The sequence below is a fragment of the Macrosteles quadrilineatus genome, unplaced genomic scaffold, assembly GCF_028750875.1.
Source record: "Macrosteles quadrilineatus isolate MER2022 unplaced genomic scaffold, UCM_ALF_1.0 Scaffold_14__1_contigs__length_3811126, whole genome shotgun sequence".
Lineage (NCBI taxonomy): Eukaryota > Metazoa > Arthropoda > Insecta > Hemiptera > Cicadellidae > Macrosteles > Macrosteles quadrilineatus.
This window is the reverse complement of record NW_026542607.1, coordinates 2,359,004-2,503,182: the sequence shown is the minus strand read 5'-3', so window position 1 is coordinate 2,503,182 and position 144,179 is coordinate 2,359,004. Positions and strand designations below refer to the sequence as shown.

The following is a 144,179-nucleotide window of genomic DNA, read 5'->3' as shown; positions in this document are numbered from 1 at the left end:
GAAGAGTAAAGAGTTCCGGTACAATTTTGAGGAAAGTTTGTGTTAGGCTGATATTCCGGTAAAAATACAAATTACTAACGTCTTATCACTGTGGATCATTGAAAGTAATACTGTAATCAATTTGTCTTGGAACAGACAAGGAACAGCCAAATTAAAACTACATTGGATTTACTGCCTAAATTACATATAGGTTTATGTCACCAATCTATATTATCCATACAAGCGGCATTTTTCACTTGAAAGTCTCTCCAATTATAATCACTGTAAAATGCAACCCCTGGCGTGATACACATAATATAATATAGAAAAAAATATTTCAAGAAAGTGAAAAAATACATAACTAATGAATTAATGAGTAAATTTTAAACTGTATTGTCTTCACAAAACCTTTCAAAGTATCCAATATAAAACTTGGGCGTAAAGCAATTTTCTCGCGATTCCGGAAGAGCGAGTTTTCGCGAGTTTGACGAATGTCTGTTGTAGCGCAGAGTCATCCGTCTTGTGACGTCACGGGAGATTGAAAACACATTGAATCGCAAACCGGAAATTAAAGGGACCGGAACTAGCCGCCATCTTGGATCAGTAGGTGTTCGCCTTAAACACCCGTCACTCTACGACATGTTGGAACTTGATGAATCTATCTTGAAGCAATTAGAGACACGCGAATAAACGTTTAGTGCGGCGTTAAAGTTAGAATTGCATTTTTATGTTATCGAAAATTGTAACAGGGTTAATGCAAGATCATTTTGAAAATAGCCATAATAATTTTATATGATATCCTTTTTGGGGGATAATTTGAAAAAAAAAACTGTCGAATATTAATTCTACTTACATTTTTTTCATTTCAGATCGTTAGGTGTCTAGTCAAAACCTCCAATTCCAGTTTTCTTTTTCTTTATTTATTAGCATAGATGAAATTTATTCTATGATATTAGATACATACAATGTAGTTTCAAACACTATTATAGAATAAACACAATATCTCAGGCCCCGTTTATGCACCAAGAGCGGGAGCGGGGCGATAGCGGGCCCGCACATAGCGGGGGGGGGGACACAGTCTTGCCAACTCAAACTCTGCCAAATAATTAACACAACTATTTGTCCTAAGTGCACGTGCGCGTGGGTCAAGTTGGCAACCCTGGCTTCAGCCGCTCCCGCTCCCGCCGTGCATAAACAGTCCCATTTGACTCAATGTAGTTGAAAACCGCTCTATCCCAAGCAACCGCTGCGATTTCTTAACTACACAGCGGGCGAATTAGAAACCGCAGCGGGAGGTCAACCGCTATCGCTATCGCTCTTGGTGCATAAACAACCCCATTTAACTCAATGGTGTTAGAAATCGCTCCCGCTGTCACTACCGCTCCCACTCTTGGTGCATAAACGGGGCCTCACAGATCTGATATTTTTATGAAAAAGTTGAAAAAAATAGAGGTGTTCAGTTCTGACTAACTGTAGAGAGCAATTCAAAGTTCGTCATTCGTTTTATATTATTCAAAACTACCTGAACTATGTTATACATATTTTTTCACAGTTTTGATTCTGCTCTAAAAACTTTACCATAACCTAAAATACGAAGGCACGTTAAACTTAACGCTACATAATTTACATAAAAGTATCTATTTTATAAACCGTTATTCATTCAGTACCACAACTACGGTTTGCAGCCCACCCTCTCAATGACTTTGTTTATTCAATGATATTCATCACAAAGGCCATATCAGAGCTCGTGACCCGTAAAGCTGTTTCAATTGTTGACGTCGATATCAGGGAATTATTAAACCTAACCGAGCCTTCGTTAACGGGGTAAAATTGGAAACATGTCAGAGTTAGGGGTGAAAGATCACCGATAGCGGCGAACACAAAACGATCTTTGTTTTCGAATTTTAATTAGCGATTGTCCAGAATGATGCAATGTTCTTTGTTGACCGTCAATAAAGGTCATGGAGATAAATTCTGCATTGTTGTGGAGTTTCATTGTGAATTATTGGACACTTGATTGTGTAATTTCTTACTTAGTAGTTTTAATGGAGGGATTTTATCCGTGGCTGCTTGGTAAAGTGAATGAATAACAGTTTTTCTTAACGTAGTGATGTAATGGGTTTCAATAGAAAAGCAAGTCAGTTTTCAACATTTTAGTTTTGAAGTACTTTAGGCTTTGCCCCGAATAGGAAATTTTAAGTTACTTTGAAAAAAAAAGTATAGTACAACTTAAGGTTGAACATATTCTAGTCCTTATCGTCAATAATTATACTGTAAATCATACATTACCTTAGATAAATGAAATTTGGTCTGAAAATTTATGTATTGTTATGTTTAGAATCCAATGCGAGAAAATGTAACTCGTATTAGGTATATGTAAAAAAAGAATTTTTTTTGTTTGGAATGGAGACTTATCAATTAGTTACTGTTCAAAGCTCTTCTTCAATTTTAGAAATTGGGTTAATGTCCTTTTTGGAATATGAAAATGGCAACATGGTTGTGCAACAGAAATTGTTGTTGATTTGTAATGTTTTTTTTCTTTTCGGTGTAGAAGCTGTATTAGATTCAAGTTCTGCAGAATTTTTTGCCGTGGCTTTTTCATTGGGTTAAGGACATAATATAAGAGAGGGTTTGAATCAACATTTCGAGACAATGCCAACAGAGAGTGTTTTGGTTTTGGTAAATTTACAGGATTTGAACTCGGGTCGATATAAGTCTGTAACCATTACCATGGATAAAAGGAATGTCTACTCCTTTTATCTATGCCATTACTACACCAGTTCATCTTATTTATGCAATGACCACTAAAAAAAACAATACTTAAATATCATATCAAGAAAAGATACGTCCCCTTAATTAGTGCACAGGTCTTAAAGTCAAACTCAAATAATCAAACCATTTAGATAAAACTTACAAAGGTAAAAATATAAATTTGTACGTTTTATTTTGTTTTGCAACTCCAAAAAGACCGGAAAGCGTTGTTTGTTTATAGGTCTCAAGAACCCCTGCCTAATTATCCTTATCACCCCTAGCGCCAATCAGTCTACAGTTAACCCGTGTTATCTACCCTTATCTATCAGCTGTTCATTATAATTACAACTGGATCTGACGTCTGATGGTTTTCTAATGTAGATTTGTTTTGGATGTTAACAGCTTGTCGTTTAAGCTCATTCATCACTCCTTACAATCTTTCTGACGGGACGCTGGAGATAACAGATTGTGTCTTTAATTATGAGAGAAGGGGGTTGAGCGCTCTTTACATAATCTTTCTGTTATAATTTAAGAAGATATATCATTGATGGTTATGGTACCAATAGTAAAACAAATATTTGTAAACAAAATTCACTTAGTGTAAAGCGAGTGTAAATGCGGTAGGTTTTTTATAGGGACTACCATGGGTTACGTAGGAATTTTTATGGAAATAATTATAGTGTAATCTGGCTATATTTTTCTTTTTCATGATGTTATAAAGTAAGTAGAGTTAAAATTAAACGTCCTTGTAAAAAATGCAAGTTTTGAATGGGATTTCTGGGCGGGGTATATTTAAGAATAATTATTAAGAGTAGTTTGAGGTCTTTTGTTAGTTTAATTTTTGTAAAGGGACTTTTCTCAATACGATATATTTTGTAATTTTGGAATAAAGAGCTTATGGCTTGTGAATTAAGAGGGAAATTTTGTTGAATTTTAGGACTACACAGGTAGTGATGTAGACTTTTTTCTCCGTTTTAAAGTAGGGGCCACTAAAAACGTTTGTAAATCCCAACTTTTTAATATTCCAAACTGAAAAGATAGCTTAGCGCAAATTATTTTTATATTTCATTGACCTTCATAGAATCACAAACTGTAAGAGAAAATATGCCGCTATAACAAATATAGGTTACAAACCTCTGTTTCCAGTTTACAGTGATGACAGAAGTTTTGGTAGATTCAACTTCAACCAACAGGACCAACAGGTCTGATTAAAGAGGTTTAATTATTTTTGGAAGGTTAGATTTCCAAAAGCGCTGTATTCCCATAGAAGAGGATACCACAAAGTTGCAGACCTTTGTTGCATTACCTATTTAATGCTACCAGAACCAACTATGGATGTATCATAACTAAAGCGTCACTATTAGTAAATTCTAAGCATAAGACAATGATTCCTTGGAGTAAAAATATACTTTTTTCCGGCACAGTTGTTCCATATAGACCAAACAATTCTATATACCCATCAATATATTAAAAATCAAACATTAAACATAGGGTGTTCGAATGATACCTACCTACATGTATACGGGGTTTATACTTATTGAATTACTAATTAACCTGCTTTGAGCCAACATCATTTAAAGGGTAGCTAGTTGGTTGAATCATGAGAAAATCCAGTGGCTCTCTGTCCGTTCAGTTCTGGACCAAAGGGTCCTTGATAGTTGGCCATTTTGAGAAACAGTCCTGAAAAAAACAATTGATCTTAGTCAGTATCAAAGCTACACAAATCATATCACTCATCCCTAACTTGTCTTACGTTCTTACTTGGAGTAATACACGCCTTTCCTACGTCCTCATCACAAAATAGTGACAAACGATACATACTAATATCATAACTGTACTCATTCCTCGTGACTTCAACATCTCCTCAACCCAAATTCAATGTTTGCATAGAACAAACAAAGGATCACAGCACTTATTCCTTAATACACAAACCCCCGAATCTCCCAGCCACCCTTTGTCAAAGCCCCCGGTTTGTATCGTGCGACTTTACACCATCGAGGGGTTGATTCGATTTTGATTCCCGCCACGCGCCCTTAATGCACCCTTATCACCAATATTAGCACATCCCCTGTAAAACCCCATACGTTTTTGGATCTGAGGTGGGCGGGTTTTTGAACAATTATTCATAGCAGAACATAACACCAGGATTACATGTGTTAGGGTGGTAGTGACCTAGTGGTAATGGGAACTGAGGGAGTGACCAGATGGATTAAGTGTTGAAGGGTTTCTCACGGTAAAAAATTATGCTGTTAATGTATTCCGTGGGTATTAGGTACCAAATATCTCTACTTGTGGAAAATAATTCGAAAAACGAAAGCAGAACGATGTGCAAGATATTATTTAAATCAGGGGAATGGCCTTACAGACCATGATCGCATTGTATAATTTACTATTACATTAGAAATAAGCATCAAATCACCACGAACGGACGATAGGCTTGCTGGATAACCTGTTAAAGGTCAATTATAACATCACATTTCTTAAGAGCGTAAGAAGTTTAATTGCAGTATACAGTCTATACGTAGTTGATAGGGTAAATACTTAGTTAGAAGTTGCGCTTTCACGTTAAACTACACACATACATTAGGGTTGAGATGCTATTCATAAGGACCAGCGTACGTAATAAATAAATACTGTATTGTATTCTAATATAGAATATGACACTAACAGATTAAGCTGCTAAAAAATAATTTTTCTCGCTCAGTGTTCAAAATTATGATGGATGATGATAGTCGGAAAATTATATAGTTTAACTTATTGTCTATTAGGTGTGGTTTTGGTTGAAAAAATGGAATATACTACAGACACCAGTTATTGAAAGCAGCACACTTCGTTGGGGTTGTTTAAACGTTAATTCCTATTCTAAAACAAGTCGAAGTTTTAACACAAATATACAGATTCGTCTGGGAACCGTATGCGGACTCAAATTACTTTCACTGAAAACTATTATTTTTAACCGTTGTGATATGCTTTTAACCTCACCTCCCCTATCACAATATTCATCGTCAATTCTGCCTGAGAATCTACATTATATTTGTATATCTACATAACATTTTAAACTATGTTTTATGCATTAGTTTTACTAAAAGATATCCATCAACACTAATGCACAATACTCTAGCTAAGAGATAAATAATACCGATTCGTCGGCTGGTAAACCCTATTCCACCAGAACGCCACCCATAAACCACCAAAGGAAGGAGAGCACGAGTTAATCCCCTTCCTGGTTTGTGAACTCACCCCTGTGAGGCGGTGAGTTATGGCTTGTGAGAGGGGAAGGTCATCAGAGCCGGGGGACACGTGTTTGAGAATTTATATGGATTTAAAGCGTTGGACCAAATTATGTCTGCATTTTTATACTATCTAATTTTCTTTCTAAATGAAGATAAACAAAATTTTGATACACGTTGATAAGCAGCATCTTCTTAAAAGAATAGTAAACAAAAAAAAAACTTTAAATGATGCACATATTTTTTCATTTTAGGTTAACAACATACTTTTTTAGGGAAAGTGGTTAAAACCCCTTGAATTTTGTAATATTAGGCAAAAATATCCTTTTTAGATCCATACTTCACCTCATGAAAATAATAAAGAATTCCGTTTTGTCTTCCCTTTATTTGAAGATTTTTCATCAAGCAGATAAAATTAGAACGATTTATTTATTAATTAGAATTCGTCTTGTATGGAGAATTATTAATTTGTTTAATTTCGTCATGTAGTGTTATATACCGGTTTAAACTTACTCTGCAATTATAAACTTGTAATTGAAATTCACATTGTAGGAACGTAAAAAGCTGAACTTGAGTACACTGACAAAGTAATAAGGGTGCAAGTCCAAAAAACAATCAAATGTATTATTTATTTTCAATATTGTACTCTTCCCAATTGGATTTACTAATTTTCAACTTTGCAACAAACAAACAAAAGAGAAGTTTTTTAGGCTACAAAATAAACACCGATTAATGTGTGTTTATCTCTCATTTTGGTGTCAAGAGAGCTTTAAATTTTGCCTCGATTAAAAACTCGCCTCCACACGAGGTTGGGCTGTCAGACTTGATTTAGTGTTTTGGGGACAATTTTTGAGGGGGAGGGGCCTGAAACATATGACCCCACTGGGACACTGCAGCGCCACGGTGATTATTAGACCTAATCGAAATATATAAATTTACTGATAAGTACTGTGATGTTTTGTAGTTTGCTTTAGTGGTGTGTGATTATCTGATTCGATCGTTGTGGTGAGTTTAGACTTTGTGGTTTGTTAATTGCGAACTGGTAACGTATTAAAATATCAGTTGACTGTTCCTCTTCAGCAGATGACAATAATGTCGTTTAGTAAATAATGGCTTACGTTTCATGCCTTGTAGAAATCTATCTTCGGGTGAATCTATAATTTAATTTGAATTTGTTCAGTTACAGTTTTGATGCAGTCGCTATAACTAGGATTAACTCGATTAGGAACCCGTTGAACATGATTTCTTCATAAAAGTACAATTCTTGGAATTATATTTATACTAATAATAGACAATCCTAACAACTGATAAGTGTATTATCCAAAATGCAGCCAAGTGTGAAAATTGGTCCTTAGGGCCGGATGTTTGTGTGGGATCATACGACAACACCATAACTGATAAGAGGCGAAGGTCATCATGCCGGCAAAGCCGCGTTATCACCGGATGTAAGGTCAGTTTATAAGACACCGTGTTAACACGATAACAGACAAATTAATTCTTTTTAATACGCCCGTCTGAAGCTAGTGAATATATAAGTGAATCTTTGTTACGTAAAGCTATGACTCCTTGTTGTGGTGGTTTGTTTTGGATTTTGCCGCAGCAGTTTTTGAACCCTACGAGCTTTTATCAATCCGTAAGAATATTGGTCGCAAATTAGCAGAGAATCCACAAGAGTGGTATGACTATGAGGATCCAGGCTCAGAAATATGTAAAGTATTTTTATAGTGCTGATTCATCTCATCCGCATTATGCATTGCTATATAAAAAAAAAACATTTTTGTGACTACTGTTTGGTACCTCTGCTCCCTATAAAACAACTAACTCCCTATAGAGTCTATAAAACAAACAAGTTGGGTTAAAAATTTCATATTTTAGAGTTTGAATTGCCTTTTAGTTTGTTTGAATTACAACGAATTCAAGTACATCTAACATATTTATTTTGGTAGTTGTTTATGTTTTATTCTTCTGATAATATAGCAGATAATTTAAGAGAGTCCATTAAAAGTAAATTATTAACGGGGCTGTAATGATTAAGGTGTAATTGGCATTACAAACTTGTTTCAACATACGTTGAATGTCGTTTCTTCTTCTTCCAGAAATGTAACCATAAAAGAAATATAATATAAACATGCATTGCATGAAACAATGCAAAAACATAGTGAAATCACATGTCCCAGTCGACGTAAATGCTTTTATTAATTCCTTGTGATCAGAACATATTTCAACGGTCTTAAATAGGTAGCCTACTTGAGGAAAAGAAAAAAACTATAATGATATAGTTCTTTCTGCAACTCCGTAGACGAAAGGTAACATTCCAGAAATTTGGATAGAAATTTGGGAACGATTGATATTTGTGAAAGATGTTGTAGGACTTTAATTTAATCCATTCCACAACCTGACCTTTCTAAACCTGATGAGGAAATCCAAAGTCGCAGTACTTCAACAAATATATATATATATATTTGTTATTTGATTATTTTATATACATATAGTTGCATTTGCATCAAACTCATTAGTTTTTTCTGATATACCTTTATCTTCTGAAAACTTAGAAATTGTTAAATGCTAAGAAGTGTTAAAAAGGGGGTTGTCTTTCACGTGTTAAAGAAACATATTTGTTACCTGCTTCATGCGTTCAACTATTGAGCTTGATTGCCCTAAACAATATTCGCGGTCTTCTGGTCAAATTAAACTTACAAATGATTCAGTTGTATATAAAGTGAAAGGTATTAAATGCACACAACCAAATATTAAGCGTTAGCATATTTTTTATCCCTAATTTCAACATTTAACTTTAACGCCGCACTAAACGTTTAATCGCGTGTCTCTAATTACTTCAAGATAGATTCATCAAGTTCCAACATGTCGTAGAGTGACGGGTGTTTAAGGTGAACACCTACTGATCCAAGATGGCGGCTACTTCCGGTCCCTTTAATTTCCGGTTTGCGATTCAATGTGTTTTCAATCTCCCGTGACGTCACAAGACGGATGACTCTGCGCTACAACAGACATTCGTCAAACTCGCGAAAACTCGCTCTTCCGGAATCGCGAGAAAATTGCTTTTTGTTAGAGTGATTAGGTGGAACATTCAACTATTCACTGCTTAAAGATCAATCAGGAGTAACAGGGGAGTTCAATGTGTGAATGATTTGTAATAATGTTGTATATTTTTCCATATACTTAGTGAACATATGCAATATATTTGAGTAAGAATGATATCGGATATGAATATAAAAGTAGTATTAAATGTGAATTATATGGTAGTGCTGGTAATATAATTACACATAATAACTCGGAATAAATAATCATAATGCAATGAAAGCTGTCTGAGGTTGAACACATACTCTATGCGGAATTTAAAAATACCTCGCCGCAGCAAACCTGCCATCTAAGCGAATTTACATTTGCCTGAAATGAGTTTCAATATATCTATTTAAATAACATTAGATTTAACGAGTACCTAGGATTGCTGCTATAAGGAAACTAATAAAGTGTGTTTTCAAGTAAAAACAATTATAGCTTAGTATAAAATCTATAAATTTGACAAGTTTGGAAAAAAATATCCATAAACAAGAAAATTTCAACATTTTACAACATTCCCCATAAGAATAACATAGGAATTTTAAATTTAACACATTTTTTGAGTTTTCTCCGTAACCAATAACCGTACAAAACATTTTGATATACTGCATTGTTTGTTTTTAAGCTCTTTTAGAAAGTGAAGAGAAATTGGAAAATTTTATGTTTTGAGGTAAAGCATAAACCCCATTTTTGACCCTAAAACATAACACTTTGCAATTTCTTTCCAAACTATTTTGTAGAGCTCAAAAAAACTAAAAATTTAGTATATTGAAGAGTTGTTATGTGCCTAATAGTTACGGAGAAAATTACAAAATATAGTAAACTAGCAGAGTACCCGTCCTTCGTACGAGGTTGGCATTGAAGTATAAAATGCTTATTGCAGTTATGGGAGAGGACACGGTTTAAGGAAATTTGGTATTTTAATTTATACGGTATCCTATAGTGTAGCACACATCTACCATAGCCCTAATGTTCTACCACTGTACCTAAAAATGCCCATGTTATTCTTACGAAAAATAAGTAAATTGATGTATTTTGCTTGTTTATGAACATATTTTGATCAAATTTGGAAAATGCATTTATTTCATACTAAACTATTCACATTTTACAAAAAAACATTTTTGACCTCCCTGTTGCAGCAAATCTAAGTACGGTACTTGTTAAACTAATGCTATTTAAATAGGGATATTTTTAAGGAGATATTATAGTGTAAATCCAAACAGGCAAATGGAAATTTGCTTAGTCTGCAGGTTTGCTGTGGCGGGGTTATTCTTTTCTTCAAATTAAAAAAAAATTACCGTAAAATGTTTATTTTATCTTATCTTTCAGCTGCTTACACATTTTTAATATCAAAACATATTTCATTATACAGCATCATATAATTTATGAATTAAACATTTTCACCACAATTACACGGTCTTATCACTTGTCACGCATAAAATCGACCCTTCGACCAACGACCCTACAGTAGCAGATGCCCTGGGGGTGTCGAGTTCAAATCTTATCAAAACAAATTAATTTGAATCCCCCTCCCCCCTCTGTGGTCACCGGGCGTCCCTAAAGACCGCGTCACAGTCATAATTATCATCTTTGATCTGTTGATACCATCTTCCCCACAGCTAGTCCCCCTCATGATGGCAAAATGAACTTCTATTTGTTTTATTGGGACCATCTGCGTCGACTGATACGATCTGTTTGATTTTTGAATTTAAATAATCCAAATTTGGTCGGGGTGCGCGTGCAGGGGAGTGGTTCGGGACCGGTGATGTTTTGCGGAGAATCGGGTTGACAAGCGAAATGGGGGATAGTTTGGTGTGAGTTTGGGGGTTATATTTGAGAGGTTTCTGTAGATAATAATGTGCACCCATTGACCAGATGGAAATTAAATAACATAGTCTTTTAGTTAAAGAATATGTGTTCCCTCCAAGTGATAAGCTCCAGATAATATTCATATTATTTTACATTAAAATAATTAATAACAGCCAATGGAAGAGCGTAATCAAGCGCTTTACTTCATGTTTTACAATTCCAATATGTGTATTTATTTATTCTGGCATGTTTTGGACCACTCTTACACCAGAGGGGTCTAAAAAGGCAGCCATGAAGAAGGCCGAAAAAGCACACGTTTTATGAACTCAAGAAATACATCGTAAATGAGAATTGCAGAAGAAGATAAAAAAATACCCCTGGGTAATTCCTTTATATATATTCTCATGCCACATGATTGTACTAACCTGACTGATGCAATGTAAACAATATAAGTGTTTACGTACTTTGTACTTACTTTTACATATGTCATTTTACCAAAATACATACGTGACATCTGTTAAGGCAAATGTTCAGTAAACATTTTTAAAAGATAATGTAGCAAACTTTACTAATAACTTGGTATACGAAACACATTTATGATTCAACAACATTAAAATGAGCTCCAACCACCCCAGCAGTTCGAGTTAATTATTTAATCCCTGAATCTACGAATGCAAATAAGTCTGGCACTAGCTGTAGAAGGTGGTGGTAAGAGAGGGAAGGGGAAATGTAAATTGCGACACAGCATTAAATTAGGGTCCGGTGATCCCAGTGTAATGAAACGGTCGGATATAAGGTCGACATTAGCGCGACGCGGTACGGGAAAGAACGCCATTCTCGACCTTCTTGCATTCTAATTATCCTAAACGGTCTAGCCACTGTAGACGGTTGCTTAACAAGATTAACAATTTCTTCCGCTTTCCGTTTTTCATTGTTTTACAAATTTCGGATAATTTTTTTAGTATGTACTTGTTTGAGTATCTGAGTACTGTAGTTGTAGAGGTTCCTTCCGGTTCGAACCTGAGAAAAGAAGAGTTTTTTTTTTAAGTTGTTAACTAGAGCCAGCTGCATGATAATTATACCCGCCACTGTTTACCGTGTTAACATGGTCCTTCAAAAAAGAACCTCGTGGCATCATTAAGTGTTTATCGAGTTGAAAAAAACTGTAGAATATTTGCAAAGATCCAAACTTTAATGAAAGATCCAGTAGTAATTATAATGAACAGCTGATAGATAAGGATAGATAACACGGGTTAACTGTAGACTGATTGGCGCTTGGGGTGATAAGGATAATTAGGCAGGGGTTCTTGAGACCTATAAACAAACAACGCTTCCCGGTCTTTTTGGAGTTGTAAAACAAAATAAAACGGACAGATTTATATTTTTACCCTTGTAAGTTTTATCTAAATGGTTTGATTATTTGAGTTTTGACTTTACCTATGCACTAATTAAGGTGACATCTCGTCTCTTGATACGTCGTAGGATATTTATGTAATTTTTTTAGTAGTCAATGCATAAATAAGATGAAGCTGGTGAAGTAATGGTTATAGACTTGAAAATATATCGACCCGAGTTCAAATCCTGCTAATTTGCCAAAACTCTCTATGTTAGCATTGTCAAAATGTTGATTCAAACCCTCTCATTATGTCCTTAACTTTACTCACGCCGGTTCGAGCTTGTAAGCGCTTGCCAACAAGCGCTTGTAACCAGCTTTCTTTGTGAACGCACCCTATGCACTTGATGAACTGAAACTTGGTAATTGATTCTTTAAGTAATTACAAAACCATTTTTGGAATCCGTAAATTAGACCATCTCAACAGATTGTACCACGTTTTCTGTCTTCAAATTTTTACATTACATGGGAACTAAGCATTGCCTATACACATAACAGACTTCCCAATGGGAAGTCTGTTATGTGTATAGGCAATGCTTATAGTAAAGTTGTAAACCAACATTTTAATTTTCGATCGGCTTTACTGTACCTTTTAATTTAATTTCTTTAGGTTAAAATTTATCTTTTAAAGTATAAACAAGAATAATCAATTATTTGGAAAGAAGAAGGTTTGGAAATACGTTACATGAGGGATCATAAAATTTGATAAGGTTGTATTTGAAAACAATACTAACCCCTCCTAAAGGTACTCTAATTTAATTTGGTATTAACCCTTTATAAAATCGAAAAAGGGACTTGAAACTTGCAAAAGGTAATACAACTTAGTGAGTAGAAACCAGAAAACTATATAAGAAATCCTCCGAAACGTAAGAACATTTTCGGTAAAGTGTATTGAAACCTATATAAAACCCCCAAAGGTTATAAAATTCGTTAAGGTGGACCACACCGATTCCTCCTCAATCACGATTTCCACAACCACACTATCAATAAACAGGTTGTTGGATTAACATGTGTACACAAAACAGCGCATGAATCATCACGAACAGTTCCTAATGCTGATAAACAGCTTTGGCATTCCTAAACTACAAATTACAATCCGTGTCAGTCTGCCTAATTAATTGTCAAGTCGTTGGTATTTATAGCCCCAGTTGCCGCCGGTAAAAAGTTGCCGTTTCGGGAGTTTCGGTTGTGTGTAGTTAGTTGGTACAATGTATATTGACAACATATTTATAGATACGAAATGTCATGTAATTCATTGAGATGTTAACATTAGTAGTGGATATAACTACATCGAAAATCCCTATAGTGATTAACACAACATTTGGAATTGGCTGTAACACATGATTTAACCACCGTAAAACTGTTAATGCTGTAAAAGGTTTAATTCTCCAACATCATTAAGACTTAATAATATTGAAATTGTTCACTATTTATCGTAGGTTCTCAATCAACTATGTAAGCTATTATTTTGTTCAATGGTTAAATATGTTTCACGCGTAATATTATTAACATTAAATAAAATAAACAAACACTCCCTAAGGTAAAAATACACCTTAGGTAAATTCCAGTTTTAGTTTCGGTTTATGATCATTAGTCATTGTAATTGTGGATACTTTTGGAAGATACGCGATTTGACTATCAACCACATTTCATTGAAATAATTTATCGTCAAAAAGTAGAAAGACATTTTGCCTCCAAGAAATATCATTTGGCTTTCTCAATGCTTATTGTAGTGTAATTAAGAATTTTATTCAACTACATTTCTGTTTGTTTAGTATATTAAACTTTATAGTAAAACTACCCTCTGTTTATTGGTAAACTCAAATTATTCAACTACCATCAATGCATCCTTTGTTACAATTATACTAAATAATAAATAAACATCTTTATATTAATAGGCAAGCATGTTTCTTTAAAACCTGTTTTCTCACCTCGTATGCATCGCAGAGAATATCTACGCATACTGTTAGAAAGATACTCTGTATATGTGCAAAATCCCCTTATAAATTAAAATAGGCTAAAAAATAAGCAAAAAAATGGATTTCAAATTAACATGGGCCTTATGGGTTGCCATGCTTGTGACAAAATTACAACTAAAAATATAAATATAAAATCAGACAAATGGACGAAATTCCAATAACATGTTTTATTTACAGTGTGGGGTGGAAATATATAATTCTGTATATTACATATTTTTTGTCGAGTTTTTGACCATTGGACGACCTCTAGTATAAACTGTAGGCCTACTATAGTAAAACAAATTAACACATAGCCTAGCCTCACACAATCAACATTAGAAAAAATCCCTTATTTCAAAAGATGTGAAAATAAATTAGTCATTTTTAATCTCTTTAAGAATAAATAAATAAAAACATTGCGGTGTCCCTCAGGGATCAGCAGTGGTCACTCTTTTGTTTCCATATTAACATAGATATTACAGCCAATCACGCGGTTTTGCATCCCTCTTATTCCATTGTTATGACAATTACACAATGTTCTTTATATTCTGGTGTCCCCCCTTTCCTGCCTCGTTTTTACCCTCTTTTCCCCTGGAAATGTGGCGGCAGAACGGTTTTGCATTTTTATTTAACTTTTCCCGCCATTCTACGCTTCCCCAGAAGGAATTATTTCACTTTCAAATTAGCTTACGACAACGGGCGAAATCATCCTGCTGAATATCCATGGTAATTTTCTAATCTTCCCTTATGAATATTTATTGAAACAGAACCTCCGCCGCCAAGTTGATACTGTTTCCTAAATGTATTTACTGCTGAAATGTATTTCTCCGATTTCTTTGTTTGCATATGAATTTCGTGTTGTGACAAGAAAAAAACCAGTGCTGGTTGAATAAATTGAAGTTGATTTTGAAAACAATGCTGATTATCTATCAATGCATACTGATTTAAAATTAAATTATACATTGTTAGCACTGGTTTGATTATGAACTACTGTTTTCCAAAACCTTATATTATTGTAGGTAAGTAGAGGCAATATGGCAAAGAGACATCACTTCCGGCATTTTTTGGCCCATTTTTAGAGGGTATGGAGACGTTTATAGGGGCACTGGAGACGTTTTAGAGGCTATATGTTGGCATTTTTGCATTTTTTTACGAGAAAAATTGAGGATCATTTTTTGGCCACTAAAACCAAAAATCCTGATCTTTGCCTAAATATCCCTATATAATTGTCAAACCTTATTTCTTACTTATTCCCCATAAATATATTCGATATTAAGCTAAAAAAGCTATTTCTTATATTTATTGACCCTTACAAGTGTAAATGTAGAGTAGTGGTGAACCCAGAATATGACCCCACTTTCGGCGTTTTAGAGGCACTTTTAGAGCACTTTTTATAGGGGAAAAATGAGAAAAAAATGGAAGAGTTTTTTTTGGCCACTTTTTTTAAAGACCCAGCTCTCGACCTATACACCCCTATATAAATTGTCTACTTTTTTAATACTGAAAAACATGTCTGGAAATGGTGAGCTTTTTTTAGCCACTAATTCCAAAAATCCTGCTCTCGACCAATACAAGCCTATATTAATGTTCAATACCATTGTACAACTACATTACTATTTCAAACCCACATCCATTCGCATGTATATTCACAAAATCATCAACTTAACAGTGCGAGGTTTGTACGCGAAATCGGCTCATGGCATGCTCCCGGTCATGCTCCCGACCTATGGTCAGGCTTCTCGCTCCCGACTCATGGTCAGTTTTCTCGTCTCTAGTGGTAGCTCTTGATTAAGCCTTGGGTGGGTGACCTCCTGTTGAAGTAATTTCTAGTTAAATTGTTTAAATTTTTTTAATTTCTAGCTAAAAATTTTGAAAATTTCACAATTTCTGGTTAAAATTTTTTTAAATTTTCGAAAAATCTATAAATAGAAGTGACATTCGGGTGATATTTCATTCTGGACCATGAGGCCCACCTGTCAACACTGCTCCGTGTCGCTCTCCACCAAAAGTAACCTCATTCGCCACTACAAGGTAATTCATCAAATGAAGGTGAAACTGTGTAAAGTTTGCAATTTAATCTGTGATAATAATGCGGCTTTAAAATCACATATATTACAAAATCACAAGACTTGTAATTTCTGTAAAACGAATGTTGTTGGACATTTTAAAAGACACGCCAATTCTTGTATCAAATGTCCATATACAATGATTAAATTTGTCGGTGAATCGATTAGAGCTGACCTTAAAAATACTCTTCAGTCTTGTCCTCTGCCGATAAAATGGACTTTAGTAAGGAGAATCAAATTTATAAAATATTCAATGGATCAAAATGGACAATTAGTCAATGAAAAAGAATGTATTGCAGATTTTAGAAGCCTTACTACCTTAACTATTGAGAAGAGAGATTTAAAGCCTCAAATTGAAAATGCACTTTTAAAGATTGACGCTTCCATGCACAAATATCAAGCGGAAGGTAGTGGATGGATATATGACCATACTAAATATTGGCAGTTACATGTTTACAAGTATAAGCCCCTAACTCCAAAGTCATATATACCTACACCAGAGAGTATTAAATCGAAACATGCAGTTTTAAATATAAAAAATGATGATAATAAATGCTTTCTTTGGTCGGTATTAGCAGCTTTATATCCAAGGAACTCTAATGAAAATGCTAATAGAGTCTCCAATTATGTACCACATGAAAGTCAGCTGAATATGTCAAACATAAAGTATCCTGTGAAATTAGCTGATATAGATAAATTTGAAAAACAAAATAATATAAGTGTTAATGTATTTGGGGTTGAAGATGATACATGTATATATCCATTAAAAACAACTAAACTGAATAGTAATACTCATGTAGATTTATTATTATTACAAGAAGGTCGTAAATCACATTATTGTTTAATTCGTGATTTTAATAGGTTAATGCTGCGGTCTACAAAACACGACCATAAGAAGCATTTTTGTAAGCTGTGTTTACAACATTTTTACACTAATGATAAATTGGAGTGTCATATAACATATTGTAAAAACTTTGATGCCCAACGAGTGGAAATGTCTAAACAAGATACATTACAATTTAAAAACTATAAATATCAACTTAAAGCCCCATTTGTGATTTATGCAGATTTTGAATGTTTTATAAACTCAAACAATCATACTCCATCTGGATTTGCATTTGTTGTAGTGAGAGATTCTAAGATTATTTCTGAAGAGTTATATAGTGGCGAAAATGTTATGGATGTGTTTTTCGAAAGGTTGTTTGAGACTTATGACTTCATTAAAAATCAAATGGCAATATATATCCCCCTTGTAATGACTCCTGAGCAAGAGGCATCTTTCCAAAACTCAACGCATTGTCACATTTGTGAAAAGCCCCTATATTTTGATAGGGTACGTGATCATTGTCATTCATCTGGCCGATACCGTGGAGCTGCCCATAATGATTGTAATTTAAACTATAAAATAACAAAGAAAATACCAGTATTCTTCCATAACTTGAAAAATTATGATGGACATTTAATAATGCAACACTTGGGAAAGTTTAATCGTAAATTAAATTGCATAGCCAAGGATATGGAAAAGTACATTTCATTTTCAGTTGATGATTTAGTATTTTTGGATTCCTATAACTTTCTGCCCCTTCCATTATACAAATTAGCTTCAAATTTAAATACATTTAGATTCATAGACAATCCAATACTACAACGTAAAGGCGTATTTCCCTATGAATACATGACGGGACCAGATAAGTTTGCAGAGTCTCTACCTCCAATTGAAAAATTTTACAGTACTTTAACTAAAGAACATATCTCTCCCATTGAATATGAACATGCTAAAAATGTCTGGACCCATTTTAATATAAATAATTTACAAGAATATCATGATTTATATCTTAAAACAGATGTATTGCTACTGGCTGATGTCTTTGAGACTTTTAGAGACCTATGCTTAAAAGATTATAAACTGGACCCCGTACATATGTATTCACTTCCAGGACTAACATGGGAAGCCTGTCTTAGAATGACTGGTATAAAATTACAATTATTTCAAGATATTGACATGCATTTGTTCATAGAAAGTGCGATTAGAGGAGGAGTCAGTATGATTTCCACACGTTACGCTAAAGCCAATAATAGATATATGGGCAAACATTATGATCCCAATCAAGAAAGTGTGTATTTAATATATTTAGATTGTAACTCGCTATACTCCACAGCTATGTGTGAGACACTACCCGTGGATGGATTTCGTTGGACGAATGAGATAGACTACAAAAACAATCAAAATGATGAGTTTGGATATATCTTAGAAGTTGATTTAAAATACGATAAAAGCTTACATGATTTACATAATGACTATCCATTAGCACCTGAGAAAATGAATGGCAAATTAATACCTAATTTAAATGACAAAACTAAATATATTTTACATTATAAAGCATTACAAAAATATGAGGAATTAGGTTTGGTTGCTACAAAATACTATAGAATTTTAAAATTTAGACAATCAAAATGGCTTGCACCCTATATTAATTTTAATATTGAAAAACGCAAATGTGCTAAAAATGATTTTGAAAAAGACTTTTACAAATTGTTAAATAATAGTCTCTTTGGTCGAACAATTATGAACCAACGCAAGTTTCGTGATATATATCTCAAGGATGAGTCACTATTAACAAAATATGTCACTAATCCAAGGTTTGACTGTAGCAAAAAGTTCGATAACAATTTACATGCTATACATTTAAATAAATTAGTTGTAAAGTTTAATAAGCCGATATATTTGGGAATGACCATTTTGGATATTAGTAAAGTAATAATGTATGATTTCCACTATAATTATATGTCAAAATTTAAGAACAAAAGATTTCTTATGACTGATACAGATTCTTTAATGTATTCTATAGTTACAGAGGACTTTTACAAGGAAATAGAAAGTGACTTGCACTATTTTGATACCTCTGGATATAGTAAAGACCATTTCTTATACTCTGATAAAAATAAAAAAGTCACTGGCAAGTTTAAAGACGAATTAGATGGTCATATTATGTATGAATATTGTGGTTTAAGACCAAAACTATATTCTTATATTCCTCTAAAATGGTTATATGAAAAAGACAAGCAAGCTTTAGAGGTGAAGAAAGCTAAAGGAGCTGATGGTGCTACAGTTAAACATCTCCTTAGACATCAACATTATTTGAACTGTCTTGCAACTGGGCAAGATTACTATGAGAATGTGACAAGAATTAAATCTACAAATCATCATCTTCAAACCTTAACCATGAACAAGAAAGTACTATCGTTTGACGATGACAAGAGGTTTATTCTGGAAGATGGCATCAATACTCTTGCGCTTGGTCACTATAAAATTGATCAAACATAGCCAGGACTGCCAAGACATAGAACCCAGGATTAATTGTATATATAAACCTGTAGAATATAGAATAATGAATAAATGTAAATGTTAAAACTTTAGTCTTTTATTTATTTACCCTTACCACCCTTTTAGTCGTTATAAAATTGATCAAAAATAAATCAATATCTATATTATATACAGCTATATTTCGTTTTATCCCTGCATTGGTGACAGCGATTGTTTTAAATTGGTCAAATGACAAGTCATTACCAACATGATTGTTATACGTGTTTTAAATTTAAATCGCTCTGTTTGGATATTATTCGGAAATTTATGTTATCATGATACAATCACAGTTCAGTCTCAATTGCACCCGTAACTTATCAATCAACCTGCAAATCAATTGGTTGCAGTCAGTTTTCCAACTCTTTATTTACTGATGTTACATTTAATTTTTTTAATTAAAAAGGAAAATTCTATCAAATGTTCGTCGTCCATTTTTGTTGATTATATACAAACACTCACGTTGTCATCAAGCAGGTGTTTAAGAAATCCAAAAATATCGTTGAAAAGAAACCAGCTGTTGTGTTTGACAACATAAAAGTCGATTCACACATAACACATCACAGTTCAATCACATCAGTCACGACACAGTGTATACAACAACTGACTGTGACTGTGATGTGAATTTCTGTGTACTTCTTCACACAGATTTTACACAAATTTCACACAATTTTCACACATTTCACACAAATATCATGATACTGTGACTGTGATGTGAATTTGTGTGTACTTCGTCACACAAATTTTACACAAATTTCACATATATTTTCACACATTTCACACAACTGATATTTGTGTGAAATGTGTGAAAATATATGTGAAATTTGTGTAAAATTTGTGTGACGAAGTACACACAAATTCACATCACAGTCACAGTCAGTTGGTGTATACACTGTGTCGTAACTGATGTGATTGAACTGTGACGTGTTATGTGTGAATTGATTTTTATGTCGTCAAATAAAACAGCTGGTTTCTTCTCAACGATATTGTTGGATTTTTAAACGCTTGCTTAATGACAACATATAAACTGGAAGCAATTTAAAAAATTTCACACTATTTTCACACATTACACACAACTAATCAAATTCACATCACAGTCACAGTCAGTTGCTGTATACACTGAGACGTGATTAAACTATTACATACCGTTTGTGAATCGACCTTTATGTTGTTAAATACAACAACCGATTTCTTCTCAACGATATTTTTTAATTGTTTGGACGCCTGACTGATGACAACGTATGTGTTTGTATATCAAGTACAGTTTATAACAATCAACAAAAACTGGCCAATGAAAATGTTATAGAATATTGTGTTTCAAATAAAAAATGTTATATAACATCGGTTAATGAAGAGTTAAAAAACAGACTGTAACCAAATGACTGACAGGTTGACTGAGAAACTATGGATGCAATTGAGACTGACCTATGACTGGATTATAACAGAACTTTTACTGGACTGATATGCATGAATAGACCTTTTATAGTACAAATAGTATACAATTTCTCTCAATGGGTCAACATAAAAATATTAACTGCTTTTACTTAGAAAGTACACAAACATTTATGCGATAACGTACATTTTCTAATATTATCCAAACAAGGCAATATAAATTTAAAACCTTATATTTAACAATCATATTAATAATGACTTTTAATCAATATAGAAGTCTTTACCACCAGTGTTTGATGGCTTTTTCATAATAGACAAGGAAAGGTCTATGAATAATGGCAAATACAGATTTATGTTTGATCAATTTTATAATGACCAAGATCATGAGTATTAATACAATCTTCATCATGTTGGTTGTAAGGCAGTTTCCTCCAAAACAGAGGATGGTAAGACTAAATAAGTAAAAGACTAAAGTTTCTAACATTTGCATTTTTCAGTGTTCTATATCCTATCATGCAGGTTTGTCTATTTACAATTGATCCTTGGTCCGAAGTCTGTGCCTCCAGGCTCGTATTCAGGGTTTGGCAGAGGTTAGATCAGTTCTAGCATACGTCCTTATAGCTTTGTGGTTTATGATATCCATGGCTCAACACACCCATGCAGGCACAACACATCATAATAGTGGTGTGAAATGTGTGAAAATAGTGTGAAATTTATGTGATGAAATACACACAAATTCACATCACAGTCACAGTCAGAACTTGTAAAAATACTATAGTGTAACATTTGTATGATGAAGTATGCATAAATTCACATCACATTCAATAGTCCAAACTTTATGTATAGTCATCTTATGGTCTTAAGAGCCCTTTTCGGGACACCAGGTCATAGTTAGCAAAACCGAGACATTTGACAATCCTTTAATTGATAAACTGGAAGCAAGTTTTAATACGTTTCACCCAGCATATTTATATCACACTTTGATGATTTATTCACTAATCTCTAAGTGTGTTAAATATTAAATGATCTCAAAGAGTTTTACCATAAAGTAAGCATACACAATGAAATCTACCATAAAATAAGATAAATACATTTAGAACCATTATTACACTCATGTTGCCGGGCATGAACTCACTAACTCATGTAAAAATGAGTTTCATATTTTAACAGTAGGATAGGAAGACTAACTACAATATTCAGTGATTGGTTCTGGTTATTTGTAACTATTGTTTCTATATTGGATGAATCATTGCAATATACTAGTTCAACCTGACTGACCCCTCTCTATGAATTCCCTAATGACCATGTTACCTCTGATGATCACTCTTGCTTTCTTGATATTTCTACCATAGAACTTTCACATTCTGATTCATCATTAGGTCTCTATGGAAATACCCACCTCTGTATTTACACCCTCAGGTATATAGCACAATATCAACTTCCTTTGTTATTGAATTCTGTAATTTAGCATGGTCTCATTGCTTTTACATATATGAAATACAGAAATTATGTTCATACAATAATATAGATCTATAGTTTCCAGTTAATAATATAAATGTTGTATCTCTATGTTTCAAATGTTATGCAATTAATAATTTAATCATCTGTTAGTTCAAAAATGTGATTCAAATCAATGTAAATAAACTAGTGACAAAATAAGGCTCATTTTTCAACTTACATTTATTTAACCATTTATTTCAATATATAAACTTACAATACATAACAGTAAAATAAACAACAAATGGCTTATTTTATAATTTATATGTTTTTGAAAATGAGTAAAGAACAACAGAGCTTGTAAGTTACAATACCAATGAGGGATGACAGTGCATTATGTTGTATTGGTTTTCCAGGTTATTGTTTAACAAGAAACTCCTTCTCATATCGATTGCTCAACAAATAAAATCTTTATCCACCACTATCATGGTCTTCGTTTTATCACTTTAACTAAATCGATATGTCTCGATGTAAATGGCATCCCCACTATGATTAATTCCTGTAAACACAATGCATATCTATAAACTTACCCAAAACAATCCCAATAATTATAGCAACTTTCATTGCTCACTAAAATGCAATTGTTTGTAGCTACCCTTCACAATTACGTTCTCTTCTTTGCATAAAGTAGTTTTCATCTTTATTTTGTATTTTCATCAAAGAGTACATTCACTACAAGAGTCTTATGTATACAAACAATTTATATACAATATTCCACGTAAAGGTTGTTCCAGCCTGGAAGTATACAACATGGTCAGGGCCTTTAGAGTTTGCATTTTCATCTATTTTTTTATTACAGTCTGAGGCTCTGGCTGGATATCTCATCATGATTGTAGAAAGTCAATGCTCCCTACTTCTACTTTGACCACCAAATAGACCCCCGACATGACATAATAATGCAATGACATAATAATTTGTTATTATCGTTGCTAAGTTAAACTACCAACTACGATTAGCAAGATGTGGGATTGTGTGTTGTGCCATGCTAATTTACCAAACACATATTAATCAGCACAAAGTACAATAACACATAATAGTTCAATGGATCTATGCTGATATTGGTGATAGAGGTTGAGCTCATCACAACCCAAACTTCCGATTAAAGAGGCATCGCATCCGACATTAACTTTAAGTCCTAAACTGAAGATTACAATTTACTTATGTTCAGAGGCAAAGTGGATACCATTAAGCATCTTAGAAATGAGCTGGTCACAACTAAAAAGAGAAACTAGTCTTTGCACCACACATAAACTGTACACAATTCACCACTTGGGACGAGAAGCAAGCCTGCAATAATACTGTGGAGTAGGACTGAGTTTAAATAATGATTCCAAGTTCTCACGTAAGGTAAAATATAATTTCGGCACGAAATATTTGCCTGATTCCTCGGTAATACATGTTTCAAGACACTAAAATAGTTGAGTAAAAAACATATTTTTTTCAATTTTCAAAAATATTTAGTCCATACTAGGAAAACTCCAATATTTTACCAGAGGTCCCAAGACTACATGTTTCTTGCCATTTAAGGCGATTCCAGCAACACGTTATATTTATAAATATTTCAAACCAACTGGTGCAAATCTCACATGATACAGACATTAATGGGGATTGGAAATATTTTTGGAGATGGACATTTGCATAGAAATGTATAGAGAGTAAGCACAATTTTTAAAAAGTGGCTTAAAATCTCCCCATGTTATTCTCATAGGTAAAACACCAAAAACACCTCTTTGTCCTATTCTATCTATTGGCTTGAGATACAGAAAAAACAGTAAATAAACATTTAGGCACACTACATTGGTTTCAACTTTTGATAAAAAACAATAAAAATCAAATACTATTTTAACATTATTTTAAATGAGTACAAATAAATCAAACAGTTATCATGAAAATGTTATAAGTCTATACTTAATTCCATTATTTTAAAAGTCCATTATAAATGTTCTAAATTTGTGATTTTATCACCAGACGTCCCTATAACTCAAAAGAATTATATTATTTTATATGAGTACAAATAAATCAAACCGTTTTCATTTGTATGCCAATGCATTGTAATATAATATCAGCATTAGTAAATAAAGGTCTGCTTTATTGTTTATTTATATCTCAAAAAGGCTTGATATACAACAAAACGGCTAAAATTCCAGCCTACATACTACATGACCTTCTACATAATAATACAGCATAAAAAGTTTAAACAATTAAAACCATTTACCAGTTTCTTTTGTATGTAAATGTGTTATAATATAATTTCAGCAATAGCAATGGTTTCAAACTCCAGGTGTTGCCAGCACGGCACTGTCGGAGGCATGACGATGTTCAAAGTGATGCGCCTCCTATCACTTACATGTTTGTCTAGCTTCTAATAAAAATATTTATAACATGAAATTTATATATTAAAATTCTACATGAACTACTGTTTAATACAATATAAATATAATTTAATTTGTGCTAGTGTATAATTATTAATTATGGAAAATATAAAAAGGTTACTTTGAGTAAACATGAAAAAGTGAGTAAGCGAGAATTTTTTTTATTTTTCGGTCAGAGAAAAACTGCCAGTGGGAAAAGTATAGATGACTAGATATTCCTCAATTTTTGTTTCAAACATTTTTTCATAAGACTTTTAGTTTGTCATCGCTGGGGATCAGAAGTATGCCTATAGGTCGGGAGTGCGCCCGAGTTCGCGTGCCGAGAGCCGGGTCTTTAAAAAAAGTGGTCAAAAAAAGCTCTTCATTTCCAGACATGTTTTTCAGTATTAATAACATTTTTTTACCAAAAAAGTGCCCCCATATAGCCTCTTAAACGCCAAAAATGGGGTAAAACCATCATATTATACCTATTTGGGGTGTTTTTTCGCCAAAAAATTTAAAAGTCCTGAGTCCGAAAACGCCGAAAGTGGGGTCATATTCTGGTTTTATATCTACTTAGGTATTATTATGTTGCAATATTCCATAGTAAGAGGGCCGTTTTGATTTTTTTTTTTTATCAAAATGTGAGAGTCATTGTCAATGATTTATACTAAACAAAATCGCAAAGAAAAAACATGAGAATACAATTTATGTGGTTCTTTCTGTAAAAGTTAATTGAGTAAATAATCTTTAAGAAATTAAATAAATTAACATGCGTACAGGAAAGTGTTGTAAAATACTTAACAACATTAGATACAAACATTTAATTTACAAAGTGCATAATTACTTTGTTCTTATTGTAAAGTAACACAATCCCCGTAATGTGCTGAAGAATTTTTAAGTATATTTTTTATAGTCTATTGCAAAAAATCAATTTCTAAAAAAACAGTTTTTTTTCGAAAGGCATATTAGGGAAATAATGTGTGTTACGGAAATATGTCATACCATAAAGTTTTGTGAATAAACCAAATAAAAAAACATTTTTGGACCTAATTTACTTGTCTAGTTAAAATTTTTCTTTTGAAGTCATTTGGCTATTTTCTGCCGTTTTATTTGGCGTGTAACGATTTTAGTCAAGAACCTTTAGCATAATTAGAATGCAAGAAGGTCGAGAATAGCGTACTACACCGTGCAGCTCCACACTAATATCGTCCTTACGTCTGGTTGTTTCATTACCAGGATTACTGTCCCCTAATTTAATGCTGTGGCGCAATTTACATCCCCCTTCTGTTACCCCTTCTCAACTTAAGTAGTCGACTATTTGCCAACTCTGGGAGTGAGAACTAAATTACATTCGTTAGTGCAAACTTTAATTGTTTGTGAAAATGAGTCTGCTAGTATTGCAATATAAATAAAGATTATTTTTGTCAACCAAAAGCTATATTTTCAGGTTCGGTTATTTTAATTGTAATTTTTCATTTCCAGGAAAATGTGTATAAATGTTTCCACTTATAGGTTGAAATTATTTTTGTACACCTTGGGAACCTAAGTTGTACTACATATCAAGGGTGCTTAAGTATACACATATAGTTTGCAGCAAAAAGGAAATCATAAGAGGTACCGTACCCGTTTTTAGGATATTTTTACGAATCAAGTTTGCATTCCCTTCTTTCCCTTGTCAACTTCATTTGGTCTTTGACAGCAAAATAGACTTGATATTTAAAAATTCACTTGTGCAGCAGGGCTGAATGCAAGAAAACCATAGTTGCATTGAGGTCATAAAATGCCAAAAAAGGACAAATTTTGGAATCTGTTTTATTTGTGTGATTTGGTTTGTGTTTTTGTTTGTGTTTCACGTGTTTAGTGAGTAAATTATTTGTAAATTTATAAATATAGAGATTTTTGGAATGTATAAGTTTGACAGGACCCATAAGTGACAAAATTAGTATTTAAATTGAAGCGTTTTATTATGATCTAACTGTTTGTAAGTTGGCTTATCTTAAACAAAATATCTATACGCATCTATTTTCTCAAATATGTATTAATTTTGTAGTGAGTTAGAATGTCCTATAAAATAGCTGTGAATATACATATTTAAAAGAACTATTAATCATCATACCAAAATGATTTCCCTAATAGTATATTTCGTACCTAGGGCCGAAAATTAGGTTTTGCCGGCTCGAGGTATTTTTAAGTTCGAGACGAAGTCGATAACTTAAAACGATTGAGAGCTGCAAAACCATTTTAGTCCGTGGTACGAACGCTATTTTTTACCACCACTATTCATCACAAAAAATAATGCACACTTATAATAGTCAACACAACTACAACCTTAATGTTAAATTTGAGGAATCAGCAAAAACAATAATAAATAGTAGCTAGGCTGTGGTGACAGTAAAACAATTCTATTGCAATGCTATGGATACTGATTGTGTATTTAATATGCATTCATGTTTTAAGAAAGTAAGTGGACAGCTGATTTTGCGGCCCTAGGAATGTAAAAACCTGCTGAGTCCCGAAATGACAAAAACTTACTTTGGAATGGCCAGCAAAACGTAACTTTCAGCCACCAATTAACGTATGTAAAACAGCTAATAACATCATAGTGTGGTGAAAAATATAATACAGTAATGTATTGCGTTTTTAAATAAACTTAAACAAGAAAAACAGTAGTTAACAAAAAATATTTTGATCCATTATGGTTGGTCTTCAAACCAAGTTGTATCAACCATTAAACCATAAGCAGGGAAGTTTAAGCCAATATATAACTTCAACTCAATAATAGTTTGTACCTATGATGTAACCTGTCTCCTGACTCTTCGTCTACCGAGATATTTTAATACCTCCATTTCCCCAATTTCGGGTTCCAGCCTCCACACCACTGGCTAGTCTCCAGGTAGATGGAAGGTCAGGAGACTGGTTCCACCACACAGAGTATAGAGGCGTACAACAATGTTATGTTTGACAAAACAATTGCCTATAGCTGTTTCATATGGACAATTATTCATATACTTTTAATCAAAGGTCATGCTATTTTCTACAATTCACTCACGTGTATGTTGCAATCAAATCAACCCCCTAGAGGGTGACGTTTGGCCAGGGTCTAAAATCACAATACAATAACCGTAACAGGACAAGAGGTGTAAAAACGTCACTGATTGGTTGTGATTTCCATGGAAATGTAACAGGAACAGTATCGGACCCTTGGTAGACCCCTGAGGGACACCACTATCATTTATTGGCCAAGGGAAATGGTGTTTCACAATTGCATTTTCCCTGTTTTCGTCACCCTGAGGAATTGTACAAACCATTGACAATGTTACTGTCGTTATTGATATAGCAAGTTTTGAACATCTCCACAGACAATGGGAACTCAGAGATTTTATATAGGTTAAAAGCTCTCAGATTCTACAATACTTTAACTGATTGTATCGCTGTTTTATGGTAACAGTATCCACAGGGTGATGTGTAAAACCAGAATATATTCACAGTTTAGCAATACGCTTTGTTTATTGGTTTGTAAAGTTTGATTATGTTACACCTCATCCGTGAAACAACTGGTCTGCTTCTTAGGAAAACATGCGCAGCTTGTTGACGTGCTGCATGTAAAAAGAGTACTGTTTGACCACTGAGCTAGATATAGATATACAACTAGAGGTAGCACTGCATGAGTGAATTGCGAGGTTTTTATTTACTGACTGACGTAGATGGAATGTCTTCTAAGTATCTGAAGACATAAGTCATTCAGCTGAATTTAGCAAATAAAATTAGCGTTAGACATGTCAAAATAAACGAAAATAAAGTAAAATATACAACTTCGTGCACAACATGTCAATGCAATGTTCTCAAACAGAACATCATGTGATTGTAGTTTGGTAATCGGATTAGAATACAGTATTTTAAAGACATTTGATATGTTAATATTCAGTAACCTACTATGAAATGTGTGTTGTAAAAATTACGAACTGACACACATACTCACATCAAAATAATCCACCACTCACCGATACATCTCTTTGCTAGATTTGATACTGAACCAGTTTACTGCTCTAACAATAGACAACATATTGATCCAATAATTCACGTAGGGTTTCGCCGATTTTACAAATCATCCGTGTAACCTAAAAACAGCGGCATTCCAAGAAACCGCATCTTCACACGAGAACGCGCTGTGATTGGACGATAATTGGCCGGAAGTGTCACGTGACGATCGGCCAATCAGCTGTCGATTGACACGGTGACGTCATAAACCGCTACTTCACATGTGTTCTCACATTCGGTACAAGCGATTGTTTCGCTATCGCAGTTTGATTCTAGTGTGATCTGAGTAACGGTTGTTTTCGATTAGATGAATTGGGCCATTGACTTTGGAAATTGCACGTAGGCTTTTTGTTACTGTAAAATCTAAAGCGTAATTTAAGGTGTGTTGTTCGGTTAGGCTGGAGTTTATTGATGTCAAATGATTAATTTTCTTTAATTTCTTGTATGTATTGGCAATTTGCCAATACATACAAGATTCTGACGTATACGAGGATATGTAGAAATTTGGACACCAAACCTCTGAATGTCAAAATTGTCTTAATTCAGGGTAAAATAATTTACGGTTTACTCTTTTAGTGTAATACTACAGAATAATCAATAGTAAGAAGATAGATAGTCTTTTCTCGTTAGTAAAAAGTATTAAATTTTGTAAGTATACATTACACCATTATCTATACAGGACCGAAATACACCTGACATATTCTTAAATTTGTTAAGATAAAACTTTGCAAGGATTATAAATCTATCGGGTAATATGGCTAATCTATTTTTTGTTCTCTGGAATCTAACTGAGTGTCATAATGAATACAGATTAGAGATCTATAATATATATTAGATTTAGACTAAGAGCAATTTACTATCAAATTACAGTACTGGGTAATTTACTAGTATTGAGTAAATTATTAAAATACTCATTGATAGTTGAGAACATCTAAATTATTTTATTTATGTTCTTGGTCCTTAGTTATTATACGTGATCATTACATTTATCCATTCATAAATTTACGGGGAAAACATAATTAGTATTTATAGGTCTAAGAACAAAGTAGATAAAAACAAAAACATCATCAATTGATACAACCGATACTTTCACTCGAATACTTCTCTCGATAGCTGTCATTCGGTTGCACCAAGAGCGTTACGAGCATGGCGCCAAACCCAATTTTTCTCGGATTAGCTCTCCATTATCTCAGAATTTGCATCGGTATGTCGCAGTCGACGTTTCGCGGGCTTTCTATCGACTTCATCAGCAGAACAATCGGCGAGTTACGCACACCTTTCGCCACTCAGCTTGTTAGACACGAAACTACAAATATCTCGGATTTCAATTCCTGCGCCGTTCACTCGATGGTGGGGAAATCGTGAAAGATCGGTGAACTACTTGTGTGATCGTTATTGCTAGGTTTCCTTCGACTTGATCGACCTACATATTACAATGATACTGGCATACTGGGCTATATAGACCGATTTATCTATTTCCTGGATGATGATAGGCTATTAATACACTATCTATTTTATTTAATTTAATTCATCGGATGTACTGAGTTGTACCGTAGACGGCTTATGCATTGTTTCGTCTAATGAACAACATTAAACATTTCAATGCTTGCATGTATACTACACATTTATGTGTAACTCAAATTGATACTTGTGTATAACTTTTTCAATGAACAATAATTGGTACAAAAATAATATCCTTGCTCCTTAAGATGTAATTTTGTCTTTATAACCCTACCTGCATTATGGGTTACGTTTTAGCATAAAATTAGCTGAATTAAAATAATTGAGGTAGTACACTGTACGGTTATTATGTGATGTAATGAAACTGTATGGATAGTAAAAATAAACAAATCACTTTACCGTATTTCAGTTGACTTTACCTAATCCCTTTCTGTAAACAATGACTTTCTGTTTTAATAAAAGTACAGAGCCAAGCTGATAACTGTGCGTAGTGTGATGTTCTTCATAATAACACAGAAAACGTACTACTATAACCCAGAATGCCAACCGCATGGTAAAAAGCATTAAGCGTTTTGAAAGAGCTTTGCCTGTCAATCCGTAGGCATCGCCACCAGCGCACCATGCATTAGCATAGCAACGCTGGTGGCGCTGCCTACGGATTGACAGGCAAAGCTCTCTCAAAACGCTTAATGCTTTTTACCATGCGGTTGGCATTCTGGGTTATAGTAGTACGTTTTATTTTATTTTATTTATTTTATTTTATTTCCAACGGCAGCAGCCAATTTACAAAGATAAACATGATGGTTGAATACAACAAAATAGGTAAGCAAAATTTGATGATAAATATAAGTTAACAAAGATATAACAGGTTATAAATATCCAAAGCGTAACAACAACAAAAAAATAAGATTAACAAACAACAATAAATACTCTAACATAGCAACAACAGAAAATAAAGATTAACAAACAACAATAAATTTATTACTAGTCTTTCCCAGAAAGAAGAAGAGAGGAGGCCTGCCGACGAACCTGCTGAAGTCCATCGAAAAACAGGTCACACCCAGACGCAACTCGATTTCCCAGGCGAGTAAACCTTGCGAAAGGACTGTTGAAGTCGAAGTTGGTTGAGTGGTATCTTCGACCCAGCAGATCTCGAGATCTTGTGTTTGTAGGCACTCTGAGGTCGATTTCAGCTAGGAGATCTGGACAGTTCATGTGACCATTGACTATCTTCCAGAGAAGAATAACATCAGCCACGTCACGTCGCAGGGCAAGAGGTGACAAGTTCAGATTGCTGGACAGTTCCTCCACAGGCACATCAAGATAGGCAAAACCCAGCCGGACACCAACCAAACGAAGAAAACGCCTTTGTAGAGCCTCCAGTCTCGTCATATTGCCAACAGTGTAAGGCGACCACACGGGACTTGCATATTCCACTAGCTGTCTCACAAGGGAACAATACAGAGAGCGAAGAGCAGAAGGGTTGTCGATGCCTCTGGAGAATCTTGCTATGAAACCAAGCATCTTGTTTGCTTTGTTACTGATGTGATCTATATGCCCAGAAAATCCCATGTCGCTGGAAAAAATAACGCCTAGGTCTTTTATACACTGGGACCGTGGAATGGATGTACCAGAAATGGAGTATACGTACATGACTGGGGATTTGATGCGGTGATAGGTTATACAAGAGCACTTACTGGGATTTACAGACATGTTATTCCTGACACACCAATCCTCAATTTCAGAAAGGCTATTTTGAATTTCTTGAGAGTCTTCTGGTGTAGACACAGTAGTGAAAATCTTCAGGTCGTCAGCAAATTGTAAGGCCTTTACAGTTAAATTGTCTAGTAGGTCATTGACAAAAACATTGAAGAGGCAAGGTCCCAGCAAAGAACCTTGTGGAACTCCTGAAGAAGGTGAGAACTGAGTGGAAGTGGTAGAACCAATCCTCACGACAAGAGAACGTTTTTGAAGATAACTAGAAATCCATGACAAAAGAGGTTCAGCCACTCCGTAGCCCAGCAACTTAGACACAAGAATTGTATGGTCGACCTTGTCGAAGGCTTTTGCCATATCAATGTAGGCTGAATCAACTTGGTAGTTCTTGCGAAAGGCAGACAAGACATATTCTTGAAAGAGCAGGAGATTGGAGACAGTAGACTTGCCTTTCATAAAGCCATGTTGGGAAGGATGGATTATTTTGGATAGAAAAGGATTCAGTCTATCTACCACGATACTTTCAAAGACTTTGCCAATTGCCGGCAGAATAGTGATTGGACGGTAGTTCCGTATGTCGCTGGGATCATTTGCTTTATGTAAAGGAATGATAAAGCCCGACTTTAAAGAGCTAGGGAAGATTCCTTTGTTAAGTGATTCGTTGAACAACACTGTGAGGGGTTCAGCTAAGAGAGATCGGCAGTGATGAAGCATAGATGGCGGTATATTGTCAATTCCAGCTCCCTTTGTAGTGTCCAGATTCTTAAGCTTGCTGAGAACTTCTTCAGTTGAGGTTGTTATGACACAGAGAGAATCGAAGACGGGATAGCTAAAGCTAGGTGAAACTCGTGACGATGGAGAGTAGACCGAGTTGAAATAACTGGAAAACAGCTGACATATGCTTGTTGTGTCACTGGCTACTTCGTCATCCAAATGCAGACTAGACGGCATGTCAGGAGTATTTCTTTGAGCCTTAACTAGTCCCCAGAAAGCTCGTGGATTAGAAGATATGTTTGATTGAACATTGGATAAATATCGAATGTGGCATTCACGAGACAGCGACCTACAATTATCTCTCAGCCTTGAGAATTCATAATAATGGACAAGATTGAAACTTCTCTTGAAACGTGCATGCGCAGCTTTCTTTTCAATAATGCATTTTTTTAGGTCATCATTAAACCACCTAGGGAAGCGTGAGATACCAAATTTCTTCATCGGACTTGCATTTTTGACGATTTTCTCTAAGGAACTTTCCAAAAGATCAAACTTTTCATCAGCTGAGATCGGCTGGTGAATAAATCCCATATCTGCTTCCTGAAGGGCTATAAAAGCAGCGGGGAGGTCACATTTCCCCAAGGTTTTTTTCCACATGGTTTTCTGTGATAATAACCATTTGAAGTTATAATTAATTTATTGTTTTCTATATTAGTATATTAAAATAACAATTCTGTAGAATGAGCAAGTACTAAGTAAGTATGTAAGTAAGTATGTAGTATTGAGTAAGTGTAGCTTTATTGTTAAGTTTTTTTTTTATTTTCTTCAGAGTTTACCGTACCTTTTGTACATTGTTCGCTTCTGTAAATTTGCTGTTTTTGCCGCCATACTATGTATTTATTTTGTAGTGTTTCATAATTTTGGGTTTCCTTATATTTAGTCTCTACTTTGTTAATATTTATAGTATTATTGTTCCTGCATGTTAACTAGTCTCTATTGCCACTTGCTGTGATATTTATCATATATTTATTTTCTCAACTTTGTTTTGTTAATTGAGTGTAGGTATAGCAGATAGTTGTAATGGTCGCATGTATTATTACGTCATATTTTTTTGGCCATCTGTATAGTATATAATTGCAATGTGAAATGTAAAATGGTGTTTGCCGTATACAAAATAAATAAATAAGTACTTGAGAAGTTTGCTCCTTGAGTATCTTTAATTGAAAGTAACGGCCACTAACTATTCTGCTAATGAATTAATGATACTAAGTTCCCAACTATAGATTTACTGTATCTTAAACTCGTAATCTGGAATAAAAGCACAAGTTGGACAACAAAACAACTCTTGCAAAAGTAATTTTCTAACCTTCCATAACGACAGCCTATCCCCTTTCGAAACCAAGACAGGTCAGATGCGAATGTTGTCACATTTCTTTTGACCAATAAAATACATTCGGTGTCCCTCAGGGATCTGTCCTGGGACCGTTTTTGTTTCCTTTACATTTCCATAGAAATCAAAACCGATCAAGGAAGTTTTCACACCTTTCCTTCTTTTTCCGTTATTGGCTTTGAAAATTGAACGTTCAATGGGTTTCGTTAGCGTATTGTTATAGTATTTTCATTTTACAACTACTTTCCTAAATGTTATGAACATGATAACCTTTTAGTTTATCGTACAGCAAAATTGGAATAGAACTTTTAAGTTTCAAAGAAAATCTTTTTCATAAGCGTAAAATCTTTAATTTCATTATAGAGTTTATTTGCCCTATCATGTCTTTTAAACTTAAAGTGTACTTTTAAAACTAAACTTAAAGTTGTACTATTTTAAAATTAAAACAAAGCACTTTTTAATCAGCTAAAACCTAGCTGTGTACATATTAATCAGATTTTTGGAGCGCGAGGCTGATTCTTTATTTATTTATTTATTTATTCATTCATTTAACGGTTACAACCAATACAGTTAAATACATTGTTGTGCTTGCTTAACAGTAACAAATCAACTGATCAAGAGTGAATACATGGACGGCTGTTCAATTATGTTAATACTCTAAATAAATAACAAGTGACAAAGATTGAATGCAATTGAGTAACAATAAATAAATTTTCTCAAAATAAATAACAACTAACAATGAAAAATTAACAACAGTGAGAAACAATTAATAAATAACAACAGTGAGTCACAAATGATAAATAACATTTCTTAAATTTAACTTTAACTTTAAAAGGGAGTACTAATAATTAGAGTTACTCTAATATACTTTAAATGAATCATAACATGGGTCAAAATTCTTCCTTTTTTATTTAACAAAAGCTAAGGAATTAACCTTTAAGAATTAAGCAAAGAAACAGCAAATAAAAAACATGAGCTCAATTCGTTAATTCAAGTGTAATTATCTGTAGACAATCTATTTGAAACACATATTTTTACTAAATCTAATGTGAAGTAATGTGTATTGGGTGTCTTCATCACTATACACTGTTTGTTAACTTAGGCGAGTAATTAAAACACTTTTAAAAGCTGTAACAGTTTATTAAACACAGTTTCAATTATTACCACAGTGTGACCATAGATTAAGCATACTGTAAGATTAAGCATACTGTAAGATTAAGCATACTGTTTATGGTGTGACTAATCTCACTTTTCAACATGCTACATTCTGATCCAAAACGGAGCTCTTTATTTTTTAGTTTTTGCAACAGCACAGTGTTGCCGGTTGCCATCTGGACCAAACGTAATTATTGACATTTGATGAAACTATATACAACATTTCCCTCTTTAGAAACATTTTTAAAGGTGACTTAATTTGATCTTTACTTGATGAAACATACTGAAATAATATATGTACAACAATGTGTACTCTTATGTGTACTGAAGTTTGAAGTATTGATAATGAAAACCAGAATTGATTAAATAGCTGTTTATAAAATTATTTCGATTTGGTGAAATGATCTGTAAAATGATTCAGAAAGGCAGATTTTCAAAGTAAATATAACAGTATTATTACTTAACCAGCAAAGTATATAATCATAATCAGATATTGTATGAAATGCCTATGTTATTAATCGATTGTCTAAAATGAGCCGGGAAAAGTAAGAAATAAAGCTCATTATGTACTTAGTCTACGATGCCTGTATGCACTTCTGTAAAGTATAAATTACGCTATTGTGAAAAATATTTATACTGTAGTTTCCTGGTTTTGCATTAACTAATCAAATCTAAATTAAACCAACCCAACCTTAAAATACAAAAGATATTTCAATATTATGAAGTAAAAAAATATAATTTCTAATATTCCACCAGACACAACTTTGGGCATTATTTAGAATGATTATTTATTTATTTATCATAACAATTTACAATGACTACATGTTTATAACCTAAAACAGCATATCTTTCTCCGCTTTGGAGGAAATAAAGGCAAAGTGTAAAATCGAAAGGCTGTTCAAAAAATCAAACGGACGCGTAGATCTCGATTTTCCCAAGTGATGTTTTGGAGACGTGTCGTGGAGGGTAAATGGTGTCCATCTTTGAAAATTTCCTTTTTTGATATTACTATTTGGACCCCTTATGTAATAAAACACCCCATATATATTTCAGCATTTTGGCCGCAAAGATATAAACGTTTCTCTCGCTTCTTTTGTTGTTCCAAATATTGCATTCTGTACTTTTGTATAAAGATATGCTATTTACTAAACGTAAAACAATCTTTTACGTTTTACTAAAACATTACCAGAAATATTTTTGATTATTAGTAAACAAATGTTTATGGGAGCATGGTATTGTGTCCATAAAAAAAATGGAACACCTGGAATTCGGTATAGTTATACAGGGTGGCTGAAAAGTAACCTGCACCCCTCTTAACGGTTCGACTATTTGAGATATTTGAAATCGGTTTGCGACAACCTTCTTTGTTATGAGGGGCTACAATAATGATGGCTAATTTTGAAAATTTTGGTCTTATGGGTGGTAGTGGAGAGGGGGGGGGGGGGTAGCTCAAGATTTTTAAGTATGAAGTTTGTTTGATTTTGGTTTCATTTTACAGCTCCTGGCAAAATAAATAATTAACATAAATAAAATAGAAATCGGACAACTAATAACAAAATTTCAGCTAAAAGACAATTGTTATTAAAAGTAATTTTTAACTGCTACTACCCGTAAGGGCAAAATTTTCAAAATTAACCATCATTTTTGTAGCCCCTCATTTCTAAATAGGATGCTGCTGCAAACCGATTTCAAATATCTCAAATAGTTAAAAGTTAATTTTCAGCCACCCTCGGGGTTATTTGGATTTGACAAGTTTTAGGGCATACATTGTTATTTGTGGTCCGATTTTGGTCTTCTATGTCAATTGATTAGTTTTGTCAAGACCTGTAAAATGATACCAAACTCGACTATAGTTTGAAAATTTTGAGCTTCTCCCTACCCCCACTATCCCTAAGGGCAAAATTTTCAAAATTAACCATATTAATTGTAGCCTCTCATTTCTAAGAAGGTTGCCACAAACCGATTTCAAATATCTCAAGAGGATCAAACGTTAAGGATGGTGAGGGAGGGGGGGTGCAAGTTACTTTTCAGCCAATCTGTATAGTAATAGGATATATCTTGGTTTTCCTGACAATTTTAAGTCTACATTATTATCTGAACGTGCATAACTAACATTATTTATACATACTGAATTTGTTAATATTTGACAATGTAATAATATAGTAAAATTGTTTATCATTTATAATGTCTTTTAAAATTCAACGATGTCGCCTCTTAATATTATGTCGTATATGTTGTAACATATACGACGTAATATAAAGAGGCGACATCGTTTAAGAGGCGACTGTGCAAATTTAATTATAATTTTTTATGGATTTGAGACGCTTTTTGATCTCTATATTGTAGCAAATGCTATTTTTTCTTCATCAGTCCCAAACTTACAAACAAACTTTCCTATGTTTTTAAAATTGAAACAAATCCAGGATCAAGGCAAAATGCACACAATGGTATATTTAAAGACCATTAAGTACGTATCTTTCAGTGTTATAGAAATATTTCACAGCTACAATCCTTCTTACATTAGAAATTCACAATTTAATATTCAATAAACTAGCAACAAAAACTACAAAAAAGTAAAAACACATTTTGCAGAATACGAGCGAAACAATCCCGCCACAATTCAAAGCAGACATCTGGTGTCAGCGGCGGGTCACAAATCTTTATCACATTTATTCAAAACACTTCCCGCCAAATATTGCGCCGCGAAACAAATAAAGCGGGAACGAATAAATCAGAGTTTCCTGAAATCTGCCATAAATCCCGCAGTTATCCCGGCTGTTGTTTTCACACAATTGTGTTGGACTCGGGAGGGAGCGATAAATAAAAGGAAGCGATTCAGAAGCGAAGAGTAAATTAGAACAAACTGCCGAGACTTGGATAGCCTCAGTCATGAGATGATGAAGTTGTTGAGGTTGGCACTTGGGGTTCTATTGGGAATGTTTGTCTAGAACACATGTTTCAACGGACGTGAATCGAAGTGTTTTGCGATGTGGAATTTCTAAGATGCATGTTTTTGCATAAAAACATTATGGAGGATTTATTTTTTTCAAGTTAAAGAAGTACAGTTGATGCTGCTTGATAACAAGTCCCTCATCGGAATGATAAAATAGGTTGTTATCAAGGTTGACTCGTTATAGAGGTATTCAATAACATTTAATTAATGGTAATTAAAAATCAAGGGTGATGGAATCTACACTTGTTAATAAGGGCAACTTTTGTTATTAGGAATCACTCTGTGTGTGAATTTATTCACATTATATCAATCACATTATCACATTATTATATCAATACGTTCCTGTTATATCTTGGTAAAGCATGAATAGTGTCTTTAAAGCATGCTTTTCTAATGTTTTCAAAGTTATCCTAATCTCAGAGATATATTTTTTATCCTAGAAAATTATGTGGATTCCGAACCACTGGTTCATGTTATCGTCATATAACAAAACAAAACCACTTGTGATCGGTTGGGTTTGAATTCTTGCCTTGATGATAAAGGTCCTAAGCTTTGAAAACTAGACCAGCGGTAATCGCAAAGCATTGCGACATTACCACAATGTATAGTTGTGAAAGGGACTATACTTTGCATAGAATTAGGGGTAAGGCGCTGCTCCGAAATAATGAGCACTATTGCATACAACTCCGAAACATGTATCCTAAGAAAGGCACTGTTACGAAATAATGTGCACGGTTAGGCACAAATTCGGAACGCATTGCTTAGGAAGGCAATGTCTCAAAATAATATGCATGGTCAGGCAGAGCTCCGAAACTTATATCTTGGGAAGGCACTGCTTCAAAGATCACATCCCGAAAAACACTGCTCCAAACATGTGTTTTGGAGGTATGCTTTTTGGAGCAATACTTGGATCACACCAATACCTTCGAAATCCTTAGTTGATACATACCTATTAGAATCTATATAGGTGCCATGACGCTGTTATAAGAAGGGGTGGGGGGAGGCACCCTTACGTACCATCCCAGCTGTTCCAATAAACCCATAAATCTCCTGTATTGGTTTTTGATACCAGGCTACCATCCGGAGCTAATGAAGATACAGCCCCCCCCCCAACACCACAAACTCCCACAACCACTTATCAGGGGAATTACTTGCCGCCACAAAAATTACGTTTTCATTTTACGCGGGGTTATTGAGACTGATAATAACCTTGTACAGTCACCCCGGTTTGTGTACAGTCAAGGGAGGAATTAAATCAACCGAGGTGAATTGGGGTGGGTTTTTATTGATTATATTTGTGTATTGAATAAATCTATCGTGTGTGTTTTATACAATTTTTACTGCAATTTAAACAATAATGATTTTAAACTTTTAGCATGCATTTTATTTTCAATGTGTGATTAAAAAATTAATCGGAAACACTACAAAAGGTTGATTTATGAACATATTTTTTGTAAGTAAGTAGATTGTAAAAAAGTTGTTATAGCTAATACATCGCCAACCAAAATTGATTGGAACTTTTGTGATTTATTGCTATAAAATATCATAGTTACTCCCACCTTACCCATGATAAAGTTTGTTGACAAGCTTATTGGAGAAAGCACGTGTCAGGTTGCTGATACTGTTTATTGTAGTAGTTTTAATGTATCACTAGATATATTGCTAACAAACCTCATAATTAGATTTAACGCCCAAATACATAATAAATCTAGAAATATAAAATCATACACAAAGAATGGTCACTTCTACTGACGAAAAAATTGTTCCACATTGTATAATGTAAAATATTAAAATAAAATTTAATTTTTATGATATTTATTGTATACTATGGACATGATTATTTTCTTAAGATGTTTTCAATTGCATTAACATTATATAATATTAAAGATAATCTATTAGAAAAACAATACCAGAATTTAGAATCATTAGCAAATTATTTTAGTAACCAAACAAGCCAATTTGAATTGGTAAAAATTTAACACTATAAAAATCTCTTAAAATTGTTTTATTTTCAAATTAATAAAAATCCAACTACATTTCTGGAGTACTCTTATAAACCAAAATTATTCATTCTATCTCTGTACTTGCTGGGTTCTCAGGCCAGCCACTGGTTCAATGCAACAGAGTCCCCTAAAGGACTGTCATAGGCTATAAAGAATTGTAACAAAGTTTAAGTATTGTTCCAAATAGCATTACTTTGAAACATACCTTTGTATCAGTATTTTACGGATTGTGATTTTTCAAAGCAGTGCCTTTTATGTGTAAAATATGTTCCCCCTACATTATGACATTTTCTCAAAGTTGTCGTGGTCTTAAAAAGTAAGATACATAAAATATCATACCATTAACAAAAACCATAGTCTAGCAAAAACCATTGTTTAATTAAAAATAACCCAACAACTCATTCTTATGTTAACATAAAACAGCAATTAATTCTCTACAACCAATTTCCAACAAAGTAGTGTAATTAAAAGTAATTTTAAAAGAATAAGCGAGCCTGATAGAAAGTAGTTGCCACTTGGGTGCACAGCTGATTGATGACGAAGACGTGTAAAGACTTCGGAGACGAACGACTTGCGAATTATTCAAAATGCGACACTTGAAAGTTTCATGTCTGCGCAACTATAATGGCGCGCAGTGAAATACACCGTCGTAGCATTGTTTCGTGTGAATTATGAATGTGGCTCAATCGTAAAATGCGGTTAGGAGATATTGGTAGTGAAAGACTGCAGTACAGAATGTAAAGTATCGATATGTCGGTGTGAAGTAGTGATGTGTGTATAAATTAGTAGAACCTCGATAACAAGACCCTCAAGGGCGTTATTAAATTTGACTTCTTATCGAGGTTTGCGATAGTCCAAGTGGATTACAAAATAACACTTGTTATCAAGGGCGACTTGTTACCCAGGATATATCGTGGTCCCGCTGTATTTGTAAGAGCCGGTATGCTTGTTTATTGAAAATGAAAACATATTTATTTAGTGGGTTGCTAGTTTATTTGATAGTACAGCCAACAGTGTAAAAGGAAGTGATGTTGTAGGTTCACGTCCAGATTTTGAAATTCAAAATTGTGAGTAAACCTTTCTTATACTGTACTAGGTCACTTTTTGCTTAGCTTAATACGTTCAAGGCATAGGCCTTCTAGTGTTATGTAGTTAGGCAGGATAAAAAAATTAGCTGTAAACACTACCTATAAAAACATAGCTTAAAAAACAAGACTCCTGTTACTCCATCCTCCAATAAAAATTCAAAACCCTACTTAATATACCAATTCTCATAGAGTATACTGTATTGTATTATTATTAATGTGTGGATAACTAACATAAAATCCACCCTACTAAACTCCTATATCACTCACTACCATTTACTCATTTCAGTTAATTATTTATATTGACAGTGGTGTGTATCGGCAATAACTTTCTAACGATTTGGGACCGGCATAATAAACGTTGAGAATACTTTCCGTTATGATTTCCCAGAAGCGAATTATGGCACCTCGAAAAACCTTTAAGCTAAGTATACACTTTCGTCAGAGTTCGGGGCTCTTTCCATGTATGGAACGCATTTTTAAAGCTATAAAAGTGCTCAACTGCTCGACAGGGTGAATACTGTGCAATTTGAAAGAAAAACAGTGTGAAAGAGATACGAATGAAGGCGGAAGAATAAAAAAGGCAATGGGTGATGGTGTCAACAGTACTTAGACGTAATGACGTAATTATTATTGGATTTTAAATCAGTTTTACTTAACTATTAACTAAGTTAATAGTTAGTTAATTATCAGTTGAAGATAAGTAAATTATAAGATATTATGTGAAACGGTAGATACTGGATATTCAATTTCTCAGTAATTTATGTCATGCTTTTTAGTCGGATTATCATATTAGTTGATTATATGCTAAATCAGCATTATGGTTGTAGCTGTATCCCCAGAATGTACTCAGTAACATTGCCATGTTATAATAGAAAATGTCTAGAAAATTCTAGTACGGTACAAGTAGAAAGAATTGTTATTATTAAAACGAAATGAAAATGGGGTTTAATAAGCAGCAACATTTCCACAAAAATTGCTTTCAAAACAACTATTTTTATTTAATTATTTCTCAACGGCAAACGCCAATTTACAATCGTACTCATGCAAATTGACAAATAAATGAATAATATAAAAGATAAAACGACTACATTAATAAATAATAATATAAAATACAAAATTTCAACGAAGACAGCTTAGTAATTTAATGAGGTAAACAACAGTGAAAAAGTATATGCTCATAAATTAAAAATAGTTGTGAAAAACACAATAATATAAGTTTGGTAAATACTAAATGAAAGCTATGTAAACCACAATATTAAACAAATAACAATGACCAGTTAATAACAATGGCCAATAAATAACAATGGAAAATAAATAACAATGACATTTTAACATACAAGTTTTTCCTTTTTAATGGTCCCGTATTATTTATTTCCAACGGCAACTTTAGCCTAAAGCAAGAAATTACATTGTGGTTGTTTGGATAGCTACAATTTACAAATAATACATTAATAATGATAATTAATAGTATAATTTAGTTGACATGATGGATTGTAACATAAATGCAATTATTATGATTTGGTTCTGGAACAATACATTAAGTAGTTCAGATTTACAAGTGCGACGACAAAGTGCATAAAGTGAGAAAAGAAACAAAGAGACATGGAGAAAGCGTGCAAGAATACTTTCAACGATCACAAAACTACAAAAGTTGTGGATACTAATATATAAAATCAAGTGTAATAACAAGTTAAATAATTATCGATCATATGTTATCCACATATAGTGTATATATTCTTTATATTTTAAAATTCTTGGTGCTGATTGTTGAAATAAATAAAATTAAAGTATAAGCAGAGTAAACAGTAACCACATCAGCCACGAAGGACAAGACGCTGCTCCCAAAGAAGTCGACTTGATCGCAGAGGCTGTCTCCAGTTTGTTTCGGCAAGGTTTTGAGCTCTGCTCATGGTATAATTTATTTATTTCAAAGGGCATTTCCAATTTACAATATATAATCAAATGGTACAAAACTTAGAGTGACTTATATTGTAAACATTTACAAGAACACAATAAAACACAGTTTTAAATTAATGCGAAATGTGTGCATATTGTGTACTGTAAATAGAAGATAAAATACTTAGCATATTAACAGTTTTTACCAATGCAATGAAGGAACAAACCATTTTAGTGTGAATTTAAATGTAATGCAAAGTAAAAGACTAATATAATATAATTTATTATAATGTAATATAATTTATCATAATGTATTATAATTCAGTCAAATTACATTTCATTACAATAAATTATATTACATTACAATAAATTACAGTGTCGTGCCCTTTACCAAAATGCTGATGACGTCTTAAACGACGAAGGAACATGGAAGTCAAACTTCTTCAATAGTTCAGGACAATCCAGCAAACCGTTGGTCATTTGTAGCATAACAGAGTCCATCATCGTTCTTTTTCTTGATAGTGGCAATAGATCATGAAGTAATTTGATCATGTTTTAAAGCTCACTCGGATGAGCTCACTTGGCGACATGGAGTTCAACAAGGGTATGAGCTTTCTTCACTTCTCTTTGTTATCCTTATGCATGATTTCGGTACCAAGCAAGGTTAAATAATTGTTAGGCAATCAATAAAACGATTAATATAAAAAGCTGTACAATGACAATTTAATAGGAAAAAACCAATCGAATAATGTAATTGCAATGTAAACAAACTAATACATATGAAACGTATAAAGCATATTCACTATAAATAGAAAAGAATCATATGCAATCGAAGAAAAATTTACTTTCAAAGTTAATAAATAGGTGAGAAACAAATTCAATAACAATTTACTTTGCTTCACACGACCACGCAATAGCGAAACACTAAATCCACTTAGCATAAACGAAATAAAATAAACACAGCGCGTGTTCCATTAGGAAAGTTGGGTTAAACTCTAGCGAAGTGATGGCGGACATTTAAAAGCGGGAGCAAATTAAATCAGATACCAATTAATTTAAAAACAGTCACAGAACAAATTAGCTGGTGTTTTAGAGCCTGGGGGAGTTGTAGAACGGAGAGTGGTGGGGGTAGAAGGGAGGGGCGTGGCAAAAGGGCGTTCCGCGGAGGGGAGGGGCCGCTTTGACCAATCAGGAGGTGTGAAACACACCATTATTGACGACGCGGGACGGGAGTGGGGGTAACAGATGGTGATCGCTTACCAAACCTTAGCCAGTTGTGCGTTGGTAACCGGCGTGTATACATGAATAGCGTGTTTTTTGTGTCAACTGTGTTTTTGTGCTGTGATTTTTTGTGTACATGGACTCTAGTGTGAAAATATCGTGGACTGTAAACTGTTATTTTTGACACATCAATTTCACGTTTAAGTTTAATTTGAAAAAAAAAAATACGTAGGGACGTGAGTGACTATTTGGATAAATAAGCATTTTATTGATACACTTTATAAATTAATTGTACAATAATTATAAATACTTTACTGTGGTCCTGGAAGCTTGTAAAATAATAGTACAGTTCATATAATTATAATTGATTGGATATTGGTATTTTGTTTCGCATACAAGTCTCTACAAATAAATAAAATTATAACCTCAAGAAGAAAAATAAAAATTAACAAAAACACAAAGAAGACAACAAGTACAGTCCAAAAACTCTCGAGTCATAGGTTCCACAGTTTTAAATTAGTTGTTCTAAAGGGTATGTATAGACTAATTTAAACACTAAGACAAGGTCATGCCAACTTAAAATCTTTAATTTAATCTTGAGAACTATAAGAACAATTATTCAAAAATCCGTCCCGAAGGACCAAAAACGTTTAATATGCCTCTCCGCCTGTGAACCATGGTACTCGACGGCGGAGTGTTACCGCCTCCTCTCCGTCTCTACGCTGCTGCCGCCGCCGCTGCCAATGGCTCCTGCTTCAACCCCCAGGCGAACTTCCCTCCGCACTCCCTGTTCCCGCACTTCGCGCGGTTCCCGCTCCAGAACTTCCCGGGGATCCCGCCGGGGTTTCTGCACCCGCAACACCAGGTGCAAGGCCTCCGGTTCGCCGCCAACCTCCTGGGCAGACATCCTCACCCGCAGGACATCCGGAGGCGACAACAGCTGGCCATCAGGAGTGCCAACTCTCCGGACAGTTGTCAGGGTGACCTCAGCAAGAAAGGTAAGCGTTTGTGCAATTTTAATTTTTAATCTACTTATGTAAAAAATCAGTGTGTAATTTATTTCAGAGCAACAGACGTGTATAGCCTAGAGTTCCAAAGCGGAACATAAGACTTTTTTATGGTTGATGAACTTTATTACACCCCGATAAGGGCAATCGAATTTTTTAGGGGAAATCATCACAATCGATCTGTATTTGACTTATTCAATCTTTTTTGACATGACATTGCACATTTATAGTACTTACTTTTTCAACTGTAACTCCATTTTACGATGGTCAACATAATATTACTGAAAGTAACAAATATGCAGAAGACTTGGCTTGAGAACAATAATGAACATTAAAAGTTGTTGATGAACTGAACAAATAATAATGATTAGGAGAATTTAACTGAAAGCGAATCTGCACTCAACGATTGTTTTATTTGATATCTTGTATAGGCCCTACCAGTATATCTTGTTTTTTGCACTTTTACATAAGTGTTCCAGTGAAATGTGAAGCAACAGGCGAGTACAGTTTATTCAAGCGTCCGAAAAAGGATATTTAAGGATTTTTTAAGGGTATAGCTTGAGTTATTTGGATACCCAAAAGGATTATGCTGTTTACCTTGAGGGCATGTTATTTGGTTTATCCATATTCATTATGAATTTAAACTACTATGAATGCTGGTACATTAATGATAACAATACCTAAAAGAACATTATAGTGTGTTGGCTGTTTTAGGGATATTGTGGAAAAGAACCTAGGAAACTGATGCGGTAAAGAGTAGGCTGGGCGTAGCCTCCATGAGATTTTGTTTCTTTAATAATTTAGATAACTAAGGGAATAGGCTCTTATATATATGCAATATAACGAGTAAACAATGAGTAATATACGAGTCATTCGGTACAGATAATTTTTTGTGATTGATTGTAAATTTCATTCAGTGCATAAAACTTTCAAAGTTATTTTCCATCTAATATGATTTAGTAAAATGGAACTAGCTATTTTCACACTAAGAACTAAAATTAGCCAAGGAAAATTTTTTATTACCTGGAGACATCAACAAATAATACTAAGCACGGAGACACAAATTAAATTTTATAATATTTGCAATGAATAATAATAAAGTTAATAAAGTTACTTATTGTTAGTTATCATATTATAGCTAAATTAGATGTTGATAATAACAGACTAACTACGTAAATAAATATACATTTTTTATACATAACCGCTTCATCTCTGATTCCGTAATATTTATACAATTCTGCTTTAATTAATATTTACTTCTTAAGATTGGGAAATTTTATATGTATGAAAAATATATTCTTATTAACAGTTCATAAAACAACATAGTATCATTTAATAACATGTCATAATAAAAGCAAATAAAAGTTATACAAAACATTGTTAAACGCTTGTAATAAAAATAATAGAGATATTATTTACATAATACTAAATTCTGCAGTCCAATAGAACATAAGTAAGTAATGATACGAAATTATTTATTTAATTTTCAAATTAAACTCCATTTAAAAAATACATGTAAAATTAATTACATATATTGTGGGCATAAAAACAGTATATGCAAACAGAAAAGAACTGTATATGCAATAATGAACATAAATTTGATGATAATGACATCAACAAACATGAATGAATAACAATGTATTTACTGCAAAAAGAATCAACAAAATGCAATTCTTAAATAAAAATCTGGAAAAACTTAACAAAACATTGACATTTAACTTAATTAAGATAGGTTAATGAGATATTTTACTTGCACATATGCAGATGTTTAGTTTACATAGAAGGCTTGACGATAAAAAAAACAATTTCTTAGGTTTGGACTGTAATTTTGACCGAGGAATTTTTTCGAGGCATAAATTATGAAATTAATGCAAGGTAATTTGTACTCACATTAAAATTATACCTTTAATATTTCATTTGTAGGTATATCATATAAAATAACAGTTTTAATTTTGAGTTAGCCATGAACCGTTATTATTCTAATACGTTTTTTTTTTTACAAAAATCAAATGTCATTATCGCAGAATATTGCTATAAACAGTTGCATATTTTGTAATTTAAAACATAATTGCACTTTTCAAGTTGCATTATTTAAAATAAGACAACAAACATCAGATATAATATTGTACTCTTCATTATTCTTCCAACGACACAACCAGTAAATAAAGGAAAACAAAATATATACTGTTGTACAGTGTTCAGTGTTTTGCAGGAGCAAAGCCTCGAATTTAAAACAAGTGAGGACTATAAAACTGCGAGAACAATGGTTATAAGTAAATAAATAATTTAGAAGAGAAAAAAAAATGATAGCCATAATAAAATAACAATTCAATAATAAATCCAAAATTGAGTTAATAATAAAACAATCTATAAAAGAGGAGCTATGTATGTATGTACCTCATGGACTCCGAAACCACTCGATAGATTGTAATGAAACTTTCAGGTATTATTAACCATTATTCAAGGATGGTTTTTGTGAAGTTTGGTGCAGATCCGTCAAAAAAGCTCCGCCCTAGAAGGTTTTAAGGGGTACAATGTCAGATGTTTGGTACTACAATGTTTACAAATAAATATAATTTAAAAGCAGATGTTTACCTTTACCAACTGTTTTGTAGGTTTTAATAATCACAACATTACGTATTAGTTATGATTTGAAATATTGTTACACTGTTTCCACAGAATGCAGCACAGAAAACTATTTTACTTTTGGATGAGTCTAAAAATACTAAGCCACAATCGCAGCACATCTGTGTGCACTAATTCCATTTATTAAATATGTAAACATAAAAGAGTAACTTACGACTAAAAAGATAGATATTTATACACCTAATGAAAAAACATTGTTTATCCACTGACAATTAAATGATATAAATATTATATTTTGTTTTCGGTATTAATTTTGACTATTTATCGTACAGAACAAATTACTGTTTAAAATAAAGTTTTTTAAGCGCAGCAATGCGCGCCGGGTAACTGCTAGTAAAACAATAGCATATAATGTACTGGCTTACCCTCCATGAGTTTCCGCGATTTCACAGATATTAATATTTTACAATATTAACATAGTAGCCTATTAAAAAAAAAAAATAAATAAATAAAAACTATCCCCAAAGACGATTGTGATTTTTCTAATTGTTTTTATTGCTAATAAAACGTCTTATTAGCTCATTAATGCAACTTGAAAAGTGCAATTATGTTTTAAATTACAAAATATGCAACTGTTTATAGAAATATTCTGCGATAATGACATTTGATTTTTGTAAAAAAAAAAACGTATTAGAATAATAACGGTTCATGGCTAACTCAAAATTAAAACTGTTATTTTATATGATATACCTACAAATGAAATATTAAAGGTATAATTTTAATGTGAGTACAAATTACCTTGCATTAATTTCATAATTTATGCCTCGAAAAAATTCCTCGGTCAAAATTACAGTCCAAACCTAAGAAATTGTTTTTTTTATCGTCAAGCCTTCTATGTAAACTAAACATCTGCATATGTGCAAGTAAAATATCTCATTAACCTATCTTAATTAAGTTAAATGTCAATGTTTTGTTAAGTTTTTCCAGATTTTTATTTAAGAATTGCATTTTGTTGATTCTTTTTGCAGTAAATACATTGTTATTCATTCATGTTTGTTGATGTCATTATCATGTTTGCTCATTATTATGAGGAAAACTGCAACCTTAAAACATAAACTACATATGTTCCTTTTTAATTGTCATTTGTCAATTAAATGTAAACCATTTCTCTTATGCTTATGCTCTTCCAGCTGGTAAAAATAAACAATTAAAATTTGTTGCTAAGGCGGAATTATTGCTAACAAATTACCAAATGAGGTATTAGTTCAAACTGAAACTAAAAAAAAATACTAAACTATATTCCTTTTTAATTGTTATTTATTTGTCAATTATAAATAGGCCCTAAACGATTTCTCCAATTATGCTTTATGCTCAAGCTGGTAAAAATAAACAGTTAAAATTAACACAGGAAATCGCGGTTTCGAGTTGCGACAGACCAAAATGATAGTGAAATGTTATCATTCAAACAACTGCGTAAGTCAATGAATGGTTGACCACAGGAAGTTAGGTTAACACCGGAAATCGGTCGATTAGAGTTATCATCAGTTTAACAGCGCGAAACCAACTTCATAGAATCATTAGGCATAATCTTTACGGTGGTTGAAAAGCGGCGTTCTTTGTACATTGATGTGACTACCGAGTTTTACCACTTTTTAGTATATTTTTAATCAAATATTTATTATTCTCTATACTACATTCTCTTAAACACTAATAAATGCAAACTCAATTATTGTAGTAATGTTTGGAAGTTAATTTATTTAGTCCAATAATATTGCGATATCATTTATTCATGTAAACACTTTTTCATCCAACATTTTGGGGTTTCCAGTTTTTTTTAAGGAGAACTTAAGTGTGATAACTGTTAAAATACTATTGTAACCTGGCTTTTATATTACTATGAAGGGCTTAGATGTTTCAGATTACAATGGGTTGCCATTTTAGTTATGATTTATGAAAAAGCATAGATTAAAGGATTATACACTCTTTTAATCTATTTAAAGGTATACTCCTTTAATCTATAGTACAATGGAAAAACTGTATACTACAGCATTGCAGCCTGTCGGCAGCTTATTTGAATCTTGAATGCATATTTTATTATAATTGTATCTAAAATAAATTTCAGCTAAAGAATACTTTCACCAAACATTACAATAGAATATGGGGCATAATTTTACCACAATATTGTTTCATTGGATCTAAAATTATAAGACAAAGTCTTGATAAATAATAATTATGTGATTAAAAACCAGTTCTAATGTTAATAAGAATTTTATTACGTGCGGAAAGCCTATATTGTCTTACGGAAATAATATGTATTTCTCGTATGTTAAATTAAAGTTTTGTACATATTTATTTATATTTATGGTTGATTTTAGATGTCATGATGTACATTCTTTACATAACTCTGTTTGCATTGGTTGTAGAAATCTTACTTTACATCAAAAACCCACTATAGGTGTAGAAAAGATATGCTATAAAAAATATTTGTTTTTAAAATAGTAAATAAAGACAAACTGCACGTTTTACTACTGTATGAAAATAAAATTAGGCCTAATGTTAATATGTGGCTTTGTATATATATTTGTAAATGTTGCAGTTTAAAGCGATCGATATATAAATTTAAATAACTTGGTAGGCCTAGTTCTTACACTGGTTGAACATGAATGAATGACCAGTGGAAGTAAACCTGCAGACTAAGTGGACCTCTAGTTATTTCTTTATTATTTATTATAATATTATATTATTAAAGTACATTTATGCTGAGATTACTACGAAAACACAAGCGAATTTGGGTTGTCTAAATAGCATAAAGTAAAATATTTATAAAAAACAGCCACATTTTATGGATTATTTGTTCATAAACAAATAAGAAGATTGGGGCTATTAATCGACTAATAATATCCGAACTTCTAATTGTATATGGACACCATACTTACTATTTTATGGTGTCTATTGTATGATTATTAGATATGCCTTCAATGTTCATTTTACCATTTCCTAAGAAGTGTGTCAATTAATTATATGCGTATAATGTTATACAATTTAATTTTAACGGATTTAAGTTGCAAATCGCTATTATAGGCAATTGTTACAACCCCTATCATTGAAAAAAATTATAACTCACATTTACAACAAACAGGTATATAAACAGCTAATTTAGAAAAAAGAGAATCTGTTTAGTGTCTAACTTATGATTTCTGCAAATCGAGAACATTTTTGTACAGGTTTTTTGTACACATTCCCTCTAATATAAAAACTGCATTTTATGAACAGTTATTTACAGAAAATGATCACCGAGAAATCATGAACTGTAACTTTAAGAACTCTCTTTAGGTACATTTGTCGCTTTTCAGTAAAATTGTTATTATCTTACCAATTGAGATGGGGATGCAACCCAACGAAAATGTGAGTGATGGATGAATGTGGAATGGAGTGAGATGCCTTGTGTAGCTTTGTTACGAAGACTAGCTGTTTAGCCACGGCCACTTAAAAAGACCAATGTTCAAGGACAGCTAAGTCCAGTTTCGACGGACCTTAAGAAAATCATGATGTCATAACACTTTTAATAACATATGACAACTTTCTAATAATGAATTCTTCTATAAAAAAAGATCATTACACAAAAAAACTTACAAAACCCCTTTCATACATCTATCGTGCATCCGGTGTGTACAACAAAAATGAAAACACTCTAAAACACAAATTACACCAACATAAAGAACGGCCGACACCTAGCACCTCCGAGCACAAATCACATCTCATAAACAACACCTTTACTTTCCAAACCGAGAATTAAGCGGAGTTATAAATCAACTCCAAATTAGCCAAGGGTGTCCGGGGGGGGGGAGACAACTCAATAATCTGTTCGAGTCGCTCCCGCACCTTGAATTCAATTCTAAGATGGAAATAGCTGCTTTGATTCAGTGCCGGTTTATTCATAACTAAGCGGTCAAGAAGACAACCTGTTTCTGCGTGTGTGTGCGTGGAGAACCGTATTTGTGGGGCCTCGACGATTATATGTAAACAGCTGTGCGCCGGCATTTGCTGGGAGCTGGGAAATAGTCATTGCGCTCGTCTAATCCGTTGGTTAGTAGGTTATAACCATAGGGATGTGATAGCAATTTGGTATCGCCATGCACCTGGTTTTCTGACATCTTAATTCTCTAGGTTTTATTTGGTTGGGTCTAGTTGAGCGGATTAAGAGATAAGCGTGGCCATATAGGATTAGTTATAATCGTACATAATGAATTATTTAGATACCAGCCTGATGATAATGGAAGAGATCACGGCGTGGATGTAAATTGTTTTTATCTGTACAACACATGGTAGGATGATTAGCAAGTGATGCTATCAATATAAACAAAAATGGATTGAGTAAAATGAATTGATTGAGTGGTTGTATAGTTTGAAGTATTAATAAATATATTTTTTTACCCAAATTGTCTATCATAGACCTACTAATTGTACTGTGTGATTTTAAGACATTTTCGTTCCGCTATGGTATACACCACCTGGGTAAGCTAAGCTAGTGGGTAACTGTAGTGATAAAATAAAGCATACAGTAATCAAAATGGTCTCAAACCATCTACAATGCAGTCATTGTATGTAAATATAAAGATTTAAAAATAAAAACACTAACATAAATATTTTTTTAATTGCTTGAATATTTCAAAGTTACCTTTCAACTACTAGGGGAAATAAATCTGTTTCATACATTTCGTTAAATTAAAATCTATTATAGTAAATTGTACAATGTATTGATTGATTTACCAACAATTGCTACAATTTTTACAATACAAATTAAGAATTTGTTAGTGGTCACCTGACAATCTAAGGTTAACTTACATAATATTGCTATGGTAGTCAGATTTCATCACACTTTGAGCGAGAGCTTTGTTGGAGTTTTTGGTTACCAAATTTGGACAAACCAAAGGCTCAGGGACCAATTTGCCTATTCGTTTGGTAAACATGATTTGCTACCTTAACTTGTTATTTAATATTCAGCTTAGGTGGCATGTGTAAGTCAGCTAATCATTCTGAAATAGCAAAATTAGTTTTATTCAAAGGTAGAACCTTTTGGAAGACAACTTCATCAAGGTGGGATTAGAATAACGAAAACATTTTTTAGTACAATAGCCTCCCGCTTATCCGGTCACCACAGTACTGAATGCTTGGCCAGATAAAGGTTTCGCCGGATTAACCGATGTGCTCTGAAAACTGATCATGTTATAGTTTACCGATCAAAGATTCATCTCTAAAACCAGGAGCAAAGGGGTTACTGAGTTAAATAGATAAATCTTCAGCTTTGATCAAACAAGTTAAAACTATTTGCGATTAAAAGTGAGCGGTTAAAATTACGTAAATATTTTACAGCATTGGTTATATTATATCCGAATGAGGGATAGGCTACTACAACCCATGGTCGAAGGAAAATACAACCGGTCGGTACCTTCGCTACTAGTAAAAAAATATAATAAAACATATAGAATATCATCTAGATACGAATTAACTCTTTTACGACCAATAACACTATCTAATCACCCCTACATACCTCGCCTTCACAAATTGACTCTTAGAAAACATTAAAAGACAAAAACGAGTACTCTTTGTACCGCCGACGTTTTATACTCCGTGGAGCGGGTTTTACTCTATGGTCATTCGTCGCGGCTGATTACTCGGGATTGAGACATCTAGCGGACAAAAGGCCAACTAATTTATAACTAAACCACTTTGGCCGTCATCTTGATTTATTCTCCCGCGTCTTTGTGAGGAATCAATCGAGACCCGGGGCGCAAAAAACGAGCTGTTTTTGTCGTTATTTTCAATATAACGTGTTATTAACTTGATTGTTATGGAGCGGGTTTTGTGGATTGAGATGTCTGAGGTACACCGGGGGGTGAGGGGGGGCACGACTTTTCAATTAGTTAGACACGCGAGTGAAGTGGGCAGTTTGGAGGGAATTTTGGAATTTTGGAGGGTTTTGGGTTTAAAAAGTAGGTAAACAGCATCACAGATCATACGTACCATGTTGTGTATTAACATATTTTTGGATCCACTAAAAACAGTTTTTCAGTTCATGTAAGGGGATTTTTATGTTGACTATTCACTTACTATTTATTAAATTTGTTAACTGCCATCTCTGTGTACGAAAACGCAGAGTACCCTTTGTGCTTAAGTTAATTAATGGTATTTTATATTTGCATTTAAGTAATAAATTGTTTCTTCAATTTATTTTAAAAAAATGTTTGATACCATTTTTCACCATTAAGAATTAAATCTTTGTCTATTTTAAAATTTTAAAATTACCATAGTTATTTTATGTTTTTTGTTTGTTTAATTTGATTTTTTTGTTTAACAAAGATAAACATTACTTTTACAATATAGCAATATAGATGTACAGTGTTCCTTTTCCCTAAAATACCACAGCCAATAAAAATTAACACGAAAAGATTAACATAATTAATTAACCATTTCTTTTTATCTACGACTTAACTAGTCATGAAACAAAAATCAAATAAAGTCTCAAAAATTCAAAATAATCTTATAAGATAGTAGGTTGTAAAGGTCCAAAGAAATCATTAGCTCAAAGTTCTCAACCTTTAATCTGATAGTCTATAGTAGTAAAATAGCTATAGGGTCAGTTGGTGTTTTAAAATAAACGTTCTATAACATGTCAAATTGTAAACTTATCCTTAGTCGAGATACCCTTGAGGAATATTTTTATTTTGAATGTGGAATATAATATATGTATTAATGTGATTTTATTTGTAAGAAAATTAAGTTCCAAACCTATTTTTTTAAATTTTGTCCTGACGACCGTATTAATTACGTGCATCATAAATGTTTTTTTACACAATAGATTTTTCTTGATCTGGATTCAATACTAAGTCAATTAACTGTTGTTGTTGGTCTAAACGTTTAATGTTTGGATGAATAAATAATATGAATTACAACTTTTTAGGCTAAAACTGGTGGCGTTTCGATTTAGGGCCTTGTCTTCAAATGATGATTTCAAATTCCGGGAAATACAAAAAAAACATAAAAACTGATAAGGGAAGGGTCTTTTACCCTTTTAGGATTTTGATGTTTTCTTTGTAAAATACTGTTGATTTTGACAACAATTTAGTAATTTAGAACCTTACAATATCTCTTATTATTATCTAATCACCAGTCAAATAGATTAGGTATAATAAGAATTTTTTTAATATTCCAAAAAATTTGCTTAACTCGTTTGGGCAAATAGAAGATAATGTTTGCACTGAAAAGTTACTATTGATGTCGTTATTGTTAGGCCTACAATTGGAATTATGTTTGATATTGTTACTCCCAGCATAGTTTGATTTAAATGCAGAAGCTATGTTCTACGTAACTTGCTGAAGTATCAAAATCTAAAACAACTAATTTACACACATTTCCAATGCAAGCCTTTTAAAAATTCTATTTGCAACGAATATTTTTACAGTTGGACATAGAAACTAAATAGATTATACCTACCAACTGAAAATAACAAAATTGAATCCCCATCTCGAAATTAATCGCAGCCTGTTAAACGAAGGCGGCCCGGCATCGGTGGTTAGTCGATGATTTGTTTTCTATTATTTAATTAATTATAGGGCTCGGGGTTTCGGGCGGACAAAAAGCTCCTTTTTGATTCCCGACACCTTTTTGCCTGCGGGGCGCCGCCTCATTGTGATTCTGTTTTGGAATTTTAGGCTTCATCCGACATGAGCACCTGTTTCAGGTTAGAAACAGTGTCTGGGTTCCCAAGATATTCAGTCATATGTAAGACATATTACTACTTACTGCCGTGGCTCTTGGTACCCAAGGAGGTACTTTGCCTCGCCAACACACTGCCTCCAAACTGCACGATCCACTGCTTCATCCTCCCTTCTTCCCATTCTTCTCAGGTCTCTTCTCACTTGATCTCTCCACCTCAACTTGGGCCTTCCAGGAGGTCTTCTACCCTCGGGATTGTTGTTTAGGGTGTTTCTCACTAAGGATCCCTCTTCCTTTCTTAACACATGGCCTGCCCATCTCAATCTCCTACTTCTCACCTCAGCCACAATATCTGGGTCGCTGTACAACTCTCTCAACTCCCTGTTGTGCTTAACTCTCCATTCTCCGTTTTCAAAGGTTGGTCCAAAGATTTTCCTTAGAATCTTGTTTTCGAACACTATAAGTCGTTTCTCAGTTCTCTTGCTTATCACCCAATTCTCTGAGCCATATAGTAATACTGGTCTTATTATAGTTTTGTATAAACGGATTTTAGTTTTCTGTGAGAGTAGGCGAGAACTCAACAATTTGTGGCATGCCGATAAACTTTTATGAGCTGCATTTAATCTTTGCTGAATTTCAGAGTCTTCCTTATTATTATTCGTCAGCATTACTCCTAGGTAAGAGAAATTGTTTACTTTATAAAATTTGTGTCCTTCTATTTCTACATGATTTTTATTTTTATGTAAGACATATTATAGTAACTAATTATTTCAACCAGAATTATGACATTGGTGTAGAAAAATAATCTTCTGAAATGTTTTTTTTATTCTAGTTTGGTTTACAAGAATAGAAAACGTAAATGTGATAAGTATTATCACAGTGAAGTTTTAAAACTAATATACGATAGGTATTTTCAGAAGTAAAGTAGCGATGAAATCATTTTATGAACTCCTGTTTCGTTGTGGAAATATGAAATATGTAATGGTTAATATACAACTAAGTTTAGTTTTTTCAATGCATATGTATTAGAATAATGTTTAAGAAATTAGCAAAACAAATGCGTAAACCAGAATAATCTTAAAGCACGCAAATAAAGAGCTTATCTTGTAGTAGATTGCAGTTTTCACACTTTGAGAAGTTAGAACTAGGGTACTTTACCAAATGATTACCAACGGCTACGAACTGATTTACCCTGTTCAAAAAGCATTGTAAAATTTGAAAAAAGGTCTTTTAAAATGCAATTAACTTAAAACTACCAGCACCGAAAACTCCACAGAGATTTGCATATGAACTTATACTTGAACTAGGCTGTTGACGTATTTTCCATCTGCTTTAACTAGTGTATATTTATTACCATTAAGGGTAGTTCTAATAAGATATTTTTTATGTATGGATTATGTATGGCTAAAACTCATACCAAGATTACTACAAATATCGGACGTTCACGTCGTCCAAAGACCTCTTGGGTCTTTATGCCATATTTAGTTATTAGCCTACATGTGAATCAATTTACTGTATAACTATAATAAAAATTTTAAAATCATAGAAAGGCAAATTAACACCATCACCAGTGAAAAGATCTTTCGTTACTGGAAAAAATAGAGATAAATAGCAAAACTTAAAAGACAAACAAAAGTCAACATCATTCTATATAGAGTCATATGAATTAAATAAAAAACCACACTTTGTTTAGGCATACAAAGAGAAGAGTGCTATGACTATAATCTTAATGAAAGCAAAAATTATGAATGAAACTGGCACTATATCTAAAGGCAGGGGTTATCTAATGCCAAGTCAGCGATGTCGACAATGCTTAACAAAGAAATCGTGAACTTCAGAAGTTGCCGCATTTGATAGTCTTTTGAAATAGCTTTCATTGTGACTTAATAATTAATTTAAACATTAATTTTAACGTACACATATGAATATTCCACATGTATAAATAAATAAAAGAATAGAGTGGTTTTGGCTCGATCCTAAAGACAAAACTAAGGCAAAATGTATGCCCAAATCTAAGACTTGCTTAAAAAGTGAACGGAAAACGTTATTTTAAATTGTTGAGGAAATGTCGCCTAATGACAAGTGGATTTTCAATGTACAGTATTTGTAATCGAACCAAGTAATTTAGATGTAAAAAAGCATTTAAATGTAAATAGAAATATAGTTGAGAATCTTTTGAGTGTGATAATTTAGGGAAGAGGTAGCTGAAAGGTGTAGTGTTAACAAAATAAATTTGATTTTTCTCTGAACCATGATGAGCAAAGACAACGAACCAACTTTTTTCCTTGACAACAGTGTTTCTTGAGGTAAAAAATAATTTAAAAAGCCCTTACATTTACGATAGTGGTAGCACTATTTCCACATTACGTCCCCTCAGAAACTATGTAGTATGACCTAAAATCCCCTAAAACAACATTTTTGTATTTCAGGTGATGTAGACTACTCATAAAACATACGAAACCACAATCGAATGAATCGATTATCACTCAGTAATTGAAGCATTATCGATTGACAAGCCACCAATGGGGAGGCGTCCCTTGAGTGTATTTGGAGGGGATGTTTTGGAGAGACATGTTCGGACCTGCGCGCCGCGACTCAGAAACACCTCGCCCCTAAATTTTGAGATTGATCGCTGTTTTTGTCGCCGTTTGCCAACCGATATGTCCACTTGCACCAGTCGATAAGTTTTATCGGACCTCTGTCCTTTCTTTGTTCTATTGGGTGGTTATTGACCGGGGAAAACGGGGGAATCGGGAAATAAAGGAAAGGTTTAAAAGAGTATAACTAGATTTTGTATGTTTGAAGTATGTGATTGATGGAAATAAATTTTGTATGGATGCATAGTGTGTGACGTCTTTGATTTTGATTAGTGAAGTTGGTATCTTGGACCAGCATGTTTTTAAAGAACATTTTGTAGTTGAATGGTCCTCTAACGGAAAATAATCATATATTTTCATTTTCGGTAATTTTATTTAAGTTTTGCAGACTCACATGTAACTGAAACAACCACTCATTGTCTACTTCATTCAGACAAGGATGTTTAAGGTGATCGATAATCTGAAAAACCTTTTTTTAGTCTCAAAACAAACAGTTTAGAATAATACTTAATATTTCCTTTTAGGCACGATCAATTCTAGGTCATGCAGCTGTTAAGTAAACTATTATTTGAAATTGTAAACACAATCGATAGGTCGATACGGTCGATCGACTTGTTTCAATAACGGTTCGTAGCGTCACGGAGTCAGCGATTTTCAAAACACTGAAAATTATCCCCAAATTATCTGCCCCGGAGCCCCGGGATGATGACTTAATCGCTGTTTCGGACCACTGGGCTGCCTGATCGGACCTTGTGGGTTTTCGGTTTTTCACTTCGATAAAGTCGATTTTATCTTCGATTTTCCGGTTCGGGTTAAGAAGTGTCATTGTGATCAAGACTGTGGGAAAGGGGTTTTTAGTTTTGTTTCTGCAGTTTTAGTGCAGTGTAGTTAATAGTGTGCTGGTTTCTTTTATCAGTCCGGAGTTTATTTGTACACCCTGAACATTAATTTGGATTGATTAGGATTTTTAACATTTGTCCTCACCTTAAGAGGCATAATTTTTAGAAGAATTTCTTTTTCTAACAGTATTAAAGCGTATTTTTAAATGATTTTACTGACTACTGGCTACCTGTGCATTAATATTCATTTCACGTGTTATTTATTTATTTACTTTTTCATTAAATTAACTGTTAATTTGACTTACTTATCAAATACACGCACTGTTATCACCTCTTGAGTTTGAGAGTTTTCATCTTCAATAACGAAGAAAAACATTATAATTTGGTAGTGGGAGATGGATCTTTTAATTGTATTATTAGGATTAGACATCGCGTACACGTTTTGTATACTTGTTGACAAGTTTGAATACTCATTAGGTTCTTTCTCCTACTTTGGAAACAAAACACGACCGTGTTAAATATTGTGTTGAATTCGTATACATGTGCACATTAAAATAACGTCGTTAAGATAAAGATGAATAAATAATATAATTCACCGCTATCAACTTATACTTGCTAAATTACGTTTAGTTTATTGTAAAACATTGTAAAATTTAGTTTTCAACTAAATACTAAAGATAAATAACTGAATATTTATGTTTGAAAAGATCTCTTTGGCTACAGATGTCACATAAGATATGATGTCATTAACCAAAATTAATGACTAGACAACCTTACATTACATTTTGAATTTTTATATTATTCACGAGGTTAGTTTAAGGTATCCACTCTAGATATGTTTGATTGTGAATTGAAGATGTAATTTTTTATAAGTACTATGAACAAGTAGAGCTACATGGGCATTGGTTAGCTTAATTAAACGGACGACTAGTACTTACGTAATTAGTATAATTTCCAAGGAATCATATAACAATATTAAAGCATAATTATTTGGCGCATTCATGCCCTAATATTGAGTAAACAAACTAAAAAGACTGTAATTAATTCAATCAACATTCCTCCCACAAAATTATGTTGGTTGTACAATCACATAACAATCCGGCAATCGCGTGCCGCTGTCTGGAAACAGTAAAAGTGTTCGTACATTCCCACAAATGGCGGCCATTTCTACCATTACGAGTACAAATGGCCATAACTGGTTCATTAGCAGTAATTAAATGGCTTTCACTCTGTCTTTTTTATCAGATGGAAGGAGTGGAGTTCCTCAGGGTTATGTTTTCGGACCAATTTTCTTTTTGCTTTGTTTACGCTGTAGCGTAATTACTTACTGTAATTCCTTTTGTAGCTATAGCCATGGTCGTAATGTAAAACAGCATTTACACCAGAGTTTGGAACAATTTTGATCTTGACCGACTTCTGGCGGGGAACAAAATTCTGTTGTAAACACTAAAAACTGTTACGAACATCAAACTGTTTCTTTTTAAAGTGTTTTTTCTTGGTTTTAAGGGAAAATATTTTTGTTAACACTTGCTTTGAACTCTGGGGTAAAAAAGCTTGGCAAGTGATTATAGCTCTTTATATTATATTATAAGGTCGCCGGTTCAACCGCGAGAAAAGTCAGTACCTTTTAGATGGTTCGAAACTGGACCCAGCGGTCCTTGATCATTGGGCTTCAAATGAATGGTCATGTCAAAGAAAAACAGCAGGTCTTAGTCATTAAAAAATGCAAAAGTAATCTTACACTCTATTCTACACTCACCCTTCACTCTTATTTAGTTATAATACTCGGACTAGTGCGCGTTGCTGTCTTAAAGAATTTAACTTAAAAATACTCCTGTAAAGTAGTAAGAATCCCTAATGAGGTAGGTGAACTTCCTTTTGAATTTAATTTGGAAATCAGCGTTTATAATCTTTTGTGATAATTTATTAGACTCAACTTACTAAAACCTGCACGGGTAAGTGTTTTAGTATGTATCTAATGTGTTTCTTTTGAGAGATGATTTTTTATTATTTGCAAAGACTTATGTGCATCGGTGCTACTGTTAACTACGAGATGCGTTATTAAAATTAAAAATTGGTATTATACTTTAACCAATAACCACCGTTATGTACAGTAAAGTTAGCTGACATTTACGTGGTGGTACAAAAAAAGGAAACCCAAAATTTAACACAACACATTTGAAAGGGTGTTCAGAGACATTTTCGCCCAGCAGTGCTCTGAGATGTCCAGCAAGATCATGGACCAAATGGAATATGTTGTTACTATACTATGAATGACGACACGTAGAAAATTTTTTTGTTTAGTTAAGTAATTGTAAGCTTTGTTTTAGTAAACTATGGATCATTTATTTTCGGGTTTCTTTTTTTTGCACAGCCCTGTAAGTCTTATACTAATAAAATTATAATCAGTTGCAGGATTAACTGTATCGAAACGTAAAAACAAATTTTCATTTCTAATAAGTTTTTTAATTGTTTGATTTATTTTCTCATATGAAAATAAAATCAGGTAGTGTATTTGAAAACACAGAATCTTTAAATAAAAATCTCCATCGATAAACTCTGACCAAACGTATCTCCTCTTTTGTTAGGTAAACTATTTCCATAGGTTAAACTATTCTAGAACGTTGGTGTGGTTTTGGTTTTATAATTAAAGTGAGATTGATTAATACAATTATGGTTTAATAACTTGTGCATTTATTATTTCTAATGAGATGCACATTCTAATTAATTAACTGCTTGTATATATTAATTAACGAATTTATAAACTAGACGCGTTCGTTGGTTCATTATTCTAACCAAACTGTTTCAGCGAAAAGTCTGGGAAATCTAGTTGTAAGATCTTTTTGTAAGTAGTTACTCAGCTACAATCGTTTCAGATTAATTGTAAGGGGTTTAATTTAACTGGTTAGTTCATAGGGATCACACGATTTAACCATAATCTTTTTAACTAATAAAACACATTTTGTATAATTTAATGAATAACTAAGGTTATTTGACTACACTGCAATATTATAATCATAATACATTTTATCTTATTACTAACAAGCACAGCTCATAGGCCAACATAGTTTGTTATTGTCTGTTAACAGTATAAACAATTGTTATATTGTTTTTAAAAACAATCTCCGTCTTCAACCCGCTTACAAAAGTATTGTAAATCGGATCACTAATATTAACGCAGCATTTCTCGCATAATATAAGGGAAAAGTAATCAAAAAGTTGATATCTTTAATGGTTCAACAGATTTAGACGGTTAATTTCAAAAATAAAACAGTTAACACATTTTAATAAAAAACTGCATTAATTTTTTCTACTGAAAAAATACCCCGTCATATTAAATGGTGCCTTAAAAACCAATTTGGCCAACCTTTTATGCTTGGGTTTTTAACACAAAATAAAATACGCATCTTGAGAGCAAAAGCTTTCATTATGTACCAACTAAAGTTGGTTAAAATATTAATTCTTAGGCCAACAGTTATTTACGAAATTCAATTATTACTTGATGTGTCCTCTTTAAAATTACATCTTACACACATATACCTTATACAATCATAAGGTCAAAATTTTCAAGTAAATATAATCCACAAACATAACCACTGAACTACACAATATAATTTACTACTTGTACGCCACAGTGCACTGACTGTACCTCAATTTGCCCAGGTCTATACCCACAGGCAGAGACTGTACACTAAATTATGCAATATTGCACACGGCAATTGGGCCAGTTAATTGGTCAACTGCAATAGCTGCATATTGCACTTGGCTTAAGTAAGATTTACTGATAGTTCTGGCTTATAGCTCTACAGTGATTGGTTTGTATTCCATGCAATTGCTTGTTATTCGCTGTGATGTTTTACATATGTTGTATTTTTGTGTTTATTATTGGGGTATTAAATCCCTATTTAACTATGAATGTTATTTATTTATTTAAACTACAAAATTTAACCTATATAGACATTGTTCAATTAAATTTTCATCATTATACAGGGTGTTTTTTTAAAAACTTGCATCTTTATTTATGTAAAAACCGCAATAGATAGAAATATGCAGTTTGCGGGAATCATCTATTGAAGTAGGGGGCCCAATTGTTTTGAATTCAACGTTACATTCACATTCCCCCCCTTACCCCCCCTGCCCCCAACTTATTTTTTTTAAATAGCAAGGTACCCCTTGTGACATATCAAATGAAAGAGCATGAAAAAAGAAAATGTTTGATGAAAAAAAATTAAAAATCGGTTCATAAATTTGCGAGATATTTCCCCCCCCCCTTCCCCGGAACTTGATTATTTTTTTAATAGCAAAGTACCCCTTGTGACATATCAAATGATAGAGCATGAAAAAAGAAAATCTTTTGTGGAAAAAAATTTAAAATCGGCTCATGAATTTGTGAGATAATCCCCCCCTTTTTCCCCTACCCATAACTTGTTTTTTAAAAGCAAGGTACCCGCCCTTGTGACATATCAAATGAAAAATAAATTTCACCAAAAATTTTCTTTTTTCATGCTCTTTCATTTGATATGTCACAAGGGGTACTTTGCTATAAAAAACAAAATCAAGTTCCGGGGAAGGGGGGGGGGGAATATCTCGCAAATTTATGAACCGATTTTTAATTTTTTTTCATCAAACATTTTCTTTTTTTATGCTCTTTCATTTGATATGTCACAAGCGGTACCTTGCTATTTAAAAAAAATAAGTTGGGGGCAGGGGGGGAAAGGGGGGGAATGTGAATGTAACGTTGAATTCAAAACAATTGGGCCCCCTACGTCAATAGATGATTCCCGCAAACTGCATATTTCTATCTATTGTGGTTTTTACATAAATAAAGATGCAAGTTTTTAAAAAAACACCCTGTATATTTATTATACTTTATTGATGAATAGAAACACTTTTAATTTCTAAAGAATGAATTGATAGTGTGTTGAATCCATTTTCAATATGCATTTTGAATTAAATATGAGGAAGAAAATTATAAAAATTACCACGTTTAGCAAACATATATTTCTTTCCTTTTTGGTTAAAGGAATCACGTAAAATATTTTGGCGTAAAATATTAGCATAGGGATATGAATTGACATAATAAAATAAATAAAATTACAACAAATAATCCTTCCTAAGGGAGGAATAGTTATAAAAGTGCATATTATAAAAAAACTGATGGTTGATTAATATTTGTTTCTTGTTATTTAAGCAAATATTTTTACTGAATGGCTACAATCTACGGTAAATAATTGTTTGTCCAATATTATTACTAATAACAATAGCACAAATCTTCAATACATATATTCTACACTAAGAGATAAACACTTAGTAGAAATAATCGTAAAAAACGCGTTTAAATAGGGTTCAGATTTTACAATTATACATATTATGGTGATTATTATACTTTTGCAATATTAGTTATTATTAAAAATTATTGTAAGGATACGGGGTGTTTAATTAATTATCCTTAGTCAGTTACAATAGTTATTTTAACAATCTTATTGTTGAGAAATGCAGTCTCCAACTATATGAAGAATATTACAGACTTTAATACGGTAAACTGAGAATTCACTGAATCCTGTATAAGATTCAGTTTATCTGTATCCCTATCCAACAGTATCAGATCTTCCTACCCAGTGGAGGAAATAGTCACGACTCTCCGATCCAAACGTGAGTTTAAAAGTCCAATATGTCTGCAACATTTGGAACAAATTGATTTTGAAATCGCAGCTCCCATCTTTCCATTAGTGTGCTTTATTTTTACAACAGTTGGGCGATATTCTTCGATGAGCGAGTGATAGGAAGAAAATTAATTGCGTTTTTGTTCTCGATATCCAATGTTGTTTTTGAAAATGGTATACAGTATCACAGTGGGTTATGACATCGTCAAATTAAGAAAATATGTAATTTTGAAACCAAGCCTTAGGATTTTTGGGTGAATGACACAGAAGTCTTTGTGAGACAAAAACATATACTAATTGACATTTTGCTGACCATACCAAACAACGAGTTTGTACAGAACAACAAGAGACAAAACATGGACGATTGAGGGGAGCTCTTAAATTTAAAGGGCATCTTAAATGTAAAATAGAAGGTGAAGTTACTTACAAGTCTTGTAAAAAAATAATCGCATAAGGTTATTTTGAATAATTATAATAAAGCATTAGGCAACAAACAGTGACAAAATTATAGTTATTCCGCGATACGTTTTTAACAGTTGCAGGGAAAATGCCAAATTGTATTGCTAGAAGTACCTAGGTAGTTCGTACTTTGGAGGGATGCCCTACTCATTTAGTGAACTATCCTGGAGTAATGGTTTCTTTCTTTTGAAATGGGCACTTTGTAATTTAGAAGTTGGTAACCAGCCAAACTAGTGAAAAGTATTTGGACCTGGTACATTATTTCTAACGAACAATGTTCACTTGTTTTTTTGTACAAACGAGACCAATTATAAAACTAATTTAATGAATGATACAATGTCCGTCTACTGGTGAGGTTTGTACGGAAGTTGAAACACTGATATTCTTCTAACGAAAAATGAATGCAATTAATAACAGTATTGAATTAGTGTAGTAACAGCGATATTTCATTACATAGGTAATGTTCTACGAATAAATGTGAATTCAGAACTTCCAAAATGTAGTAGGTTACATATTTTGATGCAAAATAAATTATATCATTTAACGTAATATATTCATGCTGAGTGAATGCTATATTGGTTATAACTCTGGCATTCAGTCCTGAAGACCCCTGTTCGAACCCCTCCAAACACAATTGGCTTTTATCAGTGGTTTGAAGTCTGCCTTCAACTGTAAAGTGGGTGTTTAAAAAGTACACACTTTCTTATTATGGAAAAAGTTTCTTTATTAGCCAGTTCAAATCCGCACAATGGATTTGTAGTAACATATTACAAAAAACGAGTATGGTATTTTTGTTCAATGTAGTAAAACCAGAAGATAAATATTTCAAAATTAATTGTAATGTTTTTCCTTAGAGTAAATACCGTTGGATGCATCTGATCAAACTATTCCACAGAGGACAAACATTACTCATGTCACAAAGATTGAGAAAGCAGAAGTCAAATATTAAATTGCAAACCCCACGATGGGAAACATAACAAATGACACTTGGAACATTCAATTTCCTCGTTCCTTTCTCCCGATATGGGAACTTCGGAAATGAAATTGTTGAACATTTGGAGTCCGACCAAATGCTTTTCCTACGGTTATCTTCTTTTAAGAGGATGTGCGATTGAAGTTGCGTAAGTTGAAATGTGTTTGATCTTATAATTTACAAACTAGTACATACAACCAATGTTGAATGTAAATGTTAGGTTATAGCATTTATTTATTTCTGAAATGTATGTTCCTTGGGGATAGGTTATTTTTGTGTTGGCCATGCATTCCTCGATTTGCCTACTGTAATCAACCTCTGACCACAAACATTGTTGAAGGTAAACTGAAATAACAAGCATACTGTATTCTGTTACACATAAATATAACTATTACTGTATACGCTTTAGAGTTTACTATGACACTTTAACTATGAAAATGAAGAAAAATGACGTATGAATCCTAGTCTTGTTTGTATCATTCGAACAGGAGTGTTACTATAGTACAGTAGTGTGATAAAAACTAAATATTGAACTTATCAATATCCCTGTCCTTAATTGAAAACGGCCCTAAACTTAGACGAGCCTTTTTCCGATTAAAAATAATAGTTACAACCATTGATTTAACATACTCTTCTAAGGATTATTCATATTTGTTGATCAGATTAAACAATTTTAAGTTTAGTCTACCCGGTTTTTGGAGAGGGCGTTTTATTGTTTATTATTTGTTTCTTGTAATTCAATCAACTTCAAAACTATTACTCAAATAAACCATCTAAAACGAAATGACCACGTATTTCGTGGTCATTCCATAATGTCTCATTCCAGATGCTTTGTCCCATAAGAGAAAACATCGCCAAATCAAAACACTTACACGTTGCCAAAGTCACACACCGAAACTGATTTTCCAACAGGACAAATTCAATTTAATTTATATTAGACATGGTAATGTTACTAGAATGATCCGAGAACCTGGCACCACCCCTGCATTAAGCGTGGTGCGTGTATACCAAGCTTATTTACCAAACAAGTCGGCGCGCCACGCGGCTAGGGGTAGATGGTGTTTGGGGTTGGAGTGTGCTAGGGTGAATGCGCACGGTCCGTCGCCTTCCCATAGCAAGGGGTAACTAGCGTAATAGGGGTGTAATGGCTATAGGGTTGTTTTGAATGAGATGTAAATAATGACCCTAACCGGCGTTGTCAATGTTTTGATAGAACGATCAGAGTGGTCACGTGATTAAAGATTTTGATAGTTTGTGTGTGAGCTGTTTATAGTTCATTCTGGAAATGTAGAGCAAACATTTGATGTTTTATGTTTAGAGACTAATTATAGGTTTAAGCATATGCATTACCGTTAGAGGAAAATGTTTACATAAACAGGCATTCAAACAGCTTTAGCATTATTTAGAATTGGAGGAGACTGAGAGGTCTACTGTACTTGCATAATCCAAAATCAGTACAAAAATTAATATTAAATTCGATTCACCAATAGCCTAAGAGTGTAGGCTAGTACCAATTATATATTTTAAAGTATGGGTCTACCCACAATATTGCTACCCAGTAAATTCCACTGGTCTATTGTGGGGTAAAAAAATTGATACTACAAAGACACATTTTGCAAACCTAATATTTTAAACATTTACCCCCAATATTCTTAACACCATTTAAAATGTACTGCATAGACTACCCTTTAATACATTTCAAAGCAATTGTCAACACAAGCGCCACACAACATACGGTATTGTTTAAATTTATCGATTGGATTGAATCTTTGTCTGCCATGATCATGTACAGTCTCGCCTCTCTTCTCCAAGGTGTCGTGATGTCTGGTTACGGTTGGAAGACTATTAATTTACCAACACGCAAACCATTGTGTCTAGGACTATAGTGTGTTCGCGATAACTTTGCAGCTAGAGCAAAGGTGGAGCTTTGAACTAGTAAAGAGAGAATATACTCGGCCCAGAATAACTTTACTTTGTGATCAAAGGATAGAAAAGGCTTAGACTGTTTGTGGGATTATAGGCTACTCTAGCTAATGAAATATTAACATTGACAACAGCTGGCAATTTAAAACCAGTAAGTTTAACCAACTCAGTATATATAACATCCTCCCACCGAAGATGACTTTGGAACTTGACTAGGTGATGCTTTGTAAGCATTGTGTCGAGGACTATACCTTTGTGCTCGAGATTACTTTGAAGCTAGAGCAAAGCTGGAGATTTGAGATTCTTTAAATCAGTAAGAGAGAATATACTTTGCCAACAAAAACACAACTTCACTGTGATCAAAGATTAGAAAAGGTTTAGACTGTGTGGTGAAAAATCTTAATTCTGCTTAAGATTATATTGCATAATACGACAAGAGTCTATTAAACATTGTGTAGAGAGACTGTACTCTGTACACGTTTTATTTGTTATTCAACGCTGGGCGAAGCTTTAAGCCAGTGCAGAGACTTATAATTTTACAATCAGAGGCTGGAAAATCTTTTGGAGTAACAGTTTATTAGACTTGGTGAAGCACAACCGACTCACCTAAACCTTTTCACTCACATTTACTACCTTGTAGGTAAAGAATCTTTTCCACCAACACATTGAAATTAAATGCTTTATTTTCCATTAGGCATGAAATGCAATAGGCATCGTCAGAACAAATACGGTAAAAATATACAATTTTCATAAAAATTCAAACTAATATGCAAAAATCACACAGCACACAAAACCAAAAACAACCCATGCACAAAACCACTGTCAAAACAAAACAATCTGTTACTTACGTACATAGGAAAAACTCTCTCACAGTCTCCTTGGAAATGTCGAAGAAATCGCTGGTCTTATAAAGTGGGAAAGCCAATAAAAGTGCCCGGAGATTGTTTTTGAATTTTCTGTTGGTTTGGTTCCAAGCTGTACAAGAAATGTGGTTAAGAAGCCTTATGCTTAACTGACTGGAATTTCTTTTTGTTTTACTTAACCTAACATAAGGTGCATCAATATTGTTCTTATTTCTGGTGTTGCACGTATGATAATCACCCCTTCGACTAAGTGACTGGAGATCATTTTTTACATGCACAGCTGAAACAAAAACATACAAACTACAAACAGTCATGATTTCCTCATTTACAAAGAGAGGTCTGCAAGGGGCATCATACTCAGCGTTTGCTAGGATTCATACAGCTCTTTTTTGTATTAGCAATACATCATTAATTTCAGCAGACCCACCCCAGAGTCTGAGCCCATTCAAAAGAACACCTTGAAAAATAGCTACATAGGCTTTTTTAACAGTTTTTATTTAGACAACTTTTTAGACTTCTCAAAAGGAAGATAACTCTGGAGAAGTCTAAAAAGTTGTCTAAATAAAAACTGTTCAAAAGCAAAAATAATTAACAGATTTCTTACCGCCAGACCTTAAACCTCTATAGAGCTGCTCCACCACAGCCTTGCCAACAATAACTTATTCCCAGGAAGCGCCCGACAGGCCAACAAGTTTAGTCTGGTCGCAATAAATAAATTGAAATTAACCTAATTAAGACCTCAGCGGTGAAATGCGCAATTAAAATATTCATGTGGTTCATGCTCAGTAATTGGAGTAATTTGCTGGGTTTTGCATCTAAAATGGTCGAGCTTAGACCACTGCGGGTCGTTTGTTACCGTCTCGTCAAGGCGATAGTGATGGGTTTCGGGTTTGAATTATTGTCACTTTAGACGGATGAGGTATGGAAGATTGAGAAAAATGTAATGGCAAAATGCTCAAGGGGATGGAAAATACTCGTAAATTTGCACTTCATGAATGAATTTATGTCGCCAATGTTAAACGTTGATATATACAAGCAAACAAAAGTTCTAGGTATTGATTTCAAAGATTATTCAAATGGTTTTGAGCAAAGGTAGTTGTCCAGTAAAAATAGAATTCTCCTCATCTTAGCGAGTATTTATATGTTGTTTAGGAAATTGGGCCTATTCATGAAGGTGAACGTAATCACAGGTTCACGTATTTATCATACGGCAAACATTTTGGTGATTGGAGAGATTAGAACCCGTGCCACGAAGACAAAAGTCACCCACCTTTACCAATACACAAATTACACATTAGTACAAGTCATTTGAGAACATTCTACAAAATAATCATAACATATTGCCACTAAACTATTGTGATCAACACATAGCAAAGTCAAACAAAGTATGTTAAAGAAGTAGAGTGATACAAAATTGTAAAATTCGTATAGTGGAAACTTTAAGTACAATAATTGATATAATAAACAAGCACGGCTAGTTGTTAAGGCCTGTACATATTTTTAATGAGAGGTTTGAATATGAAATAAACATAATAACTAAATGTAAAGGTTTTGTGTATAGAACCAGAAAGAGATATTTATAATTCATACCAAAAAGATGCTGGTCTAACAATTTTAACAACACTATTACTGTAATATTTGTAAATAATAAAATTAAAAAAGGATTCAACTTTTTCCAATTTTTAATTTCCTACCAAAACCCTTGTATGTAAGAATCAGATACAGCTGAATCTATGCTTTTAGGCAACTTTCCAAACTATTCCCGTTTCCTTTCAAGAACCGCTGTTTCTATATGTCGTAGGGGGGATTGGGGGGGGGGGGGAGAAAATTGAATGTTCATGTATCATTTGTTATGTTTTCCATCGTAGCTTGTGGAATGTAATATTCTATTTCGTAATCTCGGAGCCCCGACATGATTAATGTAAGCAATTTGGGGGAATTGTTTTATCTGATTTGGCCTCTTTGTCTTATTTGCTGTGCTGATGGAAAACATGGGCAAATGGAAAGTTATATTCTATTCTAGGGGAAACTTTGTGAGTGCATTTACAAATAACGTTCTTGCATGAATTTCACTTAAACATACACTATTAGGTACTTGTTTTTAAAATAGTTATACTAATATTGTTCTATTTATTCAAATTTAAATACCGAGTTAATCTTAAATATTTAAAATGAATCAAATTCAGTAAACTTAATTATACAGGTTGTTATAAGTATTTATCGCTAAACTACGAGCTATATTGAAAACGCAATATCTAATTACTACCTTAAGTTATTAGTAAATCAGGAAAACATCAATTTAATCAGTCAACTATATTTGTTGCTAGTAAAATCTATTTTAGAGATTTCATTTTAACTTTTCTAAACACAAAATAAGGTTGTAATAAGAAACAGCTTTGATTTTTAAATATAACAAAAACTATTACGAATAACCTGTTACAAATCCAAACCGTTTGTACTTAAGTAAAATAATTGCCTTAAGTCGAGATGTATGTTTGATGAAAACTCAAATTCATAAACGTTAATTTAGCATAACACGATCAAAGTTTAAATATTATTAAAATATGACGATCATTAGAAAAATATGTGTCTACATATTTGTAGTTAACTTAATTAAAATTGACATATCGTAAACAGAGGTTTTCTTTAAAGTTAATACTAATAATATTACAATTCCTTATAAAATTTAGGCCTTAAAATATGCCTATTAAAAACGTATTCTAATCATGAGAAATGTACCGATAGTTTTTAAACTGCAAAACAATAGTTACAAACAACGGAGCTTGAACGATAAAAATTAACTAAATCCACCCCGAATCAATAAACAATAACACATATTAATCACTCTTTACACCCAGCGCATTAACAAACTCATTATCAACGCTTGACTATTACTATTACCACCCCTCTACTAATGGTGTTGGGTGGGGAGGTCACGTGACGTGGGAGGGGAGGGGAAAGTCACGGAGACACGTGACCTGGCGGGTCACGTGATCAATTCAACGACGATTGAGAACCAATTGATTCCAATAACAATAACTGTAATCTCCATCTAAGCTGTAACTCAGCCGTAAATAGGCCCAATATACCCTCTTACCGATAAACGACTCGATACGAGAATCGAGCATAATATATCGATAGTTTATTGTCCGTTTTGGACCATTTGTGGGATGTTTTACTTCCTTATTTACAACTAAGCGTAATTCATTATTAGTCGGAAAAATGCCTCTTACCAATATTAGACTTGATATAAGAGAGTCCGAGCAATATTGAAAGTGTATTGTCAGTTTCGGGTATTTTAGCGGTTTGTTCACACCCTCATTTACAGTAAGCTTTAACTAGTAGGAACCATGGTAGAACACTAATACAACAACCATGCATGTCCCTTACTCACGGCTTCGTGTTTTAAATAATTACAAACCAACTACTTCTTTTCTCCGGTACCCCAGCATCTCAACTTAAAAGTAATTATGCTAGGTAACACCACAAAAGATTACTTAACCTTTGTCGGTATAAATTTCGTTAAAACCAAGATCAATAAACTCACGAAAGAAACATAAAGCAGTAAACAAATTGTAAAAACTTTTAACTGGTACGATTTAAAGAATAGGTTCTTGATATATTACACCAGTTCTAAAGTGTATGTTTATGTTGGCCCAGATTATCGGGGTAGAAAAGATAAAGATATACAATCGTTGATTTTCACAACACTTGGTTACTTAATCCAAGACACTATTTAATATTCCCTCCATTCTAATCGTTTGGAAGACAATTACAACCTAATTAACAATATCACTTCATCTATCGCTATGTATAACATTATCTCCAGATAAACTATGTAACCCCCGGTATGTGCCTCCATGTACATTGTACAACCCCTACAGTATAATCAACCCTGCGTTATGGGTACGTTAATCAACATGCAATTGCGGATGAAATTGCCTCCGCAGGCTGTATGGTTTCGGCTGATTGATATACATTTGACACAAAATTTATCGTCAGTCAGGTCAAGTTATACAGTTTTGTATTGTAAATTTATTTAAGACAGATCATTTTTAATCTGATTTCAAAAATTGGACCAGAACGGAAGGTATATTTAAAAAATCCTGTCTTTCATGGTAATCTGTATCTATGGTGCCCATAGGTATATGTGTTAAAATTGAGCAGATGTGTTAAAATTGAGCAGGAATCTCTTTCAACATTTGCATTAACTTTGGTTGACATTTTAAATAGAATATTAGTATATATTTTGGATTTTTGTATATTTTAAACTTTGTTCCATGTTATAAAAATAATATAATGTACTTTCTGTGTAATAAACTGCTTTATAAAGTAAGCTCATTTTTTACAGCACTGGGGGTTATTTATTCAACCATAATAACGATTAAATTATCTTGCACTGCTTAATACTAAATCTTAAGAACCCTTCTTGGTAAACTTTAAATTTCAGAAAATCTTTCCAACTGCAATCATACAAAACGCAAAAACAAAGTTTGATACGGATTTTTTTTTATATAAATCACAGCCTTTTAGAATATCCTCATGGTTATTGTCATTTTTTAAGCTACGCACATATTATCTTATTGAACGAATTCACACTATTTGTCCATCATTATGCCATTACACAGTATGGTTGAAAACATAGATTCGGTCATTGAATTTTATCCGGCTCGAATGACCAATAAAAATCATTGTGTGACTAAGTTAATCAAGTTCTCCAAAACACGGAATGCTCGTTTCACATGTTTAATTTTTTTATTACAAACTGACTATAGTTTAATGTCGACACTGAACGCCGGACTTTACACATATTCAAAGTGATGATTGGCAAAACTTGAACCGTGCCCTCCAAAATAAAATATCTAATAGTCAACTGTGTGCTTAAGAAAAGGAGATCAATATTTATAAATACACGTCTACAATACGTAGCCTAAAATAACCAAACATTCCCCAACTGAAAACTTCAAGTCACTATCAATTAATTATCCACCCAACAATAGTATATAATTACTTCTCCAAACAAGGTCGTTGAGGACCGAGACGATCAAAGTATCAAAGACATCGAATGACGATCAAAACCGATCAAAAGAACACGTCCTCGAAGCAATAGGGGGAAAGTTGATCTGATTTTGCTCTAATTGAAAACTCCAACACGAATGAACAATGACGTTGCACTTCTGTATAGAATGGTGAAATCCGAGATATAAGTAGGTGAGACAAATTGGCACGTGGAAACAATGAGTTATTGTAGCATTATTGTTTAAAAATTGAAAAAAGTATTCTAGAAAACGATAATGAACACTTTTTTAAAACGTGTAAAAGAATTGTGTTTATTAAAATTAAAATATTATAACTTGAGAGTATAGAATCGCTTCTTTCTATTTTGTGGTACACTTATAAAACATACATTATGGTTATGGTTATTGTAGCTTTTAAAACAAAAATTTTTTAATTTGCTTATTTTCTTGTACACGTATTTTTTATTGAATAACTTGTTTTATCCGCTTTATTATAACCCTAGTAGCACAAATATGTATTTTATAAATATTATATATATTTAAAGTTGTATTTGATATAACCTCGAATAAAATATATAAATAATATATCTTTAATAATAGTTTGATATATTCAAATATATATTTAAAATATTACCAAAAAGCAATGCAAAATATAAATTAAATATAAGTTTTGAATATATAAAATAGATTCATAATATATATTGATCAAATAAGTATAGAATCTATAATATACATATTTTATATGTATATTTTTCCTATTAAATATTTAAAAAAAATATGTGTTGAGATTATTTTAAATATATATATAACATATTTTTGAAACTATATTATATATTTAAAGTATTTATAAATATATTTTGAAACACGTCAGATATTTTTATTAATAAAATAATAATATATTTGTAGAATATATAGCCTATAATCTTTTATAATAAGCAAATAAATAATTTGCATCTTTTTGTTTTTTATAGTGTCTATCAATTTATACATGCATTTTTTGTATGATAATTGCTATTGTGAAAGCGTTAAAATTAAGTTAATAATAATACGTACTCTGAATGGTGTCACTCTATCATGCAGGTAAAGAAAAAATTAAGCATATAGTTAAGAGGCAGTATACATGTTCGACAGCATACATTTGGATCAAACGAAAAAAGTGTTGATGGGTTTTATTTTTTAAATTGAAATATGTGACAATGAATGTGATCATAGAAATCTCGAATGATTGGCTAGAAAAGGGTGCTAGTGACTGGCGACCTTTTAAGAAACGAATGACGGAAAAACAGATTAACAGAATCATATTATACTGTAGTATCAAAAATGTTTCAAGTATTGCAACCATTGCAACTGACAGCCACTCTTTCACTATTTGAAAACTAAAGCTAACAACAGTTACAAGTAGCTCAGAGGTAAGGTTAGAGGCTCATATGTCGAAGGACCCGGGATCAAGACCCACCCGGGCTAAAAACATTTTATCCAGTAATTTTTTCAAAATTTGTTTTTATGAACTATTTAATCAATTTACTTAACTGATAATTGTGCTTTTCATACTAAATCTTCATTATTTTATGTTTTATGTTTAGGCCCCATGGGATTTTCGGAAGAGATATTAAATACATTTTTTATTTAAATATTATTCACTAAAATATATTATTGGAACATCTTTTTTTAATATTTAATAGATTCAAAAACATATTTTTTATATATGTAATATATTTTAAATATTATATAAAATTGACATTAATACACACTTGAGATATATAAAATAGATTTTAAATATATTTATTCATATGTATTTAATATATATTTGTGCTACTAGGGAATAAAAAAATATATTCTGATCATTATAATTTCCCCCTTTAATTAGTGATTTGTTTTGAGTAGGGATAGAAGACACGTTCACTGTGTTTTGGTCTGGATAACTATATGTTAGTTAATACCAGGAAGGGGGATTATTTTTTACTTTTAAAAAGAATAAAATAAACTTGTGACAACTACATTTCAAGATTTTAGACACTTCGGGTATTCAATAATTTATTCAGTAGTACCAAACCTGATCCACAGTATTGGGATTCAGACCAATCTAAGAAATTTCAAAAGTTACCCATATTTGTTTAATTTAGGCCTACACAGTAGTTAATTCATAGCAGATGGGTATGAAATACCTTAATGCAGGTTTTGTTAAATAATCCTCAATATGTGTATTTTTACATATACTTCAGGATTAAGAATTTCAGATATCATTAATTCTCAAAACAGTTTTTACCTACGGTATTGAATTCACTTCAAACATTGTCGAAAAATACCGGTAATTTTTTATACAGAAGTTTCAAAGCGTATCAAACACAATATCACGAAGGTAAATTTCGTTCTATGCCAGAATTAGGTTGGCCAACCTGTCAATCATTGTGATCAGCTATTCTATTGGCTACTATTGATAGTCGATTGTTGATCTAACCTCTCATTCAATTTGCCGACGGGCGGCTACGATCAATTAAGAGATACCAATTGATCTCTTTGTGAACTCTAGAGTGGGCGATCTTTTATGACATGTTGACAACTCAATTACGGTCCAGCGTTATGTGAACTGAGGGAATCTATTGTTGCCCAGTGGCTAAGAATATTTTTTCGCCACTACAGCAAAAACAGCTGTTCCAACCAACGCTTTGCGGGTCTAAAGTAGCTCGTTTTCTCCCTAGGGTGAAAAAGAACCAGATGAAGCCAAGGACATCAGATAAATACATTTTTAACGTTTATGTCCGCTGACATTGTAGAAGAAAATAGTCCCGATAAAAGTACTAAGATTTTTTTGTGTTTATTGTGCTGTAATGTATATTTCACAACAGTGTCAATATTTAAAAATGTTTAATGTGAAAATATTTTTGTTTCGAGTTTGAACTTAGGCCTATTGTCGGTGGAATTACACCTATGCATCTTAATTACAGCAACACGTTCACGTATTACCATAATTATAAAACCATTTTCAGAACTAAAAGGTAAAAAAAAATTATTATAAGTATTCATTGATTACTAAAACGTAAATTAGTCCGTCTAAGGTTTGTCCATTCAGTATAGTAACGCATGCAATTACTGTTAGTGAAATAAGTGCATGTAACCGAGTGCAACAACATTACGTAAAGAAAACTCCCAACTATGGGAAAACTACTTCCCGTTATGTAGTAGGTGCGTAAACTATATAATAGACGCTGCGTGAAAGTAAGAATCTTTCGTGTTCTCATTTTCCACTCAGTGCTATATTACGACCAGCGTTCACTCTGTTTTGGTCTGGATAACTATTATGTTAGTTAATACCAGGAAGAGGGATCATTTTTTTAACTTCCAAAATAATAAAAACAAACTTGTGACAACTACATTTCAAGTAATTATTTTAGACACTTCGGGTATTAAGTAATTTATTCTGTAGTACCAAACCTGATCCACACTATTGTTTTGTGTCTACATTATATTATTGTATCGTATCCACCGTATTGTGTTGTATCAATAATTCTGCTTCGTATCAATGGTTGTATAGTATTGTATTGTATAGTAGTATGGTTGATTGTATGGTATTGTATAGATTGTATTGTTTCTATAACAATATTAATAATTGATTTGGACTCATTATTTTATAACGTTTATAATATTTAGAAATAGTACAATAATTATTGTAATTAATTAAACCGTATTTTAAAACCTATGCTTAAATTATTTAGCATATCTTTATTAACGATAAGTATATTATCTACAATCAATTTAAACCACAACCATAAACGGAAAATGCTAATCTGTGTGAGGTTTGAGGTTATGTCAAGATTGAGGTTAGGTCAAAACAGCTGATTTTAATGTACCGCCAGATATCAGCTGATTGCCAGCTGAGATAAGAATCTTGGAGGAAGTCGAGCAATCTGTTACCAGCAAGTCTATTAGGAAGCAATTAATAATGGAGTTTATAATAGAGTTGTTGGGTTTCTGTTATTAAGCGAGTTTTAATAACTCTATTAGCGAGGCGGGTGCACTGGTGTTGGTGGTTATTGCAGTTAAACCTTTATTAAATGTAGTATAGTATGTTTTTTTTTATTTTAACTAGTTCCAAAAAAATCAACTATTACTATTAATAATTATGTTTAAAAATTATGTAACAAAGCGGGAGTCAACAATATTGTCAAATGTAAATTTATCATAAGCAAGATATGTGTCATCAAATAATATTTATTTTAACTCTCACACTATGTTGATTTTCTTTGAGGCTACTTCAACCCTGAAGCTAACTCCCTATTTGTAATATCCATTGAATATAGTTTTTCTCAAACAGATCCTTTATTATCCTTTATTAGGCATGTTTATGTCAATTCTTGCTTGAGTGTGTAGATGCCATCTACATATTTGTTGTGTCTAGTTGTTTGATTAGATTTTTTTTACTGTAAAACCAACAAATAAGTATACTGTATGTTTTAACAACTAGAAACTACACACAAACCACTGAGTTCCACGGTTTAGTATTACATATTTCTGTAGGCTAGATATTTGTTGGTTTTGGAAGCATTGACTAAGTTTTATTTATTATTTATAAGTTTCAATATGTTACATGTCCATTTTAATATTTAAAGCAACGGATTTTTATAACTTATATCATACAACTTATTTTGTTTTATTCTTTCTTTGACCGTAAATATATCCGATTTTTATTTAAATTCATTTTATTTTAAGGTAACTATTAAAAACAGGAAATTTGCTTATTACAGGTTGTTATTTTGTCCAGGTTGTTTACCATGAATGCAGTCAACCATCCGCAATGCTCCTTTTATTTTATCCTCCATTACGTTTTATCCTCTCCATTTACAAGACTAAGATAAATTATAATTCATTTCCACCATACTAATGTTTCCGCCACTATATTCTCTGTTATTTTCCCACTTTTCGTGTTGAATCGCTTAATTTGAATATGGCATGGTTAAAAACCAATTTCGAGTGATTATTTTTACCCGCTAGGCTGCCATTAAAGTAATTTACCTTCCAATTATTGTCATTATGTAGATTCTAATTGTAACTGGAGCGATGTAATTTGGATTAATTCTAGTCCTCTATATTTTAAGCTGTTACTTTTTACGACTGTGTGTTTATTGTCTATGGTATTTGCACTTCCGGTTGTTTGATTGTGTGGATCAATGAATGCTATGTCGTTAAAACATAATTACGTAATTGTTACTGTATAAATAGAATAATTAGAATTGAACACAGGTAGATAGGTTTTATAGCTTTTATTGTTAATTATACTACGATAATTTAATTTTATGACAAGCAGTTTGAATTGTTCAAACTTCAAAGGCAAGTTTTGAATTGTTGGATATGTTTCATTGTGTTATTTTGTGAGAAAATTTGAAATAAATTGAATTGAACAGTTTTATTGGTTGTTTTAAGGGGGGGGGGCAACATTATCAATATTTGGAAATATGTCTGGGTTAACACCGGTAGCTTATTTTGTTGGAAAAGTATATAATAGTGATACAAACTGTGTACAATTCGTAATACGTATTTTTATACATTCATAGTTAAAGTATGTAATTTATTAGGTAAATCGGAATTGTAAATTGTACTGGTTAGAGCAAAATGTGTGCCCCAAACACCCAGGTCCAATGCCTGTCATTTGCCAATTGCACTTTGGGTGATCGAAGCTCACCTTAATCTGTAGTTGTACTTATCAAAAATTAAATCTATCTCATTTGAAAAGGTATTTATCTTTCTCTAATACAAATCTTTTAAAATTATCAAATGTAATAGTTAAATAACTACAAAAGTTAATCTCGAAGGTAGCTACAAAATGAATGTGCGTCAAATATGTCTATAATGTTCATGCTCACTGAATAACAATAACCCACACTTAAAAGAAAAAAATCATTACCACTACTACGACACTCACATAACTTAACTTGCCTATTTGACAATTTTACAATACATAAGCACCAACCAGGTACACTCACTGCCTATAAAACAAGCCAGTTAACCGGCAATAACCTCACAATAAGGTCTGTTGGCGCGCGACCGGAGTGTACAGCAACGTATCATTATGGCCAATATATCACACGGTTTAGCACCGCGCCGTCGCTTGTAGCTTACTGGGATTTGAAATTTAAATCTTAATCGTGAGGGAAATGGTGCTAAACGGAAATAACGCTAAGAAAAGCTTCCGGAGGGAAAAACTTGGATTAGGTGTTAGGAGTTACTTCCTACGGTAACTTGGAGGAAATATAGGTCAATTGAGTGTTTGAGCGTGAATAGTTAGGTTTATGTTTGCTATGGTTGGACACGAAGTGGAAAAATTAGCTTTTAATCGTTAAAAAGACCAAATTTCGTCATTGATCCAAGATGCTTGTGAAATTTTTCCAGCTAAATAAAAATTGGAAAACATAAATAATTGTAATCTGAAGTAGTTAAACTAAATCTAACATAACCTAACCTAAATCCAAATTAACGACGTGGCCATCAAGTTACAAATTTGTCCAGAATGTGTTCGGATCAAACTATCCCTCGACCGTATTTAAAAATAGTGTAGAAACCATACCAATTGCTTGCCGGTTCTTATATCAAGGGATGAAGTGCCGTCAAATACTCCACGAAAATTAATTAGAAAAATGTATTCTTACAAATTTTTTCTTCTCTGATAAAGTATAGATATTTAAGTTTTCTTTGCTATTTGGATATCGTACTAGCAAAATAGCAATAACTTTACATACAAGTTTTGGTAAATAGTTTTAACGTTAATAAGTACAATAAATAATTATCCAAACTAAATGTTTCTACTCGTATTATATCCTGAAATAATATTAAACTATTTTTAAGAGTTTAAATATTTTAAAACAGAAAGTGAAGACACTAAACTAGTAAACAACAAAATTAAGTAATATACTCGCTTATTTATAATGAATAAAAACGTTAAATAATTCTGATTTTTTTATAGTTTTTAACGAATTTCCCATATAGGTAATAAGCTATTACCGTAGGTCTCATGGTAAGACTTGGACCCGGGGCCGATTAACTTTTTCGTTTTGAGACCCCCAGGCCAAAAACACCCTTCCTTCAAATTCATAAACATATTATTTGTCCATTAGCGCGATAACTCGAGCAAAAAATTATCCGATGCAAATTTACTTAGTCTGCAGGTGTGCTGTGCGGGGACATTTTTTAAACATAAACCTATATATAACAACATAAACATTTATACCTTAACGAATTTTAAGGTAAGGTATTTCTATCCCGTTAGTAAAAACAATTATTCCTTTAAAATGAAACAATCTGGGAGCAAACTAAACCAAAATAGATTACTGTTGTACTTTCTGTAATTGATTCAGAAACTCGATTTATATCTTTTATCAAGTCTGGGGTTACCGAAAGACTAAACTTCTCGAGCTAAATACTTGTTTGATATTTTGCTAAACAGTTTTATACGCTCCAAACTAAATTTAAACTAGCAAATAAAATGTACTCGTAGGTTAAAAAGGGGATGGGAATAAGAACTGTAGAATATATATGATACCTATACGCGCGCTAAAATTACACAAAAAAGAATGGAATAACAATAAAAAACTAGCTAATCTTTCGAAATCTCAATTTTTCATACTAAAATTATTCTTAAAAATTTTGTTGATTACATAAGATAGTAAACGGAAAGGTTTGGGATTTCCATGTAAGGAAAGCAAAATGATTGTTATTTCTGACGTATCATTCTGATGTATACGTTTTTTATTAACATGGAAAAGAATTTGAAACCTATCTTTTTAAATAATTAATGGTTTGTTTAATTATCTTCGATTTATCATTCATATTGATCGCTTGAAGACAGTAAAGTTGCGCTTTCTTAAGTATATTCGGAATGAGTTTTGATATAAATGATTTATTTCAAAGTATTTTACTAGTTATTAGACAACTACAGAAAACTGAATGGCCTATAGGTCTGGCATTTTTACGAAATATTTAAGCTCACGCCGTTGTTACATGTACTTTAATATTAATAATAAATCGAACATTTAGTCACAAGACACTGAAGCGTAACCGGAAATATAACACAACATTTCTAAGTAGCCAATTGGTCATCAAAAGATGACCATTTCAATCCTTAAAACAGTCAGTTGGGTTTCAAGTTCGAAACCAACTCATAGGATCTTGATCATTGGGCTCTTACGAATCGTTCCAGAAGAACCAGAATTCCTTGAATATCCAAATTGATCCATTCCAATCCCTCCACCAGTCATTACAGCGCAGTTGAATGAATTCATCATGCAGCTTTCCAAGCTATGATTACCTCAGACACGCCAGTGAATTAATTTTCACGCCAGTTCCAGAATCACACTTACCACCGAAATAGATGGTTCCAACTCTTCCCAACCCTGAGCCATCATTACGATTCACTTCCAACTTGAATACATTTCTTTATCTCCATCATTTGATGACGCCTCCAGCTGTGTGTTCTTATTGCCGTTTTTCCTGTCGTGACTACTGCAATTTGAATACGTAATGGGGGAAGTTTCACAGTTCTATGTTTTATGGAGAATAGTGTAATTATGTCTTCAAAGTAGGTGTGATTTGTTGGAGTTTTTACAAGGGGTGTTTGTCGTTGAGTTAAACAGAATCTGCATTTTGTATGTATTTTTTCGAATTTCTTTCCCAATCATGGTCTCGATAGTACAAAAGAACACAGATTATCAATTATCAATCATCAATTGACGTGGGGTCACCAACTATTTGTGTATTTAACCCAAATATGTGTGTAGAATCGTAGAATTTAGTGATATGATCTATGTAGCTTTGTTACTGACTAAGATCAGCGGTTCCTTCAGCCAGGATCATGATCAAGGCCCAATGATCAGGAACAGCTGGGTCCAGTTTCGAACCATCAAAAAGCTACTGGCTTTTTTCAGGATCGATCCGGCAACATTTTTATATAGGCGAGTTATAACCAAACGTTTCAGCTACCCTGCCATTTTAAGAATTAAAGAACCCTTCATTCTTAATAACCGTCATAAAAGTCATTAATTTGCTGGTAAAAACTGTTCGATCAATAAAAACACAATTTTAAAGTTATTTATTTTAGTAAAAGCTTATATTATTTATCAACAAAGAGTATTAAAATAAGTTTCAAATCAGACCTTTAATATTGCAGAGCCAAAAATGTCTACTACTCGGACGCAAATTTGTAATTTTACTGTTAAAATTTAAAGCTGTGGTTTAAGAGAATACTAGGTCGTCCAGTGGTGACTGGAATTTCTTCTATTTGTTTAGATTTTCTGTTTATATTTCGTTGTATTTCGTCATCAGCATGGCAACCCATAAGGCCCATGAAATCTTTTTAAGTTTTAAACTTTTTTGTGCTTATTTTTAGCCTATTTTAATTTATAAAGGAATTATATGCACTTCTTTAGGAAAATATCTTCCCAGCAGTATGCGTAAATTTTCCCTGCGATGAACACGAGCTGAGAAAAAAGGTTTTCAAGATCTTGTCTGTTAAATATATAGGATACCAGCAATGTAAAACCTAGTTTTGTGAGAGAGCAAAGATAGTTAGTTACATGGGTTTTCTTGAACACGGTATATTGTGCATAGAATTATACATGGTATAATCATAAAATGACAAAACAAAATAACAAAATTTTTGCAATTGATCCTTTAGGTTTTTAGCTTCAGTTTCCAATAAGTAATGGTTTTGGTTAAACTGATAATTCTGTATCAAAATAATCCTTGAAAAATAAAGTTTATCACTTTACAGAGAAACACCTAATTTGCCCACACATTAAAATGAAGGATCACAAAAATCTATTTATTTTGAATTTTATTCAAAGACATTGTATTAATACAAAGATTGAAAAGCTTTTGTAAAGTGAAAATTCTTTCTAGGGTATGGTCACTAATAACTAAATTCTTGTTTTAAAAATAAAGCTAAGCCCCACACAATAACTCTTTTGCACATTAGGTCATGAAACTCTAATCTTAAGTGTTAACGCATTTACTTCTTCCAAATTAGTACCCATACATTAAGTTGTCAAAACCTTACTTGTAATAAAGTGTACTTGTTGTGTGCGATAACCCACAAACCTATTGCATTTTCCAATCCGATAACTTTACAGGGGGTAATGCTAAGTTTGCGTGTGAACTGACTGTACTTATCACAGTTGTGACATGACCTGACTATACGTCTAACGTCTTTATTATTCTAAGTGTTGTACGGATACTAATCCTTTTGTATCAGGAATAAGGTTGTCTATTTTGAGTCGGTGCTTATAAATACAATATTTTTCACCACACTGTGATGTTTTTAGCCGTTTTACAAACGCAAATTACTGATCGGCTGATGGACACTAGTTTAAATAATTTTTGTCAAATACATCTCAAGCTGTTTATACCTCCATTGGGCGATATATTTTTTTAACTATTAGTCCTAATTGAATTCTAAAATATTTTTTGTTGGCCCTTCTGCCACCATCCAAAAACTTACTGTTCAAAACTCCCGATATAGTCTCTGAGACATAAATTGAAATAATTTGACTGTAGGCCTAACATATCACAATTAAATTTGCGAATTACTTTAAAACAGGCCAAAATTGAACATAAACCCAGGTTTTAAAATAAAATGTTCCACCCCATCGTCTCTGACCCTATTTTCTTCACACAATAATAATTTACTGATTCTAACCTGCTAGATACAACTTAAAATAATTTGACTATAGTCTCGCAACTTGTCCGCAACTTCTACCACCTAGGCTGTAGCGTGATCGCTAAATTAATAGTCTGTAAACTGTAAACTGACTATGATGATGTTGAAACACGACACGGCCTCGTCAGGTGTTGGAGAAACTTTCATGTTGGTGAAGTTGTTACGGAATTGGTCTAAAATCACGATTAATAAACTGTATTTTCACTATAGAGAAAGTATTAACTTTTGAATAGTGTGTAACTTTTCTTCCTGTTGTAAAATCTTAACTCATTTTTATTGTTGTTATAAGTCTTTAAAATAAGTCCCAGTTTAAAGGCGAGTATCACAATTCTAAACATAGTTAGTAAAAATGTGCAGATGAATAATTTTTCAGGAGGTCGCAAATTCTACTCTGGATAATGCAAGTAGTGTTATTATAAAATTGTAAAAATGTTTTGCCCTTAGATATAAGGTTTGAGTACGCTGATTTCGGGTGTACGAGTATAGCTTTTTAGGGAAGATCTTTCCATTTGCTTGTTTATAAAACCAGAAGGAAAGTAAAAGCTTACAAAAAATTGTTCTATTCCAGTCACAGAGTAGGTTAATAACGAGAAACAAATTGTCAAGAATTAAAAGTCCGAATGATTTGAGACTATAAACCAAAGGTTAACCTTAAAATAATTGTAGATAATTCAAAATTATAGTAAGTCTTTAAGTCAGTAAGTTTATTTAATGTATGATACAATGTTGGCACTGAAATTAAATTAATAATATAATCCGCAGTTACAAAATAATGGTAGGTCACCAAGGGACATGATGTAACGTTAAAAACAGGTGTTTATGTTGCTATTTTTACTTTTATTGCAATTGTTATTTTTATTTCGTCGAGTATTTCATAGATTCAATTATTATTCAGCACCTAAAGTATCTATTACAACCGCAAGAGAAGTGGTCCCAGACCACCACCTTGGGGTAGACCAGCCTAATCCAACAATAGGCCAATCTCTCGGTCCACTGGTTTTCTCTCCCGTTTGGGAATATTGGATTTTATGGGCGATATCGCCAGTTTATGGCTATTATAAGGGTGCGCACAATAACTTTGTGATTTATGTCAGTGGTTCCCTCTCCATTCTAAGCCACTTCCGTGGTTTCCAACTGGATGTTGGTGACTTGGTATATCCGATTCAAATTACGTTTTTGCATTTAAACTATTGTATTTTAAAAACTATTTTATAGATTTATTTACAATTTATTATTTCTTTATTTATTATTAAATTTAGGTTGTACAGGTTTTTGCGTTGAAAAACAATAACCTATAGGGGAGAGTGGGGATCCTTGAGACAAGGGGCACGTTGAGACAAAGATAAATTTAGGGTAATTTAATGTTGCCGGTTGGAAACACTGAGCTCAAACTGTTGTTTTCTTTCTCCTATAACCCCAGTCTGCATATTGTATCTCTCTGAATGGTTGTGTCTGAGTTAGTGAGTTAAACGTATTTGTGAACATCAAAAGTAAATACTTGAGTCGTTGGGTAAGTTAATACTGTTAGTTTACTTATAGTTCAAATTTGTAAAGATTTGTATTGTTGAACGGGCCATGTAACAGTGTATAATTGGCTGTGTTTTTATTCGCCAATTTCGATTCGTTTTAGTAGTAATGTCGGCTTTGTTTACAAATGCAGAGTGGGGAAGGTTGAGACAAAATTAGGCGGGAAAGGTTGAGACAAACAAACTTCGATGAAGAGCAGGTTGACCTAGAAGATTTTGTGCTTGTTAAGTTTGTTCTGGACAGAAAAGATGTTTTCTATGCAGGAACAGTTCTTACAAAAACTGAAAATGGAGACTTCGTTGTTAAATTTTTAAGAAAATCTTCTAAAATGAAAAACTCATTCTTTTTCCTAAATGTTGACGACATTGGCAGTGTAGCAATCAAAGATATAGTTATGATCTTGCCGTCTCCTTCAAATGACAAAGGAAAACCCAAACCAACCATCCCCACCATCCCCAACCATCCCCACCACCTGTCTCAACGTACCCCATAGGTGGGGCACATTGAGACATTTACAAAAATTACAAATTATTATTTTTTTTTGTTATGACTTAGTATAGATCTTTGAAATTCAATGGAAGAGAAAGGTATATACTTAAGCTTAATAATAATACATAATCTAGCCCTTCAAGTCATATAGGAAAAAAAATAAAATTTTTATAAAAAGCTTGTCTAATGGATCCCCACTCTCCCCTATGCTTTTATGTAGGGTGGTATGTTCTACTAGGCTAAGTATCTTTTAATTTATTATTATTATCAATAATAATGTAAATCCTTAATTCAATGTGAACACTAGAGTAATAAGAAAGAAAACAACTTATCATAAACCAGTAAGATTTCACAGCTCACTTTTTTGCACACCTTATTACTGTTCCTGGATCCTTAAGCAAAATAATTGTTGACAAAAATACGATATCATCAGTCACTAAATATTACGAAATTCTAAACAATGAAACCTAATTTAAAATAAACACACACAAAATAAGCTTTCATAAATTTATTCTTTTTAACAAAATCTGCATATCCATAGCCATTATTATTTTTATCAACAATCAAATCATATGTGTGAACACATACCACAGGATTGCCAACACTAGATACACTGACGTGTAGTCCGGTCCTTGTCGCAACATAGAGAAGTATAGTCTGGTCGCACGCAAACTGAGCATTACCCCTGTAAAGTTATCGGATTAGAAAATGAAATTTGTGCGTGTCTGTCCGTGTTATCGCTCAGTATACAACTTCATCCACGGCGAGTTTAACAACTCAATACACACCTCTGTTCAGAGAGTATTCCCTTATAACCGGGTTTTATGATATGCTATTGTAAAAGCTCTAGACCCCTTAACAATTAGTTTGGAAATTCAAATTTAGTACACTACTGATTGTAAGTTGGTTTACAATGAATAAACACATTTTGGCTAAGTATTCTGGCATTCATTTAAGGTTTTGAGCAAGCCAGGTCAAAATGTTTGTAAAGAAAAGTGTCTAAATTCTATACAAAAAGAATTGTTTTTAAATTCTAAACTGTGTTCCCTCATTGCTAGTTAAATTACAGCGTAGAGTCCCGCATTCATATTGTAAGCGTTTTAGAGCATGGCAGAGCCCTAACGATAAATTATTGAAAATAATAAAATACTACTTACAAAACATACTATATATCTTTCTGAGTTCATTTACATAATTTTTCTACCCATTGTTTTTTTTTTTAGTAGTCCTAGCTGTAGACAGATTTTTTATTTAATGGGAAATATCCTAGAACATAAATTGTACTATTCAAGTTCAGTTTTTTCGTTTCGTTTTTCATTTGGTTGTATAAAATTGGTGACATAAAGATTCTGTTATTTATAAGACATCATCCTTTCAGTTTTACATGATTAAATAGTTGGTGAAAACAAATATAAAATAACTGTGTTCAAAATAATTTGACGATGAGTCAGCGGAAATGGGATTTTTTTACAAAAATTGCAGTAACTTTTACATAAAAATTGAGTGTCCACTTAATAGTAGTATATTGTCAAGTTAACACCAAGTATTAAACAGGCTTCCTTATTAATGAATCATTCTTGTCGTTTTAAGTTACGTTTACAACCAGTATATGTGATAGCGTTAATGTATTTTCTTCAATTATACTAGAATATTATTTGACTTATTTAACAAATTTTATAGTTAACTTAACAATAAATAAAGGGATTGAATCAAACTCCTCTGGTATTGTAGCTAAAGAGTAAATCTCAAATTGAATTTTTTTTTTATTAAAAAATAATAAATGAAGTATTAGGCTATACAAACGCACTAAAGTATAACCGGTCACACACCACAGACTACAAAACTTGATTCAGTTGACACATTTTATTATAAAGAAATTAAAATCTACAATTTGATGTAAATAAATGTGATTTTAAGGTTTGGAAATAATAAGACGAGTTCATTTTTCGTAAATTTAATTCTAAAAATGTGTAGATATCAAACATTCGTTATGCAAAATTGTGTGCATTTATTTTAGTTAACTTCTACACAATGTTTAATCAATAAATTTGACATTTAACTTTTTTTATGAAAAACATTTATTGAGAAAATAAATTACTAGTGAAAATAACAATAGCTTATTCCCTACATGGGAAATTCGCTAAAACGATATTATCTCAGTTAGAATATAATAAAATAAATACTTCCTAAAAAAAACGGTAATTCCACAACTTGCATCTGAAACCTAAAGCAAATAAACCATCACCATTCAAAGAATGTTTCCGAGACGTGTAACACACAAACTAACGTTTAATTGTGTTAACGACCGTGATAATAAACACGTTTCTGGTCCAATAGGAGAGTTAACGAGCATTCAACTTGTGTAGATGAAGTCATACCAATCCTTGGCCTACACTAATGTGGTCCGACACGCACAAATTTCATTTTCAGATACTGCAATGTAATGGTCACTTGGCGTGTGAACAGACTATTCTTTGTGGTCCAGTGTTGCGACAACGACTGTACTGGGCGTCAACTTATTAGTAAGCTAACTTGGATTTACTCTGATTGTCATTCGTGGCTGGAAGAAATAAAACAATTTGTGATCAATATGTAGTGCGTGTAGGCTGAGTAAAGTAATATCTTTGTGAATGTGGGTTTAAGTAAACTAGCTGTTACCCAAGGGCTTCACCCCGTTTAAATTCATAAGTATTAATAAAACTATTGATTGGTAAATACTACCGGAATAAACTATATAATTCGTTAATGTTTGCCATAGTTTTGGATCATTTAAAAACCAAAGTATGTTTGTGTGTGACATATGTGTTCCTTTAAACCTTTGGAATTTTCCTTTGGACCTCACAACACAAACTATGAATCTACACAAGACTTTATTTGCTTATCCTCTGCTACATCGTAAATCAGCAAGACACTACCCTCACGTAAGAAATCAACATTGAATTGGCATCATTACGCTAGCTAAGCAGTCATGACTACCCATATGCTTCAATCTTTGCCATACAACAAGAAGTTTGCATATAGTATAGTGTATTTAAAGTCAAAGTCAATGCTTATAATCAATGCTTAACACGATTAATAATAAAAAAAACTAACCTCACCGACCACGTGGTCCAAGATGGCGGTCTTGGTCTCAAGATGGCGTGAGATAAGCGGCAGATTGCTAGTTTTAATTAATCAAACCGCCGCTGCGCTCGGCGGCGCGGCGGTCGCTACCTCCATAATTTGTGTCAAATTAATCAGCTTGGAGCTTATAATTTACACCTAACACAGTTAAATATAGACACTCAGTTCCAAGCCATGGATAGTTTACGATTTGGTTAATGGCCGAGATACGCTTTGCAAGTGTGTGTGTGTTTGTATCCAATAATCGTGAGGCCGTGTGTATTAATTTGACTGGAGTATGTGTTGGAGGTATTCATTTACAGTCGGTGTTCTTTTTGTTTGATCGCCTATCTTCTCTTTGTTCTCCAGGTGTTGGTTATGACGTACTTGGTCTTTATTTATTGCTGATTGTTTCATCCTTTAATGTTAGTTTTGCTTTGACGTTATAGATGAGGGCGTAATTTATTGTCATTGTAAAGTTTGTCTTTGTGTTTATCGATTTATTTTATTTGTATGCCTTGCGGTTATGGGTTATTGCAATTTTCGGAAGTAGGGGTGGGATTAGAAAACACTTTGTTGAATGGATGGAAGATGAAGTATTGGAATAAAACCATATTTTCTACAAAAAAAGTGTAATTGACTACTCCTCCTTATGTTTTTTTTCGTTTTATGAATTTTGAAGCAATAAAATTAAAGGAAATTATGGCTTTTTTACTTTACAAAATCCATATAATTTTCCTTTGTTGATTTTTGTAATTGCGACTTTCATTGTTAACAAATTATCTAATACCTAATTATCTAAATACGTAAGACAGTTTCATGTTCCAATGAGTACCTATCATTGGAATGACAATTCAAGGGTCATGGGAACCTCGTTTCTAATCACATTTGACCGTAGAAAATCTAATCTATCCAACCGTTCACCGATCCTAATTATCAGCCTATTCTCTTGTTATTAATGTATCGAGGATGACTAGCGGTGGGTCGAAGAATCCCGAACACCTCCGGACACACCCGAGTGAGAACGATCATTTCCGAAAGGGCCCGAAGCTTTAACACACAGAGTAATGACTGTTTCAATGCCGGGGCGGCCACGATCTCGTGAAAGGTTGGCCGTTTTCATTACTGCCAACACGTGCACAGAGTAATAAGCCGAAGTAATGACATAGAGTAATCACATAACTAGGTAATCACAGAGTAAGTAAATACCTTGCATCGCTGCATTGTCTCAATAACTGGGTGCGGTTTTCGTTTCTGCTCGGTTGGACAAAGTAACGCGAACAAGTGAAGTGAAAGGTTTAATGATATGAAGCCAGGACAAATTTATAATTGAAATCAGTGACTCGTATACATGATTTAAATAGGTATAATAGGTCACAAACAGTTGGTTGAATTATTGTTAGAAAGTTTATTAAATCAGCTATTCAAATATATCTCAACCCATTTTAAAATTATGAATTCTCTTAAAATTCATTTTGATCTAAAGTATTGTAGGAATAATTTGAACAACACGGAACATTTTTTTTTAGTAAACAGAAGGAGGATTTAAATTTAAAACAAGCCTTAAAAATGATATTGCAATAATATTATCATAAAAGTTATCACAAATCAGTAGGAAAAATGAATACTAAACCTACTTCTGATGTTATATCTGCTTATATTTTCATCATGAGCCTCAAAGTTATTTGTAGGTGAATTTCATATACGTTAATTAAGAAATGTTAATATTTATAGCTTAAGTAAGGAGTCCTCTGTTTAGTTACAAACAAAATAGTACAAGTTGTAAAACCTAAAATATCACAGAAAAAATTATTTGGTATTTTAATACTCAAGCAAACAGCGCACATTAAAAAGGCCTCAACTCAATAATAAGTCAACTTGCTCTATGAGAAGTCAGTTTAACACTTAAATTTCATAAGGGTAAGCACGTTGCACAATTATACAATCCACTTTCAAATATAGAATAGGAGTCCCACAAGGATCTATTTTAGGCCACGTTTATTTAAAAGAAATAGTTTTATGTTAAATGGCTAATGTGTAATCTCATTGAATACTTTCAATCCACTGTCGTCGGAGCAAAAAAAACACCATAGGACAAGTGTGTTCTGGATTATCTTCCACGACAAAAAATGAATAGTTGGAGTCCCCCTAGGATCTGTATTAGGACCGTTTATTTCAATAAAACTCCAAGTTAAACGGATAATATTTAATCTCATTGAATACTTTCAGCTCACTAGCGTCGGGACAAACCAAACACCCTAGGACAAGTGCGGACTTGATAAGCCTATTATACATCCCTCCCCTTGGGTGCCTTTTGATAGATGCGCCCCTTCCCCCAACATTAGGGGTGAGCACCCGATAAGCCCATACAACACCAATTATTTCGACACATCCAATATAAACTGGTAATAGCCTTTGCCTTTTCCCGGTCAGCATTGAGGGTAAACTAGTTAGTGGGGGTTTGTCTGCAGCTTAAGGGATGTTTTATTTTGGATTTTGGACTGCTTAATGAATTTTGGTTGGTGAACGTTTATTATTTACAAATTTTCGTTGCATTTGTTGAATTTAAAGGAAGTGATTATTTGTATGAGCACGCAATTAATTAAATTTAAGGCAGTAATAATAAATTCATCATTCAAGGCTGTAAAAAACTTGCTACTTTCGAATACTGATGGACTGTCCTTTGCATAGGACAAGAGTACTTTTCTACAAAGCTACTTAAACTAAGTGCCTAATGGTTGAAAAATGTTATGCTTTGAAATTTTATAATCCCTCCAAAACAGTTAAGTTACTTTTAATTAAAAAAATTGTCAGCATCCAGTGAACATACATTGAGAAAAAGGGTATTAAAAACCCTTTTAAAGGATAAGCTTAAACACCACTTAATTTATTGTAGATATGATGGGAATTACCCTCGTTTCTCTAACACTGAAGGCTAGAGAGTAAGGTAGCATCCATGCTAGAACCTTACTCCAAAAAATATTATTAAAAATACATAATCAAATACAGTATACTAGATTACAAGGTAACTCTGTTTTAGCATTTTCTACCATAGCCTACAAAAAGCATAACAAATGCAACCTAACCTAAACCCGACTTGCAACAAATCGTTCCCACGCGAAACCTAACCTCTAAAATGACCCTTGAAATTGCACCGAAGCTAATTAGTCCTATCGATTAAACCGCCCATTCCTTACATCTTTCTCATTAGCCCCGTCCATTTATCAAAGAAGCCAGCCAGGTTAATTTAATCATTCGCGTAACTAGCGCTGGTAGCTGGTAGCGGCCACTTTCTTCACTAATTGGTTACCTAATGGGGGAATTAACTGCGCCGGTAGTTCTCCGCCCAGCCGCTTGGCCAGGCAGCAGCACCGTCGCAACCAGTCATAAACATATCACTTTTAATTAAAACTATTTATCCCTGTGAAATGTGAGGCTTGTTTACGGTGCGTTTTGATTTCTCCATTTGCGACGTCCAAAGTTATGCGCGGTTAAATTTGAAGAGATAACTTCGCTTATGTTTATGGAAGTTTTTAATTGGAGATTTAATTAGAGACTTTTGTGATATTGTGGTCAACCGTGGTCGGTATATCTTAACAGATTATCGCGTTGGGGATTTAATTAAAATGTTTTGACGGGTTCAGTAAAACATTTTAATGGGAATTTTTACACTCTGTTTTCCTTTGGAATAATATTGTCAACTTGTACCTATGTATACTCTTATAAATGGAACTAATATTCAACTACAGTATACATAGCATCTTCAAGATGGTCTGCCAATCTGCAACGAGACTGAAATATCAGCTCACCATGTATCATGTTAAAAGTGTCCCATGCCTTATTTTATGTGTCTAAGTTATGATTAGAACATGTTTAATTAAAGCTAAGAGATACTTCAAGTGGGAACCTGCGACTGCATTTGATGGTACAGAATAATAACACTACATACTTCTTAAGTGAGATAATCGTACATAACCAAACCATAAAATGACAATGATCACGTATTCAACATTTTGTCAATTGCACTGAAAAGAGTTTTGCACACTTACTTAATTTAGCCTACTTTTGCTATAATGTGTTACAAAAAACTCAAATCCATATTGTATCCATGTTATTTTCGTGTTGCATTTTAAAACATTGAGCCTTCTAAAACTGAAAATATGGATTTCTATAAATTTAATTTATAGCTTAACTCTACAATTGTTGGTAGATTTTCATTTCACACATGCCAGACTAAATAATGTTCCAAATTCCCAGTTTGGGACACTGATAATCATTTCGCCATCGCTTCCAAAACAATAAGCCAACTAATAATAATAAATCAACCGATACTAACCTATTGAAATCACGGGGCGGCGTTCAGAACAAAAGTTAATTAGAATTGAAACACTCCTTTATATTGGAGGGGGTTGAATAATAACCGGCTCCGATACATGGTGTGATAGCGTATCATAACAGTATTGATACAGATTGGTTATAGAATTAATCAGGTCTGGTTTGACAAATTGAAGATATCTATCATAATGTGTTGGTAAAGGAATTATTGTAATAGTTCTTCGCATACTCTAGTTGGAACTTATAAAGCCTTTTACGTTTGTAAATTAGGCATAAGTATTTTACTACTGCGTTTACAGTACTCAATTTTCTTTTATTTCTCAAAGCCACGTTTTATATATCACACAAAAGCATGTTGCAAAAATCAGGCAAAATAGATTTTTCTGTAGCTTTTAAATTATGTATTTCTAAAACAACAATATTTGGTGAGCTTACACATGGTATTTACAAATGTATAGGGAGCTAAGTTTAGCTAGTTTTTACAATTACAGAATAATATACATAAATTAATTTATTCATATATTTTAAATATATGGGAGAAGGTGGTTTAAGGTTCGATATTCGAATATTTACTGTATATTCTTGAACAGAAAACTTGCTACCTACCTAGATGAACGGATGTTTGCACATTTTCGAAATAGTGATGGTGATTAGGATGATCTCTCCTGTTCTCATTTTTCAAGTCGACAAAGAATCTTTAAAATACTGTTATTCACACAACAGTTAAATGTCTGTAACGCTATTCCTATAACTGTTAAATTTCAGTGTAAGTGCAATTTTATAAGCTGTACCATAGATTCAAGAGTGGTTCGTAGACATTTTCTTTAAGTACTGCACTTGTACACGTATATCCCTAATACTTGTACATTCTTTAATCCATGGTTGTACTCTTCAGGACCAAACGTAAGCTCCTGGTAAATCGATGACCAGAACAACGTTTCCCGCAATTCAAGCCACCCTAATTTTATTTACAACTGTTACATTTCAGTAACATGTTACAAATGGTGTGGTGAGCTGGGCAGTAACGAGGATTTGTTGTCCAGCAAGCAAGAGACCCAGCTCCAATCCAGAACCAACTTCAACTCCTGGCAGTTGGAGGAGCTGGAACGTGCGTTTCTCGCGAGTCACTACAGTGATGCTATTTACAACTGTTACATATCAGTAACCTGTTACAAATGGTGTGGTGAGCTGGGCAGTAACGAGTATTTGTTGTCCAGCAAGCAAGAGACCCAGCTCCAGTGCAGAACTAACTTCAACTCCTGGCAGTTGGAAGAGCTGGAACGTGCGATTCTCGCGAGTCACTACCTTGATGCTATCACAACTGTTACATTTCAGTAACCTGTTACAGATGGTGAGCTGGGCAGTAACGAGGACTTGTCATCCAGCAAGAGACGACGCTCCAGAACCAACTTCAACTCCTGGCAGTTGGAGGAGCTGGAACGTGCGTTTCTTGCGAGTCACTACCCTGATGTCTTTATGAGGGAGGCTCTAGCGTTACGACTAGACCTGAAGGAGTCAAGAGTTGCGGTAAGTCTGCAAAAATGTTATAATACATACCTATTATTTGGAAAATTTCGTTCCAATCGCTTTACAGTTGCAACTGTTGTACAAATTCATAATTGTGATGAAAAAATATTGTTTACTAATTACTTTATTACTAAAAATATGAGTACTACTTTAACAATGAATATATTGAAATAGGTATTCGGGCAATCAATAATTTGTGTCAATCCGTCGCTTATCTCTTTCAATGAAACTAACGTGACAGCTGTTTGGATAAAATCCTAATCTGGGTGGTTGTAAAAATCTTTTTTCACGAAAGTGAAGAAATGTTTTTAGAGATGATATTATCTAAGTTACACTTTGCTGTATCTTCATTTGTTTACTAGCAATATTCCTCCTATTAGGTGTCTAACCTAAAACTGACCATTTAAAAAATAAACTTTCTAGATTAAATAAACATAAATTTTAATAAATTATCAAAATTTGCTCATCAACTTTTATTGGACAAAATACTGTTGCAAACACTTAGCAATTATAACCAGCTCAAAGGAATGTTTTGAAGTGATACAAGCTAAATAACTTAAAAACTATTAAAATTTAGATTTCGTTTGTTTTACCAACACACGATGACAAACATAAATTATATTCCCAATCCCTACAGCGTACGTATACCATACCGTCTGAAATATATAAAAATAACATCACGCCCGCAGCGCAAGCGATAATTCACCCCGAACACCAAACACCCCAAAACAACCCCAAACACGGCCGTAAAATCCGGTAAAGAGCTGTACAAAACCACAGCTTCACCCCGGATCCAATATTACAGAGCAACAAACCAGAACATGAGGTTTAGGGGAAGGGACGGGGTGGTAAATCTGAACAAAGTGAAACAGAGGGTAGTGGCCCCCTAGAGATGGGGGGAGGGGGTCAAAATGGCCCCCTTGAGACGCTCCATCTGGCTCTTGGTTTATTTAATCATTGCCGTCTTAATCGATACTCAGCTTCCCGCCGGCGGGAAAACAACGGGTTGCCAACTGTGCAAAACTGAATGTGAACAGCGTTATATGGTTGCTGGTGTATAATAAATTTGGTTTGTTACAATCATTTTTATTTATGGAAATTATTTTGGTATAAACATAAACCAATGATTAATCATTTACTTTAGAGGAGATTAGCCATTATTACTTTAGATTACCTGCCCTAGTTGAAACACATTGTAAAAAAAACGTATTTTACTTATTTTCTACATCCTTAACCTTGATAGGATAACTAGATAGGATAACTTACAATTTGGTTGAATTCATTACTTGTAAAGCTAAAAAATACAACTGCATTGTGTTTTTATATCCTAAAAAACGCTGCATTAGCCAACAATTGTATGTTTCAACCTAATCCTCAAGTTTTCAAAATATCAAAAATAAATCAAATTAAATCACCAATTTCTAAGGATTGTTTAACTAGTTCAACGGTCATTTAATCCTTTTCAATGCATACCAATTAACTCCATCAGGCCTACTCAGATAAATAAAATGCAACTACTAACAAAGAAAGGTGTATGGTTGTATAAATACATTAATTTAAAATATTCAGAATTTTCTCTTTTATTTGCACGTTTGAGTTAGAATTTTATTAAATTGTAGCAGTCAGGTCACACGAAAAAACTATTTGGTCTAGGTCTAACTTATTAGTGCGAAGTAAGGATTTTCGTCAAACATGTCATCCATTTTCTAGCTCGCTTAACACAAATTACCAAAGATACAAATCACCAAATTTACAAATTATCGTTGAGTTTTTGCATCTTTGTTGTACACAGCCTTTACTATAACTAAACGTTTGGAATTGGAGATATAGAGAAAGGAGAAAATAAAATGTTGCACAAAAGCGTTCTCTAAATTTTAGACCTTTATACAATATAACATTCATGCTATGATTGTTAAATATCATAAAAATTTGTATCATTATTTCGTTTCGAACGATTGCAACAATCTCCGCCATCGTATATAATTATAAGGCCAGCGAACTTTTAACCTTTCAAACTTCTTGAATCTAACGCATACCAGAGTAAGACATCCACTGCTCTAATGGCAGAAATATCCCTCATCCTTCACCGGGTTAAGTACTCGTGGTAGATTTAACAGCCCATAAAATCAAAACAACCCCCCTCCGGCCCCCTCAAAAGCAGGTGTGCATCCGCGGGCTCAAGCCATAGATCAACCCGACACCTTCAGTACTAATTGATGGGCTTCGCGAGGCAAAAAATTAACTAACGAGAAAAAAGCGGCTCGAGTCTGCGGCTTTGTGGAACGCCGAAATGGCTTTGAGGTAAATAAGGTCGAAGCAATTGTGATTTTATTTGCAAAAAGTATTTTAATGTGGTTGTAAACCGTATGAAGGCACTTCGTTTTTACTTAATGAAGAAATACTTAATGATATTCATTAAAATGCAACATTTTCTCTTGTGATAGAGAATTGTGAATCAACTTATTTTATGAGTTCCAATTAATGTAAAAGAAATTTAATAGGCAAAGAAATTTTACAGATGAAAATAGACAAGTCATACGAATTTAATTTTGAATTACAATTTTGAATTGAAGATATGAATTACAACCATGTTGTGTAATTAAAACCATGTTGTTTAGAAAATGAGAATGTAATGTTGTATCATGCATTTGGAACAATTGAAATAAAGCAAATATTTGGAAAAAATAATAAAATGATACTTTTCCACAGCTGCAACTTTACTTCCACCCCCCATAGTCCTGTTTCTGTTTGTCTATAAATTGCCTAACACTATGAACTAGCGAAATAAATGGATTTAAAACTTCACACACTCTTTCGTTTAGTAAGTATATATCCTTTTAATGTGTATACTTGATATTAAAATCAACTCCACTGTTTCCCTTTGAAAAATGAAAAATTTTACTGTACTTTGTAGAACCATTAGTCTTCAACAACTCATTGAAAATTTAATTATTATTTTTCTAAAAACTTTCATACACGTGTCCATAACCTCCAATAGTAAAACCACAATAGTAGTACCATCGACTATACACAGTCAATGGTAGTACAGTACTCATTTTGCCTTGGAAACCTCAACTACCGGTAGTCAACTTAACAACACAAAAGGTCACTGCAGTAATAAACCCAATTCGTCGGTGTCACAATTATGTAATTCTAGTATTCTAGTCCATCACCTCTTGTCAATGCATAATTAACAGTCACTGAGAATTGAATAAGTAGGTAATCAAAAACGAAGTTAGCAACAAAGGAAATACACCACTTCTGAACCGCTGTATAGCTGTAAGTAACAGCAACAAATAAATTAGCGTCAAAACACCGCTTAATAAATCCACCAGACAGTTTAACTTAACCAGGGAAACTATAAAGACATTACCTTAATGGCCGCCATTATCTACAATCAAGGCGGGTTAAAATCAAGCGATCGGCCGCGAAAGTGAGGTTATGTCTAATAAAGTGATCGATGCGCGGCCTGGCGGGGCGCAAACAAATTATCCCACTTATCGCGCAGTGCTGCCATCTAATCTGGCGGCGCGCGAAAATATCGTACCCATTAACGCAAAAATATCGTATCCATTTGTCGTGTTAAATGTCGGTCGGCGTGACGGCCTGAGGGCGTCATAGATGGGAAGGTATGTGGGTTTTGGTAGGTTAATGTTTGGGTAAAGCTGGTAACTACAGAATGTGCTGGTGCAATGTGCTCAGGGCCGATTTGAAACGGTAACGTACGTAGGCCTAACTTACGTGGGTATTTCGACATGTAAGAGTTCTTAAGAAATATTTGTCCCATGCCCCACCTAACTTTCCATAAATAGTTTTCTGAGTTTAATAGATTATGTAAATAAAAAAGGGTTTCAAAATAAGTTAATTGTCAAAATAGGTTTTTCATCCAAATTTTGGGTAGGGTACGGTACGATTAATTGTGAATGTAAACAAATTTCAAAATTTTACATAACTAATTATCTGTTGTTATATACTGTCTTTTGAAAGATCGATTCTAAGATTCATCAATTATATTGTACAAAACATGGACACTATAAAATGATTGAGATGACAAATCAAACACACTTTCTTAACACTAATACCACAGACAATGTAACACTGTAATATACAAAATATAAAATATACAAAATACAAAATAATATAAAATACTGTAATGGTTTCTTCCATTGTCTGTGTTAATACACCATAGGTTAACATAACAATTTCAATGAATGTTCATATTCCGATGTCCTTTGTGCTTTGATGTACTCTTTATTAGTAGGTGATTTATTTAACTTAATAACCTACGATCACACAGAATTATATTATAATAAAAAAGTTTAGTGCACAACGTAAAACTTAAAACCCAAAATTTAAAGACAACAACATCAAATCAACCATTGTAGAACATCAAAGACATGTAAAAACTAGCTTCAAATATGGATAAGAAAAGTTGTCATAGCATCCAAAGTCAATGTTCAGGCTGGCCGATTTATACTCTAGTCAATTAATTAAACCATAAAAATCAAGTATTCTGTAAAATTGAAAAAAAAACTTCGGTCACATAAACAAACATTTGACAACACACAATGAAAAATCTCAACCCCCCCTAATTTAAAATCCCTAATTTTGCTATCCCTAATTTAAAATCCAAAGACTTTAAAGGAATAATATCTAAAGCCGTATACCTTAAGAAACCCCCTTCCTATAGCAGCAGGCGGTGCCTTTCCCCTCCCATCCTTGCAGCAATGGCGTCCAAGGTGTTTATGATGACATAAATCTGCTCCGATTACTGACTCGAGGTGTTACATATACATGCAGCTCGCTTTATCGCCGATCATAGCGATATGATCAGTTATATATGACGGAGTGTATATGTCGGCGTCTCTATCGCCAACGCGCTGATTGTTTGGTACACCTGTTCAGTTTTTTTGCCCCAGGCTGTCAAGGTTAATTGATGTTTGAAGCGTAGATTAAGTTATACATTAGATGTCAGTAATGTTTGACCCTAGAATTGATCTAGACTTAGGAACTATACTTGAATAGATACAACTTCCGTATCGGCGTGGTGGGGCGATCTGACGTTCGAGTAAGAGGGAGAACTGCCAGGTTGACTACCTGACCAATAAGAGCAAGGAGAGCCTGACGCGGTTTCCATAGCAACAGTCGCTGTTGCCATATCGCACTGCATCTCCACGCCCGCACGCACATGTGCAGTTCCTCCAGTGTTATGACAGTGACTACTTCGAGTACAGTATACTGTCCACGAGAGTTTAGAAGTCCCCTAAGCTAGAAAAAAAACTTTTTGATGTTGGAATAGTCATCACATGTGTATTTCACAGTATATTTTGGGTTTTCAACAGAAATGTCGCTTCCCACCAGAAGTCAGTAAATATATCAAAGAGCGTTCCAAACATAGGGAATCATTTATTTTGGAACAAATGTTTCTGTACTTCTAAGCTGTTCTGTTTACAACACTTCCCTATCAGCAGATGTTCTCTAACTATCAACAGATAACACGAAATTGCAGCACAGCACTCAGTGTAACGCTGCGTGCGTTGTTGTAAGCTGGCGCTGGCGCGCATATTCTGTGTCTGTGAGGATTGAGGAAGTCAGTTCCCGCTCACTGCGACTAATAACAACGCGGCAACATCGCAACGGCAGTCTCCCCACTGCTCACTACTCCTCCACACCTCTCCGATACGGAAGTTGTATCTATTAAACTATAGTAAGCGTGTCGAAAGAATTAGAAGTTATTGAAAGTAAATGAGATCTTTGTAATAGTTATAAATCGCTGTTTACCGTAAATAATGCCTAGGGGATGATATTTTTGCGATTTTCCCCCTGCAATATAAGTAAGTAAAACGTTGAAACAGACATTTAGGAATCTTATCTTGCTGAAAAGATTTTAGGGATCGTGACACTTATTTAATTTGGTCGTAGTATTATGTCCCATTACATTCGTGTGTCAAATGGAGCATTACCTAGTTAAAGTTTGATTTGAACTTACCTTATTTCATAATTTAAGCCTTCTGAGAACAACAGTTTGCGAATCATAGGCTAAAACTCTTCCAATTGATGAAAGTGTAATAAATTCAAATAAATAACTCCTTTTACAAAGGACACAGAACACTGCATACCTGCTGTTAAGTCCTGCAAATTCAAACTTAAGTCTTCAAAAAGCAAAACATTATATTTTATTAAGTCCGTAGATGTAAAAATTGTCAAAAGACAATACTTGGTTTCCTTAAGGGAAATTATGAAATCAAAGTCATCAAAGTCAAGTTCATCAAATCGAAACCCTTTTGAAATATTGGACCGTATTAGGGGATCAACTAACCAGAATTATTCTAATAACTAATAACTACGTAAACTCAAATCAACACGGGATCAAGATATTAATATTTTTTACCTCAATAACTAATTAAGAAGGTCTACTATACAACTCAATCAGTGATTTCTATTCAACTCGAATTTCACCTGAATACTTAACGATACAATAGGGCCTAACGATAAATTGTTCTTAATCATAAATGTTTCAGGTGTGGTTCCAAAATCGACGGGCGAAATGGAGGAAGAAGGAGCACACGAAGAAGGGCCCAGGCAGACCAGCGCATAACGCTCACCCTGTAACGTGTAGCGGGGAACCTATTCCGGCCGAGGAACTGAGAAGAAAGGAGATAGAAAGGCGGCAGAAGAAACTGCTGAAGAGTCTGGAGCGGCAGCAGCGGAAACTGGCTGCCAAGGGAGTCAATGTGGACCTGGAAACGCTCAGGAGAGAATGGGAAGCGCAACAGGCTTCTGGTGAGTAACTGGATACTGGAACTGTTATAAATAACTGTTATTCTAACAACTTATACGTTGCGCAAATACTGTAACTAAAAGTTTATGCAATAGCCAAGGATAGAGTGGTGGCTTCCAAGGAGCAAATCTTTACTGTTTAACAGTCACGGCTCCATCTTGAGATTTCAGTTACTCTTGCAACTGTTTGCAGGAACGGTTAAAGGTTGCGGCATCGTTTTGCGGTGCAACTACTTTTCTGCTCAAATATTCGTGCATATTAAATAAAGGTATTAGTTGTTTAACTTGTGTTAAATAGTAAGGGAATACCTGTGAGCTTTAGAAATCAACAGCAATATATATTTATTTGACGAAAAACCAACAATTAAAAGTATATAGATGTATAACCGCTATAGGCCTACTCATGATTGAAGATCCATTTGATGATATGTAGGTACAATCATTTACTTACACACGCAAACACTTATGATACAATTCACCCAGTTGCAATTTACAAAAATATTTGTAAAGATTTAAAAATAACAAAATACGCTTTCCTACAGTTACCTAACAATGTACATGTTCTCTCAATGATTTGAGAAAGCAAAGTGGCCAATTCGCTCATCAGTGAGACCATGTTAACATTGTCTCACTCTAATTTCTTTGTCTCACTCCAGATTTGCAACGTGAAGGCACGAAATAGTGAGCGCGTAACATGCAGACAACGTCGTATGCGCGCGAAATACGTTGGCAGCACTGGCTATAAATCAGCTGGTCAGCTGTTGTACTGTTGTATTTGTCACTTCACATTAAATGTTATATTAAAAGTTCACTTCTGTGTAAAAATAGGTTATGTTTCTTCACCAATTTATTTGTTTTATGGTAACTGTAGGAAAAGTATAATGTGCAACTCGAGTTCAAAGTACAATTGCCTCACTCGAGAAACCATTCCTCACTCGCCTACGGCTCGTGAGTAAGGATTTCTCTCGAGTGAGTCAATTGCTCACTTTTCTCACTAGTTGCACAAATAACTATTTCCAAACTTATCACATTTTAGCACATCACCTGAATAGTAATATTTTAACACTTTATGTCTTATACACCCAAACAACATATAAAACAAAACATTTTTTTACGATTGACCCCATATTCAAAATTGTTTCCGCTGTTGAACTATTTGGTAATTTGTATACTTGTTGTTTTCCCTATTGACAAATAATTTTCTGTGGCATCGTTTTAACCAAAGTCTCGCTTGTTTCTAGGCAAGGGCAAGGACCTCCATAGCCCCAGGGTGGATGGGAGTCACCTAGATTCTTCCTCCTGTTGCAGTAACTCCAGTACCACCCGCGACATCGAGATTGACGTCGTGGGCGACGAGGAGGAGTTCAGGTTTGTACAATTGTCAATTATATATAGTTAAGCAAATATTTTATGGTTAGGTTATATATCATATATCAGTAATGTGGATTGGGTGGTCTTGCAACATTAGGATAAGGATATATACTCTTAGCAATATGGGGGTGCCCCTGAACATATGTATTTTACCTGGCATTTAGTGGCACCCCCATATATCTTAGGGTACCATATTAGCAATGGACCTTATAACTTTCATTTCAGTTTTTTGGGTTTTACTAAAGTCATTTTTAAAACTAGTGAGATACTGGGTAATGGAAGGGCGGCGATTTTTGTGGACTGATGGTTTTTGTCATTTATTCCTTTAACAACACAAACCGTCATTAAACCAGTACTATTGCGTTTCTAACCTCAAAATCTGCTTAACATTGACATGTTAGCATTATCAAAATTAGATATTTTAAAACGCTGCAGTGCCGATTCACATTTTAAAACGTGTGAATGCAATTTACCAAAAAAGGACAAAACGTATGCTGTTGTGTGCATATTGATTGTGCGTATGCCAAGGTTGTATTATTAACATCTGATGACCATTAAATTATTTTCCAATAATAATTTTCTAAAAAAGTTATCCTCTGGATCAAGGTTATACAATAAAAGGTTGTATTACCTGTAATACTGTAGATACTCTAGGGTAAGGACGAGGGTTTCTAAAACTTCGTATCCGACTTGAAAAGGGATCTTTAGGATCTATCCTTAGTCGTTTGAAAACAAGATCATCTGAAACAGTTTCTTTTTTAATTAACCTATTCTATTCAATCCGGTCATAAAATGGGATAAAATAAAATATTACACACACTTACAGATTTAAAATTTAATCTTCACTTCTTCTTGCAGGGGTCCCACGTTAGATCTTAGCTCTACCGCCGTCGATAAGGCTAGAAGACTCAACCCCTTCAGCATAGAAAGTCTTCTGAGCCTAGGAGCGGGGTTTCAGCCTCCACAACTCCAAAGTCCAACGCACCATCAGCTTCCATCCCCTACGCAACTATCAATGTCACCACTACCGGGGCACCACCAGCAACATCCAGTGCCGACGTCGGGGCCGCCATTACAGTTGTGAAAGTGGAACGAGACTTCGCGGTTCCAGTGATATTGGAACTTTGGACTTCCTAGAGAAGCTTGTGAAAAGTGAACATAAACATGTTTCTGGTGGAAATGTAAAATAATTTTGATGAGGAACTCTAAGCGTGACGTAAAAACGATTTATAGTCCAGAGCACTCATTTACCCTCAATTTTTAGTGAGAAGAAATTTGTTTCAACTTATTTATTGTTTGCCATTTAATTCGACACCAAGTTTAAGTTATGTTTTAGTAGTTTTTTAGTTCCTTCAGTCTAAACTTTTTTACGAGTCAAAAAGTAATTAAAATTATAGATTTTTGAAAATAGGGGTTGAATTACGTTTGGGTCTCCTATTTTATAAATCAGTATTAACTGTTTGAACTAACTTATTGATTCATAAATCAATAAAACATAAATTAATTTTTTATCCTAAAATTCCAACGAATACATGATTCACTCAAGTCTGTTGAAGAATGTTGATTGTGGCTTTAAAGTTAAACTGTAAAACGTTAGCTACGAGATTTTCCATTAATATAGTAGTTTCGTGCAAACATAAAAAATGGAAATTCAGCACCAAACATAAAAGCTTCCTAAAATCATGTTAAAATGTAAAATTTGTATTTTTAACTTTCCTCGCCATCATTAATGTTCTCCAATGAGAATACTATTGAGTTATGTAATCAGGAATATAGGTGCTGTGATGAATACCACATTTTTTAATTCTAACAATAAAATATTCAACAAGTGGCTATGCTATAGTTGAAAGGAATAAATTAATTTCCCTAAATGGCATTCCTATAAATAAAAATATCATATACTGTGATAATGTAAATGTTTTATTACCAACGATTCAGCAAATTTGGGGAGAATCATAGATTTAGCAGTTTGAAAAATTGCTATTCTTTAAACATTAAGGAAAAAGATTAATTCAGAGCAATTAATTACCGATGATAAACTTTGATCGACTATATGTTCAGTGCTTATTTGATTTGTTATTTATTAAAACCAGATTTCTTGTACAGTCGTCGTTCATTATTATTAGATTTGTACAGTTTGTGTATGTATAAAATAGAACCGATAGCGGTCCTTGTGATTTATTTATGTGTTATTGTTTATAGTCAGAGATTTGTAGATATTTATATTTGATTTTTTACTTTACGTTTATTATTGACTGTGTTGTTTGTGCGGGTAATGAATTTGAGAAAAAATAAATTTATATAAAATCAACCAATCGGAAAGTGTTTTGAATATATTTTTAATTCATAGTGAAAGATGTAAAAGGAAACTCTGACACTCAAAAATACAAATGCATACCTAAAATTGTAATGGATTGCAAAGTCCTTTTTACAAAATTGTTTGTAAGCACAAGGGTCAAATTATGGATTGTTTACCTTTCAATTCAAATATACATTTAACTATGTTACAAAAACAATGTGTTTCCTAAGAACTGGCCAAAAGCAGCATAAAATGATCCAAGCACAAAATTACATATAAAAACAAACTAGGATCTAAAGTTATCTTATAGAAAGGCTAGGTACCTTTTTTACGGCCAAGGTATAAAAAAATGTAATGCATTTCTATGAACCAAAGATTAGCTAGAACCATTTAAAAAACTACACTTTAAGATTTTACAGTTTCAAAAACACTCGACTCGTTGGTTAACAAATTTAAGAATAATTTAAGATTTAAAATTAATTACTTGTACAAACAACATATCTAGTGCTACGGAATTAAATACACCGAAACATAATCATTAGACATAGACACGATTGTTACATTAGAACCAATAGCCATATCCACAACAATGCTCAAAAAAGAGATATTATTGGGCGAGACAACAATGTATCCCGTCCTGACATTTGATTGGCCAGTTATTTGCCAATCAGACCATTTTCGATTGTTGTAAAAATAATTAGATGAGAATGACTGACTTGTATTAGAAGATTATGTTACATTTTGTTATCAGGTAATATCAGAATACACGCAGAAAATAAATATTTATTCCTGTAGTATTATTATATATGGTTGTTTGAAGTGAATTGATTTTCCCTCCACTCTAATTATAACTGCTCAATGATTCCAGCATTTAATATAAATATTTAGAAGACATACAATTGTCATGAGAAACATGAAAATAATTCGTTTAGCATCAAGAGTGAAAAATGTATACAAAAAATTAATTTCATACAAAATCCCACTTCATTCCCTTTAATAACATCGAACCAATGCATGCATATACTGTAAAGTGTAAAATTTATTCGTGGCATATAAATATAAACTGATAGGCAAATATGACCACGAATTTACCAACACAAAACAGTTGTCCTATTAAAATGTGTTCAGTAAAACATTAGTTCGTATTCGTTAAATGACCTAAAATATGTCAACACTACCCAGAAGACCTATTCAAGCTACTCTGATAAAAAAATACAAGTTTCAAGCAATAAACCAATAAGTCCTTGAATTAAAAATTTAATAATGTATTTCACTCATGATATTAATTTTACTATTTTGATATATGAATTTTAATTGAATTTTGTTGTCAAAAATGAGCCGTAACACTTGAGGGGTTGGTTTTAGCTAAGGCAGGGTGTAACTATAAATCACTGGGTGTTTGAGTCCCTAAGGGTTGAACATATTGATGTTGTCATCCATCCAGTTCAACCCTTCTTATCGCCCCTGTAGATACTCCTGAGCATCTTAACCTCAATGACTTTTTCTTTTCCACACTTCATTTTGTTTGTGCCAGCTTAATAGTCACATCATATCGGGACGATCCTAAAGTTATTCTTACCTTAATTGTTTTTCATTAGCTAAATTATAAATTTGTTCAAACATTACAGAAGATTAGATAACAATGAACGCTCTACATCGTGTGCAGAGCTTTTTGGGATGTTACAGGTTTTAAATTTCTTCTTCATCATCATCATCAATCTTTTATTGATTTTCCCTCAAGGGGTACATCAAATAAATACATTTTCAAAATACAATTACATGAAAAAACAAAGGTTGGTAAATTAGTTGTACTAATAACTAGGTAAATAAATAAATTATTAGGTTTTAAATTTATAACCAGAAACGGCTAGGATACAAGTAAGATTACAAAAATATTTTTTTTTATTTGTCTTAACCAAGTAAGATTGTTAAGTAAACTGACACCAGGACCCAGTTCTGATTTGGGAAGGAATTTGAAATCAGATTCATTCCAATGAAAAGATTAAGGAATTAAAAGTATACAAATAAAATATGCCAAACTAAAAAATAACCAAACCATTCAAAGTGGTAACTTAAGAATCAAGCGATCGTCGTAAGACGGCTAGAGTTTGACTTTCCTTACTTTGCGATGGCATTTATTCCACCCTTGTGCATTAAGTAGCCCTTTTTTACAGAAAATCTAATCTGACTTATCCATCGTTATATAACTACAAGAGTTATATATCAATGGATTTATCTAGTTTCATTTGCACTCAGAAAATAACGAACAATTTTGTCAACTAAACCAGATAACCACAGCAGCAGTGATCTGGACCAGCCAATACAGACAAATACAGTAACAGTTAGGGCCTATTCACACTGGGCCACCATGGTGGCGACACCGGTGCAGCGAGCACTAAAGACCAACCGGTGGTGACACTGGTGGCCGGTCAAAATGCGCATGGACCACCAGCTCAGCCACCAGTGCAGCTGCAGCCACAAAGCTCACAGTTGGACGTCGAAGAGTAGGTGCTTAGCGTATATATTTTTTTGAAATTGCGAAAACATAAGAAAAAACGTACTTGTTTTTTGGTTCATCCGTTTTTATGAGATATAAGTACCAGAGGGACTTTTTTTATTCACTACAAAAACCTTAGAAATAACCCTGACACGTTTCACACTTACTCAAGAATGAGTGTTTTAAGTTTTGATGAGCTTCTGGGGCGTCTGAAAGATAAAATATCAGGCCAATCTACGAGACTGCGGGGCAGCATATCTCCAGCAGAGAAACTACTACTAACGTTGTGGAAAATTTAATTAAAACATAGTTAATATACAATTTATTAATAACACTGTAATATCTTGACTCAATGTATACATTGCAATGACGAAAAGATGTTAATGAAATAGAGTATAGGCTGCATTTTATTATATCATTAAAATCGTGTCCCCATATTATTTATTTCAATTCAATTCAATTCAAACATTCTTTATTCATAAATTTGCACAATTGTACAACAAATAGTGTCAATGTTTACAAAAAGAAATAGTAATGACAATAAAAAAATGGTGGTTTTCGAAAAAAATTGTTAGAGAGTAGCTAGTTTTACCAAATATTCCTCAAGAAATGACCTTGGTAAATGAAACAAAAATTTTGTTCCCATATATTTCGTTTTCTTTTTGAAAAATTCTAAATTATGTGGTTCTACAAGTCTATTTAATCTGGTGTTGTACGGGTGAACGTTGTTTACAAAATTTTGATTTTCAAGTTGTTTAACATACATTACAGTCTCTAAAATGTAGAGAGCATTTCTGGTCGCGCGGCCATTGAAGATGTCCCATTTTTATTTAAGTCAATGCTAATGTAACGTAGCCCCCATGGTGTCGCTACCGGTGTCACCATGGTGGCCCAGTGTGAAGGGGGCCTTATCCGAGAAATCCAAACCAGACACTTGCAGCAGCTATTCGACCCAACCAAACCAGAAACATGCAGCAGCAGTTATCTGTGCCAACTAAATCAGACACCCACATCGGCTAAGTGAGCTGTTTCCAGCACCTTTACTAATCGTAACCAGTGTTTGCGACAGATGTGATTTACAGAGTTTAGAGATATTTATCCCACAATTGATGCAGACAGAGATATAATGCTCCAGCCAGAGCGAAGTGGTTTGACTTGTAGGAGAAGGTGGGGATAAATATCATGCTAGCCTTATAGGGTCTTTAGCTTAGTGAAGGGTGTTCCGCTTCTTATAAAGCTTGTTGAATTTTTATTTTGTGTATTTGCTATTTTTCTAAAAATAGACCAGTGTAAAAGATTGAAAATCTGTTTTAACATTTACTATGGTTTTATATTTTTTTCATATTCAAGGGGTTTATAATGCTAGAATGTGGTTAATCCATTCTAGACTATTACATAAAAATTTAAAAGTTTATTAAAATACTAAAACAAAATATGAATTTTTTAAGTGCATGATTAGCTAAAATTAATGATTTTAGCAAGCGATTAGGAAATGAGTGTTAATGCCGTTGATGCAATTTTGAAAGCAAGATAACATTTTCCCAAAACTGGATTGTCATGATTTGACAATTCCAAAACCTCCTTGGCAACCAGTTTTCCTTTTTCAATTATGTGGCAAAATGACGATTGCCCAAAACATATCAATAATATGTTTATTTGACATAACTAAATTATGTAACGTGTCAACCAGATGTTCAGAGCCCTTTTACTCTGTTTCAACCAAAACGGCGATTTCCTTCAACTTTTTTAAATAATAAACGAGTATTTAACTTAGCTAGTAAAATTTTGCAGTAAAAAAAACAAAATTAACATTCCGAGTTTCACCAAAATCGGACAATTTTTACTTGAGTAATCGTGCTAACAGGCACGCCCAAATAAATAAAAATGAATTTGAACAAATGACGTTTTTGGCCTCTGGGAACATAAAAAAGCAAAGTGGTCTCGTGTCTAGGTCAAACCATGAGACTTTGGTAATAGCTTAATCCCTTTATGGAAAATTCGCCATTTTAAAGAAAATTAAAATATTTATCAGACGATCGAAGAAAATAGGCGTAAGAATCATGGAGAGGTTTCCATTGAAATATGAACATTGTAATCCATTTCCAATTTCCCCGTAAACTCAAATTAAAAGTTTACTCAACAGATGGGTCAAAAGACCAATAATGTTTTCGCCTAAATCTTAAAATTACAATTACACCCAATGCATTCGTAAATTTAGTAAATAGCTTAAAAAGTTTGAGGACCATCAATTTGTAATTCAAAATCACACTCTTCCATCTACAATCTCATGTGACAACTATTACCCCTCACCCTTTCACTCCGGTGTGTACCAAAACGGCGATTTCCCCGAGCCCGGAGCCTTCGTGATCTTCCCAATCCAACTATCGGCGGATCGTTGGAACACAAAACAATATAAATTCAACACCAATAAAATCACTCAACGGTAATTACCCACAGCACGAAGTATTAGTCGGAACGTGAACGCTCAGATACCGTCTAAACATCGGTTCACGAGCTATTAATTGTATTTTCAAATAGGACGATTGGCGGCGAGCGCGAGAAAAGGGCGGGAGACCGCTCTACAATTAAATTGTATGCTCTATACCAGCCGGGTTGGCTTATCTGGGGGAGGAGCCGGGGTAATATATTTGGCTGCAATTATAGTCCGGTTTGAATTGTGGCTGGAGCTTGTTTAGGCTTTGTTAGGTTTGGCGAACGGAGACTCACGGCGCGAAGAGGCAAATGGAACAGTTGGAATAATGTTGTTGGTACAGTATAAAGCACAGTGAAAATGTGAAAAGCGAAACAGTTAGGTTTATGAATTTATGAATTGCGTGTAGACTGAGCGTTGCTGAGTTTAGTAAATTTAGTTGTTTGTTATTAAGTTGGAATTTAAAAAAAAAATTAAATCTTGTGTGTTGTTATGGCATCAGCTACGGTTTGGTGATTCTACTAGGTTTGGTAAGTTATTCGTTTGATGTAGTTACGATTATGATTAAATAATGTTAGTAGCAAAAGTTACAAACGAGTTTAGTTTGGAATTTTGGTAACTTCTGAGTTGTTTCTCTTGTTTTAACAAAGTCTAGTGATATTTTTAATTTAGTTGTTTCATGGTGCATAACGAGAACTCATGATACCAACGAAGAAGCGGGTTTCGTTGAATCGTAGTAGAAAGAGAATATTGTCAACGCCTTTCCTTTATTTGCAGACGGTGACGGCTTTCAATTAGATTGCAAGGACCATGCTGTCAAATTAGTTTTAAATATATTGTAGGTGTTCAAGTGTTATTAAAAAGTATTGCAATGAAAAACTGTAAATGCTAAGCAAGCCAATACAGACAATGTTCAAATGACAGTTAGTTCTAATATATTATTGATACACTTTTTATAAACTGTGTTTTCAACTGGTTTCAACATAACAAAAGGTTTATACAAAAATGAAAGATAATGACATTTGAGTTTGTTTTAAATACATGCAATTACTAAAAATAGCTTTTAAGACTAAGCTGATGGGTTGGGACTAAAACTGTACCCTCAAACTACTGGATTCTAAATTGAACAAAATGTTGGGCCAATTCACCTTAGTTTGAATCAGTTGATATAATCTTTGTGGATACAAATTAAGCGTTTTAATGTGTTATTCTACAGTTACAAAAATTTTACTTAGCCTTACAATTCTTGTATTCATTTAAAGCAAAAGGGCGATTGAACATAACCAAGGAAACAACTACGTTAATACCTGACTCAACTCTGGATTGCATTGCACCACCTTGCATTGCAGCTCTCCAGTGTTTAAAGGCTCACCATTTCACCAAGACCATAAAACATTTAGTTTTTTCCTTCAAACAAAAAGTTTAATGGTTTTAATTTAACCGAGGAATTGACTACGCTTTTTACCAGACTCATCTCTCTATTCTACTACACCACATTTCCTCCCCTCCCCCCCCCCCACTGTATAAAGGGCCCATCAAGTCCAAAAATGTTGTTTCTTCCTTTAAATATGAAGGATGAAGGATGATGTTTGCAATTTGTGATTTAACTCAAGAAATCACAGAGTATCCAGCCAGGCTTGTCTTTTGATATATCTGGGAATAAAATGTTCTAAATACCTCTTCGAAGTATTCCCTCTTCACTCGATAAAGTGGCCATTTCAATCAGCCCAACGAATGTTGTTCCTACAAACCAAAAGGTCGATGGTTGTAATTTAATACGAAATCACTAGGTTTTCCAGCGAGCTCCCTCTCGTTACCCACGTCAAGCAGAGTTGGAGATAGAATCAGACTGTTTGACTGACCGCCGTCTCAACCCTATAATTGTCTAGTATCAGAAACAATCGCTGTCTAATTATCATCAGCAGACTGGGCGTTGTCTTCCCACTCAAATATTAAGCCTTCACTTTTATTTGGTGAGGTAAATATATAATTTAAATTAATTATAATGATATCTAAATAACGTATTCCGAGTTCAGAAACCAGTAATGTAGGCCTCCTAACTAAGGAGTGGCAGTTCTACGAGTTTTCTTTGTCGAAGCAGAAGTGTTAAAAACAATAGTTATTTGTGCAACTAGTGAGAAAAGTGAGCAATTGACTCACTCGAGAGAAATCCTTACTCACGAGCCGTGGAATGGTTTCTCGAGTGAGGCAATTGTACTTTGAACTCGAGTTGCACATTATACTTTTCCTACAGTTACCATAAAACAAATAAATTTGTGAAGAAACATAACCTATTTTTACAAAGAAGTAAACTTTTAATATAACATTTAATGTGAAGTGACAAATACAACAGTACAACAGCTGACCAGCTGATTTACAGCCAGTGCTGCCAACGTATTTCGCGCGCATACGACGTTGCCTGCATGTTACGCGCTCACTATTTCGTGCCTTCATGTTGCAAATCAGGAGTGAGACAAAGTAATTAGAGTGAGACAATGTTGACATTGTCTCACTGATGAGCGAATTGGCCACTTTGCTTTCTCAAATGAGTGAGGGAACATGTACATTGTTAGGTAACTGTAGGAAAAGGGGAGTAGTGTATTCATATTTCATAGAAAGTATGGAAACTATTGCTAATTCTATAGTTCTGTGATGTTACAAAGTACATATTGGTAAATATAAACGATACTGACCTAACAAAACTGACCATGAATCCTTTGACCTTTAACACTGCAATAACACTTGATATGAGCATGAATGGTTTTTGAATTAGTAGTTAGAGTTTTACTTTAAATAATCAAAGGAATCTCATTGTTGATGTCGTTCAGCTGCAGTATTTGGGAAAATTCCTAGATATTTAATGTCAATTTAATTAACAGTTTCGTAAAAAGTACTTAATCCACTGTTTTGCTCAGCAAATATAAAATCACGTTTACTGTCGATTTGTTAGTATAAGTTAAAAATATTTTTTTACATTATACTCCTAAATGACTGTACTTCGTGAAACTAACATATATGTTATTTATAATAAAATATGCAATTTAATAAAACTTCAAGTGAAACAAGATTGAGAGGTATCAAGTGTTAAGTGTTTAATATTAAGTATTAATATTAAGTGTTGTTTTGTTGCTAACAACCCTTGTATGTGTAAACTGACAACCTTTCGTGGTCAGTCGGCAAATAACTTAACCTATTATATCATCAGCTTCTAGCTGAAAATAGAATAAAAGTAAATGAAGACAACCACGTTTATTAAAATCAACAGGTTTCTCTTTTTATGCCACAGATGATCTTATATTTCTAAAAAAAAACTCCATTAGGAAAAGTTAAAATCTCTTTGACACCAAAAAGCTGGTTCACTTACAACCTTACACCTTTTACATCTAAATCAATACGGCAATCAGGTTGTCAGAAACATATGTTTAGAAAATAGGCGGCCTCTGACGGGAAAATAACAACGTAAATCAAAGAACAAAAGCCGATACGTAATTAGATTTGAACGAAGATAAATCTCAAACGTTATTGGAGACGTCAGCGCCAGTGGGATTGCTTGTTGTGTCTCTGAAGTAATTGAATCGTAACCACAAGCTCCTCAGTGTGTAGGAGGTGATTTGTGACGTCACGTAGATCATGTTGTCTCTTTCAAGTTGTCTACCGTTCCTCCGACCATGCGGATCGTTATTGAAGACGATATCGCTAGAAGCATTGGTTGTCTTGTCTTTGAGGTAATTGAATTGTAACCACAAGCTCCTCAGTGTGTAGGAGGTGATTTGTGACGTCACGTAGGTCATGTTGTCTCTTTCAAGTTGTCTACCTTTCCTACAACCATGCGGCTCGTCATGAAGACGTCCATCGCTAGAAGCATTGGTTGTCTTGTCTTTGAGGTAATTGAATCGTAACCACAAGCTCCTCAGTGTGTAGGAGGTGATTTGTGACGTCACGTAGGTTATGTTGTCTCTTTCAAGTTGTCTACCGTTCTTCCGACCATGCGGATCGTCATGAAGACGTCATCGCTAGAAGCATTGGTTGTCTTGTCTTTGAGGTAATTGAATCGTAACCACAAGCTCCTCAGTGTGTAGGAGGTGATTTGTGACGTCACGTAGGTCATGTTGTCTCTTTCAAGTTGTCTACCTTTCCTCCAACCATGCGGATCGTCATGAAGACGTCATCACTAAAAACATTGGTTGTCTTGTCCTTGAGGTAATTGAATCGTAACCACAAGCCCCTTTAGTGTGTAGGAGGTGATTTGTGACGTCACGTAGGTCATGTTATCTCTTTCAAGTTGTCTACCGTTCCTCCAACCATGCGGATCGTTATTAAAGACGTCATCATTAGAAGCATTGGTTGTATTGTCTTTGAGGTAATTGAATCGTAAGCACAAGCTCCTCAGTGTGTAGGAGGTGATTTGTGACGTCACGTAGGTCATGTTATCACTTTCAAGTTGTCTACCGTTCCTCCAACCATGTGGATCGTTATTAAAGACGTCATCACTAGAAGCATTGGTTGTCTTGTCTTTGAGGTAATTGAATCGTAACCACAAGCTCCTCAGTGTGTAGGAGGTGATTTGTGACGTCACGTAGGTCATGTTATCTCTTTCAAGTTGTCACTTTCAAGTTGTCTACCGTTCCTCCAACCATGCGGATCGTTATTAAAGACGTCATCACTAGAAGCATTGGTTGTCTTGTCTTTGAGGTAATTGAATCGTAACCACAAGCTCCTCAGTGTGTAGGAGGTGATTTGTGACGTCACGTAGGTCATGTTGTCTCTTTCAAGTTGTCTACCGTTCTTCCGACCATGCGGATCGTCATGAAGACGTCATCGCTAGAAGCATTGGTTGTCTTGTCTTTGAGGTAATTGAATCGTAACCACAAGCTCCTCAGTGTGTAGGAGGTGATTTGTGACGTCACGTAGGTCATGTTGTCTCTTTCAAGTTGTCTACCTTTCCTCCAACCATGCGGATCGTCATGAAGACGTCATCACTAAAAACATTGGTTGTCTTGTCCTTGAGGTAATTGAATCGTAACCACAAGCCCCTTTAGTGTGTAGGAGGTGATTTGTGACGTCACGTAGGTCATGTTATCTCTTTCAAGTTGTCTACCGTTCCTCCAACCATGCGGATCGTTATTAAAGACGTCATCATTAGAAGCATTGGTTGTATTGTCTTTGAGGTAATTGAATCGTAAGCACAAGCTCCTCAGTGTGTAGGAGGTGATTTGTGACGTCACGTAGGTCATGTTATCACTTTCAAGTTGTCTACCGTTCCTCCAACCATGTGGATCGTTATTAAAGACGTCATCACTAGAAGCATTGGTTGTCTTGTCTTTGAGGTAATTGAATCGTAACCACAAGCTCCTCAGTGTGTAGGAGGTGATTTGTGACGTCACGTAGGTCATGTTATCTCTTTCAAGTTGTCACTTTCAAGTTGTCTACCGTTCCTCCAACCATGCGGATCGTTATTAAAGACGTCATCACTAGAAGCATTGGTTGTCTTGTCTTTGAGGTAATTGAATCGTAACCACAAGCTCCTCAGTGTGTAGGAGGTGATTTGTGACGTCACGTAGGTCATGTTGTCTATTTCAAGTTGTCTACCGTTCCTCCGACCATGCGGATCGGCATTGAAGGCGACTTCAAACGTCGTTCAATTATCTTAATTGGTATTATGAAAATGAAAATAGTAGCGAATGCCTTCAGCAGTGACATATTTTGGATTTTCAATCATGTACAGAAAATAGTGATTGTACTAAGGAACTATAATAGTGAAGATATTATCCAAAAGTTTTGCTTCACCTCGGACCATATGGATATTTTGTTAATTTTATCTAATGTATTTTATCTGATTGATAATGCCGCAACCCCGAGGTCTAGCCTGAAGTAATTTGAAAAACAATTCCAAGCTCGTGCCTAGCGTCCTAGTAAAAAAAAATGTGTTTACCATTTTTGCTGAAGAAAAAACATTGGGTCTTCCTCAGAAGATTTCCACATCCTCCTTAAAACCCTTTATGATCTGTATTTGTGTCAAAGGTAGATTTGAAATGTAATTAATTGCAACACGACAACTTTTGGTTTACAAAAGATTGTCTTTGCTTATTTAATGAAATCCTAGGTTTCATTAATACAGCAATTTTAAATAGCACACACACCAAATTATAATATTTCGCGTTATCCTTCCGTTCTGAAGCACGGGTGTAACGTCTAGTTTGTAATTGCACCTCGATTCTAGGTTACTTTAATGTAGTTTATAGTATACATAATTTTGCGTTATCGCTAACAACAATCTTTAACTTTAAAGAAATACGAGGATATCAGATCCAGCATACACACTCAGCTGCTTTGAGATAAACCCACAGCAAAGTTCATCCCTTACGAAGATTTGGTCCGCCGCTCTACGTTTTCTGCCAGTTCCTCGACTTCTGCGATAACAAAGCGTTCCACCTAGGCCGGCCTCCTAGATCACAGACTCTGATAGTCTGCTTCCTCGGGCGTTGGTTCTTTATTGCTGATAAATCTGTAAACTTATTTTAATATTCATCGCTGCATCGTGTAACACCTTGTAGACCCGAGGAAATTCGCTCTAACGTTTCTATTAGCGGAGCTGGACCAGAAGGATTTCACTAAAGACCTGCCCACAACAACGTGTTGGGTTGAAGATGTGTAATTTACATAACTCAGTTAATTTATTTTATATCTTTGTCTCATGTTTTCTCAGTTCGTATAACAATAACTCGTTTAATGAAGGATGTTGATCAACCAATAGGACTCCAAAGAGGCTGTCTTAAGGTCTGGTAGGAACTGGTATTGAACCTGTAAAACTGATTGTGTTTGTGTTTAATTTTGTATGATTTGGAAAATATCTTTAGAGTTTATTATCCTGAGGGTAAAAACAGCTTCTTGATGTCTGTACCGTCATCGTGGGTAGGTGGAATGAAACATAAACTCTAGAGGTGGCCACTGCTAAATTGCTTTCGCACTGAAGTGGGTGGATAAATCATTGGTTGAAATTGGGGAATTACCAACTATCCATAGTAAAATATACAGTTTATGACCCCTCTGATGTCTCTTGATCCATCTCACAGTCTTTATCATAACTGTAAAGCGCCAGGCAAATTAAATACATGTCTCTTATATGCGGTAAAGCTATACTGTACTTGAAAGGCCTAGTATCATAGACTAACTAGTATCTTGGATTTAGCCAAAGATAAAACATACTCCCTTAGTAGAATGCTCATCCTTATTGATCAGCTGAAGGTGTTTTTATTTTTAGTTAGGTCCGGTGCACTAGAGGTCTTGTCTTGTTTACAATTCGTTTCTTGTTATTTCAGTAATTAAAGACCAAATGAAACGTCCTAATCATAAACAATAACACGTTCACTAGTTATGTAAACAAACAGTAAATCACAAATCATGAAATTAGCCCTATAATAATTGAAACAAAACTTCGTCAAACAGATTTAAAGGAGATGAACTATACACGAAACAGCTTCAAAAATTACATTTACAATGGGATGAGAAGTCTAATTGTGTTGGTGTTGGTCTTGTGATCCTCTTGTGATGGTCTTGTGTGTCTCTGTGACCGGGAGACCTTTTTGTTTTCAGCGTTTCGTCCTTGCACGAACCAGAGCTATAAATAAACAAATTAATCCACCATTAGTCAAACAATACAAAAACACAAACATAAACAAATCCCCAAAGGGCACACATCTATGAACCACCATGAATACACATCTATGAATTCCACAGATTTTGCGCCGAGTAGTTGCTATAAATTTCCTAATATCCTGAAGATGGCTGAAGATTACTAAGTGAAGGTGAAGAGTGAAGCTGAAGCTGTATATCAGATGAAGACTCTCATTGTTGTGGTGACCCTTGCCTCGACCCACAGCTTGATGTATTCCGCCCAGACTAATGACTTATTTAGTTCTGCCCTAGACATCTCAATTGAGCTCAACAAGGAGTGGTCGTTATGCCTTCTCAATAATATATAAAAGGAATCAGATAATGTAATATCAATTTCCAACAATTTTGAACAAAACTTTAATAGCTTATTAACAGTTTTATAATTTTGAAAATGTTTACTCACTATCTAGGAGCTGTATGCCGCACCTATCGTGGTTGAACAATCCTTCTAGCGATGACGCCTCCAATGACGATCCGTATGGTCGGAGAAACGGCTTGAAAGTGACAACATGACCTTTGTGACAAATAACCTCCTACACACTGAGGAGCTCATGTACGATTCAATTACCTCAAAGGCAATACAACCAATGCTTCTAGCGATGACGTCTTCATAACGATCCGCATGGTCGGAGGAACGGTAGACAACTTGAAAGAGACAACATGACCTATGTGACGACACAAATATGCCGCACCTATCGTGGTTATACACCTTAACTATGAACAATCCTTCTAGCGATGACAACTTCAATAAGGGTCTTCATTAAGGTTCTATAAGGTCAGAAATGTAACTTGTCTTCACCATATAAAAAATACCATAAAATTGAAAACTATGGAAACATTCCGTCCCCCATCCAAATAAAACACTCTCTTTTGGAACTTTGGAACAGATAGACCTTAACTCTGAGCCATGAGTTTCCTCTAATCATTTTATTAACCAACATTCATTAATTTTCTAAAAGCATTCTTTACCCTTCAGCTTGCGTCCAGCAGATCCGCCGAGTGATATAATCCATGATCGGTGATGCGAAGCACAACCGACAACAATCGTGATACCGAAAACGAACCAGTATTATTGGTTAGACGACGCTATGTTTAATTGAAGCGGCGTTTTAATTGGGCCACGTTCGATACGGACTGGTTTACGATATTAAACAGATTGAATATATGTGTGGGATAATTATTTTTAATATAATTAAAACTGTAATGGGCCCGCAACCGGATCGAATGGAGGGTTTGGCTTCATAACTAGGCAGCTATGAGGGTTGACTTGTGTGATCTACAAAAGGAATGTTCAATCCGCTAAATGCATCGGTGTATTTTTTTTTTATTGCTACTTGTATATCCGTATGTTATCAGTTAAAGTATCGCTAAAGGAGTAATGCAAAAGGCTCATATTGTCCAGAATAATCACATAGCATTTCCTGATTTCAACTGTTACTGTTCTTTTTGTCAGGCCCAAATAAATCACGTAAATCTGAGTAGCTCATAGTTTAAAAGCAAGGCAAGTTTTAAGCAGATTCTTTAATGTCAGCATCAGATGTTCCAAATGTTATCGGAATTTGCCTTCTATTACATGTACAGTGAATATTTGCAAAATGAAAATCCACTTCTTTAATATAAAGAAAGCAAATAGTCCCAGCGCTTGACCCCTGATTTGTGGAATCGTTACAGTTAACATTTCCATCTACACTTGCAAAAAGCAGTGGTCCATTTTAATGTTCACTGACGTCTAGCATGGCACATTTATCAATGGATAATGTATAGTCCATAATACAGTATCACTAAATATGGACTTTAAAGATTGGTCATGAGGACTTGGAGTGGTCCATTCCTACTCCAGATCCCCCGTAGATGCAGGCGCCCCAGGCCCCATACTGAAGGTAGCTACCGCCTATCCACAGCCTATTGTCTGACGCCCACATTACAATAGATTATTCATTAATTCATCCACTAACGGACCCATTGATTAGTCCGTGGGCCGCTGGAGATATCTCTATTAGGCGTTCTCACGGGGTTCAAACTATCATCATGCTATCCGGGAATCTCAATATTGGTTGTTGGGTTTGCATGTACGACTCTCAATTTTAAGGTAACCTATAATCCGTTTAGAAAAACTTCTACGAGAATTTAAAAGGAAAGCAATATAGGAGCTTTGCTGAGGAGGTAGTTTATCTACGCATAGTTTATCTTCTTAAAATACTTGAAACATTGTAACCAGAAAATGACAATGCAAATTAAATGTACGTCTCTTTTCTTGTTACAAAATGTTGTTAAGGAAAATGATTCCCATTCCTGACTCGTAAGGTACTTTCAACTTAGTTTCATCTGAAATCTCATAATTTATATGAAATTTTGCAAGCAGACACATCGTACTTTCAGTTTAGATTGTTTCCCATCTCACCTGAACCAATATCTATGAATGGTAACTATGGAAATATTAAAAGTTACTTTCAATCTGGTTTAATTCCTTCTTGTCTCTATCATATAAAAATTGTGTGGTTCTCAGGATTCGATCATTGTATCTTCTTCTTCGTGATGTTTGAGTCCAGAGCTGAAACCTAACGGACTCAGACTGTTAAAGGACATCTTCAGTCAATTCCTTGTTTTCTCAACTTAACACTCAGACACTTAACTTTCAATTCACTTCCAATTGCGACAAAAATAGTATGTGGCTACGAACATGTTTTAGAAACATTTTCATTCTCTTGCCTCTACCATGTTAAATGTGTTGTTCCTCAGCGTTAGATTTTTATCATTTTTTTATTTCAGTTTCTATTACTCTATATTTAACTATATCTGATACATCAATGTTAACTACGGAGGTATTAAGGTTACTTTGAACCGGTGTCCTTCCTGCTAAAGCCTCCGACAACCGAAAGTGGGGTTCTTCAGAGTTCAATTGTCATCCGCGTTTTCAACCTCACACTCATATACTCTCAATTCGGTCAAATTTAATATATCCTGAGATATATTAGTATAGTTTCCTTTCAATTCTTTTCCTTTTCCCATCTTCCTCGTGGTAAGATATTTTTGTATAATTTCTTTCCGAAGTATTTCCCTTCTCGTATATACCACGAGGTGTTCATCAGGATCCAATTCTAAGCATTTTTCAACTTCACACAATGTACCCTCGATTCAGTCCTATCCGCGATATCAACAGTTACGAGCATATTTCAGGGTCCTTTCCATCCGGAGTTTTCTCTCTCGCCTGTCCCACGTAAACTCTTCGAGATACGTATCAGGGCCTATCTACGTCTGATGGCGTACGTGAGGATGATACGCTGGTTGTTGCGTCATCGTTCACTATGTTCAGAAACGCTGAGATTTAGGACACATTTTTATTGTTTAGAAAATCGTGTGTGAATTTTTACAATTTAAAATTTAATGACAAACAGTTAAAGTTTAGCTAACAAAACATTTAATCACTTGACTGCACAAATTATTAACTGCAATTTATAAATCGTAGCATTTTCTAGGACTAAAATACTAATTAAACTTTCACTCATATCAAGTACAACCAAATATTTAATCCATCCATCCTTTATTTGCTATAGTTTACTAATTCTATGTTTAATTTATGCATATATTTCTGCTATCAACATCTTTTACTCATTTAAAAATCTCTTAATGATTTGCTCTTATTTGAATTAATGCTAATTATTTTACCAAATGTATCATAGAACGTTTGATTTCATAATTTCATAAGGATTTTAATACAGTATTATACATGTGATTTAGAGATTTGGCACTGAACGTTGAATGCCCGACACGTAAGTGAAAGGAAATCGGTGACAAATTATGTGTAAAACTGTTACTTGCAGTCTCATTTTAGTATTCAACACCTTTCACTATTAAAACCTTAATTTCTTTATTAATATGGAATAAATAGTTCGCAAGTATCATTCACCCTTAATCATCCCACAAGTACAAGTCTTCCAAGCCTCCTCCATCCCATACTATTACTTTCACTTCAAGCCCGGGACTGAGGAGCCCGAAATTAAATAATTTTATACATCAAGTGGACCGAAATGGGCACTTATTGATGGGGCAGTTATACTAGAGGCCCCGAGCTCCAAGGGGCGTTGCTGAGAAAAGAACGTCATAAGTTTGGGGATCATTTGTTGGTTGCTTAATGCAAATTGTTGTTGAACATGTCTACATCAGAGTCATATTTTGAGGCTATTTATGAGCTATGTTACTTATGTGTGTGACTTTAAACTATGATAAATAAGTAATCGAAAAAATTTTACTGTTGAGTACAATACAAATTTTATTGGAGGAAGGATTTTCAAGAACCTCCAACCATTTAACCTCACTTCGACCAACCAGCAACCTTCCTAATAAGAATACTATTAAATAGTAAGTAAAATCGTTTAAAACGCACAGGGCTTATAGATCATACGTAGCATAGAATAAATATTATTAATCTTAATAAAGAAACTAATCCTTTACAAGAAATGAGCCTACAAGCCGATACAACAGGGCCAAGCTCTTCCAGGCTTAATTGATTACATATAATTTTTTAGAACATATATACTATATACTAATATACAGTAGTACTCTGTTTTAGTAAACAGAGTTAAGAGCATTGTAAAACCACAGAATAATATTAAACATTGAAGTTTTGATAGTAAAATAAAAAATATTTGTATACAAAATTTAAAAAATATAATCTTAAAATATTCCAAAAGTTATAGCTTTCTAAATTTCTATATAATTCAAACAAATGATTTGCTCTTAGTATGACGTAATTTAAACTCGGAACGAAACTAGGTAAAGATATAAAAGTGAGACACACCAATTCGTTAAAACCCCCGAAGCCGAACAGAACAGATAAAAACAAACACTCTTTTTGCAATCATTATAAATTCTTGAAATAAATTTTAGAAAAACAAGACTTGCGAATCTGCATTTGCAAATTAAAAAGGCACGACAAACCGTCTCGCAGCCGCCTAGCATGATACATTCCCACATAATTAAGTTGTCTACTTATTTTATCAGGCGGAGATAAGTAAAAGCGACGGCCGGCTTCCACTGAGTGACCAATTATTATACACTCACGACCATATAATAACAAGAGAGATGAAGAAGAAGGCTCGAGGCACGGCGACGAGATCAACTAGGCAGTGAGCGATATCTGATTCGACACGATGCTAAACGATATATCGATTACGCGGGTCGAACGAAACACCGTATCGTGCTTTTAACCCGTAAAATCTACTGATGATTTAGTTGTAATTTGTGTTTTTGTTCGATTACTTTTGAACGCACCGATCAACTGTTTCTTTCTTATTTTGGGGTTGATTTTCATTTTATAGTGCCTGGGTGTGACTCCTGAATGGTGTTAATTGTCTGAGAAAATGATTGCATACAGACATAATTAACATATAGATCGTTCGATTTGCTTTTGGTAAATTCAGAGTAAGTAAAATAACAGGGAAAAGATATAAAGGACGAGGACACCCTCAAGCGAATCTGAACGTAGTTCTTTACATCGTTGATCTATCACATAGCCCTTCACATACACCTAATATTATGGTCTGCTGATCTAATAGGTGTACCGCAAGCCTTGAACCAAGTGCTTGCATTTGATGGTAAAATGATTAATTGCATAGTTTGCACTTTTTTGTTCAAACACTTGATGATATAGGGTAATTTATAAGATGTTTAAGATAGCAGTAGTGTTGCTTCCCCATGTATCACTTTGCCCAATTATATGCCAATTATGGAACAAACAGTACTTTACTATTTAATTTTGCCTTGTCTAGCCTTTTTCAAATATTAAATATTATTTTCTTCTTCAGATATTCATAGGCTATACTACAATTGGTCAAATGGTGAGCAATCAACGATCTTCATAGTAATATACATGACATTTAATTAAATCAAATTCTTCCCTTCTAAGTACATTACTTCTTGTAACTAATTACTTCTAATATAAATAAGAACAGTCTTACTTTAGTCAGTAGACTTGCAAATATAGCACCGGTATGGTACCCCAGGGCTCGGATTCGAGTTGTCAAATTGGTAGCCACAGCACACTTGAAACTCGTTCTGGAAATATGTCCAGAAAATACTAGTAAAAGGTAATCATTATTTTAATATTAGAGCATTTTAAAATATATTCATACCTTTCACAGCATGTGATTTCCTGACCAAAACAATCATGAATAGTACTGTGACAATTGTTACTTTACATTTTAATTTAACAGTTTCTCAAGGTGAAGTTATATTAAATCATAACATAATTATTAATTCAAACATATTAACATTAATTAGCATAGCTTGAATAATATTTAATTAATTTTCAATATTTGTGAAACATGTGCTTTTTATACAATCTGTAACAGGAAATTGACTTTGTATTTACATTATAATATTACACTTTGTGATCACTTGCAAAAATATGAATTCATTATTTATGACCATATAAGACTCTTGATACCTGAAATACAATACATTATACATTTGTTCAACTTAATATTATAATTAAATAATTTGTAACTTACATGACAACGAGTGTGTGTTTGCTATGGGGCCCAGACATGAACTAGAACTGAACTAATGACTTTACCATGAATCTCATCTTTGACCAAGGATGATAACAGCTGATTTGCAGGATAGCCAACAGGTTAGAGTGATTTGCTCTTCTTAACCAAACAATAAATTATATCATATACTGTATTTTATCCTAAGTGCTCATTTAATTTACTTTGTTTTAAAATGATGAAAATTAAAATATTTACATAGTAGTACAAAATATCCCCACGCTTCTCAATTTTCAGCTATTTTAAAACTAAACACTTTCACTTATGAACTATTATAACTTAAAATAATATTTCCTTCTCTTCATTTATCATTTGAATTCGTGCCTTTTTATCAACAATGCTAAGACAACGTACTGCACAGCTGATAACCTGCAATAGTACACATCTTTGCTGTCTGAGCGCAGCACTGACCAGGCGGCGGGTCATTGCATTATTACTGTAATACCAACCTCATGTTTTACATACAACTTATTTAATTGCATCAATTTCACCGATATGAGTTTCATAACTGATACATTTTGCCCTTCAAATTACTAAACGACCTCTATTTACAAGAAAATTCATTATTATATAATATAAACCAAACCATGTCTGTGAGTCTAAAATCGTAATACATTTATTTAAATACAACATTTCTGTATTTCTCAAACAAGGAAACAAGTTGCGTTGGCAATACTGGTCGCGTGATTTCAGATATTATTTTATTCCTAGCTACACATTCTTCTTTTTCATTATGTATCTGTTTAACGTGTGCGTGTGTCGTGTTGTGTTTGTGTTAAATCGTGTGTTTTTAGTGTTTAAAATTCATTTATATACAATCGTTCAGTGTAGTGAAGTGTTATGTACAGCAATTAAAGTCTCCTTAATACTAATTCTCATTCTCTCTCTACATTTATACACAAATATACAACTTTCGCATCCCATTCATCATCTAGCATACAACACATTAACTCAAGTCATGCATCCCTCTTGTGATTTTACCTCTTAATATCCGAAATCTTTCGCGTTGTAAACTCTAATCCAAATCGTTACGTTACACAATTATTGTATTACGACCTTAAATCATCCCTAAATAACATACATAAAATAATTAATTCCCTTCTCAATCTCTGAATCTCATCATGTTATCTCATGTTAACTTTTCCCTACATGACTTAACAAGTTAAAATTCCAAGTATTCCCAGTAATGTTTTGCATCTTAATCTTTTTCTTATTTACATTTTCTAGTAATGCGATTATAATACAAAGTACAATTCTTAGACTCGTTTCAATTAACCTGGTTCATATAATTTCAAATCTATTATATGTACCTTCCTAACATCAAGTGGGTCACTTGTTCGTTGTATCAAACATGTTACATCAGTTAACCAATGTATTATGCGAAAAATTCCTATGTATCTGGGGGCTAGTTTCTTACAAAACTTGTTAACTTTGCTACTTAAATAATGCGTTCTGACATATACTAAACAATTTAGCATAAATGGATGTTTAGTTCTTGAAGCGGAGAATCTCTGACGGTTTCGGTTGAATTGGATACTTTTTCTTGCATTCATTATAGCTTTCTTCAGATTTTCTTTTCTTTCTTCTAAGGTTAATTCCGATGAAATTAGGCTCTTGATGTCCCATAGGTTAGTCAAGGCGCAGCTAGGCTCGTGGTTAAACATCAGTTTGAAGCTACTGGATTTTGTTGAAGAGTTTACAGCTGTGTTGAGACTAATCTGAATTAAATCCAGCTCTGTATCCCATTCAGTTTGTTTATCATGATAAAAACTTCTTAATACGGCTCCTAGGTCTCTAAAAATGCGTTCCGTTTTGTTTCCACTACTTTTATATGCAGGAGTACATCTTTGGCTGATAAAATGTTTAAATAAATATGACTTAAATTGGTTTGATACGAAATAACTAGCATTATCTGTAACAATTGTTTTTGGTATAGAAAAGTTGGCAAATGTCCATTTCAATTTTTCAATAATGGATTTTGAATTGCATTCCTTCAATGTATATAGCCAAGTATATCTCGTGAATGCATCGTGTAATGCTAATATATATTTGTTCCCTTTTTTGGAACGTACTAGAGGTCCTAATACATCCATGTATATTGTATCCATAGCATTTTCAGCAGTAATTGAAATTAATTTTCCCTCATATTTTCTTTGTGTACTTTTTGACATCATGCAAATGTTACAAGCTTTTACTTTTTGTGCTATGAAGTTATTTAACTGAGGATGGTAAAAATATTCATTTATTCTGGCAGTAGTTCTTGCAATTCCAAAGTGAGCTCCAAAGATGGTGTTGTGGTAAAATGTAAATATTAGATTAAATAACTTTTCAGGCAGGTAGATCCGTGGTTTATCTTTGCTATTTTTGTACATTAAAATATTGTTCTTCATGAAATAACAGTTACTATGTTCTCCTTTTGTTATACTAGCTTTTATCTTAGTACAGTCAGCGTCATTATTCTGTTGGTATTCCAATTGTGTGAATGCTAAGGGAATTTCATCTACTAAATTGCAAAAATGTTTATCTTCAATGGATGACTTCGGTGATCTGTTATCTTCTTCATTCATAGACTTTGTTCTAGTGTGATTTTGGGTTGCATTCTTCTTATCAGTTTTGCACTTATTTAATATCATATTTATTTCTTGATGTGACTCCGAAGTTATTTGATCATCTTCATTTGGAGTTTCCGCATATAATCTTGATAAACAATCCGCCAGTATATTTTCGGAACCATGACGAAATTCAACACTGTAATCTAGATTTATTAATCGCTCTACCCAACGAGCTAAACGTCCAATCTTGCGTTTTGTGTTTAGGACATAACTTAAAGCTTGATTGTCAGTAATCAGTTTAAATTTTCTCACTTCCAAATATTGGTGAAAATGTTCCATGGCATATATAGCGCTTAAGGCTTCCTTCTCATAGATGGAATATTTTAATTCTGCATCTGTAAATTTTCGGGAAAAATATCCTATCGGTAATAAATCTTCTAAGTCATTGGCTTGTAAGAGTACAGCACCAGCACCTATGCTAGAAGCATCCGTTTGTAGTACAAATGGTTTGTTAAAATCTGCCAGTTGCAATAACGGTGGGTTACTTATGTGTTGCTTTAGTTTTTCAAATGCTTCCTGACATTCATTATCCCATTTAAATTTAACACCCTTTCTCTTAAGTCGATGCAATGGAGCGCATATATCTGAGTATCTCGGGATATATCGGCTCCAGTATCCGCACATACCTACGAATCTGCGTACCTGTTTTACTGTGTTCGGTACGGGAAAATCTTTAATGGCCACGGTGCGCTCGGGATCAATGCATATAGTGTTATCTTTTATGCGATGGCCAAGAAAATTTATCTCCCTGCAGAAAAATTTGGCTTTTTCTACATTTACGGTAAGGTTGTTTTGAGATAAGCGGTTTATTACTTCCTTTAAATGCTTTAGATGATCTTCTTTGTCCTTGCTATAAATTACAATGTCATCCAGGAATTTTATTAAATATACAAAGTTTATGTCGTGAAATAAACCATCAAGATAACTTGATAATACGCTGCTACCTACTTGAAGTCCAAAGCTGACTCGCTTATATTGGTATTTACCAAATGATGTGCAAAAAGCTGTTAAATGGCGGCTGTCCTTTGTTAAAGGGCATTGTAAAAATGCTTTGTTCAGGTCTATTACAGAAAAATATCGGGCTCCTTGTAGATGTTGGTATAGGTTATTTAGGTCACCTATAGGGTAATCCATTTTTACGAGTTTCTTATTTAGTTCTGTATAGTTTATAACTAATCGGTCCTTTTTGGTGAGGAATGCGGGTGATGAATATGGACTAGTCGATACTTCAATGATATCTTGAGCTAATAAATCGTCAACTATGGTTTTCATTTTTTGTAAGTTTGGTGGACTTAAGTAGTAAGGTCTGGAACTTACTGGAATGTTATCTGTAACTTCAAGTTTCACCTCTAGATTTAATGCAGAACCAATTTTATCTGTGAATACATTTTGATACTTATTTATTAATTTGTTAACTTCCTGTCTCATATCAGAACAACCAATTAACATTTCATTTAATGATTCATTTTCTTCATTTAATGAATTGTTAAGCTTTATTATTTTTCCAGGCTTATATTTGAAGTAGCAAACATTATTCTCTAAATCAATTATTAGTCCTTTGTTTGACATAAATGGCATGCCTAAAATCATGTCATAGTTGTCATGTTTCATGACTAAAAATTCCTCCCTCCAAGTAAATGAACCAATCTTGATTTTAAATTTACATTTACCCAACACGTTTATTTCGCTATTGTTAGCAGCGAACATGGTACCTTTCCAATTTGTTAATGACTTTACAACCTTTAATTTATTAAGTTGCTTATATAGGTCATGTGTTATGAAGTTTTGGCTGGCTCCAGTATCCAATAAAGTATTTACAATTAAATTTTTATGTACATTGACTTGAATACAAGGTAGCTTATTATTTACATATACTTTCACTCGGTTATGTTTTACATTCCTGAATTTATTCCAATCCTTTATTATTTTTCTCAACTCAGTTTTATATTCAGGTGATTGATTTTCAGTATTAGATATCTTGGTGTCATCGGGAATACAAGTATTTAAGTTAGTATTACTCAATACTCCCTCATTTATGAGTTTTTTTTCTTCCTATAACATTGGCTAGCAATATGACCTGTTCTATTGCAATTAAAACATGTTTTAATCCTAGCATCATGATTAGAGCTTGAATAATATGGTCTAGCTTGATTTTGGTGAGGTTTAGAATGCTGATTACACTGAGGTGTGAAACTAGGTCTCAAGTTATTGCTGGTGGGTTGACAATATTGCTGAGGTGTGAAGTTGTGGACTTGAGTTTGGTTAGTAAACATGTTATCCCGTAAGTAATCATTGTATCCAATGTTGTTGAGGCTTATACATAATTGCTCTAGGTCACTGAATGTTTTAGGATTACTTTCAAAAATTATTTGATTCCTAATTTCTGGTCTCAATCCGTTCTTGATGAAACAAATAAGCTCAGGTTCAGATAACTTAGTTTTAAGGATCTGATTGCTTATCTTGACCTCGTTTATGTATAACGATAACGGTTCATTTGGGTATTGGGGTCTGTATATTAATTCTTGCTTAAGTTTTTCTCTCAATGTTATTGGAATGAAAGTGTTGACAATATCTTCATGTACTTTATCCAAAGTTATTCCCTGTATTTTCCCTTGTAATATTTTTGTACTGAGGGGAGGTTGCGAATAGCTTGGCAAAATTTCATAAAGTTGGAAGTCTGTTAAATTGGTTTCAGATCTTATTTTAACCAAATTTCTTAAAAATGCGAGTAATGGGTTTATGTCAAGTCCATTTGTGATTGTTATATTATGTAAATAAGCTTCAGCTGGGTTAGATAATTTATTGAAAATACTTAGATTTGGATTTGAGTTTGGAGCTTGCTGTGAGTTTAACATAGCTACTTGAATTGATGGGTCTTGCACATTTACTGGAATCATTGGGTAAAAGTTTGGGTTAGCTTCAAGTGTAGTTTTAGCTTCATTAACTATTACTTGATTTTGTTTAATGGGAGTGGAGCTTTCATTGGATGTTGTCATTACATTTACATCTAAATCTGATTTAGCATTTATTTCCTCTTCTTCTAATAATGATTTATTTAGATTTTCTTGATAGATTTCTAAATCCTGATCAGATATTTTATTTTTAACTATTAAAAATTTCTCTGGCAGATCTCTTATCTTTGATTCTAGCTGCTCTAGTGTGATAGCTAAACTTGGGATGACTTGACATTGTTTTAGGTTAGTGATTCTTAACTGTACATGACTTAACTTAGCCTTTATCTTAGCTATTTGTAGGTTAGTAGGATTATCTTCAGCTTGTTCAATCAATAACCCTAGTAAGTCTATTTTAGCCTGTACTGTGTTAAATTCTTCATTTACACTAAGTTTGCCAGTTAAGTTAGATATATCTGGCAATGTACTTATAATACACCGTAGTTCCTTTCTTAATGCTTCTACATTATCATGTGTAGATTCTTGATTTCTACACAAAATCTCATATTTGAGTTCGTCCTTACTCAAATAATTAATATTGAATTTTTCCATTACGGAAAATTATTATTCAATTTAATTCACCATTTAATTTCCCTGTAATTATTATACTTGAAATATAATCACTTCATATAATATTGACAGTCTGATTTGTATTTAGCTTGAAGTTTGCTTGTTAAATAAATATTTAATTTTTTTAAATTTGGCAAGTTGACAAGTCATAGCAGAGTGGCGCACTTTTATGTACCGCAAGCCTTGAACCAAGTGCTTGCATTTGATGGTAAAATGATTAATTGCATAGTTTGCACTTTTTTGTTCAAACACTTGATGATATAGGGTAATTTATAAGATGTTTAAGATAGCAGTAGTGTTGCTTCCCCATGTATCACTTTGCCCAATTATATGCCAATTATGGAACAAACAGTACTTTACTATTTAATTTTGCCTTGTCTAGCCTTTTTCAAATATTAAATATTATTTTCTTCTTCAGATATTCATAGGCTATACTACAATTGGTCAAATGGTGAGCAATCAACGATCTTCATAGTAATATACATGACATTTAATTAAATCAAATTCTTCCCTTCTAAGTACATTACTTCTTGTAACTAATTACTTCTAATATAAATAAGAACAGTCTTACTTTAGTCAGTAGACTTGCAAATATAGCACCGGAATGGTACCCCAGGGCTCGGATTCGAGTTGTCAAATTGGTAGCCACAGCACACTTGAAACTCGTTCTGGAAATATGTCCAGAAAATACTAGTAAAAGGTAATCATTATTTTAATATTAGAGCATTTTAAAATATATTCATACCTTTCACAGCATGTGATTTCCTGACCAAAACAATCATGAATAGTACTGTGACAATTGTTACTTTACATTTTAATTTAACAGTTTCTCAAGGTGAAGTTATATTAAATCATAACATAATTATTAATTCAAACATATTAACATTAATTAGCATAGCTTGAATAATATTTAATTAATTTTCAATATTTGTGAAACATGTGCTTTTTATACAATCTGTAACAGGAAATTGACTATGTATTTACATTATAATATTACACTTTGTGATCACTTGCAAAAATATGAATTCATTATTTATGACCATATAAGACTCTTGATACCTGAAATACAATACATTATACATTTGTTCAACTTAATATTATAATTAAATAATTTGTAACTTACATGACAACGAGTGTGTGTTTGCTATGGGGCCCAGACATGAACTAGAACTGAACTAATGACTTTACCATGAATCTCATCTTTGACCAAGGATGATAACAGCTGATTTGCAGGATAGCCAACAGGTTAGAGTGATTTGCTCTTCTTAACCAAACAATAAATTATATCATATACTGTATTTTATCCTAAGTGCTCATTTAATTTACTTTGTTTTAAAATGATGAAAATTAAAATATTTACATAGTAGTACATAGGATACTCAATGTTATAAGGGTGTATTAATAATATATGTAAAAAACTTATAAGTATATAAATCCGAAGATAGTTCATCTAATACAACAACAAGATGAAAGTGAGTTTTACAATCTGATTTTATCATAATCATGTTTTACATCCGTCATGATCATATTAGGTTTCAACTTGAGACAAATTAAATTAGGTTTATTCTGATGTCTGTTTCATGGCCACTAGAGTGAATTGATGATTTACAAAATTTATTTTATAGTCTTAGGTAAATTTAACTGCTTATACTTTAATCTTCCTTTACAATACCCATAAGCGTAGGTTTGAACGTATATGGCTTTCTATGATCACCATAATTTTAAATTTAATGAAAAAATACTTAAATAGATACGTTTTTATTAAAAAATCTGTTTTGTAAGATTCCAAAGCTCTCATTTAAAAAAGTTTCTGTGAACGCAGCTGTCTAGTGAGAGCGTTGGGCGAGTCCAAGAGGCCCAACAAAATAAAACATCGCTATCACCAATGTGACCAATCTATGTGACTATCAATCCAATCAATTATCAAGTTTGAACTACCGTCACTAAGCAAGTTATTTGTTTTAAAAATGTCCCTGAATAGTGTCTTATTTTTCTTAATTTGGTAATTGGTATCCATTCAACATAGCTCCACCTGATAGCGATTTTATTATAAACTACTGGAACTGTACAACAATGCACAGTTGTAAAATACCAACACATAACTCAAACAGTCGATAGTCGATCCTGAGTATTCGATTGTTCGACGTTTCAATCACACACAGAGTCGGTAGGCGGTCTAGCCGCCATCTTGCACCGCCTACAGTCTCTAATTTACATTTTACACACTGGAAAATAATTATCTACCCTTTAGGCCTATAATTAATTATCATAAATCGTCATCGCCGCTCATTTGTTTATCCGGCAACGGCATAACAGCTTAATCGCCGACGATTGAAACGGGGAATTAATAATAACCAGTTTTCGAAATTGTTAACGTCTATATTAATAAACTTTCACGTAATTTCAGAACCCCGCGGTCCAGTAACGACGCCGTTTAGAGATAAACGACCCAGGATTTTATCTGGACCGATGAAAGATGAAAGCTTGTGTTTCTTGTAATTAGACGTTAGCTCTTCTTCGTCAGCCAGCAGCTGTCGGTCGTCTAGATATCATCTTTGCGGGAGTTTAGGTCGTTAGTAAACAAAATGGTCCCACAATGCAACCTTGTAGGACGCCGAATGTATGTACACCTTGCCAGGTGGAATTGGAATATAACCTGCAGATTCTCAGGTTGATTGTAGATTGGCTTAGGTTTTGCAGTTCAGCTTCAGCTGCAACACAATACGGCTCTGAGGTTTGTACATATATGAGGTTCCACAATCTCAGCTAATCTAGGATTTTGCCAAATCCGTTACCAAAAAGAGTTTGTTTTATTTTACTGATGGAATGTTTAATTCACGAGAGGTTATTATCTGGAACTCCTCCTAAATTGGGGGAATTGATGGAGTTTTGTTGCAATCGACAAGACGGCAAGCTCGAGGTCTTCAAAGTTAGACTTTAAAGGGAAACAAATTTATTATCTTTTTGGTTCTCAAATATACAATTACATTAATCAAAACTTTAAAGCCCTCAGTTACAGACACCACTGTTACAACACGTTACTCAACAAAACAATTTATTTATTCTCGAGATTCTTACTATCTGAATTTTGATATGAAATAAGACTTTTTTTAAATGAAAATGTGTTAAGGATTTGTATAGAATATATGAAAGTTAAAAATAAAATATTTTGGAAATTGAAAATTTTTAGTTTTGTTACAATTGAGACCAATAATTAATTATTTATAAACCTCCCAAAGCCTTCATCAGACAAATTTGCAAGCCCGGCGAAGGCCACTGGGTAGATTTATAACGGGATTTAAGCTCATGTAGTATTTTTTATACCACTATCAATTGCCATTTTAGAAAAGTTCCGCTGTTTCTGTCCAGTGGTATTTGACGGACAAATAATTTTTATGCAAGTACAAGTCGTTAAAAAAACTATTTACAGTCGTTGAAGCGATGGTCTACTGCATGGCACAAAACATTTCTAGAGCAGCAAACCGCTTTCATTAAATTTTTACAAATAACAAAACAACAATTCAACATTTTTACTAACCATAAAAGACGCAGGTGTGTAAGACTAACAGGTCACATTTAGGGAAGTTTTAATTACTTTTATTACCGTACAGTTGGCAGTGCAGTGTCACTAAGTTGCCGTTTAATTTATTACAAGTGTAAAACACTGTTTGTAGCAATTAGAAACGGAGATAAAAATCTCAGGGCATGTGTTCAATTAGGAATCTCGTTTTAAGATTCTAAGTACATTTTAACGGATTTTACTTTCCAGATGTCGTTGTTGAGCAGGTGCAGAAGAATTACTACATTTTTCAAGCGTCCAACCAAAGTTTTTCAATCTTTAAATTATAATAGTTTTAAAGAGAAAACAAGGCTTAATGTCATTCATTTCAGTTTTGTCTAGTCTATTTATATACGAATTTACAGCCAGGTATACACCTAAGTTAAATTATTCAGGACATCTAGGATTACTTTCAGAGCAGTTGTCGGATGAGCTACGCGATCACTTTTCATGATTTTGTATGAAGTAAGAAATTTAAACTACGTTTTTGGATAAAATAACACAATTTTATTAACTGAAATTAAGTTTATTGAGGATGGCAAGCCTACTTGGTCTGTTTAAACAACAACAGGATTTACGTTTTCAACGTACAAGATGCCTATTTATAAAAACATTGATTTGACTATGAGCCAGTTAGTTAAACACAGCTAATTATTAAATTGGTTGTTTTGGCTCTCATTTACCATTTACTTAAGAGCAATATTAGAATATTACAAAGGCGCACTTACTCATTTCCATTCCAACAAGCATACAATATACATGTGAGCAATACAACCACTGAGATACCCAGCTATTTAATTTGATCAATGGTCTTTGCCCGATCGTTTTTCATTTGTACTGTATTTATACGGTATAATGGATTGATAATAAACACAAACTAACATTTTTTGTTTACATTTATGTAACCACCATGCCATGGACTGGTGTTAAAAATTCAAGGTTTTAAGTTAGTAGTGTATGTGCATTATCTAATTACATTTTTTCCGTGATGATGTAACAAAGTTTGCGCTGAAGTCGATCCGATAGAGCTTCGTTTCGATCCACTCAATAAGTTGTGTTTACAGTATGTCTTGTCTGTAAAAATATAACCGGTAAATCAAACTGTTAACTAGATTTTCTGTTGTAAAATGATTTGCGTTTTCAGGAAATATTAAATATCGAACAACAATACAATAAAAGAAACGACGATTTATATTATAATTATTGGCTGTTTTAATCCGGTTTCATAATTTAAATGGACGGAGATGGATGGAAGAAGGTTGGATTAAAAAGTTAATTCGCTGTAGCAAACTTTATGTTATAGTACCGGAGGACCGAGCTATGGCTCGGTATAGTTTACTTCAATTGTAAAAGCAATATAAAGGAAACTGACGTTTTACTTACATCTAATTTTCACGTTTATTTTCCAAGTTTCCGTGGAATTTAATTTTTTTCAACTTAACTACCCATAAGGCCAATATTTAAAAAAATTGACTTTAAATTTCATTTTTTACGTAATTAGATTCTTGTTGGCAGTTTTAAATGCATTAAACACATTTTTAGGCTAGAAATAAATTATTTACATTCGAAGGAAATCGTCGAAGCCTTTTCGAGATCTTTGTGCAAGCAAGTAAGCAAACATTGCTCATTTATTTAGTATGGGATAAGCTATCGCAGTATAAGAAATCCCAAGGGAGGAAATTGGGATTTGAACTGCAGTACACTCTGTGGGCTCATTAAAATGTGTTCATTTTCAATACAAATTAGCTTCACCTGGTTCATATATTTGCTATATCTATTTCAGTATCCTAAAGTAAATGCTGGTAACAAATATAAAACTGCCTGAGCACCTCAAAACCCTCTAACGGGGGATCGCGTGAGGGTAAGGAGGGACACAACGACCCGACCCGCGGCTGGCTGCAATTTGGCTTTCAGGGTTTTTAAAATTCAATCACGAAGGGAACTCAGACCTCCATAATAACTTATTTTGTAGAGTGGCTGCCCTGTAATTTGGAGCTGGTGTTTAACATATAATAGGCGGTGAGCAGGCTATCCACCGGTAAACAAACAGCTGATCGGCCATCAGCTGGTTCTATTGAACAGCTAACTCTGTAGTGATTGTGAATTGAAGAATTGTAAAATAGGTTATAAGTGAGGTTAAAAGTGTAAATTCGAGCATTGATTATTGTATACTTGTTGATGTTAAAAACTTCAAGGTTGCGTACGTCTGGTTTACCAGGGAGGGGCATTTTGTTGTTTACTATAATTGGTTTATTGTTTACATTTTTGACGGTAATATAACAATATAATTAAAATGTAGTTGCTTGTCATATAGTGTTTTACCAGATGACAGCACAAAAATGACTCCATCTGAAAAAAAAACCTATAAGGGCAAAAATTACTATACTATATACAGGGTGTTTTTTTAAAAACTTGCATCTTTATTTATGTAAAAACCGCAATAGATAGAAATATGCAGTTTGCGGGAATCATCTATTGACGTAGGGGGACCAATTGTTTTGAATTCAACGTTACATTCACATTCCCCCCCTTTCCCCCCCTGCCACCAACTTATTTTTTTTAAATAGCAAGGTACCCCTTGTGACATATCAAATAAAAGAGCATAAAAAAAGAAAATGTTTGATGAAAAAAAATTGAAAATCGGTTCATAAATTTGTGAGATATTCCCCCCCTCACCCCCCCGGAACTGAATTTTTTTTTAATAGCAAAGTACCCCTTGTGACATATCAAATGAAAGAGCATGAAAAAAGAAAATTTTTGGTGAAAAAAAATTTAAAATCGGCTCATGAATTTGTGAGATAATCACCCCCCTTTTCCCCTACCCATAACTTGTTTTTTAATAGCAAGGTACCCGCCCTTGTGATATATCAAATGAAAAATAAATTTCGCCAAAATTTTTCTTTTTTCATGCTCTTTCATTTGATATGTCACAAGGGGTACTTTGCTATTAAAAAAAAATTAAGTTCCGGGGGGTTGAGGGGGGAAATATCTCACAAATTTATGAACCGATTTTCAATTTTTTTTCATCAAAAATTTTCTTTTCTCATGCTCTTTTATTTGATATGTCACAAGGGGTACCTTGCTATTTAAAAAAGTTAAGTTGGGGGCAGGGGGGGAAAGGGGGGGAATGTGAATGTAACGTTGAATTCAAAACAATTGGTCCCCCTACGTCAATAGATGATTCCCGCAAACTGCATATTTCTATCTATTGCGGTTTTTACATAAATAAAGATGCAAGTTTTAAAAAAAACACCCTGTATAATTACTATAGTGTACTAAAATGTAATTTACAAAAAACAAACAAAAACATAATTTTAAGGTGATAAGAGGTCTACTTGTGCTATTCAAAACCAATTTTGTAAGGTAAGGTAACCTAGAAAAAGAATATTATTTTAGTTACCATTTATTGTTCCTGCTGTTGGCGTTTGTTGCACTACTGGCATATTTTGGGAAATTGTCTTCCATCAGGAGTTTTTGATCTTTGTTTTTAACAGAAGCTGTTACTTCCACAGGACCTTATTAGTTGAATCAATCATATACTGTACTTATTTTATTCGCCTAGGATGAAAAGTAGACTAACTATTACAGGCTTCTAAGTACAATCTGTAGGGCGTAATCACTTTTGATGGTACTTTAATTTAGTATTGATGTCTGCTTTTGTTTTATTTTTATTTAGATCTGTATTTTCATGTTGCTGGTGTATTATTTTTTTCTTTGTTTATAGTATGCATTTATAATCTGCTAATTACTTAATTTGTTTTCCCTTTCAACACAAGTGTTTTTGTCTTTAGTACAATGAAGTGAGTAAAAATGAGGACTCTCCAACGTAAGAAAAGTCCTTCACTTCCAACAGTTCTGTTTTCTTCTAGCTCCTAAACTGTTGTACCTTCGTGCTTAAAATAACAATTGTCTAACACTTGATCTTATTTTGGTAATTACATTTACTTGAAGTTAATGACAATTTTATCTTTAAAAAGAAGCTCTAAACAAGCTGGGTATAGAAACCACGCAAAGTGAAGAGGTCTTACAAAATGTAGTAAGACATTTAAAGCACCTAATATTTAAACAAGATACAGCTCCAAGATACGTGAACAACATAATTCTCAATCAAAGTACATACGACCCACATACTTTTTCTTTTGGATCAATAAAGTAAGCTAGTATCGCACCAAAAGCAAATAGTAAACATGTACCGTGGCAAGCAAGCCAGGAAACGTAGCTGACATAAAATAAACTAGACTGGCGACAAATTCTCAGTTTTTTACGGCCATCTTTTTCAAACTACTTGTAGAGTCGAGAAGAGCAACTTATTTATCACGATTGCCAACGCACTGCCATAAAGTATATGTCATAATAAAACCGAACGAACTAGCTGTACCGACCAAGAATAACAGTGAAATCAAGTTGGCAACACTTCTCCACTACTAGTAGGTTGGGTGTTATACGGTAATGATGATATTTAAGATAAGTTATAGGAAATAAATACAATGATCAATGATAAATAGTATATTTAGTGTTGTGAGATACGAGTATGACTGGCAGCCGTGAAGTTTTGTTGAGACTCCAGACGAGTTTTGCAGAGATGGATTTGATGTGATTATTTATTATGTTTAGAGGCTTAAAATTTCATAGAGAATATTTCGTGAGCTCCGAAAGCTTTGAACAAGAAATTTGATGATCCTATTTTCTAAAGACATTCTGATGGGAATATATTAAAGAGGGAATATTTGAACAATTTTTATAGAAGAGTGGGTTATGAAAGAACATACTTCGTAAACGTTCTAGTATTGGTGGTGTATTAACTTTGATCTATTTTAATGTTACTTCGGGGATGGTTGATAATACATTTAAATTTCAATAGTTAATTCGTTAGTTAATACTGTTTAGTGCTCATCCGTTGATTGATATACGCTTGAAGTCCAAAAACTCTCTGGGATAAATAAGCAGAGACTATTACGAATTGTTGAAACAAAAATCTGATGATACACTAATACATTGGCTATGAAACAAGTAGTTGTTAAAAATGACGGGTGGAATAGTCACGCAACTTTTGGCCATCTTTTGATTCTAACCACCAATCAAAATAATGATGCCGTTTTGAAAGTATCTTTACAAGCCATACTCAAATACACACGTTCACGCCGCTAGTTTAAGTAATGTTAGCCAACCTGAGCTAACACGTTCCGAGGTGATCGACAAATCGCTTTCACCCCACTAATCACTTCATACAGTATCCGCCCGACGGCCACGTCTCGCCTTACTCTATGGCGTAGATTAATTAGTTCCCGCCAAGTCCGTCAGATAGCAGCCATCGCGCGACCCTGGAGGCGCGCGGCGAGCTCACTTAACGATCCCGTGTTAATGCTAATGCTGATGCCGATATTAACAGGTCGTGTTAATTGAAGGCTCCGTCGACATCTGGTGGGGATCTGGGCAACTATTCATGTCTTTATCTACCACGGACGGTTGCTTTTGCCTGATGACGTATAATTGAACTATAACGCATACGAATTGACTCATTATCACGTATTTAGAGCGATTAGTCTTGTTATCTATGGCTTCTGTTCGTTTAGAGTATATTTACTTAGGGAAATTTACAGTTTTACGGTCGTTTGACGCGAAAATTTGGTGGGTTGGATGATAGTTGATTAATGGATTGGGTCGATTAAATAGTTTGATCATTTATATGGAATTATTCGACAAATTACTAAATTCGGGATGTGTTTATTTTACAACAAGTAACTATGAGTAAAAAAAACCCAGATGAAATGGTTTTAATTGAGCTTATGGCCACCCCAAGCACGACCGCCAATACATAGCACTATTTTGGGTACTGTGTTATTATTTTGAGGACATTCGTCTCCTTGTTCAACTCATTAGCTCGTAAAAAAAAAACTTGGCCAATAACATTTTGATACAACACTTGGTCTCAAACAAACTCAGAAACTACAACCAGAGGAATCTCTACATAGTCACAGTACCCTAAAAGACTTAACACCTTATATTTTCACTTTATGGACATTCCCTGCAGTTTCTTCAATCCCTTCCAACATCAGCCTCTCTTTACTCCCAAGTTGTCTTGCTATTATTTAATATTTATGGTGCGATCTCAGTGAACAACTCTTCACAATGAACATCTTTATCAAAAGACTCTTGCATCCAAAGCTCTCGTTAGAATGTTCTGACATCAAAGTCCCACAGACTCCTGATCACACTAGCCTCGCTCGCGTCGTGTTGCGATGATTTAGTGACAAGAGGCGATAGAGTTATAACCGTCCGAGTCGCTTGAAGACTTAATTTGCACATATTTCAACCCGCCCGGAATTCCACGTTTACGTACAACCGGCCGAGCCAAATTACAGGCTAGCTTCGCCTCGGGCCGAGTGATTTGTGATCATAAACGGTCGTTTCAATCAAGATCCTCGCTCGCTCCAGCGTCTAAAACAATTTCGGTCCAGCATTAAACGGGTAAACGGGTTAGTCTGAATCTATTTTCCGAGGAAATCCTAATTCCAATCAATTTCAATCCGGAATAATTACGAGGTAATTACTCAGTTGATCACTCAATCGCCAGCTGTCGGCTTATCTCTCTAATTACTCAGGCTGATCAAAACAAGTCTTGTAAATATTAAAGAGGTTAGTTCGCTTCCCTTCCGTTGCATATCCTGTTACGATAATTTTACTGCTTGCATGTTGATTTTTGCATACTTTCCCCGTTTTACTTGTTTCGGGTTGTTCCAAGTTGAAATAAAATGTGAGGTCAGAAAATTTGAACTCAATACAAAAAGTATAAAATAGGTGTGGGGGTCTAAGCTGAGAAGTTTAGATGTATTCTTTAATTTAAATTAACAATAGATTTTCTTGTTCATGACTGTAAATGTGATCCACATAGAAAATGGCTAACGACGCCAATTAAGGAGAAGTAGTTTTTTTTCTGTGTCGACGATTCTATTAGAAACCGTTTTGAACTTTTGAGAGAAATAAGAGAAATATACAATTTGCCACTGAAAATATTCTGTAACCGCCAAACAAAACAAGTTAGTTTATCAAATTGAGCTCCAAAGTCCAATTATCTAAAGTTCCTGGGGGGACAAAATCATTTTAACTCAATTTCAAAGTTCGCGTGGGCTACGACGTTGATTGCCCTGTAAAGGCTTACATGTAAATCAATTGCAGTTAGCTGAGTGTGCGTGTTAGAACGCGTGTGTGCGCGTGTCTGGTTATCTAATTGAGATCTACACAGGGTTATTAATAAAATAAGCGTAGGCTACATGCAGCACTGGACGTTCTTGATGTCTTTATTTCACGGGACCCTCTACCAGAAGGCTTCTTGTATGGATTTTGCTCGTCACTTGGACAGTTATGTAATACAAGGCATCTCCTTCGAATGGATTGTATGCGTCAATTGAGCCATAGACCAACTAACCTAACCAACACACTTAGAGAGCATTTTTCATTTACAGTATGCTTTAGCATTTTAACATTGATTATACATGATTAAAATAATAAATAAAACTATAGTATTTACCTTTAATAGTTTGTATCTCCTTCCAATGTGCTCGTCATTTGAGCAATTTGGACCTCCTTCGAATAGATTGTACTCATCGGAACAATAGTCTTTGCGGTTATTGTATCGAAGTGCTGGAAAATGTACACATACATTTTGCTCTAAAACACATGGGAGGTTTTTGGATACAGTTTTAGGCGTTAAAATGGCTTTAGAAAGTCACAAAACGGCTTTTAAAATGCCAAATCTTTTAGGGGAGGGTCCCTGAAACACCCCTCTTTTAATTGGGGTGTAGGACTCACACATTGACAAGTTCGTAAAACCACCACTGTTTATGGTAATCGTTAGAAATTCATTATGTTGCTAGTTTCGGCAATAAATTGGTACGATCCCTAGGCTTTACAATAACATACGTCCATTGTAGAAATATTTTCCGGAAGACAGAAGGTTACAAAAGCACGTCCAAATACACAGTTGAAGTCACGAAATCTTGTACGACCAAGCTGATTGTAAAATTTAACTTTAGTGTTTCTATGTCGTTTGTGTTCAAGAACGCCCTGCAGCAAAGCAAAAGCAATAACTTTTATAATTGTTCCTTTAATAGATTTCTAGTCAGTTACATCCACCTCAACAGTCTTTGTGTAAACTTTACCTCTGTAAAGTATGGAGGCTTCAACAGAAGAGCCAGTGAACATCTTGACCACAATGACTGGTCCTGAGTGAGACGTCTTCAAGGATAATTTGCCCCCCGACCCCGGATAATGACTCTATTCCAAAATTTGTTTTTAATTATGGCGTTATTTCAATTATGACCTCGGCCGCGCTCGTATTAAGTCATTAAGGTAATACCTCAGTGTAATGGCCGCGGCTAATATATCGTCCCATCAGGACTCCCCCAGGGCTCTGTACTCGGGCCCTTGCTGTTTCGTCGTTACTGCTCGCCGGTAGCGCCGCGTTTTACTTTTAATTGTGGTCTTCACCCAAATGACGGTAGTTTCGTCCAAGTGCTCTTTGTGGTGTTGGTTTGAGCGGTATTTCCAGGCAGAATCGTTTTACGATTATTCGCTAGCTAAATATAGGTAACTTGATCTTTGGTAAATGATCTCTTTGTTTACTTTTGGTGCATGAAAACAAACACTAACCAAAAACAGTCTAAAGCAACATAATATGGTTTGTATTTACCAGTACTGTAGTAAGATTTACAAACAATTTCCCCATAAAGTTGTACCTATGTATTGTTTTAAAGTAAGTTTTGAATATATGTTTGGCTTTTTTATCTTGTTGATGATTTGATTCAACGTAGATTTGGCCATTCAGTAAAGCATCGGAAGACGATAGTTCTTAAACCTCAATTTTAGTACTATTTTTTTACATTTTTACAAATGTAAAGGTCATACGTCATCGTCACTAGCTGTGTGCGTAAAAGCATTTTCCCTCCTCTCCCTAAAAAATATCATCGTCACTGTTTCGTACACCAGGCAATTAGGTACTACTTTTAGGCGACACCATTATAATTTTTAATACAGTTTGAGAACTAATATTCTTACG

The 144,179-nt window shown here is 33.7% G+C and overlaps 1 protein-coding gene across 1 annotated transcript; it reads left to right on the top strand.

The window, feature by feature from the left end:
- The first annotated feature begins 44,604 nt into the window (after positions 1-44,604).
- On the top strand, positions 44,605-105,418 carry LOC129004998 (homeobox protein unc-4 homolog). Its single transcript, XM_054433740.1, has 5 exons — positions 44,605-45,504; positions 95,654-95,832; positions 102,354-102,615; positions 103,854-103,980; positions 104,842-105,418. Exons 1-5 carry the CDS (start codon positions 45,183-45,185, stop codon positions 105,065-105,067), a joined length of 1,116 nt encoding a protein of 371 aa, XP_054289715.1. The 5' UTR covers positions 44,605-45,182; the 3' UTR covers positions 105,068-105,418.
- The last annotated feature ends 38,761 nt before the right edge of the window (positions 105,419-144,179 follow it).

Bases quoted from the DNA above. Each gene is read 5' to 3' on its own strand.
- LOC129004998 (XM_054433740.1), top strand. From the start codon at position 45,183: ATGGTACTCGACGGCGGAGTGTTACCGCCTCCTCTCCGTCTCTACGCT. The intron at 102,616-103,853 runs GTGAGTAACTGG...GCTTGTTTCTAG, and splicing joins GGAAGCGCAACAGGCTTCTG to GCAAGGGCAAGGACCTCCAT. The intron at 103,981-104,841 runs GTTTGTACAATT...TTCTTCTTGCAG, and splicing joins GGCGACGAGGAGGAGTTCAG to GGGTCCCACGTTAGATCTTA.